The sequence below is a fragment of the Trachemys scripta genome, chromosome 14, assembly GCF_013100865.1.
Source record: "Trachemys scripta elegans isolate TJP31775 chromosome 14, CAS_Tse_1.0, whole genome shotgun sequence".
In the NCBI taxonomy this organism is placed as follows: domain Eukaryota; kingdom Metazoa; phylum Chordata; order Testudines; family Emydidae; genus Trachemys; species Trachemys scripta.
The window spans coordinates 25,348,833-25,493,011 of NC_048311.1; the positions used below are offsets into that span (position 1 = coordinate 25,348,833).

Here is a 144,179-nt window from a genome sequence, read left to right on the forward strand (position 1 = left end):
ATGAGCCCTATCAGTCTCCACTGGACATGCAGATGCTTAACATCTCTGAAAATAACGCCCTCTGCCTCACTCTACAAATAGATACAAGTACTGTGTAGATTGCCCTGTAAGTCAGTGACCATTTATGTTGCATGCATGGAGAACCTCTTAACAGGTTTGTGATGAGTTACACAAAAGCCTTGAAGAAAATAGACCCAGTATCTGTCCTAGTAATGATTTAAAAACAAAACATTAAAGAGTTGGGTTGTGCTCTTTCCATTGTGTGTAAATTAATATGTCTTTATGCAGGTCTGGTTAATTGGATGCAAGTTTTAGCTGGGCTGTGTCAGGGTTTCAAATGTGAATATAACGGAACTGAAAAAATGACCAACTTCAAGGGTATATACAATACCAGTAGTTTTCCCCAAACAAGGCACCCTTATCTATCCATAGAGGCACTTATAAGACTCCCATTCCCATAGTACTTGAGTCACTCCATCCCTGCCTAACAAATTTCCAGTGCAAAAAGGAGGAATGTTTATAAATTGGGTGCGTGATCACTTTACCCCCAGAGTGGGTACCTGGGGAGACAGTGGCATAGGTGTTTTTAGATAAGAGCAGAAGTGTGAAAAGCTGATTGTTGTTTGCTGCTTTAGCGGATTGTAGTAGCACATTTGTAGGGGTAGCTGCTGCCAGGAATAGGCAGGCAGCCAGTCCTAGCTGAAAATGGCAGGGTTATATAGTTTTCATTGTCTGTTTTGGTGCTGATAAAATTAAATCTGACATCAGTGACATTGTGGCTTAAAAGTCTCTTACCCGTTCATGCTTCTAGAAAGGACTGGTTTAGAACAAATGAAAATGGTAAGCGATCGCCTTTAAAGACTGGGAAACGGACACTAACACCCCGTGTAACTGAACCCTGGCTAATTGAAATGGTCAGATCTCCCAGAGTTGTGCTTTCCCCTTCCCTCCACTCAGGGTTCACTTGATGTAAAAAGCTTCCACTCCATTTCCCTGAGGTAGCTCTAGAGGCTGGCTGAAGAGATTAACCAGCCCATACCTCTTCACTGTTCTCTGGGTTCCCCAAATGACACCATGGTATCCCCACCCTGCTGCTACCAGCGGAGGGGAGCTGGGAATGCAGAGCATGCTGCTTTGCTGGCCTAGGGTAAAATTCATGAGTCTCAATATTGGGAAGAGGCAATCAGCAGGCTTTTAAATTTTTCCCATGACTAGGGGACCGGAGTATAGATTTCAAAATTTGCTGAGTCAGCCCCATGATTATCTGAAGGTTTTGGTTGTTCCATAACCAGGATTTATAACTACTGGGTTTATAACATCATGCTGTTCACAGAAAATACTTGTCAAAAGTCCAGTCTCTCCCAGGACCTATTACTGCTGCATTTGTTTGGAAGGGGAAGGTGTCTCTGACCTACTGGCTGGGTGTGCAAAGCCCTGAAGGTGACCTACGTGTATCTAAAAATCGAATCCAGATCTCTGTCCATTCCCTTTCTCACAAGGCCGTCTTGGCTGACCAACATCAGCCCAGTAGAGGGCTCATTAAAACTATTCACGCAGAAAGTAATGAGGGAATATCCTGAATCAGGCAGTCTGTCTGGTTACACCAATCCAAAGAAACAGGGCAAATATTGTTCTTGTGAAATGGGGCCAAAATGTAAGCTTTGTTCTGTCCTCTGCCATTTATCAGCTGCTAACCTGAGCTCAGTCAGTTCATCCCATATAACAGCTTTACTGAAATTTCAATAGCATCATTTCACGGCACCAACCAAGCATTTATTATATTTTGAAGAAAATTAAATGTTTCATAATTTGTGGGAAACTTAACTTTTATTATTCCCCTGACATGCTTTATGGCAAAAATTCTAATTAGATTATTTGAAGATCCATGTACAATTTTTTAAAAGTTAACATTTCGCAATAGGATTTCAGTTCAAATGTTTCTCTACGGTTACATTAACGCTCGTTCTGTTTCAAAGTTAAAAAATAAATTGCCTTCATACTAATTTATTGGATAATAAAAAAGTCGCCAATAAATAGAGCCAGATCCTTAGCTTGTGTAAATGTGGTGCGGCGTCATTGAAACAAAATGGAACTATGCCACTTCACACCAGCTGAGGCTCTAACCCGCTAAGTATAAAAATGAAAATGACAAGGAAACAAAATAGAAACAGTTTGATATTAATGAAAATGTGCACAAGCTCTTTCACCATTTCCTATGGCTCTTTACCCGAAAGAAAAACTGCTTCTTTATTCAGTCACGTAGCAAGATAGTACAGAATGAAAGAAACGTCACCAAAGAAATAACACATTGTAACTAAACCTGGGCACGTACCCCAAATATTTATTCCTCAGATATTGGTTTGGATTTCATTTACATTGTATTTGTGTTTCTTTTTTATTTTTTGTTTGTTTCCTGTAAATATTCCAGTGAATGAACTTACTGAAAGAAATGTTTGCAGAAACAGCACAATTACTAAAAGACGGAGCTGGTAAAAAATATGGAAAGCATTCATAATATTTTTCCACACTCATTTCCTTTTTCTTGTTTTGAAATTCAAAAATGTATTTTTTTTAATTTAATTGACATGTAAAACTGAAAAATTTCAACTGCTTCTACTGGAAACTATTTGCAGAAAGGGAATTTTTAATTCATAGGTCTGAGTGTTAGAATCACATTTCTGGTGTGAAAAGTTATCCTTACTCATCTCATGAGGAAACAGAAATGTACCATGTGAAATATTGCTCTAGTCAAAGCAGCTCCAATTTTGAATATGAAAAGCTCTTACTCAAGCTGCAATCTGAGAATCATCTGCAGAAATTATATATGATAATTTTGAATAAAGAATAAATTCAAGAAAATTATGATCTCACAGCAATTTGCATGGTGACAGGTGGCATTTTTCAAGTAATTAATTATGCATTGTTCTACCAGCTCCAATCATGATTAATTTTAAATGAACATTGTTGCCGAGCAGAATAGGTTTGCTTTATGTTCAGGTGACTAACAGTACCACAGCTGTATGGTACTGGGCTTGGTTCAGTTGCCTTCGAAGTTAATGGGAGTTTTTCCATTGATTTCAGTGGACATTGGATTGAGTCCTTAGTGAGGGTCTGGAGAGATGGATGGGCCCTTCTGTGTGCTTGGGAGACATGCCCCTTTTATTGGGTAAGCCGCTGGACACTTAGAGAGCCCCTGAACAAAATGGTTTCAGGGCATGATAAGGATTCAAGGACAGCTCTGAACAGGCAGGAGAGCCCAGCCAATAGAAGTTAATGTGCACCAGGAGATGTAACTATGACCGTTTTAGTTTTATTGCATCACAGAGTGGGACGGCCCCTTCAAGGGAGTTGGGCATAGCCTCACCCATGACTAACTAGCTGCCCTCTGGGCAGTGAGATAAAAGACCAACCAGCAGCTCCATCGAGAGAGCTGCAGGGAGGCAGGAGACTGTGGATCTGGAAAAGGGCCTGGAATGGGTCTTGCCACAACAGCTAGATTAATGACCTCTGTAAGCCCAAGCCCAAACCCTGTGAGACAGAGACGTTAGGAGGGCCAGGCAGCAGGACCAGATTTACCTGGTTTTATTCATGTTGAAATGTGTTTATGTTTGAATGATAAACACATCCCTGGGAAAAGGGAAGGAAATAGTATTACTGAGGGACGATTCATTGCTGAAGATGGCTGGTGAGTTGGCCTGCTGAGTGGGGAAACTGAGGCAGAGACATGCTCTGATGCTGGGGTTGGGGAAACCAAATGATATATTGCAACACAGTTCTGTTCAGTTTCCCAGGCAAGTGCCTCTGTTCCTGAATAGTCTTCCCAACTCTTTCTTTTCAGAGTATGCCACGAGCTATCCAATATAACCTTAGATCTGTTTAGTCAAGATTAATGTTACAGACAGAATCATTTAGTAGACAGTTCACACAGACTGTCTGGGCACTAGCTTTAAAATAAATGAAATCTGTAGAGCAAGTTCCTTGTATAAAATGGTTTTGGTCTATGTTAGGGATCAGCATATATGGAATCAAAGTGAAATCCTATATGGGACTAGAAAGGCGGAGGTCTTTATACCAGGGTGGTCTTAAACTGGGCTTTAATGTATGTACAATATACAAACATTTTTGACAGACCATTAACACCTATAATCTTGTAAATATTTGCAATTTTCTAGATCATAAATATAGCTACATAAGCAGTTCTTTCAGGACATCATTTATACTCCATTAAAGGTTAATTTACAAGTTAGTGCCTTATAGAAAGAAGATATGTGTACTTTTATGTTAACTTTCTGTAAAGGGAGACTGGTGTCTCTGACAGCAATTTGTAATTCTCCTGTGGCGCTCCCAGTGGCACCATTCAAAGCACTATGTGAATTCTTTTCATCAGCTCATGTTCACAGCAAACTTAATCTTCTGTTTTGAAGGGGAGGGGAGGAGAAAAAGATCTTAGGTCTTCAGTCTGCCTTCCCAAGCATCCAACTGTTTGTTTAAACAGTCTCCCCTGACACACATGCTCATTCGTCACAGTGCTCAGATACCTGCTGCTGAATCTTAACCCAACTTAACCAACGGAGTTTGGTATTGCTAGATTTCCAGACCTTTCAGAGGGGGAGAGAGGTAAACAGTGGAGGATTGACCCTATAGGCCATGACTTTATTCACTGTAATGGTGTTTGTGTTTTGTAAAGATCAAAGGTGCACAGAACAAAAATTGCTCAGTTGTAGACCCAGGCTGGGACGTTCAAAGGAGCCTAAGGGAATTAGATGCCCAGCTCTAGATTTGGCCATCTAACTTAAAAATCCCCACCTCAGGGCTTACAGAAGGATCTGGACAGAGTGGGGAATAACCACAAAGCTGGAAAAAAGCAGAGTGTAAAATTCAACTGTTTTGCAGCTTAAATGTTTTTTTTCTTTGTTGGGATTGTGTAGTTAAAGAAATTAGTGGTTTAAGACGCTGCAGGTAACCACAGGTCGGCAGAGGAAAACGAGATCTGTCAATAATGCACATGCTGCATTGTGTATTGTTGAGATAAAACACTTGCACTTTCCCAAGCTGTCTACTCAACAGGGGCATGACATAAGTTCATGCAGCCTTACTCATTAAATCAAGCACTACAATTCTCCTCTAGCAAGAGGGGCGAAGAGTTCTTTATATCTCTTACCAAATGTATAGCGCTGGCATTCATGCCTCTGTAGAGCATCTGGGCAGTATTTCCTCTAGTTTCAGGAGCTTTTGTATGTGAACTGCAAAACGTTCTAAGGGTCTGTTTGGGGTTCACCCAAACTTTCTCTGAGCTAGCTTTATATTCTACCGATGACAATTGTTCCTCTTTCAAACAGAACCTAGGCAGCTTTTCCAGGGCACCCATTGTGCCCATACTTTCCAACGTTAATCAACACACACCTTTCTTTCCCACCCCAACCTTTGAATATCCATGTGGCTCAAAGGAAGAAGCTGCCCTCTGCAGGCCTACACTTAATGTAACTTATTTCAAACTTAGGGCCTATCATTCCAATTAAATTCAGCTGAAAGACTCCCATTGAATGTAGTTGGACTTGCATCTGGCCCTAAGCTAGGCAGGGGGATCCCAGTGTGCCAGTCACAAAGCTTTAAGTCTCAGGGCTAGCAGTACATGTGGTTGGAAAACACTGCTTTAGGCACCAACACCAGAGAAGTATTCTTTAACTGCCAAGGTGAGGAAAATCGATGTTGATGCCCAAAGAGCTACTGCTATGTGCTAGGAGGTTGCTCATTTAATGCCAGCTGCTCCAGGGCAGTGGAACCTTGGCAGAGAGTGGGAGAGAGACATATTTAAATGACATCTGAAGAGGACAGCCCTGAGCTTATGAGGAGGCACATATAAGGGTCTCCTGCATTCAGCGGGGTGCTGGATTTGTATTGAGTCACCATAAGTAGTGGCTGTAATTTTTATTTAAATAACTACCATAAATATTGCTCTTTGGGGGTGGGAGGAATGTATCTTGGGGAGGAGGGAACAAAACAACCAAAGGTGGTACTGAAGAAAGGCCCGTTTATGTCTATCACACTGGAGAAATTGTTAAGGAACAAGTTTTGCCTTATGTACCAACGTTCAGCAGCAGAACTGCCAAGGTCAGGGAGCACTTCGTATATCTGCCGTGTTTGTGTCCGAATAGAATTTGGTTTCATAGAGCAGAGTTCATACTCTGGGCATCCAAAGTTCTTCACAAGCACATTCTGGGCCCAGGCCTGCTTGTGGGCCTGGAGCTTAGGGTTGCACTCTTGTGTGCTCTGTAATGGGACCAGATTCAGCAAGCAGGTGAGGAGTTCCATTGACGCCAATGAGACTATGTCAGGCTCCGATTCAACAAAGCATGTGAGCACGTACCTAACTTTAACCACATGACTAGTCTCATAGGGTTCAATGGAGTCACCTAGATTCTTAAAGGTATACAGGAACTCCTGTGCTTTGTTTCATGGGAGCCATAGTCATTCCTTGTTTGTCAGATGCCCGGATATTTTAGTAGGAGCCAGCCAAGCAGTGGGAAATGGCTAAAATGGAGGAGCATTGTGGGCTGCTACCTGATGGAGAAGGAGGCAAGTTGGTGATTGGTGACTGCCGTGGGAGGAAGAGCGAAAATATGACATTTCCCTCCTTCCCTGGGGTCGGAGATGGGAGTGACAAATACAATGAACCTTGTAACCTGAGCGCAACTGAGATGTAAACCGCTGAGACAGGATCAATGGGAAGTCCCACCGGGACATTTTTGCAGTCAGCTGAAATGATTTAGGGGTCTTTTCTGCCTTTCTCCTTTGGAGTCTCTGTGCCCACATTTTTAGCAGGAATTGTGAAACATTCTATTCAATTTTTATATTTGCCTACATGCCAGGAATCAGGGTCTGCAGCAATGCCAGTCTCTGGGCAACCTGACAAGCACAGCTGGCCGTAGTAGGCTGCCTGATTAGCTACATTGCCTGACTGGTGGGAAGAATCCGCACACCAGCTCTTAAACTCAGCAGCAGCAGTAGTTCAGTGGCTGCTCAAAGCATTTTCCTACAGCTGTAATTGCCCCCAGTGCCTGCTTGTTCCTAGCCCTGCTCCCACCTTGCTCTAGTCCTGCTCCTGCCTTGGTCCCAGCCTTGCCTCACTCCAGGTAACCTGGCTCTGACCCTCAGCTCCAAGTCCTGACTTCTAGCCTCTGCCTCAAGCTCTAATCCTGGGCTCCTATTCCTGGCTGCTAACTCCTGCACTAGGCCTGACTCTCCCATGTCCTGGTTTCTGACACTGGCCTGTTAATTAGTATGTTGTTGGGGGTCCTATTTTGAATCCTTACCTTCACTCTTGTAGGAAATATTTGATATGATCCCATAAGAAATTAATGGATCTGGGAAGAATTAACCTTAAATTAGAGCTGGTCAGAAAATGACCCTTTTTCCCCCAGTTAAAAATTTTTTTTGATAGGCAGCCAGTATTTTAAAGTTTTCATCAGTGTTTTTCTTAGAAAATTTTAGAGTTTTCATTGGAAACTCTAACCTACAAAAGTCAAACATTCTATCAGTTTTTAGCAACTGAAACTGCGTTTTAGTTTAAAGCTGAAAATTTGGTGGGGAGTGGGTTGCAAAAATGTGTTTTGTTTAAAAGCCATGTTATGGGAAAACAAATATATTCAGATGAGGGGAGACATTTGAAAAGCAAAAGATTTTATGCCTGAAGACACAAAAGATCTGTGTGTCTAAGCAATTTGTTTTCCTGGCTACCTTAGGTGGAAAGGACCTTAAGGCAGGGGGCTTGTCGTCTTACATGTTTGTAAACTAACATGCAAACCAAGGGCTAGACTGTAAGAAACTTCACAATTTGCCCTGAGTATGGTGCAGTGCATTCTAGTATTGTGTGACAATTTTGACCAAAAACTGTCCACAGAAAAATTCCCAACCAGTTCTAGTGCAGAACAGGAGCAGCCTAGAGCAGTGTTTCTCAATGATGGGTCCCAGAGATCTCCCTGACCCAGTTTAGGAAGGCAAAGCAAGCCAGTCCCTGGTATCAAAAAGGTCAATTTTGGCCTAAAGAACTAAGTGTGACTCCAGGCTGGTCTTCACTACGGGGAGAGCGACGCTGTAGCAGAGTGCTCACCAGTCAACCCCGGAACTCAACCTCTCCGAGAAGATTAAGGTAAGTTGACCGGAGAGCATCTCCCATTGACACAGGGCAGTGAAGACACCGGGTAAGTCGACCTAAGCTACGTCAACTCCAGCTCCAGTTATTCACGTAGCTGGAGTAGCGTAACTTAGGTCGACTTAGCCCCATAGTGAAGACAAACTCTCAGAGTCCTGATTCCTTCCTTGACTCCCTCTTGTTCTTGGCTTGAAATAAGTTATATCACTCTCTTTTTCATAGAGTAGTTTTCTCCCTAATGAGCATCTGGCCAGCTATTCTGGCTGGTGAAGAAGTGTAAAGGGCAATCAGTAATTCCAGGAGGGTCTAATTCTCCCTGTCTCATACCACAAGAACAAGGGGACTTGACAATGGCTAGGGGGCTAGTGTGCTGAGACCACAGCCTATAGTAGTGACCAGTATTGTCTCATTGTTTCCTTGTGCTCCCCCGTCAGTCATTCTGTATCCATCTGTTGCCTTATTCTTAGATTGGAAGCCCCCTGGAGCAGGGACTGTCCTTTTGTTCTGTTTTGTACAGCACGTAGGACCATGGGCTTCTTGTCCGTGACTGGGACTTCTAGCTGCTACAATAACACAAAGAATAAATAATAACCATAAATTCCGTGAAACTGAAAGGTGGCCAATTCAGAGCTCATACAAGGAAACACTTTTTCACACAATGAGTAATCAGACTGTGGAACTCCTTTCCACAGGAAGTTGTTGAGGCCAAGAACTCAGCAGGAGTCAAGGAAGGAATGGGCATTTTTGTGGATAACAAGAATAGCCAAAGTTCTAATAGTTAACACGTTTTGGGAGGAATAACTTCACATTTCAGGGTCTAAACTAGTCTTTGACTGCTAAGGAGCAGCACGAGAACTTCATTAGGGGCAAATTATCCCACATCTGCCTGTTACTGGGTTTTTTGCACCTTCTTCTGAAGCATTTAGAAGTGGCCACCATTGGAGACCAGATAGTGGACCAGATGGACCATAGGTCTGATCCAGTATGGCTGTTCCTATGTCACTCCCACTCCCCTCTTCCCTTTGCCCTTTCCCTGCCCACTCACTCTCAGTGAGCAGCAAATAGCCCCTGCTCTGTTCCCCCAGGCCACAGTCACTATCTGGGCAGGGCCTTTCTCCCTCTGACTTTCCTCTATGGCTGAGTGAGGGTAGTCACAATGTATTCTTAAGGACCTGCTCCTACAAAAAATGTATGCAACAACAAGATTAGTCATGTGCATAAAGTTAAGCATGTGCCTAACTGCTTGTGGGATCAGGGCCTACATTGTACAGACACTAAATAAATATTACTGGAACATTGCTGAATGACAATACATATATTGCAGGGGTCAGCAACGTTTGGCACACGGCTCGCCAGGGTAAGCACCCTGGCGGGCCGGGCCAGTTTGTTTGCCTGCTGACGCGGTAGGTTCGGCCGATCGCAGCCCTCACTCGCCGCGGTTCGCCGTCCTGGGCAGGGGTGGCGAGAAGCGGCGGGGGCGAGGAATGTGCTGGTCGTGGCTTCCTGCTGCCCCCATTGGCCCGGGACGGCGAACCGCGGCCAGTGGGGGCCGCGATCGGCCGAACGTGCCGCGTGAGCAGGTAAATAAACTGGCCCGGCCCGCTAGGGTGCTTACCCTGGCGAGCCACGTGCCAAATGTTGCCGACCCCTGATATATTGTCTTCTTGATATGTATATTGCCCTATTCACTTCAGTGGAATTAGTCCAGTTTTACACCAGTTCAGAAGTTAGGCTGTCTCCTCGGCCCCAGTTTAGTCTACCAGGGTGTAATTACACACACGCCAAAGTGCTGCGTTGTAACTCTCCCATGTGGACTCCGCAGACATGAACTAAAAGGTTCCCTGTTTTGCATTTATGTAGTTCTGTTTGACTTTGACAACGTAAATGTGAAGTAGGAACCTTTTAGTTCTCGCTCGCTGTGTCTACACAGGGTAGTTACAGTGCAGCACTCTGGTGCACTTTGTAATTCACACCCCTGTAGTCTGAGCTGCAGGACAGTGTAGACAAGCCCTTAGTCTAATGCCGTTGTGTGGTCCCATGGGCTATTACATCCACTAATTTGGTTAGTAGAATGAGATTTGACTCCTTGGATTCCACAATAACGTTAAAAATGTTAGCCCTCTTTGTAGAATATTACGATTTATTTTAAAGGAACCCAGAACCAGAACAATATAGATTCAGAATCAATTCTCTGATGTTTAATTTCCTCGCATGGAAATCAGCTCAAGTAAATTAAAGAAAATTGAAAGGGGGTATTTGTCAATAATTAAATTCATGCTTTAAAAAGTCAAACAAATATGCTTAAAATTGTATGAAAGCTTGTTTTCTTATGTAAATCAGTGCTTTGTGAAGGTACTTTCAATTACCTAACCTTTGAAGTAGTAGCACACCAAACAGTTAGACATTCAAGAGGCTTTCCAGCGGGTTACATTAGGATGCTATTAAATTGTACCTCTCCTTTCCACTGATTTTTACCTACTTCAGTGTGCATGTGGATCTTACGTCTTTCTTTTATGTAAAGGATGGAGAACGGGTTTAGTGTATGTGATGCCTTTCCCATGCGGTGAGGGTTGGGGGGAAGGAATTGATCTAGCTTTGAATACTTTACACTTCGTTGTTGTGCAGATGTTAATAAAATAGAACTGTACAAGGGTTTGCCGGGGCTCGACCCTCTCCGGGGTGGCGGGGAGCCACACCGGCTCACTACGCACTGGTGCTTGGGTACTTCATCTGGCTGCAGGGTCTCCCTCGGCAGCCCTTGTGGTCCTGGAAGACACAGTAAGCCCGACCCTGGCTCAGGGCGGGGCACCAATGCTATGTCAAGGGCTCAGGCCCTCAATCAGGGCTGAGCAACAATAGTAGGCCCCAAGCCTCAAAAGGCCTGGGAGAGGGGGAGACTGCCACACATGGGTTGGGTGCAGGGGGACGCAGGCCCTCCCACTCCATTGCGTCCCAGCCCGTGGCCCTAGCAGCGGCAGAAGACCCGCTGCTGCATCAGTGGGGATCCTGGCCGCAACACACTGACATAGGCTCTGGCAATGCTGCAACCAGACTGGGGTCGGCTGCCCCCAGGCTACTTCCACACTCCCCCCTCGGGGCCTACCTGGGTCCTGGTGTCGGTCTCTGGGGGATCCGGGATCATGGGTTCGTCAGGGCAGGGATTGATCGGCAGGTCCGGCAGCTCCTCTAGATAGCGGGCGCAGGGCAGGCCCGGCCAGTCCTGGCAGCTGCCTTGGGCCGCGGGGTCTTCCCAGCCACGAGCTAGGCTCGATATGTCTGGTCTCTCTGGCGGCTGTGGCCTGACTGAGCTGTGAGGGCGAGCTTTTATGCTTCTGGGTTGCCACCTGACCCTCTGAGGGGCGGGCTCAGAGCTCCCTAGCTCCGCCCACTCCGGCCTCCGGATGGGCTCTTCCCCCTCCGGGGCGGCGGGGAGCATACCGCCTTACTACAAGAACTAACCCGGCCAGTAAAAACTGATTTTATTTTTGTCTAAGAAATTGCCCAATAAGGGCCCCATCCTGTAGCTGTTAAAGCCGATGGGGTATTCACCACTGATTTCTCAGTCTGAGCAAGATTTGGCTCCTAATTTAGATGAAAATCCATTTTTTGTTCGGTTATGGTTTTTTTTTTTTTTTATAATGTAGAAAGTGTTTTCATTTTTGCATAAGCTTTTACATATTTGTTTTTACCAATAAAATGCAAGTTAAATAATAAGCTTTACAGCAAATGTTTTTTAACAAAGGAAGAATGAATGCATTTAAAAGGTTATTTTCATCTGACTTCAGTTTGCTCTTGGGAATTAATATTTCAAAGGCACATTTGCAGATGCAGGTTACATGTTGTTACAGTGTTAACATTAGCAAACAATTTAGGGACACCAATAAGACAAAGTATTTTCGCCCTTATATTTTAAGGAATTCATAGTGTAAATGGATTTTACTGTGGAGATGTTATTGAGATCTGGGAATTATAGACAAAAATAATAGAAGGGGTGAAGGGTGGCCCAATGGCTAAGGCACCAACCTGGGAATTGGAAGACTCAGTTTCAGTTTCCTGCTCTGCAACAAATTTCTTATGTAACCTCGGGCAAGTCACTTAATGTACATCTTCATTTACAGTACTGTGTAGAGTACAGACACGGCACACCTAGCTAGCATGAGTATAAATGGCAGTGTAGATGGTGAGGCATGACTTAGGGCTGGTCTACACTGAGGGAGGGTGGGAATCGTTCTAAGATACTCAACTTCAGCTACGCTATTTGCGTAGCTGAAGTCGAAGTATCTTAGTTCGACATACCTGGCCATCCTCACGGCAGCAAGTCGACTGCTGCGGCTCCCCCGTCGACTCCGCTTACTCCTCCTGCTGAAGTGGAGTACAGGCGTCGATTCGGGGATCGATTTATTGCGTCTAGACGAGACGCAATAAATCGATTCCTGATAGATCAATTACTACCCGCTGATCCGATGGGTAATGTAGACATGGCCTTAGGCAAGTAGAGTGGCTTACGTGCCTGAACCCTAGCGTATATACCCTTGATGGCACTCCGGAGACCCAAGCAGTACCTACACTGCTATTTTTAGCAGTGTAGTGTCCCGCTGCCTCCCCTGTGCCAAAGCCTTTCCTCACCGCAGGGAAAGGCTGTGGCTGCTGTGAGGCAGCTGGGAAAGACTCTGGCAAGCCTTTCACTGCGGCAGGTAGCTATTTTTTTGCTGTGGCGTGTTGCTACATGCATGAGGCCTGTACTCTACATACCGAGGCTAAGCCTCCCCAAACAGGGCAAGAAATGCAGCGCACGTCCCTTTGGAGGCGTTCCAGCCCACCGCCTTTGGAGCACCACCGCCAGAAACTCCTGAGAAGTGGGGGGGGGAGGTCCACCAGTACCCGGATGATGGCCCCGCCCAGGCCGCCCCTCTTCCTGTCCCAACCCTGCCCCCCCCCCCGCCCCCCCCCCCCCCCCCAGTCACTCGGAGAGAGTGGGCGGAGGGGCCTTGGGGAAGCAGAGAGGAGTGAGCAGTGGGCGGGGCCTCGGGGAGGGGGCGGAGAGTTGTGGGCATAGGGGTCGGGTGGGAAGAGGCCAAGCGGGGGTGGCCCCTTGGGACGGAGTAGGAGGCGGGACCACAGTCCAGGCACCGGTGGACCCCCCACTTCTAGGGAGCTTCCAGCGCTCACGCCCAGCCTCCCCAAATGCAAGAATCACGCCACACCTCTGGCCAAGGCCTTAGTTTTCTGTGCTTTTTTTCCCCACCTGTAAAATGGGGATAATAGATTTCCCTACTTCTCAGAGTTGTTGCGAGGATAAACAGGTTGCAGATTGAGGTGCTCAGGTATTGCGGTAACGCGGGCTGTATAAGTACCTAAGATAGATAGCTAGACAGAAAGATTTTGCACAGGACCAGTGTGCAGGGGCAGTAGTACCTGGTAGGTGCGTACCTGGCTGTGCCTCCAAAATATTCCTGTTTTTATACCACCATCTCGCCAGAGTGATCTCAAGGAGTGAGCATAGTCAGAGAACCAATAAAATGATACCCTTTATGAACTGATAATATTACAGATGAGCGAGTGATGGAGGCAAATTCAGGGGTCACGTGAATCAGTGTATTACATCTCAGAACATGAATAGTAATTGGGGTAACTTATTTGCAGAAGGGATGGAAGGATGGGGCTCAAAATATGAAAAATATCCACGGTGTAATGGAGGTGTCGGATAAAGCATGCCAGCCCTGACTTATTAGGAATCCTTAACTTACACCCGCTTTTACATCACGTATGAATATAGCCCAAACCTTTCAATCATAAAGTGTAGGAAAAAGGAGTGGATGGTTACTACTATGATAATTTGCTTGTTGTAAAGCTTAAAACTGTTCAATCGAAAGTGTTAATAATGTGCCTTAAAATGATGTGAAGAAATAACATCATAATGAAACCGAAAAGACATATCTATATCCATGTGAAAAGTGACGGGAAAGTGTTATCTCTAGAAGTGTTTTGACATCATCACAACTATAAGGAAACAGTTTCTTTATTCAGAACTGCTTTCAGGGTGCAATGTGTTATCATTAAGTTGCTGGCTAGGTGAATGACAGAAGACTATTTTTCAGAGTGGTGTTTATCATTGGTTACGGTTTAGTGGGGCTAGTTTGCATGAGACGATGGTGACGGTTTTCACTGAACACAGCATGTCCTAACCTAGTCTCACCTCCAGTGTAAAGCAGAACTGAAAGCAAGAGGTGACAGAGCTTTTTAACTCCAATCCCACTGTGAAAGGGTGATGATGATTCCATGAGGTGATCATCAACATAGTGAAGAACAGAAAGCCTGATTTTTTAGAGTGAGACAATCTAACAGTTACCCAAATGTTTGCTGTAGTAGCTCTCATGCTGCTTTTGAAAATGGGAGCCCCTGTTCCATTATCTTTCACCCTGACAACTGAGCTGCTGTAACTGGAGCATAGCTAGACTGTAATAAATGGCTGCTAAATGGCAGTGGAAAACTGCAGCTTGGACAAGTGCATGTGCATTATAATTTTTCTGCCAAATGGCTATTCTGCCGTATATATCTCCGTGCTTACTGGTCCATCTTTTCAAGGAACTGGTATTTCGTTTGTCATCATCTTTTATCATTGTCAGAAGCTAAGGCTGGGTGACGGGGTGGATCACTCAATAATTGCCCTGTTTTCTTCATTCCTTCTGAAGCATCTGCCAACTGTCGGAGGACAGGATACTGGGCTAGATGGACCATTGGTCTGACTCTGTATGTCCATTCTTATGTTCTTATCTTCCACGGGCTAGCACTTCATCAGATCGGTAAATGACTCCAATTTTTTTATGGCCTTCCGACCGAGATGGAATGGCCAGACATATAAATTCTAGGGGAGCCTACAATTGTCAAATTACAATCTCGAATCACAGATTTTAAAAGGAAAGTGGCTTTCATTATTCTTTCAAGTCCTTGTGACTGTGATTCACTTATTTTCAGGGAAGGACAAGGGATTACATGCCTGTTACACAGTGTACTTAGTGGCATAGGACAAGCTTTTTTTATCCTTTTTTTTTTTTTTTTAGTGTTTTCTGAACTGTTTTTATGCATGGAACAGGAGATGAAGAAGAATTAAAACAAGAAAATGGAAGTCAGGATGTTTGGTTTCTATCCCAGGCACAGCTACAAATTCACTCTGTGATCGGGAGCATTTAACTACTCTGAGCCAAAATTTTAAAGGTATTTAGGTACCTAAAAGTGTAGATAGACACCCAGTGGGATTTTCAAAAGAACCTAAGCAGGTTAGGCATCTAACTCCTATTGACTGAAATTAACCAGTTAATATCCATGGGAGTTAGGCACCTAACCTGGTTAGGGGCTTTGGAAATCCCACGAGGTGCCTAGCTGCGCTTTTAGGTACCTAAATACCTTTGAAAATCTGGCCTTCCACCTCAGTCTCCCTGTCTTTAAAGAATGTTATTCTACTAGATTTATGCTTGATGTCTGCAAATGCAATATAAAAATTACATTCCATTTCTGAGCCCACAAAATGTCCAGGCTAAGGTGACAAGGGCTATCCAGTTACCTAGTTAGGTAAATAAACTCATTCTGTCTAGCATGCAAACCTGAAATTCAACAACACAACTTTGCTGAGGTGCCTTTCTTTATCCTCCTTCACCAGATTGTTCATCGCTGGTTTCACCTGGGATTCCCCTCCAAAGATTCAAAGCACTTTACAGTGTTTCAAGTGGATTCAGTGCCTTCCCTCAAACCACTTGTGCTACTGATTTTTAGCCTCTGGCCTTGCAAAACAAACACTCCATAGCTCCTAATCAATACAAATCTGTCATCTACCAACTGAGGTCACTCCTTGACCAGGCAACTCTTTTCTCTAGGTTTCTAATAGGATAAAGGACAATGGGTTTAAGCAGTTCTGGTGTGTAAGGTGAGGGAGTCTGTTGTGTTTTTGTTTTATTACCAATTATTTTCATTACAAATGACTCAGACCCTAACCTGGGAATCAATCAGTTAACCAGTTCAGTTTAAATCAAAATCATCTAACCTCAAGGGAAATACTCTTTGGATCCCTGAAGCATGCAATATGCTATGGTGTCATCAATAATGTCGCCAACAGTATTCAGCACTCAGAAAATGACTGTGAAGGGTGAGTATTGCAATGAACAGAGACCAGTTAATAAGAGCCCCTTGGCAAGTGGGATGCTGGGAGCTACTATCTCATTTTGGTGGATGATATTTGGCTCCCCATTCTGCCAATAGTGCAATACACTATTGTACTATCTTCTCCTCCTTTCCAGGCAATGAGAAGAGGGTCTGAGTAAAGAGTTTTCTTCTGGGACATGAATCATGCCACTTCATGGATCATCCAAAGGCTGTTATTTGAGGATGAGTGGTCTGACAATCCTGCCTCAGAGACATACTGCGTAATATTTATGCACTACTTGCCTGCATTATCCCAAGGGTCTGAGGTAATTTCTCTTCCAAAGCTATTTCTTGTATATAGCAGTGCAATACTATCGCACAGCATCACATGGAGAATAGATAAAACTAGAGATGGGTGGGATATGATTTTCCCATCCCACAAGAGTTTAAGATTTCAAGCATCTCTCTTCTCCTGAACCATGACAAAAAGCCAACATTTTGAACATTTTCATGAACCCATAATGCAAAAAAAAAAAAAAAAAAAAATTAGATGGGGTCAATCGAAACATTTTGTTTCAATCATTTCAAAGTGTTTCATTTTGATTTTGACTTTTTAACATTTTAACTATTTTTAGTATAAGTTAACTAATTTTGACATAAAAAGTCATTTTGAATCAAAAAAAGAAACTTTTCATTTTAACAAAAATGTGAAAATGGGGTATTTTGACAATATTGGAATTTTTTTTTAAATTTGGAAATTCATTGAAACCAACCCTTTCTCGCAGAGTTTCGGTTTCAACGAATCTACATTTTCCAGTGAAAAAAAGTTTAGCTGGAAAATGCCTGGCCAGCTCTAGGGAAAACAACAGTCAGACTGTATGGTGCACATTGTGATTTTAAGCATTAACTGACACACTATAAGGAAAAATGTCTCTGTTCTTACGGCATGCATGTGCGTTAGATGTAAATTGACATACCAGCTGAGAATCTATCCCTTGTATGGATGGGACACATTTTAGTAATTGTCAATGAAGTCTTCCAACCACTTTTCTGTAAATACAGTTGTTCTTGCTGTCATGGATAGTAGTGGGACGACTTCTCATGTTGTTTAATCTTTGTCTCCAAACCATAATGGTACCCAAGATGGTAAGGTGAGGGGCACATTAACAGTTGAGATTCATAAGGCCTTTTTATTGACAGTCTTATTGAAGTCAGTGAGAGTTGGAGATGCTCAGCACCTTTTAGGATCTGGCATTCTAATAGAATGATAGATGCCACTATAAAAACTTGACAAATGAACTTTGTTTGATATGGACAAGTTGTAAAATTATCAGCTATTCTAGAAATGGCTTTAACCTATGATGTGCCTGGTTTGGTGTAGGAATGACACAGGCAAAACCTGTTTCTGGGTCAAAGAATGGTTTGCAAATGCAATTCTTAAAGAACCCACTGAAGTTAATGGAAAGATTCTCCTTTTTTAAGGTATCATTGACTCTTAACAGATCAAATATGTTGATATGCGATTCTGTCATTTATTAGTTTTGCTAACTGCACAGATAATATAAATGCCACTGATTATTTTCTTCATCACAATGTGACAGGGTTAGCTAAGGTTTTCTTTTTCTCGCTCTCTCTCATTTGCTCCTGGATTAATAACAGAGCAAAGCCCTTTGTTATCTGAAATTTGTGAAATTGTATTATGTCGGCATGTGCTGGAACCAGAGGTGAAAATAAGTTAACATCTTTTTATAAGGAACCAATAGATGTAAAAAATCCATTGTAATTACTTTCATACATCAGTGATTTTAACATTTTTACTAGCAAGCTTAATTTTCACTTCATGCCCACCTATGCATCCTTTCCGATTGTGTTAGTGGTACTTATGCTACACTGAAAAATACTAGATGGTAATTAAAGTTGGGCATGTGATTGGCAGCAAATGGCTTTTGCCTCTCTTTCTGTTCATTAGTCTGCAAGCGGAATACAATTTTTTTTTCAAACTTTTTACTTCTTCAAAATGATTCACCAGCTAGTTTTGGTGAAAAATTGGTCTACTGATCATGCACCAGCATTGTCAGTCATCGTGATTGTTCGATAGTCTAAATTTTAACCGGGTACATTCGTTTTGATTCAGTGGATAGGTCACATGATATGATTCTGTTCCTTGGCAGATGAGCCAAAATATTAGTGTCAGGTTTCTGGTGTGGATCCTCTTGTTTTTAAACATAGCACTGTGCTTTCTTAGTGAAATTCACCTCTGGACCGAGGCCAAGCACGAGTCCTAAGCATTTTTGATGAATAATTGGGTTTTTGACTAAATGTAAATGTTCACAAAACACGTCCTCTTCCCTTGAAAATGTTTATTTATGTTCTCAAACATATTTTTGTTTGGGGTTAAATTTATGGTTTTAATTTGCTGTGTGAGCTGGACACTGGCTAGAAAAGGCTGTGGGGTTAATGCTGCATCCTCAGTTGGAAATGCTGCATCCAAGTTCTGAGAAATCACATGATTGGGGAAATGGAAAGTAAAATTCCACTGCAAGGAATGCCCTCTCCTTCCTGTGAGGAACAGGAGCAGTGACCCTCCCAACACCCGTCCAGGAAACTGCTGATGAGCTCCATCACCTTCTGGAGATGATGAACCCAAATTGGAAGGGGAGATATCATCGGGGGAAGGAAGAAACATCCACACGCTCATGCTACCATGACAGCCCTTTACATGGATGCCAACCCTCATGGCCTCGAGTTGGGATGGGAGAGTAAAGCTCCCACCATCCACCTTATCTACAGCTACACCATGGTCTCATGTACTGCCACCAGCTCCCTCTAGGCTTAGCACTACCCATTGAAACGTAGCCTAGAAACAATTCCAGAGCCCTGCTCCAGACAGTCACAGACACAGCGATGGGAAGGGCGGAAGAAACGTTTCAAACCAGTATCTAAGTAATGATTTAGTTGGGGATTGGTCCTGCTTTGAGCAGGGGGTTAGACTAGATGACCTCCTGACGTCCTTTGCAACCCTGATATTCTATGATTCTAAATGTATTTGGACATTTTTTATTTGTATTATGGTAGCACTTAGGAGCCCCAATCAAAGACCAGGACCCCATTGTGCTAGGAGCTGTATGCCCTTATTTATCTATGTCATGTAGAGACTCATCTTGATGTCTGAGTGCCCTAAATATGGTTTGGGATCCATTAACATTCCTAGATGTAGCAATCAAATACATCCCAACCTTCCCACCCTGGGTAGGATAAAGAAATCCCATCCTATTGTTCACATAACACAGATAAGACATTGTGAGAACGCCGATTAAAAGCTCCTTTCTTTAGGAGTGTGTAATTGCCTGGGAGAAAAGGGAAAACCCTTTCAGACTGAAACTAATTACATTGAGCTACATTGAGTCACTGGCCAGAAGACAACTTTGTTTTCTACAAAAACAACAAGGAGTCCAGTGGCACCTTAAAGACTAACATTTATTTGGGCATAAGCTTTTGTGGGTAAAAACCCCACCTCTTCAGATGCATGGAGTGAAAGTTACAGATGAAGGCATTATATACTGACAGATGAAGAGAAGGGAGTTACCTCACAAGTGTAGAACCAGTGTTGACAGGGCCAATTCAATCAGGGTGGATGTGGTCCACTGCCAATAACAGATGAGGAGGTGTCAATTCCAGGAGAGGGAAAGCTGCTTTTGTAATGAGCCAACCACTCCCAGTCCCTATTCAAGCCCAGATTAATGTTGTTAAATTTGCAAATGAATTTCTACGTTTGGCAGATACTCATGAACTATAATCATATTTTACATGGAAGCAACCCTTCCACACCCCCACTTCCTTTTTTAATAGTGATTTATACTTATTCTTCTCTTACAAACCTTAAAACATTTCTGAGTTCCAAAATACAAAATGTACCAGACACACATCACAAGCACTTGAACTATATGAAATATAGGATACTCTTATTATTACTGGTTTACATTAGAAATGTTAAGCTTCTTATATAAACCCACAAGGACAATCTTTACTGTATATCCTCCACTAATCACACAACACAGCAAGGTACATTAAGAGCTATTAAGTTGGGGACCTCTTTGAGCTTAGGTATTGGAGAACATGCTATATTTCCTCTTTAACTGATCATTTCCTTGCTCCTGTCAACATGTGTCCCGAAATTCAACATTTTCCCCGGGTACTTTGTGTCTGATATGTAAGAACATTCTATTTTTAGACATCCTTGACATTGTCAATGTTCTCTTGGGTTGCTAGTCACATTCTTGTTTCCTTTCTGACTTTTTTTCCCTTGTCTTTCTCAGGAATCAAGTTTCAAGAGCTGAACTTTATTAATGACTAGTGGTTCTTTCAAGCTTCCCTGGGTATCTTTCAGGTGACAGGAAGATATAGTCAAACCGTGACATTTTGCTGTAATAATGTTTTTGTCAATCTGCAGAATTACTTCTCCAGAAGACTCTATCATGTCTTTAGCATGTGCATCTACACTGTATATTTTCAGTTAAGACATTCTTTATATACCTCATTTCAAAACCAGTGATGACTCGGGGAAATGGTAACAAGATATATCACCAGTACTTTGGCCACTAAGCCTGTGTCTAGATTAATCTAATTTTACCTAATCTAATCTATGTTTCCATATTGCAATTATCACCTTAGTATGTGAGTGGCTTGAAATTCAGTTGCAAAAGGGGTAGCAGTTCTGTCATCGAATTTTAAAAGAGAAAACCAGAGGTTAGCTAACTTTGGGCAAGGTTCTGCTTTCAAGAAGGCAGTGTGGATACAGTTTGAGTAGGCATCATGGCCTAATGAATAGGGCATGCATAGACCTTGGTTCTATTCCTAGCTCTGCCACTGATCTACTGAATGACCTTGGGCAAGTCACTTTACCTCTCTGAACCTTTGTTTCCCTCTCATCTATACAGCACCTAGCACAGTGGGGCTGTGATCTCCACTGAGGCCTGTAGCTGCTACTTTATTGCTGCTAGTACTAATAGTAGCAACAGTGTAAATCCATTGATTCCATGGAGTGATTCTGGATTTACATCAGTCTGTGAGCCGGAGATCAGGAACTGTCCCTGTCTGTTTATTTATTTTTTAATATTTCTTTATTGGAATGAGTAGGCAAGGAGTATCAGGCTCTCCTAACACAAAGCAGACAATTCCTGTCATTGTACTCCCTTGTTTTTAGCTTAAAGTGGTCTATAACAATGTATGATTTTACTGGGTGAGTCTCCTCTGCTTTTACTTCAAGTGATTTCCCTATATTAAGTGATTGCTACTATGTCGACAACTGAAAAAAAGTGTTGATTTGTTTCAGTGGACAGCTTTAGCCTCAACAAATTATAAGCCCACATCCAAGGGAGCAGTGGTTCTTCTCAGCTTGATTCCCCATTCCCCCTTGTAGCTTAATGTTTGCGTCAAATGAAATGAATCTTATTCATAGTGCATGGTGAGCAATATAACCAGCTGCATGATTGATTCTGAGAAAATATCCTATATTGATAATACTTTCTAATATTGCTTTTCACTGAACACAGCTGGGACTATCCACTCATCCTTTTGTTGTGTAGTGAAGTTTGTTTATTTCAGAAAGAGGAAGCTGCTTCCTGGCTGAGTCCCTGCCAATTGGGACAGATAAGAAAGAAAGTTTGCAAGCTCTCAAGGATTTGGAAGATAAAAATTTAGCATTATGATCCTCGTTTGTTTAAGATGAAGATGAAGGCAAAATGCCTTGTTTATTGGCAGATGAAGGCAAAGTGCCTACTGAATAATGTTCTGTTTGTTCAGGGAGAGTGGATAATCCTAAAACTCTCATTGGGGTCTTAATTAAAAATAATGCGGTGTTGTCAAATGCAAACCCTGGAAAACATCGCAAAGAAATGCACTGTTAGAGCGTTAGATTTTACGTTAGTGGACTCTATGTAATAAATCTGTCCTCCATCTGAGAATCTCTGGGCACTTTACAAGCATTAATGACTTAAGCTTCAGTACACCTCTGTCAGGTAGTTATTTTACAGTTCAGACACTGAGGCACAGAGAGCAAAAGGGCTAGATTTTTAAAGGTATTTAAGCATCTCATTCACATTGAAATCAATGGGAATTAGGCACCTAAATATCTTTTAAAATGTGGCCCAAAGTGACTTGCCCCAGGTTGCACATCAGCTGGCATTGTAATCTAGGTCTCCTGAGTCCCGGGCCTGTTTGTTAGCCCTCAGACCATCCTTTTCCTCCCCTTAAAGAAACAGGTCATTCCCTCTGAAAAGTTGCTGCCCTCCCTAGTGATCGTTGAGCTGAAAACGTGAACCTTCTTTGCAAGTAGCACTGTCTTCCCCAGTCCATTTTTAAATTCAGAAGTACTCAGTCTGCTTTGGCAGCTTCTGTGGTCAATATACCAATAACTAGAATGGTTTTCTATTGGAAAATGCTAATTTGTCAGAATTGAAAGTTTCTGCTGGAATGTGTCAATTTTGATGAAATTCCAGCTGACCCAGTCAGGTGGGACTAGTCCTTTAAATCATCTAGAAAGAGAAACAGAAAAACAAGCTCCCCTAAAAATCCTACTTGTCCTCACCAGTACTTTTGAGAAGGTGTGATTTTAACAGGCCCTAACGGGGCTGGTGATGATGGCAGCACCCATGTGATTCCTGAAGGCAAGGGGAGTGTAACCATCATCTGAATTTTTGTATATAAGAATCATTACTTCTTCCATTTTATATGAAAAAAAAAATTTATTTGAGGGAAAACAAAAGTGGGGCGCACAGAAAGAGGAGTGGTTTAGGGTTACAAAAGCTGGGGAAGGGAATACATAATAATACCTAGTTCTTGCATAGCACTTTTCAGCCATAGATCTCAAAGCACTTTACATAGGAGGTCAGTATCATTATCCCCATTTTATAGATGGGGAAACTGAGGCACGGAGATGTGACGGGACTGGCCCAAGGTCACCCAGCAGGCCAGTGTCAGAGCCAGGAATAGAACGCTGGTCTCTTGAGTCCCAGTCCAGTGTTCTATCTGGTTTTGCAAATCTCTGTAGGTCACATGACCAATATAAGGGCATGTGTTTCATATATACCTTTTCATGCCAGAGAGGCTGCCTCCTTACGTCTCAATTCAACTGATTTTAATTAAAAAGAGTAAGTGGGGACTCAAGATGGGAATCTGTCATCTCTCCTTTTGATTCTAAAAAGAGGCTGGTTCCCTGTGTTGTTTTCTTGGTTTCAGTTGATGACAGCGGTACTGCCATCTCCAAGTCTTCAAAGGTGAGGAGTAAGGTCACCTCTATTGCACCTCATAATTTTTCTGAACAGGGACTATTAATCACTCCAAGTTGTGTAGAAGTTTGTTGGGTAGCTGTAAGATCACCAAACTCTGACCCGGGAGGAAATGAGTTCCTAAAGGCGAAAAGCAAGTGTTTGCTTAATTAAGCCACCTAAACCACCTGCTCTTGCAAACACTTCTAGTTCAAGTGAATATGCGCTTCATTGGACCACGTGGCCTAGTTTGCGAACTGATATTCAATCGCTTAACATAACTGCAAATTATTCTGCCCATCTGTCTCCTGTGACACCTCAGTCTAAATTAATATTAGGGTGGTGAAGTGCAAACATTTTCTAAGTGTTTTCTTTTTTAAAGAATATATTTAGCAGATATTTGTAGCGGCTTGTTACATTTTTTACACCTTTTTGAAAAAGTTATTTTTAATGATTTTTCTTTTTAGAAATTGCTAGATGGGGAAGTTGAGTTGGGACTTACTTAGTCTACATTCCTTCTAAAACTGGATTCCACTAACATAGAAGGGGGTCATTTTGTAACCAGGCATGTCTGGCACCTTAAACACATGGATTAAGTGAGTTTGGTATAAGAAGGAATATTTCAAACAGTGATTCTCTAGCTGGGACCAAGAATTATCTTAGCAGCAATTTGAAAGATAAAGGACACTTCTGTGACCTGGGGCCTGACTGGAGGCAGAGCTGACCCACAGTATAACTTAGAGCAGCCCAAGGGCTGTTCTAAATTACACTGACACCAGAGAACACCTGTCACCCAGGGATCACCCAAGCCTGCCCAGAATCACTCTCTACACTTTGGGAAAGAGTGAGAGGCATAAAGAACGAGAGTCGCCAGCTGTCCTGTTAGGGCAATGAAAGAGCAAAGGGGGCCAAGGCAGCAGGTCAGGATTCAGCGCAATATTCCTGCCTTTCGGTATTAGCTGTAACCATCCTCCTCCCGTCTCTTGGTTGCTGCCCTGTCTTGTCTCAAACTGAAGTGAATGGGGCTATCTGTGTGCTGAACATATGGCACGTGCTTAAGTACCTTGCTGAATCAGGGCTTAAATGGGGAAACCCATACTAGGAATCTTCTTATCTCTGCTTAGATTCTCCTTAACCAGGCGGGAAACAGTAAATGAACTGCTGAAACCTGCTTTGAGAAGTTGAAAGGTAAAAAGTGGGAAATCAGTTCAGAATCCTTGTCCTCCCCCCACCCATGTGGTGTTAATTGATTCATCACTCAGGACACGTTGGGGGTGTCAGATTGAAAAGAGAAGCTCTAAGCATAGTACAATTAAAGGTACATGATCAGGCTCATTAAAGAACAGGAAAAACAACGAGGAGTCCTTGTGGCACCTTAGAGACTAACAAATGTATTTGAGCATAAGCTTTCGTGGGCTATAACCCACTTCATCAGATTCATGGAGTGAAAAAAAGTAGGCAGGTATAAATATACAGCACATGAAAAGATGGGAGTTGCCTGACGTGCTTTTACATGTGCTTTCAGGACTCCTCGTTTTGCTGATATAGACTAGCATGTCTACCCCTCTGAAACCCGTTACCATCAAAGAACAGGGATTGCCTCTATTACACTTTGGATTGCAGTAGAGAAGTTGTGATACCAGCGGTGACTAAACAGGAAATTGTAAGGATGTTGATTACTACTGCGGGGCTAACTTAGCTATATTTGAAAACACAGATGCGTCATCTTTGCGGCTTGAGGGAGGAGATGAAAGAGGCTACCCTTTGAAATTATTGTTCTAGTTACTTAACCATATTAAAAATCTGTTCCCAAATGGGAAGTAATGTGTTTTGACAACATGCTGGGAGTTCCGGTATACATCTCTTATACTCTACATGGAAAAGTTAACCTCAAGTTTGGTTCAGTTCCGTGTGTGAATGAGTCAGGCCTTTTATCTTTCCATTTATAGAAAAAATGGGCATTTTATTTGTCTCAGATGAAGAAAGGAAGTTGTGCTTCAGGCACTGGAGTGGGATTCAGGAGATCACTTCAATTCCCAGCTCAGTCACTGACTTCCTGTTTGACCTTGGCCAAGTCACCTAGTCTCTCTGTGCCTCAGTTCCCCATCCATACAATGTGGATAATGGCACTTTGTCTATTTAGAATGTAAGCAATGTGAGGCAGGGACTGTCTCTCGCTGTACAGTGCCTAGCACAATGAACCCCTGATCTCGGCTGGGTGCTTAATGGTGTGAAACTCCCCTTAAGAGATGAGCAGTACTGGCTGTTTAGATGGGGTCTTCACTAAATGTAGAATAAAATTGCACTGGAAAGCTTGGAGTTGCTTCAAAGTGATCATTTCTCTTCTGTCTAGGTTTCTGTACTGCTCCTATGAGACTGGGGTTTCCAACTGAGGAATCCCTTACAGCAATTTTCACTCTAACTAATAAATAAATGAAGAGGCAGATCTGCCCAGCTGATTCAAGTATCTACCAGTTTTAGTCTGTGCAGAACTAGCAAGCCCCAAAAGGGTCATGTTCTTATGTTATTAAAATGACCCTATGTCACAGTTTTACTGGGATAGTCCTGATGTTCCATTTTAGTAATCACAATATTTGATTTTTATTTTTTTTATCCCTACAGCATGTTTGTTCAAGACTTATCACTGCCCTGAGTAGACACTGCTGTGGTTACCAGGAACAGACAGTCCTGTGAACAAATGTTTGGTGTAATGAACAATGTTTGAGGCAAAGGGGGAAGTCAAGCGATTGCAGACACTATCAAATCTGTTCCTTCACTCAGACTGAAAACTAATCACACTATTCAGCCTTTCATGATAGACTTGTTCAGATGCTGGGTTACAGGGGAGGGAAATGCTCCACTCCCAGAAACATCCCATATTGCTGCTGATTCAGAAGCTGGTAGTAGGGACACCTGCCTGCAGACATTTGTTCTTCAAGCACACTGTTAGCATTTGTGTGGCAAGGGTGTCACACCCTTACAAAACGTGGCTGAAATTGTCCCACTTTCCAATATTAAAGATGCTGTCACCTTATAGCTAACGAGTAAATGAATAACTTTCTTTATATATCTCTGGAATCTTTCTGCCTCAATTTGTGCTCTTTTCACACTAGTTTTGATCAATGGCAGCTTTTTTCCCTTCTTCCTAATCTAGAAATTGCCAGTTATGAAAAGCTTGTTAATTTCTCTGTGTAAAATGTGCTCCTATTACTTGGATGTAAACACTGTTGCATCGCTGCTGGGAATACTCCCAACCAATCAATATGTGACATAAATTATCTCCATGAGGAGCGGCTGAGTAGATGACATAAACAACATGAGATTGACAAAATATCACAGCTGCACTTTGGCTGTTGACAGCTTCATTATTCCTATGGTGTTCAGCTGGGTAATTCATTTCTGAGGAACTGCAATATCTCCTGATACGTCTAATGGCCTGAATGTAATTTTGCAAGCTTTTTGAAAATGAATGTGCTCCCTCATGTTTAGCTTTGCCCTGGAATGGAAAACAATTATTGCAACCATTAGCTAACAACATTGGGACACACACTGTTTTACCATAGGGCAGCAGCTCCAGCAGGAAACATTAATGATAAGTTCTGATCTATGTATGGGTCATGGGTGGCCTTAGCAGCTGCTTTTTGATTCATAATGATTATAGTCTTCACAGGCCTGATTGTGTTCTCTCTTACACTAATGTTACAATGAAGTATCTTCATGGATCTCAGTGGAGTCATTCTTCATTTACACTCGTGTGAGAGAATTCAGACCCCCAAGGGACCAGATAGTTTTCTAACCACAGGAAATGCATAAGCCTGTCCCACTGAAGTCAAAGACAGTTTTTCCATTGACTGAACTGGGAGCAAGATCAAGCCCCAGGTGAAGTTTTTTATAAAATCCTGACCTGATTAGTTAGGCGTCTTAACCCCAAACTTCACTTCCAGTTTCCAAACCCCACTGTTCTTTTGAGCATTTTGCATCCTCTCCATGTGCATAGAGCCGGATGCTTAGATGGTGAAAATCAGTTCAGCTCAGTGCTTAATTTATGCCAGTGCTTGCCAGGGGGGAGCCCTAGCCCTTCGGGGCATGGCAGTTCATAGCCCTGGCACCTCTGCGCTTGCCATGTCAGTTATGAATGTAAAAAAAAAATTGCTTGAGCTTTGGCACCCAATTGCTTGAGTTCCAGCACCTTTTCCATTACAAATTAAGCACTGGTTTAGCTCCATTGACTACAGTAGAGCTAAAGTAGCTTACATACGTGGAGAATCTGGCCTATAATATACAAATGATTCGTACTGAAATATCTTGTGCAAATTTGCCTAGTAGTTAAGAGTTGGACATGGTGTGTTTGGGACAGCACAGTATATGTGCGTTCCTGCTGTTCTGGGGCCCATTATCTTGCCTGCAAAGAACTGGGTGAATACTGCCACCTATTGTTTGATTAAATAAAAATTTAGTGTTGCCCAGCTACCTTGAGATGGAACACACCATATGAACATTCCCGTTCAGGTAAGCCAAATGATACATATGTTATCACTTTGCATAAGAAATAAGTACAAATCTGATCAATGGAATTGGAATCCGGCAAACCGTACTGCAAAACTCACATCTCCAGGAAAATAAATTAGCCGCTGGAATGCAAAGTGGCTCAGTTAGTGATATGCTGGCTGCAGCTCGCCTTGTAAGGTGATCGAAAGAAGGAGATGAAAACGTCCCCCTGCAACGTGTCGCTTCACTAGTACAGTTTGTGGAAACCGAGTAGTTGAACTATTCAGCTCAACTAATTAAATATGAAATATGGGCAGCTGAAATATTAAATAGCTGACGCATATATAGGTCAACCAATGGAATATATGTCTTAATCGCCAAAGTCTAAGAACTTGAGAGTTCCTGCACCAGATCAGACCAAGCTGTCGGACTGTTTGTTTTATCTTAATCCCAAATTCTTATTCTCTCTTTGCCTCTCAGTCTTCTCTTCATCTTCAGAAATCAATGGAGGTATTTCTGGAACTCATTTATATTCTCTTATTCAGTCACCTTTCCTGATCATTTATTCCATGTTTCTTATCCTTTATGAGATGTTCCCGCTTTAACATACTTATTCTTACTTTATTAAATGTTAAGTTCATTTCTGAACTTGTGATCAATGAACTTAAACCCACGTGGCAGGAAGGGTTTTCAATGCATTATTTTCAGTTAATGTTAGCAAAATAGTTATTTTTTTAAAGAAGTAGCCTGGACAAGAGAAAAGTCTTTGTTTCATGTTCTGCCAACTAATGTTTGCACTGAAAAATATGGAGAAATACTAGACACCATGAAAAGATAAGGCATGAGGTCAAATCCAATAGCCAACCTTCAAAATGATCAGTTCCCACCTGGTAAGATGAAAGCAGAAGGGATAGGAAATATTGGCACCAGAGGAGGAACCCCCAGGAAATGGTCATGAAAAGACCAGTTGCATTAAATTATCCTCACACTCTGTTTGCCCTAAAGCAGAGAGAGCTCTCATCTATAGGAGAGTTCCACAGGTAAAGAACCTAGATATAGGCAGACCTGTCCCTAGACTAGAGCTGATTGAAGCCAAATCAAATATTGACGTCTTTATTCCAATGGGGATACAAGAACCCCTTCAAGGTGGCTTTATTTGCTTCTGTCAATTTGGTGCTCACGCTGTGGGTAAGTTAAATAAATGGTCATCGCTCAGATTTTCATCTAAGCTATGCATCGGACTTCATCTAGTCTTTTTGATATATTCATCTGGCCCACAGGGCAGGATATACTCCGCAGAAGAGAATCGCTTTCAAAAATATGTTTCTAATCCTCATAGTTGCAAAGAAAAAGCTTGGAAACGTGACCCGAGTGTAACTGACGCAGTGATGTCTGCTAACAGGATTCCGCCAATGGGGAGAGAGATGGAGGAAGAGTGGGTGGGGCCAGGGCAATGTATATCATCCCCCCACCACCACCACTGGCCCCACAGAGCTCTGGGAGCAAATACACACTGGGTTGTACTAAGGCCCCCTTTCAGAAAGACACTTAAGCATGTACTTAACTTTAAGCATGTGCCTAAAACCCATTTGCCTTGAGTAGAATTAGGCAGATGCTTAAGTGCTTTGCTAAATAATAATGGTTCTTATTATTCCTCTCGTCTGTAATCTTTATGGGAATGAGATTCTTGTCATCGTAATTTACAATGGGCAGCTGTAGAAACTATTGTGGTGTAACAAGAGGAGTATCAGGATCTTAGCTGAAAAATAGGCAGCAAGAACAAATTAAAATCCCAGCAGAGACAAAGGCCAAGTCGCTGTGCTAATGTCTACAGCTGAACAAATAATTGGTACTGAATAATTTGCTGGATGAGTCTGGGCACTTTTTCTGCTTGTCAGAATAACGGAGCAGATCTCAACTTCCTCAGTTGTGTGCGTTAGAATTTACTCACGAGCATTCTTGTGATGTTTCCCCTTCTCCCTCACTCTATGGATGGATCACACACAGTTTACTCTGAATGTTCAAAGTGCGGTATTTCAAATCTGAGTTGTGTTGGCCATTCTCTGTTCCCTGAATCAGGAAGAGCGGGACTTGATCTGAGTCTTCCACTCCTCTCTCTCCCGCCCTTCCCCTCCCATCCTGGTCTTCTTAAATGGAAACCTATTTTGAAAGCTCAAAATTGCTCATGAAGCAAAATAGTTGTTTACCAGTCAGCCCTACCATATATCCACATGGATAGGATACTAATCTGAATGGGACCAAACCCAGCTCGGCCACTAATTTTCTGTGTGACATTGGACAAGCCACTCTGAAATAATTGTAAGCAATTGAAAACTGGAACAAGAAATGATTGGGTCTTTATATTTGTCAGCATTTTTGAACTACTGGCTCCCAAAGTGCTTCCTGAAATTCTAAGCCAACTTCAGGAACTGATTCATTATCAGACCAAGTTACACTTCACAGAGCTCACCTCAAATATCTGAAGCCAGCTGCGATTGGCTTTGATAAAGAGACCTGCAAGGTGCTGTTCAACCTGGCAGCTGGAAAAGAACCCTGAGCTGAGCTGAAACTAAAGCTCTTGTTCTTGCTATTTAATATCTACCCTTCTGTTGCCTTGAAAGGACTTTGAGAAGCTTTCAAGCTCTCACAAACCACACTAAATGCCCCCGGCTGGTATAAATGAGTGTAGCTACATTTACTTTGATTTACACCAGCTGAGGATTTGGCTCTTAAGTTTTATATTTGAAACTTAAATTAAAAACTTGGGAGAAATAGGAAGCTCTCATAATTATTCAGTAGTCCTTTAATTACATAAACAACACATTTTTTTTTCAATTTATCCCCGCCCCTCAAAAATGCGCCTAATATCTGATCCCCACAAACCACCCTTTTTCTCATGAGAATATGTGAGCAAGATTGGCACCTCCATCACACTGGGCCTTGTTTAGCCTTACGTCTCCCTGCTGATGTGCTTTTGAACAATACCCATTCTGACAGATCTCCTTTGCCAAACTAGTTCACCCTGCACCATTGACAGAACGGTGCTCAACTGGGCCCAAGCCATGATGCAAAGATTTTCTGCAGTTGCAATTCACGTGTGATTTATTTGCATCCCAGGAGGTTTTCACTGAGTCTTGAGCTTGAATGAATCAGAAAACCTCAAAGCAAAACTACCACCAAGTTTCACCCATTTCTGATTCAAAACCATTTCAATGTCAAATCTTAGGCACAGGCTGGCAAATCTTGTTACAAAACCTGGGCTGGGTTTCCAGCTTCGAACAAAATCCAAAACCAGGTGAGTTCTGTGGAGTGCCAAGGTTTTGCAAGGAACACGTTGCAGCGCTCTGACCAGTTAAACATAAGCAGCTAACATGTCTAAGCAGCAAACCTGTAGGTGCCAAAAATAATTCCAGTGCTAGCCTTCATCAATCCAGACCTCTTCTCAGCTCCACTAGGTTTACTGAAGTCTGACACCAAGTTTCAAAAGACAGATTGGAGTTCTTACTCCATACTATGCAGCTTATGCCTAACAGATTGATGCCACTGTAGTTAGTTGAAGGCTATGATCACTATTAATTGGCCCCAAACTAAGGATCATTGTTTTGACTAATAACCTGAGATGGGCTCACGCTGCAGAGTGCCTAGATGCACATTTCAAACTCGCCAAAGTTTAGGATGTTTGGATGTGAGGGTTTGGTGCAGGCCCAGACTTAGTGACATAGAATTTATAAAGATGAAGAGAACATGATTTGACTTCAAGGTAGTGTTTGCCACTACGAGGGCACTTAGCATTCAGCACAGAAGTCAGAGTTCTATTCAGCTGTCCACCCAGTTCCGCTGCAGGCTGTGTAAGAACAGACCCCATGTCATGTCGGGGCATAGGGACAGATTCTGCTCTCTGCTGCACTGCCATAAGCAGGACACCCCCCTGCAAGAAGCTGAGCGCCCTCAACTCTCCTTCGAAGTGGGTGAGAGTCAAGTATGGCCATCTCGCAGTGGATGCTCAGCATTTTCCAGAATCATATCTGAGTAACTCCACTGAGTCAGAGAGGCTACTCCAGGCTCACTCTCAAACCCACGGTGCCTTTATGATGCCTACAAAAAACTGAACCGTGGGCAGGCTGCTAGTATGCTGAGGTCCTGCCTATCACGCTGACCAGTACTGTTTATTGTTCCCTGGGTGGTCTGTTTATATCCACCTGCTGTTTTATACTTAGACTGTAAGCTCCTTGGGGCACGGGCTGTCTCGTTGATGTGTGTACAGGACCTAGCACAGTGGGATCCTTGCCCATGACTGGGGCTCCTGGGCACTATGATGATACAAATAATAATAATAGTCAAATCACTATTATAGACAATAGATGATCACACATCCCAAAATGAGCATCTAAAAGAGTCTTTTCATTTTATTCTGTTGGTAGGTGCTTAACTTTTATGGTTGTTTGAATGTAACCAGGAAGGTGATCCAAAAACGTATAGTGCTTTACTTGATCGTCTTTGTTTAACTTCAGTCCAACACATATCTGTATTTTTAGCATTCTGCGGTTTGGCGAACTTTTTGCATATTCTGACTTGGTAACATATTGCTGGGTTCCATTGGATCTAGGTTTTACATTTTCTACTACACATTTAAAAAAACACACCTCTTTTTAAAAAATGTCACTGGTTTTGTACCAGGCTGTGTTGTCAAAAGCATTTAAAAATTAATTCCTGGGGACCTGTTGTAATTAAAATTTAAGCATCATTAAAATTGTATGTGCCGGTGGTGGGGGTTAGCTGGTTTAATAACCTTTTAAAGATAACCTATTCATGCTGGGAGCTTTGAAATGATCTTGCAGATGTCCCAGAGCCATGGATATGGTTGCTGCTTTTGTTGCTATGATTGCAGACAGCTGTATTGGTAGCTTGGCGAAAGAAGGAACAGTACATCATATGCAATCATGAATTCCTGGACAAAGTGTAGGGCTAGGATTATTCTTCTCTTATTGATTTAACTTAGAACTAATTGTTTTAAGATGACAACATTAATGTCTTTTTGTTCATACTGAGTGACAATTGGCTACAATTCTCGTTTTGTTTACTCTGGGCAGTGATTACTTGTTCTACTTGCATGCTGTGCTGATCAATTCTTAGAGATACAACAGGCTAAAAGCATGCAGAAGTCATGGCATCTTTGACTACAGAAACAAGAGCCTTAGATACCAGTCATTACTATAGCTGCAGTACTAAGAGCACAAGTAGTGTTAAGGCATCATATATTTTACTTCAGATGTTTCAGAATTTGCTTTTATCTTTGGTTTTTGCACTGAGATTTAATCAGTGATCTTGGACTTCAGTAATTGCTTGGAGTAAGCGCTTTCATTTTTGATCATTCATACAGTATAGGAAAGAGGCTGGACCAGAAAAGAAAGCAAAGCCAATGTGAAATATTGAATGAAGATAGTGGACAATTACTACCAACTTGTTCCCAGTCTGAATTGTACAGTCTAAGCTGGTAAGTCAAATTTAATTCTCTAACTCATGTTCTCTAGCTATGTGTTGGTGAATGAAATCACTTAATAAATAAGTGTGTGGGGGGGAGTTATTATCTATTGTGTGTGTATGTTTTTTTTTATCAAATCTTCCCAAGTTAACACTTCTACATCTAGGCTGTATTTATACAGTGTGCCTATGTATACCGTATGCTCATATGTGTATAATCGGCACACACCGATATGTAATTCAGGGATTTGTTTCCCTTTTACAATGTGATTTTAGAAACTGTGCATGAATATTTGATCAGTCCCCCAGGATGAAATAAGCGGCTTTCAAGGGTAGGTTATTTAAATGGATTTTATCTAAAATCTCCACTTTTAAAACACATGCCTGTTCAGAAAGGTTACTTTAGTAGTGCCTGGGATGTGTGATCAGAAACCTGATCACAAAGATTAGATTCCATTGTGTACAGTATGAAACATGTGTTGGGCGACTTCCCTCTCTTAGTTGGTACATGCTAAATGAGAGTGATAATGAGAATCAGAGTCTGCATGTGATGGCTAGTGTAAAATGTCTGCAGTAGACTGTTTGCCCAGTGATTCAGATATTCATTACTGGAACCATTTTTGTTGTGATTTTTAATTCTTAAAAAAGTGGGCTACTGACAGTATTGGTTATGCCCAGTTACAATGTGAGCAGCTGGTCTGCATGCTACCCTGCAGAGCTCTACCTATGCCCCCCAAACCTGCAGCACATTTCTCATCAATTTCTTGATTGACTGTGACAAGCGTTAGCCAGTTAGGTCAAATATTGTGATGGTTATTTTGATGTGCACAAAGATCTATTCAGAACACCACTGAGATCACCTAATGCGTTTACATTTGTGACCTAAGCTAGATATGTGCTGAGGTTTCCAGAGGTGAAAACCTTGAATATATCAACTACAGTGTACCACCCAGCACCTACAGGGTTTGTTTTTTATCATACACTGCTAACAGTTTAACTCTAGCAATCATCCATCCTTCATCATAGCACATCTTCAGTTGTCCATATATTAAAAACATGAAGACATGTCTAATGTGTAACTTCAGTGAGAATTATGTATATGTTTTGCTGTATCATCTGACATGGCTATGAAAGCTAACCTGAATTTCTTATAAAAGAAGCCTAAAGATGTTCTTATAAAATTACTTAGATGTTATAAAACTGCTACCAGCCAATTTAAATATCCTTGCATTTGAATCATGTGAGTCTGAGATGGAAAAGACCCTGTAGATTATCAAATATATCGCCTTCCCAATGCAGGATTGTTCCGTGTTTTTATTGAGTCTAGTTTCCATTAATTCCCTTGGGAGACAGCTCTCCAGCTTAATAAGATCACAGTACTAGAAAGTTTTCTGTGATATGCTGCATACATTTTCCCTTTCCCTTTTTTTCATCTCATAACTGCTTATTACATACCCCATTGTGCTGTCCTAAATACAGTAACCCTTGGCAATATTTTGCATTTTACAAACATTGTATGAACATGCTGATCAGGACTTCAATGAATTTGCATTACACTATTTCCAACTATTACTTGGCTGTTGTGTGCTTAGTTCATGCAATGTTTTACTTACTTCTGTTAGTATATAAAAATAACCCATTGAACGTTTTTAAGGTCATTGATGACCTAATATGGGATCAGTGTGTGTATGGTACTATTGCCACATAGAAAAATGGTGTCACTGAATCACTGCAAGTGTTACAGCTATGTTTACTCAACCTCCTCTTTGACCTATCTCTCCTTAGATAAAGAGAAACACCCATGGGGTTATATGGTCATAAAGATGTATATTTAGCAGAAATAAAATAATAATAGGTAGCTCTTGTATAGCACTTTTCATCAGCAGATCTCAAAGTTCTTTACAAATGAACCATATATCGTTATCCCCATTGTACTGATGGGGAAACTGAGGCACGGAGCAGTTAAAGTAACTTGCCCAACGTCACCCCGCAGGACAGTGGCAGAGCAGGAAATAGAACCCAGGTCTCCTGACGCCCCATCTAATGCTCTAGCCATTGGGAAATACTGCCTTTGTACCTGCATATTGATTTTAAAGATCAGCTATGGCTAACTCATAAAAAACCACCTATGGGTAATTAAAGAGACAAGGTGGGTGAGATAATCTCTTTTACTGGACCAACTTCTGTGGATGACAGAGACAAGCTTTCGAACTACACAGAGCTCTTCTTCAGCTCTGGGAAAGATACTCAGAGTGTCACAGCTAAATACAAGACCGAACAGATAGAATATGTACTAACTACTAATGCTAAGCTAAGGGACCATTCAAGGTGAAGTGGTCAGTAACCCACCAACCTCCCCAAACTCAGCATCATGAACAAGCCCACACACCTGGCCACATCAACTGAAAGTGGCATCAGACCCTGCCAGTACAACAGATGCAAAACCTGCACTCACATCTCCACTGTACAATGATCAACATCCCCCACAACACACCTTTCAAGATCCAGGGGTCCTACACATGCCTACCACAATATGTGATGTACTTCATCCAGTGCACTAAATGTTCCAATAACAACTAGGTGGGTGGAAACCAGACAATCACTATACTCTCAAATGAGCATACACAGGAAAATGATAAAAGACAAAAACATCACATCACCCGTGGGTGAACATTTTTTTCACAAAGCGATCACTCTAGATGTGATCTATCAGTCCTCATCCTCAAAGGAAACCTGCACAACACTTTCAAAAGTCAGCCTGGGAGCTTAAATTCATAACTTTGCTCGACACTAAAAACCATGCCCTTAATAAAGACACTGAATTTATGCTTATTACGACAATCTGTAATGAACTAATCCCGACTTTTTGTCCTGTGACTGCAGGGGTGTTAATGGTCCCCTTTTCCCTGGAATGTCTCCTTAGAATAAGTGCTAACTACTTATGCTAAACTATATGTTCGCTCTTTTATTTAGCTGTGACACTCGGAGTACCTTTCCCAGCAGGGGCGGCTCCAGGCACCAGCGCACCAAGCCACGGGGGGCGGTGTGCCAGTCGCCCTGAGGGCAGCAGTCAGGCTGCCTTCGGCGGCATGCCTGCGGGAGGTCCGCCAGTCCCACAGCTTTGGCGGCAATTCGGCGGCGGGTATGCCGAAGGCGCGGGACTGGTGGACCTTCCGCAGGCATGCTGCCAAATCTGTGTTACCAGCGGACCTCCCGCAGGCGTGCCGCCAAAGGCTTCCTCACTGCTGTGCTTGGGGCGGCAAAATACATAGAGCCGCCCCTGTTTCCCAGACCCGAAGAAGAGCTCTGTGCAGCTTGAAAGCTTGTCTCTCTCACCAACAGAAGTTCGTCTAATAAAAGATTGCCTCACCCACCTGGTCTCACTAATATCCTGGGACCAACATGGCTACAACAACACTGCATACATCCCTGGATAGAACAGTAATCCTACTACATTGGTCCTTGGAAGGGTGCTGTTCAAATGTTTGGTACCTAAAGTTATTTTGACCCTGAGGTTACACAAGCATCTTTCTGATGTGTATATAGCAGGCCTCATTCACCACTGCGAAACTCCAGCTGCACAATGCTGTAATAGTTGAAGTCAATGGAGCTGTGACATAGATTTTTAAGGGCCGAAGCAACCATCATGATTATCTCATCTGACCTCCTGCATATCACAGCGTCCCAGACGGATTGCCGGTGTGCAACACTATGGTCCAGCTGTCCATCCCTAGCGCATGGGGGACTGGGCTCTCCTTTAACGGAGCATCACCCGGCAGTCAGAATTGATGGAAAATCAAGACTGCTGACATTTAGAGAAGATTTGTTCAGGCTCTGCCACCAGCAGAGGCTGAATTCCCCTTCTTATAAAAGAGGTGGGGGGAGTGGCAGGGTCCACCTGGGCCAGTTAGTGTACAACATGCTAGTGTGGACTAATGCACCATGTAGGTAAGCCCTTAGAATGGCATTGACGGGCCAGTACGGAGGTTGTCTGGTCTGGCTCTAGCTAGGAAGGCAGCCTATTTAGTTACACGGGCCTAGATTCTCAAAGGTGTCCAGGTGCCTAACTCCAGTTTATATCAATGGGAATTAGGTCTGTAGTGTAGACATAGCCTTACAGCAGTACCGCTGTACCATGTAGCCACTCTCTGCCGATGGAAGAGAGCTCTTCCGCCGGCATAATTAAACCACCCCCAACAAGCGGCAGTAGCTCTGGAGTGCATCTCCCGCCAGCATAGTGCTGTCCACACCAGCGCTTTTGTCAGTGAATCTTATGTCAGTCGGGGGAACAGGTGTTTTTTCAGTCCTGATATGGGTGTAGTTAGTTCTTTAATGATTTAATGGGATCAGCCGGAAGTAGCAAGCATCTAATGCCCCCATTGCTTGTTCTTAATCGCAGCGTGATGGCATTTCTAGGCTTGAAGTCCCATTCAGCACCAAGTAGAGCTGCTTGACTTGTTCATTACGAATGAACCTAGCCCTTTTCTCTTGTTGTTCTCAAGGCATTTGCAAACCATTCATCATCTCTGCAAATGCAAGGGGAGATTTTCAGAGGCGCAGATGGGAGTTAGGTGCCCAAGTTCCTTCGACTTTTGGTGAAAGTTGGGTGCTTCCTGATCCCCTGGACCTCTGAACAACTCCCCTGTGTACACTATTCACAAATATCTGCTCAGCCACTTGGACAAACTATTTCCAGCCCCTGGATTATTCATGAAACGTCACCTTTTACTATTTGCAGTACATGACTGCTGACTTTTCTCCTGTAGGGTAGCATTGCTCCGTGACTGGATGCCTGGAACTTTTAAACAGGAGCAGAGTGAATTGAACTATTTTGTGAGTGTTTGCAAGACCCTTTGTGTTACTGACACATAGCGTTTGGGGCTGATTCTCTCCACACGCTGCTGTACAGGAGGAGCCATATATTGAAGTCAGTGCAGGGTAAAGTGGATGTGAGCACAGATGCCCTTTCTATTTCAATCTGTTGCTCGGTGGAATATAGGGAAGCAGGTTATCATGGGAGCATTACGAGGGGATCTTTGCCATCACTCTGCGTGACTGAGAATAAAATGATCTTTGGTAAGGTGCTGAGTCACCTTTAAATATTAATAACATGAGACTGTGGGATCTGAAGATCTCTGGGGGCAACACACCAAATCCAACCACCTCTTTAAACATATCTTCAGACATTCATTAGAAACTCATTGAACTAATGGCAAGATTCTAAATAGGGGTTTAATGCGAGCACACCCTTAACAGCCATTTTTTTAAATCGTTTTATTTCACTGACTGCACCTTTGCTCATGTTTTCAATTAAAACTCCTGATTGATCCACTCACTGCATCAGTAAAGCAGAATGCTTTTTTGCACTTGTCGTGTGTTTGCCGTTAAAATCAGCACTTACGGACCGTTTCCACATCTGGTTCATGGAGTATCAGGGGCAGATCCATGCATGCTGCTCCAGATGTAACCAATGTGATTCCACCATGCGGGTGAGGAAAAAAGGATTTGTGGCACCCATGCTGAGTGTTCACGTCCCCTGTGTGCCATAGAGACCAAATTTGGGGCATGTAGCAAGGTATAGGGAACTAAGACTAGGGGGAAATCTTCCAATATATGGATCCACTGGCTATTGCCCCAGGAGGGGATGACTGCAGCACCACGCAGAGTGATTCCACTACAGCTCCACAGCTGGATGGGACGGAGGGGTCCTTCCAACCCAACTTCCTGCTGCCCCTACAGAAACCCCCTTCCACTAGACCTGGCCACTCCGGTGTATTACTTTGCAGGGAGGGAGGAGAAAAGAGGAGGAGCATTTAGCTCTATTTCCCTCTATTGCAAATAGGAAAAATAATTCCAGAATTTCAGGTAAATGTAGATTTTATTTTTATTGTAACCTCTATATAATATTACAAGGTTCCTTGGTCCAGTGAATGGAACACTGGACTGTAATTCAAGAGACCTGGATTCTGTTCCTGCCTCTGCTGTTGATCTGCTGTGTGACCTAGGCAAAGGCACTGACTGTGTCTCTGTTTCCTCTGCCACCCTTTGTCTGTCTCATCTATTTAGACTAGCTCTTCGGGACAGGGATGGTCTTACTCTGTGTTTTGTGCAAGTGTTTAGTGCACAGGGGCCATCATTTCAGTACAGGCCACTGAGCTCTACTAAAATGCAAATGAATACACCTCTACCCCGATATAACGCCGTCCTCGGGAGCCAAAAAATCTTACCATGTTATAGGTGAAACCGCGTTATATCGAACTTGCTTTGATCCGCTGGAGCGCGCAGCCCTGCCCACCGGCGCCGCTGCTTTACCGCATTATATCCGACTTCGTGTTATATTGGGACGCGTTATATCGGGGTAGAGGTGTAATAATGAAAAAGCAAGATAACTTCTATTGTGTGCAATCTCACTGCACCTATACTCCCATGGCCATCATGCTCAATGAAAGACGATCCTGGAGATCTTAGAAGGCCTGCTTTGCTTTCATCCATTTTTTTGCTCATTAGTTGCAGGGATGCTACTCACACAGAGCTCTGTTCTTGTTTGTACACACTGGTGTGCTGATTTAACGAGGAAGTCTCCTTGTCACATGTCCCAATTATCTCGAGTCTCTGGGCATATGTTCGTCATTCAGAGACCTTGTCTATTTGTAGTACCTCGTTAGCCTGGGAAATGTGTGAGGTTATTTGTAAATGGACATTTTTGTGTTCAGAATGTCTGCTTCCAACGGGAATGGAAGACTCAGAGGACTTGTGAGAGTTGGCGTTAAGCTTTAAATCTTAGAGGCAAATTAAAGGCAAAGAGCAGCGGCAAGAAAGTGTTTAGCAGAAAAGCTTTTATGACAATAAATGGAAGGGCCAAATTGTTAGGTCCTGATTCTGCAATCCTGCTTGTTCTGGTTGAATTTAGGGAATATCATCATCACTTTACATACATAGAGTATAAGTCCCTCTTCCCAATTCTCATTTAACCCAAAGTCTCCCCCCTTTAAATATTTTTTTACCAGAATTGTTTTTATTCCCACAATGTGACTCACTTAGTCAGTTCCCCAGGTATCGAACCCACATTTTGGAGTTCTTATTCCTCCCATTGGCTGGCACTCATAGGGGTGGTCCCATTGGTGTCCACATCATAGCCCCTTCCGCCCACTGATGTCAATGGGACTATCTCTCTGAGCAACAACTCACCAATGGAAAGGATCTAAACTATGGCCCTTGATGTTCTTGGTGTGGGGTTGGCCTACCTTAATGAAAGTCCGTTGCTGCACAAGTCTTGCTGTGTGTGTTTCAAGGATGGGTTTTGAATGGATGAAGTTAGTGTAGCAAACCCATATCCAATGGCTGCATTGCCTTCTCTCTAGGAACTGCCACGTGAAAATGACACAGCAAATGCAGAACTTGAACCTTTCGCAGACAAAAAAGAACAGTGGGCCGTCTTCTCCGAATGCTGCTAAACGACTGTATCGCAACCTCTCTGAGAAGCTGAAGGGAAGTCACGCATCTTTTGATGAGGCGTATTTCAGGGCCAGATCAGATCGACTCAGTCTCCGCAAGACTTCTGTGGTAATTACTTCATTTTTAATAAACTGTCATATTAGTTAATTTCACCTTGACCTTGCTTCTCTGTTGTACCCCTTTCTTCATCCTTCTTCATCTGCATTTTGTCTGTTCACGGACCTGCTCTACACACCTATTCCTGCGCTTATGTCAGAGGAATCCCACTGATGTGAAGCACGTAGTAATAAGCACTCTGCTTAATAACGTTTGCTCTGCAGAGCAGATATTGATTTTTTTTTCTTGTGGGCCAGATTCTGGGGCCCCCTTACAGTACCAGTTCTTTATTCCATGAGGAGTCCACTTTTAAGGAGTAAGGTTCTACACAGCATGAGTAAATGTTGCAGAATATGGCCCTATAGATAAGGAAAATGTCTAGCCCGCCTTGGACATATAAGAAACGATCATTTTCTCTAGAAGTTTGACGTATGCGCCAATGTCTCTCAACAGCAAAGGAAGTAACAGTCGAATAAGTAACAATTAAGTGCAAGGGTCACAGGCTAGGACGGTGAGCACCAGATCAGAACCTAGACAGAGAGCCAAGGACCCCCACACATCAAAGCTCTTGGCACTCTCCTATGGTCGCAAAGCCCATCTATGGCCTTGATTGTACAAGATGCTGAGCACAGCACGTAGGCACTTGCTTAACCAAGCGCATGACTACTCCCATTGACTTCAATGGGGCCACTGTGACACAGCCTCGTGCGCTGCGTTCTGGCAGGCTTGGACAAACAGGCAGAGACCCCCGTAAAACGACACAGGCACGGGCTCGGTAAGCAACACAACCTCATCTATTTATTACTGGAGGGAGGTGCCGAGGCAGCTGCCCTCCTGCTGCTGGTGTTGCTGAAACAAAACAGGTTTCCTCCCCTCTGGAGGCAGGAAGGACACGCCCTTGGGTTTCTACTCTGAATTGCTTCCTGAGGGAGGGGAGGAGCAGCCACCTTGAGGGACTGCCTGTGGATGTGCCAAGAAACACCCGCTCACCCAGCCGGCACGGTAACGACGCCTGGGCTTAAAGTTAAGTGCTGTGCTGGATCAGGGCTAGCGTGCTCAGCACCTTGCAGGACAGCTCTACCTAAGGCCCATATTGCTAATGGGAACCGTATGACAGGCCAGAAAAAGATGTATGGCTTAGATTTCCTTAACACGTGCAAATCTGCCTTATATGTAAGAAAAATTGCATGCAGCAGTGCAAGTGCTGAAGCCCTAGGAGAGTTAATTCAAAACAATCGCAGCCCGTAGATCAGGCTAGATGTTTCTTTCAGGAAGTTATAGGGCTAGATTTAGCCTGGCCCTGTTAGAGGGGCATGGCAGGAGAGAGGGCATTAGCAGACTGCTGTTCTCGTACATGGCCTGCAGAAGAGCTAGGCAGAGCTGCAGACCCTGTGCGCTGGACATGACAGGACGGCTCTGTCCCTGTTCCTATGGTGGGCACAGGGCCCTGGCTGTCTCCACGACCCCTCCTGTCTTCCATGCCCTGGCCAGGGGAGCTGCCTGGCTGTGGGCTTGGTAATGGGAACACAGCCTGTGTGCCTCAGGAATTTCTTCTTTGAGGCACAGCACCTCATTGGGTCAGAGCAGCTGCACCCTCCCCTCAACAGGAGCTGCACGTATATGGCCCTATCTAGCCCATGGAGAGGGGTTTGTACAATGAAGTTTGGATTTGCATCTGGATCCACTTTGGGGAGCATTTGGATTTAGGGGGGTTTGCTGCAGGCCTAGGTATAGGAGTTAGCTATGGAAAAAGCCCACTGGGTCATGATTTCCACCCCATCCCCCACCTTTTTTTTTTCTTACCAGTTTTTTTTTAATCATATATTTTGTATGATTATTGTGCCGGCAAAGGCACTGCAATACCAGGCTGATGCATGGAGTGGATGGAACAAGGTCCTAGCCCAGCTCCCTGTTCCAAAAATCCACTTATTATGCACTCCCAGACAGGGAACACGTATCTGTTCTTAGCCAAAAGGCTGAGGAGCAAATGACAGCTGTGGAGACTGAACTCCTCTGTCACCTAGTGAGCTGCTGGCTTGCTCTCTTACTGCCCATCATCCTTCTCAGATCTGACCTGTCAGGACCCCCTCTAGGCATGGGAGTGTTTATTTCAGTCCTCGGCCTTACTGACAAAACTCGATTGCCAAGTATGATGTGGACAGTTGTATAATGGGAACTAGATCGAGACTCACTACTTTTATGTCCTCCAATCCATTATGCAACCATGAAAGTGTAATGGCTTTTTGTCACAACTGACCTGCCGTAGGCCAAACGCTAGAGGTAAAAGTTTCTATAGCCCATCCGTAATTCAGAGCCTGATCCAACACCCATAAAAGTCACTGACAAGATTCCCACTGACCTCTGACCTGCTGAGCAAGCCAATCAACCAACTATCTATTATTTTCAGTGTTCGCTGTGGAAAATAACCAGGAAACTACAGGTAAGGAGTAAAAATATAATGCATCAAGGTGTTAGCTGATATGTTTTTTAATCCTAAACCTCAGTTTAAAGGACATTTGTGGTATAGGGTCGACACATTAATTAAAATCAAATTTCCAGATGAGAGAACAGGATTTTTAGACTCTTCATTCACCGTCCACTAGTGAACAGTTTTCTCTTCATTTTTTCTATGCAACACTTTCCATTCAAGACATTTATTGTCCTGCCAGAGACATAGCCACCTCCCAGCACTGCTTTATTCTCACACTCATGTTTGTCAAAGCACTTCCTTGCTGGAACTAGTTCAACATTTTGTTTCCAACTCCAGGACCAGACATGGACTTTTCTAGTTAACCCAAAGCAAATAGCTACATATGATTGCATTTTTAAACACTCAGCACTTAATCACTTCACTGGAACATAGCTACTGCTTACCGCAAAGCAGCACGGTGGTTCTTTCCAGTGTGTACATTTTTGCATCTGTGTAACACCCTCCACAAATTAATCTTGTCGTGCAACTGTTAAGGGAGGAAAAACTTGAGAATTGTCCCTAAACTGCACTTGATCGCTTGTAGCTGGGCCGTCAGATACTGTTTGCTCCCAGTGATGTTTTCACAGTAGAGAAATATCCTGTGCTCTAGTGGGTGCAGATGAAGTCAGAAGGCACTTTTGAATCATTTTGATGGTACCAGCTGGTCTGAAGCTGAACATGTCGGTCTGATGAGATCACAGTCCTCCTTTCCCCCATTTGAATTCCATCCCCAGGAGCTGCAGGTGACTGAATAGTATAGCAAATACTAAGGGATGTTTTAAATAAGAGTTTGGTGCAGTATTTGCATTAACTGATACTGTAGGTAAAGATAGTTCTTGTTTGCAAACTGCAAACTGACAGGAAGAAGGATGGTCTAGTGGCTACAGCACTTGATGGGGCTTGGGTTCGAATCCGAGCATAGTGGCAGACATCAAGTGCAACCTGGGGCAAATTACTTAATCTACCCTTTCCACTCTAAAATAAGAGGCGATATTTTGCTCTCACACAAGCGTATTATGAGAATAAAACCCATTAGTCATTGCAAGATGCTCAGATATGATGATGAGGGCCATATAAGTACCTAGGTAGACAGAATAGATCACAATTTCCATTATTTTTTTTCTCAGTGTTCAAAACTATTGGACAATTATTTCATGCAAATACTTTTCGGCCTATTGGTTGCTTCTGACTTGTTCATTGAGGATATTTGCAATTTGGCCTCTGCTGTTTTGATTGGATGCAGAGAGTAGGTTACAATGCATGCTCTTTTCCTTGTCTAGATGAGAGCAACTCTGCATCAGATTTTCTGTGTGACTATGAACTTTCGTATTTGCATTTTGGGTTGAACTAATTTAGGCCCCAATTCAGCAAAGCACTTAAGCATGTGTTTAGGTGCATCCCTGTTCAGTAAAGCATTTAGGGCCACATTTTCAAAGGTATTTAGGCAACTAAAGCTATAGATAGGAGCCTAATATGATTTTTTGAGCAATGTCTATGTAAATCTCACTGGGCACTTATCGGCATCTTTAGGTACCTAAATATCTTTGAAAATCTGACCTGTTAGCCTTTGCTTAACTTTAAGCATTTGTTTAAGTCCCATGAAAGTCAACAGGACTTAGGCATGCACTTAAATTTAAGCATGTGCTTAAATGCATTGAGGAATAGGGATGGTTTGCTGAATTAAGGCTTTATTGAGGCTGAATTTAAAAAAAAAAAAATCAAAGGTCCCCAATAATTTTTGCAGTATTCACCCAGAACTTGTTTTAGGTACAGAAGCTGTATAGCACCCAGCCTGCTGTCTGGTATTGTACATATAAAAATAATATATGTTTGAATAAGAAAGGGCCAAATTCTGCTCCTAGTTATAGGCTAGAAATCCAGAGTCACACCCCTGACTTCAGTTCAGCTTCACAACTCACACTGCACAATTTGGCACCAAATTATAAAGCCCAATTATTTTTTCTGCTTATTCCTAATGCAAAGATTGCCCCTATATGATGTAATGTCTGTAAGACTAATTTTGAGCTTTGACTGTAATATGAAGACAAAGTAAGTTGATGATAATATTTAGTCCTTAAATAGTGCTCCATAAACACTAGTCAGATAATCTTCATTGCACTGGTATTGTTTCTGTTTTCAAATTGGATGAACACGCAGGTGCTTCTGATGTATATTCTGAAATTCATTTTGAATTTTTCTTTCTGTTAACGCATGTGACAGTAAAATAGAGAGCTCAGATATTCACAGGAAATTAACTTGAAAGGGGTACCATTGACTGAAATGAATTTATTTTAAAGTCCAAACAAATATGCCTGGAGAAACAAAAAGTGGCATTATTTGCCAACTCTAATTTTTAATATAAAGGTGGTTTTGGTAGGTTATAGTTCATAGTTCACAATCCATAGCCTTAAACCTGCAGGGAGCAAAGAAGTGTAACCCTTTTGCTATTCTTATCTGGAATGTTAATGACCCAATTTAAAACATGTTAAATGTGCCTAGACAGCAGAGCGAAGGCCAAATATTAAATACACCTCTATCCCGATATAACGCAACCCGATATAACACGATCCGATATAACACGAATTCGGATATAACGCGGTAAAGCAGTGCTCTGGGGGGCCGGGACTGCGCACTCCGGCGGATCAATAAGTTCAATATAACGTGGTTTCACCTATAACGTGGTAAAAAAATTTTGGCTCCCAAGGACTGTGTTTTATTGGGGTAGAGGTGTACATGTAATAATATCTAATTCCCATTGACTCCAATTGGAGTTGAAGATGCTCAATATGTTTCAGGATCCGTGCCACTAACTAATAGGTTTTCTCTTGTCGGAGCAAAGAGTTTCATCATCTCAGATGGGAGGGGAACCCCACAAACACACGAAGAAAGTGCTGAGTTCTAATTTCAGAGTGATCCAAATCAAGCATTAGAAAAGCAGGGGAACAGATGTGTGGAGCTGCTGTGTAGTGCAAGGCAACTGCTGCATTGCAGTAAAAATTTCTCTCCTTTTAGGCTTTGCCTTAGAATTGAGAAATACGTGACAGGATCTTTTCTTACATTTATTTTAGACATGCCCTCACCAGTGACAGTTTGCCTTTAAAACCATTCTAATTATGATTTAGATAACTAGAGAATAATCTCTACCCATCTGCCATTCGTTCATCTATCATTTTAGGATTTTTCTCTTGCACCCCTCCCACTAGCATCGAAGCACTGGGTGGGTATATGAAATCTGGCTAATAGAATTCCTTATATTAAATACAAGGAGAATTAATTAGTTATCTTGAGTGTCTTTCCTGAGTAGTATTTATGAAATGGAGTTGCTTGGAAATTGTCAGAGAAAAATGTTTACCTCTCAGTTTTGTATTTTGGGCTCTCAAGATAAAACATACAAAAAGACCTATTTTGAAAGCGACAGGTGTGAGCTATTCTACAACCTCCTTAGAAAGGATTGAAAAGCTTAACACAAATGTTTTTTATTTGTGGTAGCTGAGGTGAAATGAAACAGGTGAAAATTTTGAGTGCAGACAATTTTAAATACTGCTAAGCTCTATTCTGGTAGGCCACCATATCTACTGTATCACAGTAGCACCCAGGGCCAGTGCAACCATTTAGGCAAACTAGGTGGCCGCCTAGGGCGCCTAGTGGTTGGGGGCGCCTAAAAGCTTGCTCAGGCGAGGAGGTGGAGTGGAGGTGAGCTGGGGCGGGGGGGTGCTGGGAGGGCCGCCCGCAGTAATGGGGGGGGCGGGCGCACAGGGGAACTGCTCCCCGCCCCAGATCACCTCCACTTTGCCTCCTCCGCTGAGCACACAGCCCCCGCTCTAAGTCTCCTCCAATCGGGGCCGCAAGCCTGGGAGGGGAGGAGAATTAGAGCGGCGCCGGCGTGCTCAGCGGAGGAGGCGGAGCCGAGGTGAGCTGGGGCGGGCTCCCTGGGTGGGGTTAGCTGCCATGGCGGGGGTGGCTCCCCAGGTGGGGTTAGCTGCCACAGCGGGGGTCTCCCTGGGCAGGGTTAGCTGCCGTTGGGGGGCGGGGTTAGCTGGGTGGGGGGCGGGGCGCAAGGTGGAAGTTTCGCCTAGGGCGCAAAACTTCCTTGCACCGGCCCTGGTAGCACCACTTACAGTAGCTGCCCTTTTAAACTTTTAGATAACATCATCTCAGTAATTGCAATATTTCTTGTATTTCCCATGTTGAGCAATGTCCATATTTTCTCTAACCAGAAGGCACGCTGTACTGTTACATTCTTTTTAATAAAGTTATTGTATATGGATTAAGGTAGTGGTTTGCTTGTTTAGAACATTATAGCTAGAGCGGGTCAAAAAATGTCTAACAAAGTTCTTCCATCAGAAAATGCCATTTTGTTGAAAACTAAACTTTGTGCTGGAACGAGAAGGGTTCAACAAAGGTTTGTTTTTAAAAAAGACAAAACTTTGAAACAAAGTGTTTCGATAAGGTCAAAACATTAGGAACGTTTTGATTTTTCATTTCAAAATGTACATTATAAATTATATTTTTTAAAAAGTTGAAATGAGAACAAACATTTCAATTGACCCAAGACAAACAAATTTTTGAAAATGTTGTTGGGTTTTTTTTTTTGTTTGTTTGATTGGTTGGGGTTTTTTTGGCCTTTGATCTGCTTCAGAGCTCATATCTATTGCACTGGAATTGGGGATCTCATCTTGGTACGTAGCGTACATCACAGAGCCCACCACACAATGTGGAACAACTAGCAGAGTATTAATACAACAATTCCATTGACAGGTATTAAAGATATACTAGCAGAACTGTCTTGAAAAGCTAGTCTAGGCCTATATCCACCAAAGTATCCATTAATTTTTGGGTGCCCAACTCGAGACATCTTGAGCCTGATTTTCAGAGGTGCAAATCACCCGCAGCTCCAGCTGAGTTCAATGTTATCAGAGCTTCCCTTTCACAGGCAATGGTTATTTTCTTCTAGAGGTCCACAGATGCCTCCTTGGAGTCTCCACAATCCCTTCATTTATTCCCTTTTTACTCTCCCACTCTCCGCCAGGCCTCTTCCTGCAGCAATGAGGACCTGAACACAGAGTTCAGCAATGCGTCTCCTTCAATAGGCCAAACGGGAGTGCTAGTGTGTGTGCTGAACAGGCTGCTTCTGTAACATGTCCGCCTCCAGCAATGAGGGAGAGCCAAGCTTCAGTCCTGAATCTCTCTCTCGCTCATATCCAAGTATTTCTTTAATGCTCCCCTCAGCACAGTACATCCACCCAAACTGTAGCTCCCTTGCATGGCATCATGCTGAGCTCTCTTTGCACAGCTGGGCCAGTTGCTTCTAATAATTCGCTTTTAAAAGAAGAAAGCTGTTGGGTAATTATCACAAAGGGACATTGAAAGGGAGTTTAAAGTAACTTGGCAAATAACACGTCACCACTGTAGAGCACTGGAAGGATGTTTTCATAAACAAAAACCCTGCAGGCCGTGCTAGCTTCCTGCACCTGCTTCTTCCCAGCTCAATTAAGGAGTGATATGTTTCTTTGCATCCTACCGCTCTTCCTTTATCCCTTCCCTTAGTTCTTATATCTATTGTTGGGGGGGAAAGGGGCCTCACTGTTCTTTTCTAGCCTAGAATAGAAGAGAAGATGCTAATAAATGGTACATCCTTGGGTCCTATTTTTCAGGAGCTCACCCACTCAATCTGCATTTTTCTGAGTACCACACAGATACACGTATTTGGTTACCTGCCGATATTTTGGAGGTACCCAGCCAGTTAATCTACTTCAGTCCCATCCCCTCTTCTTACCAAATGATGACAAGCTCCACTGAGTTTCAAGGCCTCTCCTAGTCAGCGTTTTTCTCTGGAAGCTGGATGTGAAATTATTAGGGTATTTAAAAATGGCCTAGCGCTTGTCTTCTGTGCAGCAGTTAGCTTGAAGTGGTACACTCAAGTTATTGCAGTCGACCTGACCTACCCTAGCTTGAGTGAGACTGACTACACGGCACAGCAATAGTCAAGTTGCACAGAGTGACTGCATGAGCAGCTGCTGAGTAGTTGTGGGTATCTTTATACTGCAAAGTTATTCCAGGTGATCGGTATGTGGGTTAGCCTGGCCAGTATGTGAGCGTTTCCCCTGCAAAGCCTTACATGCGTTACTGTATCCTCCCTGTTTCTGCTGTCACTCGTGTGTCTCTGGGGGCATATCCCAGGGTTCTTTGTGCTGAGACAGACTAGGATTCTTTCCCAGTCAATTCTGTCAGTTGTGGGAGAACTTGTCTGTCCCTCAGGGGAATTGTGGGAAAGGTGTTGGAGGACCATCAGGACTTATGTGACCTTGCTCGAGTCCTCACTGCAAAGCGGGTGGATTCCAGCCTGAGCTTTCACCCATACCCCCAGCTGTTGAAGCAAGCACAGGGTCAAAGCACAAATAAGCACATGCTTGGGGGGTTTGTGTATGGATGGTAGAGGGATGTACGCAACAGTGCATGCATGCGCTAGTATTACAGTGTAGACATACCGTTTAACTTGAGCTAGAGGGGTTTTTGTGTGAATAGGAGTAAGGTTATGAGCAAAACTCGAGTTATAACTCCAAGCTCTTACAGCAGTGAAGAGAAGCCAGATATGCTGCTAGCATGCAGAGACCACTGCCTAACATGCTGACAAATATTATTTCTTTTTGTTTTACTGGTACTCCCCTGTTGGCTATATCCATCTGTTGTCTCTTGTCTTATAATTAGATTGGAAGCCCTTTAGGGCAGGGACAATCTTTTTGTTCTGTTTTTGTACAGAACCTAGCACAGAGGTGTCCTGCTTCATGACTAGGGCTTCTTGGTGCTATGGAAAAACAAATAATAATAATAATAAGCCCTGAAGAGTTCAGAATTTATGAACAATTTCAGAACCTGTGCCTGGTACCAGCTGCAAGACACTTTTTGAGTTTTGCTTTGTTTTAGTTGGATGTTGCTTATCTTGGGTTACATCCCCCAGCTTTTTGCTTTGAGTTTTGGGGTTTGGACAACCTCAGAGTCAAACCCTCTGCCAAACCCACAAACTTTCACCCAGTTTCACATGTAAATCTTAAAAGATCACTTATGTGGCTTGGTTTCAGGGCAAACCTGTACATCGGCTCAGATTTGCTTTGTGAGGGTTGTGAACCTCATTGAACCTTCTAACGAACCTGAACTGAGTTCAAGGGTATAATGAAACCTGAAGCAAGGGGAGATGTGCAAATTGTTTTCAACAAAGCCCAGCTCCAGGGGAAGCTAACCTACTGGTAGGGCCCTTCCTCTAGTCTTTATGCTTGGGCTATAGGATTGGGCCAGTGGTCTCTGGAACAGGATACAAAGTAAAACTTGTGGCTGCCATAGGAAGAATTAAATGTAACTAATTTCTGCTGTTGCTGATGTACAGAATTTCCAGTGCAACGAAGCTATGTTTGAGGCGGTAGAACAGCAGGATTTGGACGCAGTTCAGATTCTCCTCTATCAATATACACCAGAGGAGCTGGATCTAAACACACCGAACAGTGAGGGATTAACTCCCTTGGATATTGCCATCCTGACAAACAACGTGCCTATCGCTAGGATCCTTCTGAGGATTGGCGCAAAGGAAAGCCCGCACTGTAAGTATAGCAGAACCCAAATTGTGTTGCTCCAAATAATCCATACTAAGGGCTTCCTCTTGCTCTGGGAGGCTCAATTAAATTACATAAAAGAGAAAAATCTGTCTGCTTTTGTTTGTAAGATGAATACAAGCAGCAATGGCGCCACGACAACTGGAGACAGTTGCAGGAGTATTTGCTTCCTGAGCACAAGCTCAGCAGGTCTTTCCTGTCTCGTGTCAGCAACTGGGGTGCAACCTACCAACCCAGCAAATCCCAACCTCGAGACTTGCTTTAAGTGGCTCTGGGGATAAAGTTAGCTGTTTGCCATGTCCCGTAAAGAGGGAACACACCAAAGTCACGTGGGAATGGCCTCAATAATGTTCAGACATAGCTGCTCACTTTCGCTAGTTCAGTGTGTGACACTTGATTCTATATAGGTATTACTGTGTAGGCACATGAAGACATATGTAGGCTCAGGAACCATATTTATCAAAGTTATTGTTATGATAGTAGTTAGTGTGAGACACCCTATTCGCACTAGAATTTACACCCCTCAAGTGCAGATAGCGTAGATGATGGTAGGTTATATGATGCTATAGGGTTAGGCATCATTAAATACTTGACAATTACCAATTATAGCAGCTGAAGTTACCATGGTATTTGCAGTAATCTTCATTCTAAGTATTAGTTTTATGTTTTGAGGCTTGTTTAACCCTTCATTTTAAAGCTCTTTGGGAGGAAAGGCGCATAGCAGAAAGCAAAATCTATTAATTGACTGCATCCTCTCTCTGAATCAAACGGCTCTATGGACCCGTCTGCTGTAGGTACATTGTCTACAAAGGTCCCATTGCTGCTAAAACTGGTTCACGTCCACTAGTGTTAGCAACATTGTGAGCCCTAGTGTAGATGTACCAAGACAAGTGGTAAATTAACCATTTACTGTCTTTCAATAATGACAAGATGTTTTTCTAAAGCATATGCTGTACTTCAACTTGTAGGTAGGGCTTTTGATTTTAGGTTTTAAGTGAAAACACACCTATAAAACACCCCAAATACAAAAAAAATAGTGTTTATCCAATGAACAGCCAAAAAAGAAAACCTAGAAATGGTTACTCAATTCAGGTTGACTTCCCTGCCTTCCCTATAGTCGGTGTCCCTGCTCCCTGGCTTGCATCTAACATTAATTCATGCTAGGTACTTTAAACCTGCCTCAGCTACTGAGCGCAGCCAATTCCTACATTCCAATAGACACTCCATAGCTAGGGAGGACTGTACACGCACACAGAATTTACAACACTTCTGTATTACAAATTGTAGATGAAATTTAAAAAATTATTAAAAATTTTTAAAATCCATTTTGCTTGAAGATGGAAATTACTATTCTTGACGTCATAAACATTGTACTTTTTGACTACATTGGGATATTAATATGATGGGAAAGGATAAAATCTCTCTAGATAATGGTAAGCATATTTGTATTTTATTTTTTTATTAAATATCAGCTTCTATTTATGGTAAATATGCATTATAAAAAATGTCAGCCTAGTGCCAGGGAGAGGTATATGAAATGCACTAAACCAGGGATCCGTAACAAATATACAAAGCTTAAACTAACATGTACGTAATTTTTATACATGTAATAAAAATTATATTTGACCCTATTTAAACAAGAATTTTGGGATGTACACCCCAAAAATCTTCTCATTACAGTATATAAAAAGTAAAACCCCGATTTTTGCATATCATCACAGAAAGCAAATTGCTAAAAAATGAACTGCAAACAATGAAACTGATACACCGAGAAACAGAAGCCGTAACTATAAATTACTGGACTCAATCCTGCTCAGTTACCTGGTCTGGATTATGCAGGAGGTCAGACCAGATCAGTGGGTCTGGCCTTAAAATCTATAGATTTAGGGCCAGATTTTTATAGCTATTTAGGAACCTATTGATGTAGATAGTTGCCAGTGGGATTTTCAAAAGTGCTTAGTGCTTCCACTGGGCGCCTACCTGCATTTTAGGCAGCTAAATACCTTTAAAAATCTGGCTCCTAATTCCTATTTAGAGCATGGCCTATTTATGCCATTCAGCCAGTATAAAAGGACCTCAGTGTAAACCCAGCCTTATGAATGTGTAAGATGGGCTACCAGTTGCTGGCAGGGTTACCAAAGCTAAATAACAATGATTGCCTTAGCCAGCACTCCCACCCAAGCCAGGGCTGTTTAACATTATTAACACCGGTGGAGCTGAACTGATGTTAGCAATAGAGGGAAATCTTTAGAAAATAAGTAGATAGGGACTGAGTCAGTAATACAGAGATCACAGGTCCCTAATGGCATTGAGTATATGAAACAGGATAATAGACTCTTATGTCTATGGAGTAATGGGACGATTATTCTGGTCCATGCCATCGTGTCCCAACGAGGTAGCAAGGAGTGTGGAGGTATATCACTGAATATATAGTTGAGCCACTTCCAATACCTCAGACATTAATTCCCACTCTTCTCTTGAGCTAAAAGTCCCATTAAAATCAGATTACCGCAATTTTAGGGCCTCATCTAAAGTGCAATGGAGTCAATGGGAGTCTTTCCATTCACTTTGATGGGCTTTGGCTCAATGAGAGAATGACAGTAGCAATGAACTGGCAGGATGGCATCGGTAAATATATAGTAACTGCACCAATGAAAACTCAGGTCAGATTAGACCTCCTCACTGCACGGGAACACTAATAGCACTTATTGTGGTTATAAAACTATCCTTTGTCTTCCTTCATGGGACTTTTTCTGCATAATTTGGAGAGTGCAGGGGGGGGAGGGGAGAGGAATTTACCAAGTCAATTAATCAACCTTAAACCATGACATAAACTCTGACGCCTTACTTTTGGCTAAAAATACACAAATATATACGAATTTGTTTTAAAGTGTCAATGCCTATATTTAGGACATTCCCAGCAAGGCTATAATGAGACTGTGTTTGAAGGGTTCAGTCACTGCAGACTGTGTCATTAATTTGAAGTTAGTTAAATTAACAACATTTAGGACTGGCATGTCAATCTCAGTGCTCCAGGAAATTGCACCTTGAGGCGACTCGCATTGCCAATTTTTTTCACTGGAGAGTGTATGTGTGTGCATGTGTATGGGTGTGTGTGTTGGGATTTTTTGCCAGACCCTCAGTGTTGGTACACACCTTTATTGCTTTTCTATGTCCACAGCACTTATATTATCATTTATTCTGGCCTCCTTTAACCTTCCCAGGAGATTTTTGCATAGTGTAGCTGCTCAGTGAAAAGAGGGTTTTTTTTTTTTTTGCTTTATATTTATTTGTTTATTTTTCTGTCATGGTTCATGACTGAGGCTTTAAAAAAAAGTGTGACAGCATTTAGAGTGCATGATTGACTGCTGAAGCAACATTCATTAACCATGACAAATCTAGAGGAAAACACAGTCTTGAGTGTTCTAAACAGCAGTTAAAAAAAAGACTAAACTAATTTTTCATTGACCTCATCTGTAAATAAATGCAGTCTGATGGCAAGCAGGGGCAATCATAAATTAGTATTCATTTCCTGTAATTAATGCAAACATGCCTATGAACACAGAGAATATGAATATATAACCACCTCATTTCCATTTCAAAATATGCCCACCAAATTTCCACTTCACTTATCTTGATTTTCAGTTTTTCTGATTGAAATAATGGTGAAGGTTTTCTCAATAAAACCAAATCATTGGGTTTTTGTCCTCGAGGATCTCAAGTCACTGCTTGAAAGTGAAAAGCGAAGTGTCGCATTCAAGGCTCCATGGAAAGGCTTTCAGCACCTCTGTGTTTGTCTCCATTGTTCGAAGCTGGCAGTAATCGCTGTTTTACCCTATTCTACCCCCTTGCCACACTTCACAGCCCCTCCACATTCCTTCTTATATTTAGCCTTTCCTGTTAGAGTGAAATCCCCTCCACCTGCATGGCATTTGGGCTCTGAAGGCCTGACCCAACACCCAATAGAAAGACTCCCATTGACTTCAATGGGCAGAGGGATCTGGAGGTAGAACTCCCACCTGCCCCTTCCCGGTACCACCCAACCCAGTTGCAAAAGGTGTTGGGCAGCTAAACACATATAAACTTGACCTCTCGCTGGCTGCCTCATTTCAGACCCTTTCTGTGGTTCAAGGTACCTGTGCCTGGCAACTCTGCCCAGTATCTCCACCCAGCACAGCCCCTGGCCGTCATGCCATCACCCTTTTCTGTCAAGTGACTGTTACATGTGAGGCTCAGAATTCTTTGTTTCCTCTCCCGGGTAATGTGGCTTTCCACTGGCTTTCGCAGTGGGCCACACCCTGAAACCCTCCCTCAGTTTCATCAGTGGGAGCATTCCCTGAGTAAGGAACAAGGGCAATCTCTTTCTTCCTCGCCCATCCCACAAAATACACAGGAGCGGGCCCCAGTGCAGAAATCTCTCCGAGGTCCCTCTTGCAGAACTTTCCTTGCACCACCCCTCTAGCGGAAGGAGTCCGGGAGCTCTGGATTGTGGAGGGCACGCCGCCTACCAACCCTCACAGACCTTGGTGACTCAGAGCGAAAGGAACCCCGACCCCCAATTCCAAGGGAAGACAGCAGCCCTGCTACAAGAATAGCTCTTGCTCCTCCTCTCCCCTTCCCCCACTCCACACTAGCAACAGGAGTCCAGCGGGAATCACACTACCATTAGCTGGGTCCCCTTGTAGCTACACTGCCCTAGCTTTAGAGAGGACACAGGTGACATACCTCCCAGCTGCGTTACTTGGATTTCTGTGTGGAAATCCAAAAGCAAAACAGAGAGCAACAACTCCCACTACCAGAGCCAGGACCGGCTCCAGGTTTTTTGCCTCCCCAAGCGGCCAAAAAAAAAAAAAAAAAAAAAGCTGCAGCAGCGCGATCGCACCGCTCCACTCTTCGGCGGCAATTTTGCTGCAGAGCCTTTGCTCCGAGGGGGACTGAGGGACCCGCTGCCGAATTGCCGCCGAAGACTCAGACGTGCTGCCCCAATAGCGGCCGGAGTGCCGCCCCTTGGTATTGGTCGCCCCAAACACCTGCTTCTTTAGCTGGTGCCTGGAGCCGGCCCTGATCAGATCCATGTGAAGTCCAGTCTATGCAAGCCCCAGCACAAGCTCATTCTTCCCTTAAATACCAAATAGCAGAAGGATATAGTGCAGCCCCTAGAACATTTACATTAAAAATTTAAAGCAGGTTGATTTACTCTCCCTGCTCTCAGAGTCCACTTTGTGCTATGTAACCATCTCTCTCTCCTCCACTGATTTTATTCATCATTTGTGCAAAACTAAGTACAAATAAAATTAAAATGCCCAGTGGTTATTGCCTGCAAACACCTTGCCAAGGCCTGACAACTGTAGAGTTGAATCTTGATGAAGGAGATCAGATCAGATCATCCTCTGGACCTTGGAGGAATGCCAGTTTACACCAGCTGAGAACCTGACCCATAGAACCTTCCCTATCAGTCTTGGTATGCTATCAAATATGCTCCACATTTATCATTTGCATGGATCCAGGAAGGTCTGTCACCCTTTGTTCGTCTCACAGAAGGTAGCGAATTCTGAAGATGTCAGCCGATTGTGGTAAGCATGGCTATGTGTCCCAAGATGTCCACATGAAGAATGATCATACTTGGAGGAGAGAGGCTGCAAGCCAGCTTCTGAAAGCAGAGCCCTAGAGATGACCCTTCTTCGAAAACCTTTAGGATGTCAGAGGTGTGGAGTAATTCTTTACTCTTCTCCTTGTGGTTGTTAAATACCCAATGGCACTTTTCACATTAGTAAGTGGGATTATCCTTGGACTCCTGCCTAAGCTCCAGTCATGATACTCAAAAAAGAGCAGGAGTACTTGTGGCACCTTAGAGACTAACAAATTTATTTGAGCATAAGCTTTTGTGGGCTACAGCCAGGGCCGGCTGCAGGCACCAGCCGACCAAGCACGTGCTTGGGGCACCTTAGAAGGGGCAGCCAATGTTGGGGTGGCGGGGAGCGCGCTCCGTGTTTTTGTTTTTGGGTTTTTTTCGGCAGGGTGGCGCTCGAAGGTTTTTTTTTTTTTCTTTTGTGTTTGTTTCGGGCCGGGCAGCACGGGGGGTGTTTCGGCGGTGCGGCGCTGGGGGGGGGGTTCGGCGGCCCGGCGCTCACAGGGGTTGGGGGTTTGGCCAGCCCGGCCCGGCGCTCGGGGGGGGCGGGGGTCTGGCCTGCCCGGCGCGCCTGGGGAGGGGCAGGGGATTGGGCAGCCCGGCCCGGCCCAGCGCTCGGAGGTGGGCGGGGGTTTGGCCGGCCCAGCCCGGCACTCCAGAGGTTTGGCCGGCCCGGCGAGGTGGTCCGGGAGGGCGGGGGTTTGGGCAACCCGACGCGGCACTCGGGGGGGCGGGGGTTTCGGCGGCCTGGCACGGCGCTTGGCGGGGGGGGGGGGTTGGGGGCCCGGCGCAGCACTGGGGGGGGGGGGGGGCACTCAGCGGGGGGTGTTACGATGGGGCGGCGCTCTTCTTTTTTGCCTGGGGCGGCAAATAAGTTAGAGCTGGCCCTGTCTACAGCCCACTTCATTGGATGCATAGAATGGAACATATAATAAGGAGATGTATATAGAATTGGAAGGGACCTCAGGAGGTCATCTAGTCCAACCCCCTGCTCAAAGCAGGGCCAATCCCCAGACAGATTTTTACCCCAGTTCCCTAAATGGCCTCCTCAAGGATTGAGCTCACAACCCTGGGTTTAGTAGGCCAATGCTCAAACCTCTGAGCTATCCCTGCCCTCACCCACTACCGAGAACATGAAAAGGTGGGAGTTGCCCTACCACCTCTAAGAGGCTACTTAATTAAGATGAAGCTGTAGCCCACGAAAGCTTATGCTCAAATACATTTGTTAGTCTCTAAGGTGCCACAAGTACTCCTGTTCTTTTTGCGGATACAGACTAACACAGCTGCTCCTCTGAAACCAGTCATGATACTGAGGTTTGAAATGAAAACGTGTACATATCTATGTATACACATCAGAGTGTCACTCTGCTTTTTTCCTGATGCAAAACTTCTGCTGTATCCTGAGCTGTTGGACTGATTTTTTGATATAGTGGAGTAGCTATCGAAGGCATCACTTAACACCCAGATCTGGTCACTTTTGCTCTGATGTGGGGTGCTTTTTATGTCACAGCAGGTCAGAGTCCTGTCCCCATATCACATATGTTTGCATTCTCAGAGATGCCTTGGTCCCTTTTTAAATGGTCATTGCCACTTGCTCTTTGGCAAGGTTGGTTCATATCCCATAAAAGACACAGAGGCGCCAGTAGCCTGGCTGTGTCCCTAAGCCTCATCTTCCCCAACCTTGCTAAGAGCTGTGGCTTGTCGTGGTAAATTATTTCTGATGAATAGGGCCCTTTTTTTTGGTCCAAGGCAATTAAGGCTCTGATGTTAAAATCAGACAGCTCTTGTGGAAAGTTACTGCACACCACAGCAGGATTATTTTTGGTGATTTCAGGAGTGCTCCTCCTTTATGCTCTGTCCTGAATTTTGATCACCACCTGGATCTGCCACTTTTCCTCCCATGTTTAAATTAAACAGCTTTGCAAATAATATTTTCTACACTGCAAATAATTTGATCAAACTACCCTAAATATTTCAGAACAAGAGCAATTCTAAAACAGTTTGCTCCACCCAAATTCACTAGGCACCCGTGACGGTGGTGGTAGTTTGCATCACAGTAGTGCCTCGACTGAGGTTGGGACCCATTTTAGATCTAACCTCTGTAGCTGTCATTTTCTGTATGTTTATACAGCACTTAATGCAATGCGGCCCAGACCTGGTTGGGCTGTCAGCACTACTGCTATATAAATGTTAAATAATAATAGTACTAGATACTGTACACACACACACACACACACACACAAGACAAGGCAGGCAAATGAATTATTATTACCCTTCTTTTACAAATGGGGAGTTCAGACATAGGGAGACTAAATGACTTGCCAAAGGTGATTCTTAAAGGCTGTAGCAGAGCACAGAACTGAATACCAATCTCCTCAGTTTTACGCCAGTACCTTAACCACAAAGCCATTCTTCCTGGGCTTCCAACAGCTGTTTCTTTTGACCTGTAGATATTTGTGAATTTTATGTTTTGTCCATAGTTGACCACAGCTTTTTGTTCATTAGAAGTAAATGGGTTTTTATGACCAAGTAAAACTGAAAACGGGGTGAAAACTGAAAAGCTTTAATTTTGGCTATTAATCTTTTGTAATAATCTGTCAACGTGAAAGAAAAGGATGTAGGTTAATTTTGGTTTGCTTAAGACACTTTCAAGCATATGATAAATACCGTGAGCTTAAACTTCCTCACCTTACTCATGTGGTTAGTCTCATTTAAACAGGACAGATCCTCAGCTGGTAGAAATTGACATAGATCCATTGACTTTATTGGAGCAATGCCAGTTTACATCAGATGAGCATCATTTCACTTCAATGGGGCTACTCGAAGGATGGAGAGGATTTGGCTTTAAATGGGTTGTGCTAGTGTAAGTGAGGGCAGAACTTTATCACTCCATCAAGCAGTCACTTGCATTCCCCTTTTCTTGGCAGTTGTTAATATGGAAAGCAGGTCAATGCATCTGAGCACCTTGGTCCAGGAAGCCCAGCAGCGAGTGAGTGAGCTGTCTGCACAAGTGATGAGTGAAGGTCTTAGTATGGACAACACAGACAAAGAGAAGCAACTAAAAGCGTGGGAGTGGAGATACAGGCTATACAAGCGCATGAAAGCAGGCTATGAGCATGCCAGTAAGTAGAACCAAGGTGGTTATACACCTAAAAGGAATATGCTTTAAATAAGAATAATTTGCACTTGAGCAATTTTTTCTCTACAAAAATGCTCTTATCAGTCCTCCTGATGCCCCTGGGAAGCAGCTGAACGTTATAGGTGGGGAAACTGGGGCACAGAAAGTAAGTGACCTTCCCAAAAGTGGAAAGGGAGTTGGTGCTAGAATTTGAGAGGCCCAATTATCCTGACAATTGCATGTGTGCAGCTTCTACAGAATGGGAGTTGTGCACTCAAAACTGTTCAGATAATCAGACCCAAAAGTTCCTGGTACAATGTCTATTTCTTGCATCATTAAGCCTTCCCTTTACATTTTCCTTCCTTCCAGGTTTCATTTAGTGTGATTAAAGATAGTTGTAAAATAGGGACATTTGAGGGAAAATGGGGCAAAAATTCAACCTTTCTATCATAATTTGAGAAAAAATGTGAACAATTCTGTGCGTGGTGAAACCCCAGAATGAAGTTTTCACACAGAAAATTGTGAGAAGTTAATCCTATTTGTTGGCATCAACAAAGAAAATGAGCCAATTTCAAAAATGTGGAACTTTTTAAGCCACTCTAAATGTGGTTCTGTGCAGAAAGGCCTACTGTGGCCCTTGGAGAGGAGTAGACTAGAGACTGAAGCTTCCGTTTGTATAAGCATTTAGATCTTTTGGCTGTAATACATTCAGTGACAAACAATCATTGTTACCATTAACATTTTTAGAATCGCCTTTCTAAAAATCTGTTTGCAAATAATTAACTTTATCTAAAGGGTATTGCACACCAAGAATACTCCTCTAAAGTATGTATGGTGTTCTCTGAGTTAGGATATGAGGAATACCACAAATGTAATGTTCATTACTTGCAATGACAAAATTGTAAATATATTAGGCCACATCCATAAGTGGTGTCAGTCAGGGTATCTTCATTTAATTCAATGGTGCTACACTGCTACCAGTAACCAGCTGAAGATCTGGCCCATCAGCCAGCATGTTATGTTACATGACAAGAGTTTGCTTAATGCCCTTATCCTAAATCAGATGTAAAAAGTTAGATAACTATATCATCTTCATCCACACCCAGCATGACCTCAGAATCATTTGCATGTTCAAAAGGATTGCCAGTTTTTCCTACAAACAATAGGTAATTAATTTGATTTCTGGACTGAATTACTCTTTGAACTGACCTATATGCTTTAAAGAGACTTCATGTCACAACACATTTTAGAATGACTATAGTGAAACATATACAAAGTAGCTGTTACAACCTGGGTGATTTCTTAACCAGAATAATGTAAAAATGTTTTTTCTGTCTTGTGATACATTTGAATCTGTTAGTGAAATCTTAATGATTTAATTAGCTCTTTATGGTAGTTTTTGTCCCCTTTCTTTCCTCCCTCTCACCCCAAAAGATTTATAGGGGCTTTTCATTGACATAATTAACATTATCCTGTTTTATTGGGTTACATAGGTACAGGAAGATATTTTTAACCCAAAGGAGCTGAAAACCATGATAGAAACAAATGGTGTCTGCAGGATATTGTTAGTTGGGGTACTAATTAAAATGTTCAAAAGGCAGGGAACACAAACACTTACGAACCAAAGCTCACAATTGCCGGGTGGTTTTCAGTTGGTTCTTTGAAGACACACAAACGTTGTTTGAATAGGATTTGTTGTGCTATGGACCTGATGTTTTTTCTTCTCTCCCAGGAGCCCCTGAGGCGCCAACCAATGTCTGTTTCATGGTAACAAGCAGCACATCACTCACTGTCACCTTCCAAGAACCTCTTAGCGTCAACTCGGCTGTAGTGACCAAATATAAAGGTACTGGATTTGGACATATTTCATTTACCTTTCTTAAGAGTGCACAGAAACGTTAGGGGTCAATCATGAGCTGTTTACTTGCAGAAAATATTTTGCTCTAAAAGCCTCATTTGGATAGAAATATTTCATTGGTTATCTGTGTATACATGAGAATGTTTTGGATGGGATTCCCTAATGAGAGAGTAAGACAAAAAGACAGTTCACCCAAACCATTATCCATGGTGCCTTGAAGTTTGCTTGACTCATTGTGGTTAGAACATGGGATGAGCCGGCTTGAAAACATCAGCTAGCCTATGGGGCCTGTGGGCTTCTTAACAACCCTGTGTATCTTTGCCCAGGCCAAAGCCACACTGCCATCCCCTAAAGGAATGCTTCTGGAAGCTGAAGCTGCAGGCTGTGGCTTCCCACAGCCCAGCTAATTAGCTGTTCCAGTGCCGCCACATAATTCCTGGAAGAGTATCACATTAGGGGTGGCACCCGTTACAGTCTTTAAAGTGGAATGAACAGAGAGAATACCTTTCTCTGAACAGTCCTGCTAAACACTCCGAGCATATGCAGCTCATCTGCATTGTTGTAATGAATATTAAATACAGTTCATGAGGTTGCGCAGAGGGGCTTAAGTATTTAAGACTTCTTTTTTTAAGCAAAGCAAATCTATTTTTAAAGCCATCGGTGTGTTCAGGTGGACTGTATTAAGCTTCATCCTGAGGAATTTTAGAAAGGAAAAGCCTCGTTTTTTCTTTGCTGGAATATTTCAAGTGAAGCCCATTCTAGTTCCTAACCAGATTAGTCCTGTACACTTACATTAATCACCCTAGTAGCGATAATACTCTACAATTCCATGGGACCTTTCAACTGAGGATCTAAAGGCTATATGTAAACAATTAAGCCTCAGTTAATTAAGCCTGGCCCACACATTCAGCCTGTGTCTAATTCTTGCAGCTTCTTCCTTTACGACATCTCCAAAATCCAGCCTTTTGTCGCTGCCCACACTACCAAAACTCCTGTCCAAGTCCTTATCATATCATACATTGAACACAACAATCTTCAGCTTTTTGACAGGTTTATAATGGTTTGCAAATTGGTTAAAATGAAGTGGAGAGCGGCTAAGACCAAAACTTTCAAACTTTGGTGCTTAAAGTTAGGTATCTACATTCATATTTAACACCGAAATAAGTAGCCTGGTTTTCAAAGGCGCTAAGTAACCATGGCTCACATCAACTTCAAAATTCATTGTCAATGTTCTGTCCAGACACCCAAAGTGGCCTCATACCTGATGGTGTTAGAGGAGAGTTAAATCACCCATATGTCAGCTAGCTAGCTGTGCAAATGCGACGTAGTGATTTACGAGCCTAGACCCCATTTTTCAAAAGTGACTTAGGAGCCTTCAAATGACTTTCACTGATAGTCTCCTAGGCACCTAGGTGCCTAATTCACTTTTGAAAATGAGACAGGAACCTAAATCACTTACATGCTTTTGAAAATTTAACTTGATAGGACAAAACTCAAATATATCTAACATGCAGGGGGCCAATGAATCTTGTACAAGTCATAACTTCACAATAACATAAATTCCCAAGTACAATTGATTATTTTTTAAAAATATTTACTTTCCCAAGGTTGTGTGATATTTTCCCCACACATAGTTGTTTAGTTTGAATCTGTTTTATAGCCTCTATCCTCTTTTCAGCAGGTATGAAGGCAAGAAAAATGTTACCCAACTTGACAAAACTTTCCTAAATCTGACTAGTTCACACTCTAGTGCCTTCATGCTTTGAGTAATCCATACTGCTGCCTGTTTTATGCTTGGTCAGAGTGGCCATGAATTCTACCAGGATGTTCATTTTAAACCCTTTATCCCTGGAAACTTGCATATTTAAGGTTAGATGAAAAGAAAGAGCATTAATGGGTCCTGTTGGTGACTTGTGGGGATTAATTAAGCACACTATATGGAATTGTTTATTACACCCCAGAGCAAAATTCTTTGTGTTAAAATGAACCTTTCAAAAGAGCGCTCATGATTAGAACCATGTAAGAGTTACTGTTCCCATAAAGATAGTTTGATAATATTAATTGGGGATCTTTTAGCCAAAAGTCTGAGCCCCAGTTCAGCAAACCACCTAAGCACATACTTAAGTGCTTTCCTGATTCGGGGCCATAAATAACACATAACTGTTTAATTTTAAGAAAGAAGGAATCAGGAGAGATAGTAGTCTTTCGCCTCCTCACTACCAAACTCTAATAATGATCTTTTCAATGGATCTATGGATTATTTTGGATAAGTATCAAAATTAAAGTTGCTTCAGGTACTTAGCATTTTGACAAGCTGCCAATGCCCTTTGCATGTCATCTCTTTTTAAATGTTTGATATGAGGCTTGAACCTGCATTGTGGAATAATTTTTTCCCATGTGCCTATTTGTTCAAAGTGATTCAGAAACATGTATCAGAACATTATCTGAATCCTGTGTGTAGGGTTTTCCTTGTTAATTATATAACTTCTAAATAATAAAGGACAAGGACATTTTGCAGTCTCTTTAATCCATAAAACCAATTTACTTCCTTTAAGAAATTTAATTTAAGTACACAAGGTAGATGGGTGTTAACCTTGGGGTCCCAGCTAGGTTCCAGTTCTGTGACTGCATTCTGCCAAGCCATTTCTATAAGGAGCTGAGGTATTCTTTACTTCCTACCCTGGACTGCCGTTTCATGTTACTGCCACCATCCTAATGGCTCCTTTAGATTCCCTCCAGAGAAGGCTGCCTTATGTCAGTGTCTGAAGTGAAATGATTCCTATGTATATAGTAATTCAGTAAAGTGTTTTGAGGCTTGAGACAGGCATGACATAAATCAATAATAATAATAATAATCGTAATAATCATCTCCAAGCTACAGAGAAATATTCATATAGGTTCCAGAAAGACCCTACCCCAGCAAAAGGATATTAAGGATTACATTAACTCCTCTGGACAAAATCTCAGATTGACTAATCATGCCCTGAGGACAAGCGTTGCACCTGAACCTGAAAACACTTGGACTTGCCTACACTGTATAAACCACTTTGCACCAGTAAAAGCCCTTAATGTAAATGTGCTGTGCTGGTGTTAAAAAATGATTTGCACCAGCACACTTCCTCCAGCTTGAAACTGGGGTGACTCACGTTCGGGTCAGTTATTTTGACACTGAGGCAATGTGTCTACACTGAAGCTGGATGGGAAACAGTTTTCCCATGCCACGAAGATTTTCAAGATATAAAAATATTTTCCCATCCCGAATCAGGATGAAAACGTCGAAATCTTGCAAATTTTCACCAACTAAAAATCTGAAAACAAAAAAAAAATCTTGTTCCAGGTCAATTGAAATGTTTCATTTAGATTTCTCAGACATTTCATTTTTTTTATTTTAATTACCTTAAATTTGGAAACAAAAATGTTTTGAACCAGAAAACTGGAATTTTTCTTTTAGAAAATGTCAAAATATTTTTTTCAAAAATATACTTTGAGTAAAAAAATTCATCGAACCTGACCCTTTAAAAGTTTCCGCTTCAACAATTCAACGTATTTCAATAAGTAAAAGGTTTGATTGAAAAATTCCTGACCAGCTCCAGCCTACACTACATGTTTGTAACAGCAGGGCTACATTGGCATAAGTATAGTGTTGCAAACCCCCCCCCACACACACACACACACAAAACCATAACACCAACATAGACAAGACTTTATTCCTCACTGTTGTCCCATTGGAGCCTGGAAGTAGGACAGTCAAGAACTGTTGTCTTCAAGAAGTAATCCTTTTAATGGGTGTCACCTCTCTCTCTTATACACGCTCACACTCACATGCACACATCGATTTAGTTAAATGAAAATCACTTCTCAACATCATTAACCAAAGGTAATTGTAAAGATTAATGTGAAATTCAAAAACTGCACTGGAGGAAAAGTATTGCCAGTCTGGAAAAAATGCAACTTCTCCTCTTGTTTGTTTATTTTTGTTTTAGGCCTGTTTTGTTGTTGTTTGTTTTCCCCCTACGTAGATGTAATTTCGGGCATATATAATCTCCTCTTATTGCACAATGTTACTTTATGCGTATCTCCTGTCAGAAGTACTTGAAAATCCCCAGGCATCAAGATAAACAAGAGCATGTGTAATATCAGAGGATAACCACCTAATGAACCACCAATGAAAAATTACCATGAAATATAGTCTCAATGTATACCTCTGAGTTTCGTATAGCTTATTAATTTTTAAGCAAACATATGTTAGACAAATACATTTTCTTTTGGTAAAAAGTGTGAAGCAGCTTATGGTTTTGAGTTTAGTTATTTAGCTAACGGACCTGAAAAATTCAAGTCTGAAGCTGTAGTAGGAAACAGAGAGAGATTCTGAGTCACCCTTTAACTGGGCAATTTGAGCTGCTCCACCATCTGCGTGAACGTCGATCCCAAGCTTGACAAGCTTCACAAGCTGTTTTTCCAGTAGCAGTATTTGCCTTTAACAAGGTCTTACGAGGTTCTCTTGGTGGGTTTTGAAGTAGCTTCCCAGCCTGACATCGAGTTGGTGGGATGATGATTTGTTTAGCCCACCTGATCCCCTGTTACTATTTCCTTTTTATTCATTTTTTGATTAATCATTTTACACATTTCTGTTTGTCAATATTCCCCCACTACCTCCTAGGATTTCTGCCTGGTTGGACAGTATGTTTTTCTTTTATGTCAATTTTGTAGCCTTAAAGAAAAAGTCAAGCAGTCATGTTAGATCAAGATGAGGTGGAGGAGGAAGAAAGCATCTATTGCTTGCTCAATTTTTGACCAAAAAATTATTCCATACCTCCTTTCCTCCAGGGCAATTTGTGGTTCACCTCAAACATTTTTTGCATTAGTATAATTTTCTTTAATTACCTCTAAGTCACTGGTTCAGCCCAGGTCAGAAGTGAAGTGGCCAAAACTTGTTACCATCTAATGGCTGGCTTGGTGTCCTGTGTGAAGTGAGTTTACTGGGCTCAGCCCTGCTCCCAGAGAAACGGGTGTTGCTATTACCAGCACAATCGATGCAATTTGGCACCATTGTTGGAAGCCTCAGCAGAGGGAACTGAATGGATCTTGGAGACTAAAAAGCCATTTCATACTTAGAGGAGAAACCCTTTGCAAGTCAGAGTTTGGGACCCTTAGCATGGCAGAATGGGGAAGCTTGCACAGATTGGCTTGCATTGTACTCGTTGTATAGATAAATAGAGCTTCATTGACCCAGGCTCTCAATCAGTTACCCTTTACAAGCACTAAAGGGATCATCCAAAGCCCATTGAGGTCAGTTTGGGGTATGTCTACACTGCATTGTAAATCTGGGTCTGTGGGACCCGGGCTTGTGGACTTGGTGTGTCCAAGCCCACACCTGTGCATTTTATATACGACACAGACACTCGAACTCAGCTCTGAGGCTTGAGCTCCATCCACACTGCAAAATGACCGGGCTTGACCTGTGTCACACTGGGACTTCGCTCTGACCTATCCCCCAAGCAGGGTCCTACGACTTGGGTCCTGAGTGCTTTCTGACCCCATCAGACTGATTGTGTGTGGACAGAAGGGTGGTTTGGGCTCAAACCTGAGTCAGAGCTTGGGCTTAATGTGCAGTGTAGACACACCCTAGCCTAGGAGTCTTCCCTTGAAAATCTTTTCTTGAAAAATCACAGTTTCAGATTGTAAAAAGAACTTAGGGAGTTTTCCTGATCCATCATAGTTTATTCTTGTGAATAATCCATACTCTCATTGACTTCTCTGGGTCTACACACACACACAACCTCCCTCTTGTTCTTTCTCTTTTTATATATATATAATATAAAGTATGTATGTCTGTGCAGGTAATCCAGTGCACATATGCAAAAGGTTTTTGTAAGGCTGTATTTAATTTGTCTATCAGTAGAATTTGCACGTGTGCTTTTTTTTTCTTTTACATATGACACATACAGCTTTTTTCCCCATCTCTCTCTAACAACAGCCATTCCCATTAAACGTTGTCACTCAGGAGTCAATCAAACAAACACACATACCTCAGCTCCTTTTGACTTCAATGGATGGGAGCTAAGGGTGCTGACCTAAACTCCTAGGGTATGTTTACACTGCAGCTAGAAGCCAGCCTCCCAGCCCAGGACCAGACTCTCACTAGTAGGGTTCAAGCTACCATGCTAAAAATAGCAGCATGGACATTGTGCCTCTAGTGTAGACTCGGGCTAGACACCCGAGCTCAGGCCAGGGGACAGGAGGGCTTGAGAGACTGAGCTCACACACAAGCTGCGAGGTCCACACTGCTATTTTTAGCATGCTGGTCTGAGTCTCTGACTTCCCAGGTTGAGCACTCGCTCCCAGCTGCAGTGTAGACATGCCCATAGGATTTAGCCCTTACCAAGAATTGTGATGCTGTAACATTACGTTCTAATGCATCTTTTATAAAGTGCTGCAGCGAATGCTACATCCCAACTTGAGTCTACCCACAGCTTGATGGCACCATATATCCAAATTGGTCTTTATGCCCTGTTTGCCAACCATTCGAAGTATTTCTGTATATCTTTAAACTTTCTTTTTCCTTCTATCCCCAAATCAGTTCTTTTCTGCATTAAAAATGAAAGAAAATACATTTCTTTGTAGCATATTCAAGTTCGTGCTGCAGAATAGGTGTGGTCTGGTATTTTATTTTTACAGTAGTTCATTTATGGCATTTTATTAGGTCTCATGGGCACTTTATTTGCACATTACATTTCGGTAGCTAACAAGACTGTGCAACTTGATTTCTATTTTTGTGCCCAGCAAGTACAGAAATGCGTACATGTTAAAACAAACCTTTCTATTTCCAAGTCCTCTCAGCTTTTGTAGTATGCTTTAGACTTAAAAAAAAAAAAAGAAAGAAAGAAAGACTCTTAAACTTTGGGACTAGTTTAAAGATACCAGAGACAGATATGGCAATTTCCTGCAATATTCTGGACAGCCTTACTGAATTAAGTTTAAGTATGTTTTGAGTTCATTGTATTAAAAATGCAAAGGTTGATGTGTTATTGCCAAAATACCATAAATGAACTACTGTAAAAATAAAATGTGGTGTTGTGGGATTGTATGTAACATATCACGGGGGAGACAGGACTAATGTAAACCCTGGGAGTGTTATGAGCATCAAAGGACTATTTGAGACAATGGGCCAGACAAGAATGAAATTTTAATTAAGTGGGTTTTGCAGGAAATCAGGGGGCGGGGGATGCAAATATACCCCCTTCAGCTATGCCAAGATTCAGCCTTTTGGAGTTTCTCTGTGAGGAGGAGACTTTTTTCTGGTTGATTTACCTCTTCACGATCTCTACAGATCAAAGACCCAGGCTGCGTAAAGGAAAGGCTAATCTACACATAGGTCTGCTTGTTCTGAGGGAAAGGGTGTTATGAAATTGTGACCACAGAAAACCCCCTGGATAGGGTTTGAAGGACAGACTCCTACCGAGCCCTGGTTGGAGTTGAGGGTCGCTGGAAAGCATATCAGCTTGGGGTTCTTTCATTGGTTTGTATATGTTTTCTCTGTAGTGCTTTCACCTTAAGAATTAATATACTTGCTTAGGAAAAGCTGTGTGGTACCTAAGAACTGTGGCAATTACACTATTCATAACCTCTGAGGAAAAGGTAACACAAGCCTGCTTAGTGAGTCGGACTCACTGGTAAACTCACGGTGTAGGCAGAGAACTGGGCAGCCTGGAACAACCCCAGTCAGGAGGGAGAAAGACGTGGGTCTCCAACCAAGAGAGGTGACATCTGAGGACTGGATGCTCTTGTAGAACCAGGAGTATGGGGGCAGTTGCCCCGAACTAGGACAGTATCCACCAGCTAGGGTTAAATATTAAATGAAGGTACAATTAACTAATGTTATTGATCAGCCAAAAACTACTCAAGTCAATTATTCTGATCTTCTGCTTCGTGTTTTATGAGCATTTTGAGCAGCCAGTCAAAGTGAATGGCAATGAGAAACCCAGAGACTTTAGGGTCTGATCCTGTCCTTATTTTGGGTGAACAAGGAATACAGGATCATACCTTTAAATGGATGATTTTTAGGAGATGTTGGTTTACCTTTTACATTTGCTTTAACTTAATAATAATAATAATTAATAATTAGGGCTGTCAAGCTATTATAATAATTAATCGTGCAATTAAAATTAATTGTGATTAATCATGCAATTAAAAAATTAATCACAGTTAATCGCACTGTTGAACAATAATAGAATACCATTTATTTAAATATTTTTTGATGTTTTCTACATTTTCAAATATATTGATTTCAATTACAACAGAATTAAAAGTGTACAGTGCTTAGTTTTCATTTATTTTTATTACAAATATTTGCACTGTAAAAAACAAAAGAAATAGTATTTTTCAATTCCCCCATTGCAAATACTGTAGTGCAATCTCTTTATCATGAATGTTGAATTTACAAATGTAGAACTATGTACAAAAAAACTGCATTCAAAAATAAAACAATGTAAAACTTTAGAGCCTACAAGTCCACTCAGTCCTACTTCTTGTTCAGCCAATCGCTCAGACAAACTAGTTTGTTTCCATTTGCAGGAGATAATGCTGCCGGCTTGTTTACAATGTCACCTGAAAATGAGAACAGGCGTTCACATGGCACTGTTGTAGTCAGCATCACAAGATATTTACGTGCCAAATGCCCTAAAGATTCATAGGTCCCTTCGTGTTTCAACCACCATTCCAGAGGACATGCGTCCATGCTGATGACACGTTCTGCTTGGTAATGATCCAAAGCAGTACAGACTGGTGCATGTTCATTTTCATCCTCTGAGTCAGATGCCACCAGCAGAAGGTTGATTTTCTTTTTTGGTGGTTCTGGTTCTATAGTTTCCGCATCGGAGTGTTGCTCTTTTAAGACTTCTGTGAGTAATCGTGATTAATTTTTTAAAATCGCAATTAATGTTTTTTTAGTTAATCGCATGAGTTACGTGCGATGAATGGACATCCCTAATAATAATAATTAATAATAAGTATTTTGTTAGTACTTTGCATGTTGAAAGCACTGTTCAGACATTAGCTCAATAACCCTCACATCACCCCTAGGGCTTGGATAAGTATTATCCCTACTTTGGAAATGGGAAACTGGGATAGAAAGGTAAAGTGACATGCCCAAAGTTTACACAATAAGTCAATGGCAGAGCCAGGATTAGAACTCAAGCCTTCCTTATGCATAGCCTCATTTTCATTCTGCCAGGGCACCCTGCCTTTTAGGTGGTGAAGGAATGTCCAAGTAGGACAGATCCTGCCTCTGCAGCTCTGGTGAGGGCTCCCAACCCCTTGGATGAGCCACTGCAAATTTTACAGGAACTAGAACCCCTCCTAGTGCTGGAAGATGTTTAGCAGGAAGCTGTGAAGGAGAATCTGATGGAGATTCCCTGCCTTTCTCTTGTAGGTCTCACTGTTCCAGAAGGTGATTTGACCCATGGCATACACAAGTACATGGGGCCTGAAAAATAGTGTGAAATCCATTTCCCTATCAAAGTTAGAAACGTGTCACAGTCTGACAACATTTTAGTCACCTCATCTAAAGCCCACAATGGTCTATGGGAGTCTTTCCATTGACTTCAACATGTTTGAGATCAGGCCCCTAGATCTGGTACCAGCTCCTTGCCTGGCTGCAGTATTCAATTTTTTATAATGTACTGCGCAGTTTGGGATCCTGCCAAGCTCATCTCTGTGGATCTTGCAACATCCAAAAAAACTCAGTTAGCAGAATCCAAGACCTAACTGTACTAATATTGGGTATCTCACATGGTCCCGCCAACTGACAAATTACATTGAACTACCCCATTTGCAAGTCCTACTACACTTGTGTTCTTTCCTATCCCAGTGCCAGGATCATGTTTCTTGTATGAAGAAGAGTCCCATGCGCAAAGTAATGCAAGTACGGTAAGCAGCAAGGGACACATTGGGCGAGTAGACCCATGTTTGTGTTTGCTTTATCTTCCCTGAGTGCTCTGCCTCTGTCTCTAATGCTCCTGATCTCTTTTTTCACCTCAAAGCTGGTACTTTTGTTGGTGAAAGTAAAATTTCACAGCTTAGGCAGCCCCCATGCTGAGCAGAGAATTTCTTTGATCCCTCACCACTATCTAATGGCATTTTTAAAATAATTTAGGGATTAACTTAGAAAAAATAAAACCTCTAAACATAAGTAATTAATGCTCTCAGCAAATAAGACTTTTTTTTTTAATTTAATGTTTCTAACACTGCAGCACTAAAAGAACAATGTGGGCATCAAACAATTTCACTTGATAGGTGTGAGTGTATTTTCTTTTGTTCGGTTGCCATTAAATGTTCTGATACCTGGATGTTGGGCACATGTGAGCGAAGCGACCTTTTCTCTGTGTTTGCATCTTTACGACTGTTCATTTTTTAATTGGATTTTTGAATGTAGGATGGTTCAGAAAGAGCCTGAGGCAGACACTGCGTACTTTAGTCATGTGCATACTCCTTACTGGTGTGCACCGTCCCCATGGCTTTGGTGGCACTGCTTGCGTGAGTCAAAACTATTCCCTGTGAACGGGGGGTTGTAAGATTGGGGCCTGAAGCAGTCATGCTTTTCTAAGACATGTTGCCTTTGGGCTAGAATCACACTTACGGTATGGCCCCTAGTAAATTACATGTGAAAAGATGCCCCTATCTCTCCACCCCACGCTCTTTAGAGAATTTGGACGAGGATACCAAGTGTCTGTTGGGGAAAGTGAAAATTGTGTATAAATCTGGGGGGGGGGGAGATGCTCTGAATTAGAAAAGATCTGAAGAAACTGAAGCAACAAAGATTGGCCGCAACTGGAGAAAGGCCACCGGATGGAGTAGACTAGTGCTGTGAGGTGGTACAGAGAAACCTCTCTCTGAGATGCCTGGCTGATGAGTCTTATTCACATGCTCGAAGTTAATCTGATCATCAGATTTGGGGTCAGGAAGGAATTTCCTCCCAGGTCAGATTGGCTGGGACCTTGTGTATGTTGGGGGGGTGGGGGCGCTCCTTTCTCTGCAGCATGGGGCATGGGTCACTTGCCTGGATCATCTGGGTATATCTCACTTAATCAACTCCATGCTGTTGCAAAGGCCTCTGGCATTGAAGCACATCGCTCCCTTCTATTCTCTGCCTGTGGCACACAATAGTTTAGTCCCCCAGGGTTGCAACACTTTGGTCTAACTTCCCAACATAAATCAAATCTTTGGATCTAATTAAACCACAGAGCAACTTGGTGAGCAATTTAAGTGTGAGTGAGGAAACAAATGCCAAGAGAAGTGACCAATTCTGCTGTGGCTTGTGCTTTCTGTTTATTCAGGAAAAGCTGCCCCTTTCCTGAATAAATCAATGATTGGGGTGGGCGAGATGTTTTATTACCTTCACTGTATCTCTTGTCCGTCCATCCCTCCGGTGAGCTGCCCTGCACTTTGCACATCACCCCCCAAAAAAGGGAGCGGTGGGAAAGAAACAGGTGACAAGAAGCCTATCCCTTGTTCTAAAATGTAAAGTGCATGAATTGGGTATTTTTAAGAAAAAGGAAAAAAATCTTGGCTAAAAGTAGGTTACATAACTTAAGCCAGTCTAAAATTATGTGCCAGCAATTTACATGAGTTTTATGTAACTGTTTATACTGCTGTTTATTTAAAAATTACTACTTATCTTGGCAACCGCAGCTACACACTGTGCATTTGCTAGCTCCGGAATACAGGGCACCTTCATTAAAAACACATAGTCACCAATATATTAGATACACAAAAAAAAACCCTGCTCTGACATAACATTAAGAGTCAGATAGAAACCCGCAACAGCGAGGACATTCAGTGTTCAAGACAAAGCAGGCCTTTCGGGTGTTGAGAACAGGGCTGGAGCATGCTCCATCCTTAATTCACCCAGCAGCACTAAGGTATCCTACAGCTCAGCTGCTACCGTCTATAAGACCTGCTCTTGTTCTTGAGCTCTTACAAAGGACCCTCTTCATCCGTAGATATTTATGCCTCTGCTTTTGTGGGTTCAAGTCAGACCCATCACACTTTTAAAATGCTGAGGGTAGGCGGTCTTTTGTTCTTTCTTAAAGTCCCATCATCATGTTGCTTAGAGCTTTAATGTTACCAACCTTTAAAATGTTGCCATCTTGTATTTTATTTTCTGTTTTCAATCTACCCCTCCATAATCAACATTAAAAAAAAAAACTTGTCAATGGCCATTGTTTATGTAGGACCTACTCAAAAGCAGTATTTAGTGCCCTCTCACTGCTTCTGCGGGTCCATTTTTAAGCAACAAAATGCATACCCCAAATCTGTGCAGCCATCTTTGAAAATGGTAGTGGATTAACAATCTAAACCATGAAACAGAAGGGAAAGACACTAATATTTGTGAAATGGTAAAAGAGACAAAATTGGTCGGAAAATAATTTTATTCTCAAGTTTGAAGAAGGGAACAAGAAACAGTGAAGGGTTAGAGGCTATTAGCCATGTAACAGTCAGCCTCACTTCAGCAAAACAACAGTATCACCAGCATGGGACACTTTCACAGGCAGAGCCACTTCTTAGCTTGGCCTCATGAGGAACTGTAGGATTATTAACAGTATTGTTACTGCCCTGTATTGCGGCTCAGACTGGACGGTGACCTATAACACTGGCTTCTCTCTCTCATTGCCCCATGTGAGTTGCAATATCAGTTGCAAATTGAATCCGGGAAAGTGCATTAGCAGTAAAGCCATGTCAGACCTCCATAGTCCAGAGCCCTTGGTCTAAGCCTTACCCGTATAGGCCCCGCCTTTCACCAAGGTAGCACGTCAACATGAGGGGGTTGCAAGTTATGTCAGTGAAAGTTTCTCTAATACAGACAAGGCCGTCTGAAGCATTCCAGCTAACAGTCTCTTGATTTAATCAGGAGGGGCATTCTCGGTAGGTGGTCCTCGGCTCTGGAACTTGCTTTTTTGCCTTGGTTCACCATAGCCCGACCCCAATGTGCTCCATCATCCAAGTTGTCTCCAAGGATCTGATTCTGATTCTCCATTGCCCTGCATCCCGGTACAAAGTGAATGTAAAGTGCTGGTGGTGTTTTGCCCTCCCTTTGCACTGGTGTGAATAGCCACATCAGCTGCAGGGCAATCAGTGGTAAATTAAGGCCCTGTATGACTGTATGACTACACTGGGGGGGAGGGGGAAGAGTGGTCTTAACTTAGGTTAGCTAACTCGCATTAAAATCGCAGTGAAGACATGGCAACTTAACAGTCCAAGTTCTGCCTCAGAAACCCCTACAGAATTTCACCAGAGCTGCTAACCTGAATTAAAAGCCAAGCTGCCATGTCTTCACTGTGAATTGAACCTGAGTTATTAACCCAAGTTAAGAACATACCTTTTTTTTTTTTTTTTTTTTTTTTTGCATACAGTGTGAGTCAGGGGAACTGAACTGAACAGGAAGGGAGTAGAGTTTGGAGTACAACGGTGGGGAAGAGCCTGGGGAAACTATTTGGACTAGAAGTCTCAAATAAGACCCAGAAGTCTTAATTCCCGGTCTCTTTCTCTAACAAGTAAGGAACAGACCCTGCTTCCCTTTGAAGTCTGTGGGAGTTTGGCCATTAACCTGAGCAGATGCAGGATCAAGCCCTAAATGATGCCTATGATTCTCTGGTCCTACCAAGCTGTGCTCAGTGCAGGAATGGGGCTTGGCGGAAGGTGGTTTTGAGCAACTTTTGTGCTTCCCCTATTCTTAGGCTGAGCAGTCTGTGTCCAAATTCCAGCTACTTGGAAGCCAAAGCGAATAGACATTCTGGCTACATTCCAGCTATGCCCAGTACACTAGAGGAATTCTTTGACAAGCAGCTCCATCTGGCTTATCGCCTGTTTGCACCACTGAAATGCTATAAAGAGGCCGTAAAACAATGGAGCATTAGTATCTTAATTTCCATGTATGTGTCAGATTGTGGATGACAGTGATGCCTCATTAATATTCCATGTACTTTTAAGCATCCTTCTGTACCATTGCTCAGAATATTACCATCCCAGCAACTAGAATTCTTACCAGGAAGTGCATTTCTGCACCATACCACTGCCTTTTATTCATACGACCCCCCCCAAAAAAATGCATTCAAATCAGTGGTGCCGGTAATTTATTCATTTCAACCAAGCTTTGCAAGGTAAGCTAACACATAGTAAAAAAAAAAATTATATGCAATGAAACTGCCAAAATTGCTCTCAGCGCGCTCTGAGAAGATGCACCAATAAGCACATTATCCTTACCCTGACGTATTTTTCTGTATTGTGGGCCTTGTCAAATGTCAATTGAAGTCAATGGATGCAGTCCTGCAGTTATAAATTATTACAGTGACTGTGAAGACTGTGTCACAGACATGCTAGCTTCTTTTCACTGCGACTATTCTATGTAAAATTACTATTGTGTGAATAAATAAACCATAGAACAAGGTTTACTATGCAGTAATATGATTTTAACTTGCAGTTCACTGCAGTTTATTTAAATGAAATCTAAGCTTAAACAGGCTCTAAGTGTAGACATACTGCTAGTCACACTCCCAGAGTGGCAGCCACTCTCCTCTGGACACAATAGCTAGGCACCTGCCAATTGCTCAAAGGAGTACTAGATGAGAATGTTGGCCAGATGCCGAGTGAGCGTATAGAAAGAATCACTTGCCCTTATCTCATGCCCCCAGCTAGCTGTGTGAGACAGGACATCAGTTTGCTCAGAGCTGTTAGAACTGCTTTCACCTGTTACAATACACTTTTGTTTTATTATTTTGAAAACCTCCTCTTTTGTTTTGATGGGTACAATGATGGAGGGAGGGGAACTCAGCCTTCTCTTGCTGTTTGTAAAATGCACGCCCTTTTATTACCCAGTTTCTTTCTTTGAGTTCTGTGATCTCTGAATATTTGGGGAAATTAATTATTATTTTTATTATTTTATTTAATAAATTATTATCCTTCAGTACCACATCATGGGGATGTTTTGTTGGGTTTTTTTTTTTAAACAAATAGCCTTCAGAACATAGAAGATCTTTAAGCATAAAAGGAACAGTTACTGTCTAAAATTTATTCCATAAGTCACCAACAAATCCTGACCATGACTCTGTACTAGGGCTATCAATTAATTGCAACTAACTCTTGGGATTAACTCAAAAAATTAATCGTGATTAATTACAGTTTAATCACACTGTTAAACAATAGACTGCCAATTGAAATTTATTAAATTATTTAGATGTTTTTCTACATTTTCAAATATATTGATTTCAATTACAACACAGAATACAAAGTGTACAGTGCTCACTTTGTATTATTTTTATTACAAATATTTGCACTGTACAAATGATAAACAAAAGAAATAAGATTTTTCAGATCACCTCATACAAGTCCTGTAGTGCAATCTCTTTATCATGAAAGTGCAACTTACAAATGTTACTTAACTGCACTCAAAACCAAAAAATGTAAAACTTGAGAGCCTACAAGTCCACTCAGTCCTACTTCTTGTTCAGCCGATCGCTAAGAGAAACAAGTTTGTTTACGTTTACGGGAGATAAAGCTGCCCACTTCTTAATTACAATGTCACCTGAAAGTGAGAACAGGCATTCGCACGGCACTGTTGTAGCCGGTGGCACAAGATATTTACATGCCAGATGCGCTGAAGATTCATATGCCTTTTCATACTTCGGCTACAATTACCGAGGACATGCTTCCATGCTGATGACGTTCGATAAAAAAATAGTGTGTTAATTAAATTTATGACTAAACTCCTTGGGTAGAATTGTATATCTCCTGCTCTGTTTTACTCACATTCTGCCATGTATTTCATGTTATAGCAGCCTCAGATGATGACCCAGCACATGTTGGTTGTTTTAAGAACACTTTTACTGCAAATTTGACAAAATGCAAAGAAGGTACCAATGTGGAATTTCTAAAGATAGCTACAGCACTCAACCCAAGGTTTAAGAATCTGAAGTGCCTTCAAAAATTTGAGAGGACGAGGTGTGGAGCCTGCTTTCAGAAGTCTTAAAAGAGCAACACTCTGATGCAGAAACTACAGAACCTGAATCACCAAAAAAGAAAATCAACCTTCTGCTGGTGGCATCTGACTCATGATGAAAATGAACATGCATCAGTCCGCACTGCTTTGGATTGTTACCGAGCAGAACCCGTCATCAGCATGGACTTATGTCCCCTGGAATGGTGGTTGAAGCATGAAAGGACATATGAATCTTTAGCGCATCTGGCATGTAAATATCTTGCGACGCCGGCTACAACAGTGCCATGCAAAAGCCTGTTCTCACTTTCAGGTGACATTGTAAACAAGAAGCAGGCAGCATTATCTTCTGCAAATGTAAACAAACTTGTTATCTGGGTGATTGGCTGAACAAAAAATAGGACTGATTGGACTTGTAGGCTCTAAAGTTTTCCATTGCTTTATTTTTGAATGCAGGGGTTTTTGTACATAATTCTACATTTGTAAGTTCAACTTTCATGATAAAGAGATTGCACTACAGGACTTGTATTAGGTGAATTGAAACATACTGTTTTTTTACCGTGCTAATATTTGTAATCAAAAATAAATATAAAGTGAGCACTGTACACTTTGTATTCTGTGTTGTAATTGAAATCAATATATTTGAAAATGTAGAAAACACCCACAAATATTTAAATAAATGGTGTTCTATTATTGTTTAACAGCGCGATTAATCGCAATTAATTTTTTTAATCGCTTGACAGCCCTACTCTGTATGATTGGGTAGTCGGGAGTTTTGTTCACTCCTCTGCAGAATTCCAGCATTTTGGGTGCTCAGATGCACTCATTCTCCTTTGACTTTCCTTTAAGTTCTTCCAGTGCCTAAGAGCACTGTCTGCAAGAGGTCACTGATGGTGATGTCTTGCACTCCTAACATGTCTTTGAGCAACTTATTCATAGCCTTCCGGGTTGCTCCAAGTGCTCCAGTAATCACTGGATCATCTTTGTTCTTGTTGTCCATAACCGTTCCATTACATAGCAGAGTTCTTCAGACTTCGCTGTCTTCTTTTCTTGTTTCTTTTTGGTGTTTCTGTCTGCTGGTATGGCACTCTCAATTAACATGATAAAGATTTGTCATCTTTTCTGCAACAACTATATCCAGCCTGTTTGCATGCACTGTTGGGTCTGTGACAATTGCCAGCTCCCATAAAATCTTCGCTTCTTCATTCTCTAGAGCGCTTCCAATTTGGTGGTCATAATACCGCAGGCTGCATTTAAATCCGTACTTGCCATAGAGGCGGCAGTACAGACTGGGCGACCTCATTGTGTCTGTTCACATATTGCCTCCTACCCAGGGCTCTTCTGAAAAGGAAGAGACTGTGGAGCATGTATGGAGTGCCTCATCAACAGATGCTCCACTGTCGCTTCCTTTTCAGAACACATTCCGCAGTTCGGGGAGCAATTCTGTTTGGTTAATTTTGTTTTGAATGTAATTAGTCCTTAAGGTCTACTCTTGTGCACTCATAATGAGGCGCTCTGTCTCTTTTTTGAGGTATCCTTCTACAAGCCATTAGCCATTGTTGTTATTATATAACTGTATTAGCATCCAGAGGTCTCAAGCAGAAATGCGGCCCCATTATGTTAGCTGCTGTCCGAATACATACAAAGACACAGGAGCTTATTCTCATTTGAACTAAGGCCTTTTTACACCTCCCTGGCAGTTTATTAGGGGCCTTAAAATGGGCATAAATTACAGATGGTGTCAAGGAGCCTTAGTGTCAATGAAAATCGGGGCCACACTCCTTACTTGGAGGGCTTTCATTGTATTAAGGACCAAGTTCTGAAGCTAGTTGAGATCTTCACCCCTGCTCCAAACCCTTCATGCTGGGTAAACCGGGCAGAGCAGTGTAAAGAGACCCGAAAAGCCCTGGTTCCCACTGAAGGAGGGTTTCTCCTGGCCCAAGCACTGGTGAAGATAGACGTAATGCTGCCTTCCAAGGACTCCCCTGTAAGCCCTGAAGCAGGGGATGTGCTGGGGTAGGAGGGGCGTGCTAGGACAGGGCTGCAGCATGCAGCGAGGCAGAGATTTCTGGTAGCGCTACAGCCCTTGGGGTTTCCTGCGGCGGCTGCCATAGTTTAGACCGTCCTCTGGGGCTGTGTAATTTATGCCCAGGGCCTCTCCAATCCCCAAAACAGCCTAGGATTGGGAAGGCCCAGAGGTGGCTTAAAGCCCCCATAGTCTCTGCTCTCTCAGAGCTTCGAGCTCTGACACAGAGCTTACAGACACAGGACACACACCGTTTCTCATGCTGAGAAGTACCTTACTCTGCCTCTAGTCCCATTGGTCTGAGTGCAGTAAAGTGCTGTTCCACAGAATCTGGCCCTATATGACACCATCTTGTTTTACCTGGAGCCGGGAGAAGAAAAAGAGCATCTGAAATGACAGCCCGTTTGTTAGATGCTGAGCAGCTTAGGACTGGCTTCTCCAATGTACCCTACTGCAGTAAGGGAACATGTCCATGCTAGCAGCGTGCATACCAGACTTCAGTTCCAAGTGATTTAATACAGCTGAGTTATAAAACCCTGAAAATCATGGTTTACAATGGAAACTCTGACAGGCCATCAAGTATAATGGCACTTACAGGCACTGCTATAATTAAACCCTCCACACACCAAAAACCCTCCAACATCTTACAGTAACAATCTCTACATGTTCATAGAGGCGGATGGAGATAGCCCCGTGACTCCCATTAAAGCCAGCGGTAGATAGGTAGTTAAAACTCTATGGAACTCTAGGGAAACGTGTCCTGAAAAAAGCCAGAGGCAAATGGACAAAATCAAGAACAACAGTGTTTACTTAGCAGTGAATGTTAAAGTGTTTCAGAACATAGCATATATTGTCTAAGATCACACAGCACTGTCAGAGAGAGAGGGAATGCTGAGCATGGGGGATGGAAGGAGAAGAGAAGGGAAAGGTGGCATGAGCCTCTTGTTCTGGCAACCCTGCAGAAATATGGAAATTAATTGCTGAGCAGAAAATATTGTGAAATATTGTTTTCTTTTTTCCAAATAGGGCAGACTCAGCTTTACCAGTGATCTGTATGAGAATCGCATGCTCTAAATAGATTTTTATCTAGCGCTTGATCTTAAAAACTAAAGCTGATAACAATTAAACCTCTGAAAATAGTAACCGCCCTGGGGAATTTTGAGGGTCTAAAATGCAGAAGTCTTTGGAGCAACGTCTTCTCTCGGTTACATTGGTGTAAATGCAGAAAACGAATGGAGTTTCTCCACACTTACATCAGCATAACTGAGCGAAGAAGCTGATCTCTAACCTGTAAAGAGATCGTGAGGGTCTGTTGAAATAGATGTCCAGGATGACAGCTTGTCCACAAGTTTGAGTCTGCTGCGTTTTTGAAGTGGACAACTATTAAATCCCAGATGTGTGAGTCTCCAACAGTAACTGGCCCTTAACTATACCCCTGGTACCTGCCATTGCTAGAGTATAATTTTTTTAAAAAATAGGCTATTTTCCTGTCAGCAGTCATACTTCCCCACTTGCTTGTGCTCATTTTAAAAATGATTTAACTTGTCTGCATCACTCTATTTTATCTTATTTTTATGTTCTCATTCATTTTTGCAAGGAATGGAGGGGGGAGATTGATGGCAGTGGGACTGATCCTGTAAATCTTTCACTCATGAGTACGTCTTATAAGTTAATGGGAACACTTACATGAGTAAAGATACCCCGGCATCTGCTTAAGCCTGCAGGATAAGCCCCTTCAATTGCAAAGTATATGTCAGTAAAGCATCAGTTGATTCATTTTCATAGTGGGCTACTGCTTAGTAATTCCTCATGGCTCTGTGTGACTTCTGTGATTATGTAACACAATCTGATGAGGAGTAGAGATCTGGTCCTATGTCCTCTGAAGTCAATAGAAAGACTCCTATTGACCTCAGTGAGCTTTGGCTCAGGCCCAGAGAGGATAATACTGTTGTGGGTTGGGCAAAATATCATTGAAGCTGGTGGTTGCAACTCCATCCCATCCTTTAAGATAGCTGCTGCTCCTTTTTAAAGGCCACTCCTAAAACAAATATGTTTGCGAGTCGACCCAGGAATTAGTACTACATGTACAGAGGGTTTCACTGGATATTATTTTGGGTGGGCTGATGGGAGGGAGAGAGAGAGAGAGAAGAAAGCTACACACGCAGCATAAACAAGCACAGTGTGGTGCTAAAACAAGAGTTCTGGGGCTATAGGCCAAGAAATTATCTCCTCTTTGATTCCTCCTGTGTTCAGGGAAACAGGACTTTGTACATTCCTTGTAAATAAACAAGATTGCATCAGGGGTATCTGGCCCCATCCCATTTCTCCTCCTAACTGGAACAACCTGCAAGAACCCAAAGTTTTATTAGCCACTCAGGCCAACTTCTGGGCCAAAAAAGGGGTAACAATCCTCTGTGGGCTGGCTCCTGCAGTAAGAGCTACATGATGTGTTATAATATGTAGGCCATATTTACTCTATCCTGGCATGCAATGGTTGAACATGAGCTCCCGGTGGGACTCTATAGCCAAAAGGGATATTGTGATCCTTGGATGCATAAATAGGGGAGTAGAATATTTGGCACCCGTCTCACTGCTGCTGGAATACGATCCGGTTCTGGGATTGGCAATTAAAGAAGGATGTTGATAAATTGGAGAGGCTCCAGAGAAGAGCCGCAAGAATGATTAAAGAGTTGGACAACGTGGCTTCTTGTGATCGACCAGTGGTTCTCAACCTGTGGTGATCCGCTGACTCCTCAGGGTCTGTGGACTATGTGTAAGGGGTCCGCAAAAGATTTAGACTGAAAACTGACTGGTCAGAATTCATATATATACAGACAATAGATTTCCAAAGGGGTCTGCGCCTCCATTCAATATTTCCAAAGGGGTCGGCACCTCCATTTGAAATTTTTAGGGGTCTGCAAATGAGAAAAGATGGAGAACCACTAAAGACTCAGGGAGCTCAACCTGTTTATCTTACCAAAGAGACTGTTAAGGGGTGACTTGATCATAGTTTATACATACCTATTTGGGAAACAAATATTTCGTAATGGGCTCTTCAATCCAGCAGGCAAAGGAATAACACAATCTGAAAGTCGGAAACTGAAGCTAGAAAAATTGAAACTGTAAATAACATGTACATTTTTAACAGTGAGGGAAATTAACCATTGGACCAATTTACCAAGGATCAGGGTGGATTCTCCATCACTGCCCATTTTTTAAATCAAGATTGGATGTTTTTTTCTAAAAGATCTACACTAGGAATGATTAGGGCAAGTTCTGTGGCCTGTGCTACAAAGGAGGTCAGACTAGATGATCACCATGATCCCTTCTGGTTTCGGAATCTATGATCAGAGCTTGGCACTAGTGTGAAACTTCACTGATTCCCTGGGGCTCTGCATATGCACAAGGGTCCACCCATGCAAATCCATCTGCAAGATCAGGGGCTTTATATTGATTTTGATTTATAGGCTTGCTTCATTGTGTTTGCAGACCAAAGTCCTCCACACAATATATTTTTCCTGCTGCTGCTTTTTCTTTAAAAAGAAGTTGCTTAAATGAGAGCAAATGCTCACTGAATGTAACTTGCATGCCAAAACATTTTAAATGTACTTTTATGAAAAGCTTTTGAGCTATTTTTTGTTATTGAGAGACACACAAACCACAGCCAATTTCTGTTCACAGTGTTGTGAAACATCATTATTTTGTCTCGCTATAGTCCGATGGAAGAGCTAATAGGAAAATGGGAGGTGGCGGGGAGAAGAAAAAGAAGGCTAGTTAATTTCCCAGGTGCTAAACTGCCTCTCTTTCTTTACCTGACACTGAAATCTGATTACATTTCCCCCTTGTTATTTATTTTCTAGTGGAATGGAGCTGTTCTGAAGACTTTTCTGTTTTGGCTGGGGAAATAATCATGGACAATCTTCAGTCTTTGAGATGCACCATCACAGGCCTCAGAATGGTAAATGCCAAATCATTAATTTAGATCTTAAACTCCCCAAATGGTACACGGGCTGTGACATTTGCATCCGGGCCTCTTGGCAAGAACAGCAGAGTGCCATTCCTCTGACAACAACTGCCAGTTATTAAGCATAATATGTCTGGTATCCATAATCTGAAAGTCACAAAGGAATAGACAGACAGCAGGAACTGTTTTGTAAATTGTCATGTTATGGGGAGATCAGAAAAGATTGGAATGAAAGCCGCTGCTCTCTGGATCACAGGATAATCTTAGTGCAGATCAAAGGCTCCTGAGAGATCCAATCCTGACTCCATGTCTGACGGATAAAATAACAATTCTATCTCCTCTCCCTCATTCAGGAACAAAGTCACTGCTTGCAGTCTTTTAAGAAGACGTGTATTTTCATACAGATAAGAACTGGGTCAATGACAGAGAAAATCTCTCATGAATATTCACTTGGATTTTTAAGCAAGCTAACTTGAACCATATGTTTGTAACCCTTCTCTGCAGGCTTTTTGTGAACATTTGTGCAAGCAAATTTTGTGTTTTGCAAATGCTTGCAGGGAACAAACCTTGTTCAAACTTCACACAAATATTTACGCTGGAACCATTCACTTGGGGCTTGATCCAGCACACACTGAAGTCAATGAGAGTCTTCACTAGAGATTGAATCAGGCCCTGAAGACAAAATAACAGCAGGGAGAAAATAAAGTTTATTCCAAAACCCCCAGGCCAGTGCCCTGAAGCACGGGTGTTGGAGATCTGACTGTCCACTTGGGTTAAAATTCTCAAATGTGTATGTCTGGGGGTATGTCTACCCTGCAGTTGGAGCTATGATTGCAGCCCATGTAGGCATACCCGAGCTAACTCTAAGCTAGCAGTGAGGCTGCAGCACCACAGGCTTCAACCCGGGCTGTATGGGCCCCCTCTCCCCCCGAGGGCACTTACTTAGGTAGCTAGCTGCTGTAGCTTCGCTGCCATTGCTACTCACGCTTAGAGTGACCAGACAGCAAGTGTGAAAAATCAGGAAAGGAGGTTGGGGGTAATAGGAGCCTATATAAGAAAAAGACCCAAAAATCAGGACTGTCCCTATAAAATCGGAACATCTGGTCACCCTATTCACGCTAGCTACGTCAAAGCTAGCTCAGGGGTACCCACCCCTGCAGCAGTCACATGTCTGATTGTAGTGTAGACATGGCAAAGAGTAAAGTGATGGGCACAATATAAAAACCTCCCAGCCAGAATAGAACAGGCGTTTTTTCAGTCTGAAGAGCTTTGATTTGAAACTTTTCCAGGCTGCCGGGCTATCGTATATATTTCCTGCATTTGTGTTATGTTATCAGCAATCCAAAGTACCTTTACTCAACATAAAACCTCCTCAGCTTGCATAGTCACTTTCAGGGGCATGTGTTAACAGCAGAGCCAATTGCACACTGTCTACACTCACACTCTTTGCCGAGAATGCCGTATCTTTAAATGAAGGGCAGGATTTTCGAGAAGCACTCATCACTGGCCTATCTCTAGTCTCATTCAAATCAACGGTAAAGCTCCAACTGACTTCAATGGGAGCAGTGTTAGGTGTCTAGACGCTTCTGTCTGCATTGGCACGCAGGCTGTGATGCATGACTGGGGAGCTGTCCATTAATGTCAAGGGTCTCCCTATGCTATCGTTGATAGATTGTAATGTCTCTTTTGGACCCATTGTAGTCCATTAACTCAGGGATTTGGGGGAGATCTTTGAACTATGTCTTCCAGTCCCTCATGATATTCTGGTCAAAGCACCAGTGGGTAGTAGGTTTGGAAGAAGGTGACTCTGGTTGTGGGAACATTGTCTAGTGATTAGAACACAGGAGTTACCGTCCTGGTCCTGCCAACACATAGTGCTGGAAGTAGCTCTTACCACTGTGACATTAGTGGGACTAAACACTATACGCAGGACTGGGTCCTAAGGACCGGAGTCTGCCACCCTTATGCACCCACTGAAGTCAGCAGGCCTGATTCTTATTTACACTGAGGCCTGTTACCATTGTCAGAGCGGCGTAAGGACAACTTCATGCAAATGAGAATCAGGCCCCGAGGAATTCCTTGTGAAATAAGGTACTCTCCAATGTGAGTAAGGATATCAGAACCTCAGCCTTAGTTATATTGCTAGGGCTTGTCTACACATCGCCAGAGTCTGGACTACAGAGGTATGAATTGTAGAGTGCTCTAACGTGTCACGGTCTAACTGTTCCAGGTTGACCCCGCCAGTGTGAACTAAAAGGTACCTTGTACACATTCATGTAATCCTGTTTGAAACAGGACTACAGTAGAACCTCGAAGTTATGAACACCTCGGGAATGGAGGTTGCCCTTAACTCTGAAATGTTCATAACTTTGAACAAAACGTTCTGGTTGTTCTTTTAAAAGTTTACAACTGAACCTTGACTTAAAACAGCTTTCAAACTTTACTATGCAGAAGAAAACTGCTGCTTTCCCTTTATTTTATTTTTTAGTTGTTTACGTTTAACAAAATACTGTACTGTATTTGCTTGTTTGTCTCTACTGCTGCCTGGTTGCATACTTCTGGTTCCAAATGAGGTGTGTGGTTGACCAGTCAGTTCGTAACGCTGGTGTTCGTAACTCTGAGGTTCTACTGTACATCAGTGTGAACTAGATATCTTTTAATTTTGTGCCAGCAAGATCTACATGGAGCACTTACAGCGCAACACGTTAGAGCACTATACAGTTCACACCCCCATAGTCCAGATTGTGATGCCATGTAGACAAGCAATGGGCAAAATAGATTGGATTAGTAAGGAATCAACCATCTTTGAACTGAACCAGAACCTATTTTCAATTTCAGAAAAGTTTTTAACATTTAGTTTGTGTTTCACCTTTGCCAGCCTCAGTGCTTCCTGGGTTCCTTCAGGACCAGAGGAGAAGGACCAAAATACCACGAAGGGAGGCTATTTCTGCAGTTTTTCCAACCTAACTAGAACGGGAAGTGCTGTAATGCTAGCAAAAACACCTGTTCTCATGACAGCTCCAGCCCAGTTTTTTAGACCAAAGAGAATGGACAGTTAGATAAGCTTTGGGTAAACTTTTTAGTATTTAAACAAAGCAGATTTCTATTGAATCCAATCATAGGGATTACTCTACTGCTAGGAGACAAACAAACAAACAAAAAACCCCTAAAACTGTACTCATTACTTCATTATAGATTTTCATAGGCCCTGATTCTACAACCTTTGGAGTGAGCAGTATGTACATACTAATCTCACTGATTTCACCACTTTCCCACTGACTCGCTGTATAACCCTGGGCAAGTCATTTAACGTCTCTCCACCAGTTATTGAGTTCAGTGGCCCTATTAGGTATGAGTTAGGGTATGAGTAGAACTGGCTATAAATAATTTTAAAAGTCACTATGATAAGGGTTCATTAGTTGATGTTTGTATGAGGCACTGAAGAAGCAAAGTACAGAGTATTACCGTTAATATTTATAAATGAAATGTTTAATACCCTTCTGTTTCCATTTCAATGCATTTTCAGGGCCAAAGTTATCACGCTCGTGTGTCAGCATACAACATGAAGGGATGGGGACCTTCACAGACTACCACTCCTGCCTGTGCTTCTCCTTCTAGTAGGTTAAGATCACCATGATTGATTTATTAAAGCTACTTTATCGAGGTCTTTTTGTTTTTAAAGCGAATTTGACCCATTGGGGTCAAATAATAAAATGGGCAAGTCACCCAGGAATGAAATAAATAAAATATAACTTCAAACAAAAAAAATCCTGGAAAGAATTTATATATATCTTAATTGTCCTGCACTGTTACCACTTCCACACTTTTTCCAGTTCTTTGTCAGCAGGTTGTCTATTTAGGACCTGATCCTGCACACATATATGCAAGAGGGGTAGGATTTTGATCCTTATGTCCATTAATAAGCTTCTGTCTTATTGAATTTTCTATAATGTAAGGAAAAGAGCAGATCATAGTCTGAATCTGAACTACCATCAGGAAAACATTGATGGCGCAAACAATTCTGCCCCGTGCATTGCAAACATTGTGGGTCCAATCCTTTAAGATTCTGAGGGGTATTAATTCTCATTAAAGTCAATGGACTGCTCATATAAGTAGAGATACGTATGTGCATGCATGTTCACAGTAATAGTTAAGTAGTAGTTAAAATGTTCCACATGACTGAAACCCTCCTTCCTTTTAAAAATCATGGTGGGTTTGCTAAAACTCCACTGGGACCATAATTTGACTTTTGCAATTTTTTAATTTATCCTAATGGTATCCTATTGTTAGTCACTTTTCCTGGATTAGTACTCACTGCTGAATTGGCTAGGCACATTACAGCTTCCCTTGTATTGATTAGTGTGGGGAAGGTTTTCATTTTATTGCATTCGCACTTTCTTTTATTAGGCTAATGTAACGAGTTAATAAGCTGGAATGGTAATGTGAGAACATAAAGGAAGCTGGACTGACACTACCTATCTGAGAGTTGTGGGAAGTGGAGTTTGGGTAATTGAGGCTGTTATAGTACTACTGTCTTATCCTAGACCAAATTCTGCTCTCATTTACACCAATATAAATCCAGAGTTACTCTAACAAAATCCTCTATGTTTGGTGTAGTACAGTTCTGGGACAAACTTCTGATCACTGTTACTTTGGAGTGATTCTGCTGACTTACTCTGAATTACACCAGTATAACAGAGCAGAATTTGGTTCCTGTAACCTTAAAATTCCATGCCCCCTAAAGAAGCCACTGTACATTCACATAGCTGGAGTTGCGTAACTTAGGTCAACCTAAACCCGTAGTGTAGACGTGCCCTAAGTTCCTGTAAAAAAGACAATTCCCTACGTGAATAACGTAGCTGGAGTCAACGTACCTTAGGCCAACTTATAGCAGTGTCTACACTGTACTGGGTCGATGGGAGAAACTCTCCCGTCGACTTACCTTATGCTTCTCGTTCCGGTGGAGTACTGGAGTCGACGGGAGAGCGACTTCACTAGACCCGCTAAATCGACCCCCGGTGGATTGATCGCTGCAGCCTGGATCCACTGGTAAGTGGAGACAAGCCTTCAGTGTCAGTCAACAGAATACGCCCCACAGAGCAGGGGATCCCTGACAAAACAAAAGTGGCATTTTACACTGCAGCCCTGTATTGGATTGAGGTATTATTCTGGAAATATTGTATTGTCTCACCCTTCTGACAGTGCCTCTTTCTTTGTATTCTTGTTCAATCTTTTGAAAATACTCTGCAAGAAGGGCCTGATCCAAAGCCAATGGAAGTCAAATGAAGTCTTGTCACAGACTTCAGTGGGCTTTCCATCAGGTGCTATTGAACCCAAACAAGGGCTGGTCAGAAAATGGGGTTTATTTTCCTGCAGAAAGTTAAGACTTTGCATCTAAAAGAACCTGAATTTATTTTTTTTATTGAAAACTTCCTCCTCCTCCTCCCTCCCCCCCCCCCAAAAAAATGGTTTTCAAGTGAAAATGTTTGTGATTGGCTTTTTCAGTTTTCCGACAAACAAACAAACATTTTCGAGAAGAGCAGGGACGTTCCACAAAACTTTTCCTTTTGTCAAAAACCCAATTTTCTGTCGAAAGATGTTTTGATGGACAATTTTTGACCAACCTTAACCAAAACCCTTAAAAGAGAACTGGATAAATTCAAGGTGGTTAAGTCCATTAATGGCTATTAGGCAGGATGGGTAAGGAATGGTGTCCCTAGCCTCTGTTTGTCAGAGCATGGAGATGGATGGCAGGAGAGAGATCACTTGATCATTGCCTGTTAGGTCCACTCCCTCTGGGGCACCTGGCATTGGTCACTGTCGGTAGACAGGATACTGGGCTAGATGGACCTTTGGTCTGACCCAGTACGGCCGTTCTTATGTTCTTGTGACCCTTGCTGTAGCCTGCCTATGCCACTCTGGCAGCATTATGGTGCTACAGTGGCCTGGGAGCGAATGTCCCCAGTTTAGGAGCAGCCTAGGGTTGATATAAGCAAATGTACAGTGGTTTTCCTTGTGGACCGTGTTGGTCTGGAAGATCACGGGTGGGAAAGTAAGTGCTAATAATGCTTGGTGCTGCAGGGACACAAAGTTGCAGAGCAGTCATAGGCAGCCCCAGGTAAGTAAGAATTAAGGCCACTTTGTCCCCACAGCAGCTGAGAATCCAGGCCAAGTAAAGCCACCTTTCCTCTGCCTCCGCCTAGGCTATGCCTTCTATAAAACGGTGCCAAGGCTGCACATGGGGCACTCATGACAAGCTGCCGCGTTATTTTTAGAAGAGGCAGGCATGGCAACAGTAGAAAGAGACCAGTCGTCGCCCATGATACATATGGAAATTTACTCACGGTCCCTGTGTGTCAAAGCACAATGTTTCAACAAGACCATATGTGTATGTTTTCTTCATCAGTGAACACTGGAGCATTAAGCAGACCCAGATCCCATTGTCTAGCTGGCCATTATGCAGTATTTTCATTGTTAAGTATCCTCAGTGACACACACTCAAGCTTGAGGGAGACTCTTATCGCCTAAGTTTAAACTCTTTTTATGAGGTAATGTTAACGTCAGAATTTCAGCTTGAAATGCAGCATGCTATTTATTCATTGGGCCAGTGACTGTCTGCAGAACTTATTCTAGTGAGAAGGTCTTTATCCAGGGGACTGCCCTGACCATTGGGTTTGAAAACTAGCGAAGCAAGTGCTCGGCAAGAACAGTGTGCCCCTGGAATGATGCTGGTGTAACCGAGCAGAATTCGGCCCTAAGCTATAAACTAACCTTAGACTCTTTAACACTCTATAAAACGGTCTATAGGGACCGCCAGAAAAATATGCTAGTGCATTGTTTCTCAACCTTTTTGATCCCAGAGACCGGCTTGCTGCCTGTGCCAGGGAGATCTCAGGGACCGGCACCGGTCCATGGACCAGTCGCTAAGAATCACTGTGTTAGTGGAATTAAAAATCCAGGGTTCAAGCTTGAATCCCACTCCAGGCCCAAGGCACCAAGGGATTGAAAAGTCAATTAATCTTCCTGGCTGGAGATTCCCCTGGCATGGGGGACTCATTGAGTGCTGGCTTCTAACCCCTTCCCCACCCGCAGGTCCACTGAATGTACCTGAGGCAAACTTGGGCAATAAAAGGGGTGTGGCCAGAAAGCTGCTATGCTCTGGTGATCCCCAGCTGGCAGATGCCCCTCTGAGGGCCATACCAAGCTGATCTGGTCTAAATGACACCAGCCTGCAGAACCAGCCTCCAGCCAGCCCCCGGATCCGTGAGCGGCAAATGGTTCCTATGTGTCTCCCCACACACCTGCACCCAGTAGATACTGAATATAGCTGAGAATTAACCTCCCAGTGTTGACCTACAAAAGTTATCGCTTTTGGCGTCAAGTATCAGAGGGGTAGCTGGATCTGTAAAAAGCAACAAAGAGTCCTGTGGCACCTTAAAGACTAACAGATGCATTGGAGCATAAACTTTCATGGGTGAATGCCCACTTCGTCAGACGAAAGCTTATGCTCCAATACATCTGTTAGTCTTTAAGGTGCCACAGGACTCTTTATCGCTTTTGGCGTCCACCAGAATATCTAACATAAAGGATACTTCTCTACAGCTGATGCAATAGCCCACAGACTATAGGAGTAGCCACTGTCCACTACATCCACCCGTATGTGGGGCTTGTTATCACTGTAGCAAGTCAAGGCCAAAGTACATTTAGGTCTCTAGCAGGTTGAGTCTCTGAAAAGGAATAAGTCACTCTCAACTTAAATTAGTACTGTATGTTCAGCAAGTGAGCAGTTAGTTGGTGGCACATGTCTTCCGTGCCCGCTAAGAGAAGAAGGAATCTGTTGATGCACTGACAGGCCAAGGACACGCTTTTATTTGTGAAACCAGGGTGGGTGGGTTTTTTATTTCATTTTATTTTTGTATATAAAAGAAGTGTGACTATAAAATTTAAAATGATCTGACATCATGGCTCGCCTGGATTCCATGAACTTGGTTGATTTTCTCACACCCCTGACAGAGAATTCGGGAGCTTGTGATAGAAGGTCTTAGTAAGGCTGAGATTTTTAGCTAGCAAACCTTCTTTGCACTGAGGGCATTTGGGGCAGAAACCATGGCCTTGTGCTTTGTCAGTACCATGCCTGGCTGGAATGTTCAGGGCTCAGCAGACACAACCAGGACCAGGTTTTCAAAAGTACTAAGCCCAGCTAGCAAGGATGTTCCAATGGTTTGGGTACCATCACCTGGGTTCAATTCTCTGCTCAACAGATTTCCCGTGTGACCTTGGGCACGTCACTTAGTCTCTCTCTGTGTCTCAGCACCCCATCTGTAAAATGGAATAAAGGGGTTGTTAGGATAAATATATTAACGATTGTGAGACATTCAGATGTGATGATAAACCCCATTTTCTGACCAGCTATGGCAGTGGGGCCTTATAGCTACCTAAGCTAGATGTTTCTGGCAATAATTGTCGCAACAGAAGCTGCTGGGAGGTGATTTCTTTTGAAACTTTAGCCCTACATTGTTGGTATTATATTATCTATTTTGCAGGGGTAGAGGAAGCTTATGGTATAGGCAGTGCCATTCCATCCCATGTGCATATATGCAAATCTCCCTCCCCCCCAACAGCCAGGAAAAATGAGGAGCAAGAAAACATTTTTAAGCCCTCTTCTACTCCTTTACATTTCCATTTGTTTATTTCTTTTGTTCAACAGACTGGAAAGACTGCGATGGCAGAGAACCTAGACACTGGGGACATACTGAAGCCCTGGAACGTCTCCTTCAGCAGGTTCGAGCGGCTCATCAGCATTACAGTTGCCGAGGTAAGGATAAAAAAAACCTGTGGTAGGGCACCAGTCGAAGCCTCTGTGGCGCCTGTAATTTTAGCAGTTTCCTAACTGGGTCATACCTTCTCATTCATCAGGAAAAGAAAGATATTAATATTGGCCCATCTGGAATCACTTGAGCGTACTATCTTGCTCTTAACCCTTGCAATAAGTCATATGCAAACATGTGAAAGCAAGCATGCACCCCCCACTCTCATTTAATTGTTCTCCCTGCAAATCGTTTTCACACAGGAATCCATGAAAAAGCTTCAAGGATCTCTCTTTCTCCCCCCCCCCCCCCCCCGCCACCCTCCTCCCCCCCCCAAATAATTTATTTTAAAAACTATTTTGGATCAACAGAGAGGACTTGGCCACCTCCAAATGAGAGACACTATGTATTCTAGCAGAGGTGGTGCCAATGGAATGAAAAATTGTTGTACTAACCAGTGCGAAGGCAAGACTGCTACATTTTTTTTAATGTAACAACCCAAAACGGTGAGAGGGTTCGAATCTCAGCCAGTTCTGCGCTCTTCATTCATGGGAAACAGACTGTGCCTTTGATAGCTCGAGAGTCAAAGCAGCAGGCTGGGATACTTTTTAAAGCTGTTTAAAAGTCTCTATTCTATATTGGCTGTTGAAATGTTACTATTTATTTTTTAAATCTGATTTCTAACTGGAATAATGCTTGGAATTTGGTTTCAACTGAAGAAATCAAACTGCCGCGAAGTTGTCATTTTCCCCTGCTGTTTTACTTATCATATTCCAAGCTGCCTCAAACGAGTCACATTCACAGAAGTGCTTAAGACTGAAAATGAAAGATGCAGCCTTATTTCTCTGAGTGCAAATATGCCATAATCATGATGATCAAGGGTCTGCCACAGTCCTATTGTAGCTATGGCAACTTAATTCAGCTATGTTGCTTGGAAATGGAAAAGAGATATTGCAAGAAAATAGAATGTTTCTCCAATGAAGATTCACAAAACCACCATGATTTGTAGAGGAGTTGGGAAGTGAAGCTGCAGACTGCGTATTCTGACTCTTAAATAGCTGGCTTCATATCTGACTATGAGAGGAAACCTGTTTTGCATGGGACTCTCTCCCCTCTCTGAATGGTAGCAGATGTCCAGGGTCTTTCAGGTCAACTTCTCAGTGGAGGAGAAATAAATGATCTAGAGCCTGGGTATATTCTAAGTGTAACTTGTTTTATTTGCACACATACACCAGTCCTGGAGCAGAAGTGGTCACAAACGGCATGTAGGGCAAGCCATTCTTTCAGGAGTCTCAGCCCTAAGCCAATGCCAAGTTCCTAGGGAACACCTTTGCCTCAAGAATTGACTCCAATTTGAGACCAAGGCAGGAAGCAAACTCGGCTGCTGCTTTCACAACTCCCATTTCTGTTCCTTGCCTAGCAAAACTAACAATAATACAGTGAGTTTTCCCAACGCTGAGTATTTTCTTTCATGCTAAGAAAAAAGAATTTGGAAGACTCTCTGGAACAGTACCATCTGGCAGCACCTGCCATGACAACATTCTTACTTTGGATCATATAAAAATTCTCAATCGCTTGTGTTGTAGCAAAGCATCACATATTGGATGAATGAGATTCGTAACATGATAAAAGGGCCTTTGGAGACTTGCCTAAGCTGTGTAACTGGTGTCAGCCCCTTCCATTTCAATATTTTTATGAAATTAGAGACACCTGGAAACTGTTTGCATGAAGTACAGTGCGGGGAGGGAACTGCAAGGTCACTTTTGCTCTGAAATTTGTCAAGCTGAACGGAAAGCCAGGTCTGTGGCAGGAGAAGGATTGTCTAGTGGGTGGATCACGGGCTGGAAGGAAGGACCTCATGAGTCCTATCCACTGAGAACTGGCTTTCAGAATAGCTTTCATCAATCTAACACTTTGCAAAGACTGAGCCAGCCCCTCAGCGGGAGTAAACCAGCACTGCTCCACTGATCTCAATGGAGCCACACGAATTTACACCAACTGAGAAGCCGGCCCATTGTTGAGTTAAGCCTCACAATGCGTCCATCAGAGTGTAAGTAAATGTCATGACCCCATTATACAAAGGAAGAGACTGTGGCTATGAGTTAGTGTCACAAGCCTGGTCTCCTGACACTCAGTCCTACGTCACATCCACTAGGTGACACCGCGCTCCTCGGGTCAAACGTTTAAATTTGAGGGTAAGCGTCTCAGCCAGTGTAAATAAGCATAGGTATATTGACCTCAATAGAGCTTTGCTGATTTACGTCAGCTGCCCTCTGAGTCTGTTTCTGCGGCACAGCTAAAGAATAGGACAGAATTTGCTCTCAGGCCATTTTTACCTGTGTAACTCCATTAGTTTAAGTGAGAGCAGAATCAGGCTCAGTGTTTAGTGGAAATTAAGACTAGGCAGTAGTAGCAGTTGGATTAGAACACAGGCTTCCAGCCTTGTGCTCAGTTCACTAGCCCATGCTGCCTTGGTGAGTGAGCATGAGCAATAGAGCCATGACTGTGTAGATCCCACTGACCAAAACCTCCCTATATAAGGGGAGTTCTAAGGGCAGCAGCTGCGTAAGTGCTCCAGCATGATAAAGGAGGACTAAATTCCCCAGACTCCATAAAGAGCTCTGCACAAAGCCTGGTTGTCAGGCTTTGCACGGAAGTCTGGAATTTGGCCTGGTGTGTAGAAAAGCTCACAAAAGCACCAGGAAGAATACATTGGAATGTACAGTGAGTTTAAGAGCTTTTGGAATTAGATCAGCTGTTGCTTTTGAACCTGCTCTGTGATATGATGAAATCTCCTAGGGAATTGCTTAGGAAGCTTTGCTTTCATATGTTTAATCTTCTGGAAAATCCTGATGATTACAAACAACAAAGTCATCCATTTGTCTTCATAATACCATGCTACAGAATAGCGTAACCAAGTTACTACAATTACATATGTCCTGGCAACACTTCAGTTGTATTTTTAAGTGCTTTTTTTAATGTAGGATCATTGATTCCAAACAAATTCTGTGCAGGGAGAAGTAATTGTGTGGTGCTTTGTTACAAGAGAAACCCCTGTCTTCTCTGAAATGCTTTCCAAATATTTTCTTTCTGGGACCTAGTTGTAAATATATTTTACTGGACAAGTCAGAGGTTAGTTTTTAAAAATATTTTAGTAGTAATTTGTTTCATAGGCAGTAGGACCCATTTTTTTCATTTAGCAAAGGGATGCGAGGGAGCTCGGATTTCATAGTGCACCATATTTTTAAAGTTTTTAGCTTGGACTAAATGCTTAGCATGAATACAAAATAACAGGCCTGAGGGGGCTTTCACAATGCCATGGGTTGAGAACACCACACAAAACTATCCAGAGATTATACAGCCAGAAGGGACCATTATGACCATCCAGTCTGACTTCTGGTATAACTCAGGCCAGAGAAATATTCAGTCATTTCTGCATCAAGCCCATAACTTCTCTTTGAGCTAAAGCATCTCTTTTAGAAAGACCTCCAGTCTTGATACAAAGACTTGAGGCGATGGAGAATCCACCACATTCGTAGGCAAGTTGTTCCAATGGTTAATTGCTCTCACTGTTAAAAATGTACGCCTTTTTTTTTTTTCTAGTCTGAATTTGTCTAGCTTCAGCTTCCAACCACTGGATCTATTTTCACACAGGGTGAATTTCAGCCCCATGTGCCACGTCAGTACAAGGGCTAGGCACTACTTATGCCCTCAAATAGGGGTAAGTGGGATCTGAGTCCTGAATGGGACTTTTGCTGACCCTCTTCATAGTTGAATTTCACTCTAAATGAATATAACTTTTATGGAAATCCCTGGCCTCATTGGGTTGGAGGCTCCTCTGATAACAATCTGACACTGGTGTAATTCCATCAACATCAAAGGAGTTACTTCTCATTTACCAGTTGGGAGAGAGGCACTTGCTTCTGCAGTGATGGGACAATAGACGAGCAGACCCTTTCCATCCAAATGTTCTTCCTTGTCAGGAAAACAGAACAGAGCAAGTAACAGAGACTGGTGCCATTATCGTACACTGGAAGCCTGGGTGCAGTTTTGCTCTTATGCCTCCACAAATCTATGTATGTTGCTTTTTTAAATATCAGTTGCATTTTCCATTATTTGGTGGACAACAAAAGAAACATTTTGACATCCTGCCTAAAGAAAGAAAAACTGCCCATGTTATCAATTTACGTTGGTAGTTAATTGCTTAGCACGATCCAAATTTAAATGTTTCTGATCTCAATCTAATAACTAGCAATTCCCTAATTTCTGCCAGTAAATGTTTGTGCTAAGGCTTTTGTTAAGAGAGCTCATAGCGTGGTTGTCTTATCATTTATTAATGTAGACTTGCTCTGCTGCTACTGATATTTTACTATTCGCGGCACTCCATGTTATTTATTAGTTAATTAAATAACAGACTATTAAAATTCCATTTCCTCTGAATTCAAATTATCCTCTAATCCCAGCTCCACATTGCTGGCTTCTACTTACAGAAGATTGTAAAACAAAAGCGAACAACAATGTGGGAAAGTTTACAGTCTTTTATATAGTTTTACATTATTTCTTTTGCTGTTGGCATCTAAGAAGCTGTGGACTGAATCCAAACCACTGAATAGCCCAATAGCATGTATGCTCACTTTAAATGTTCCCTATTATTTCAGTGCTATAATCTCTGGGTGTTTTATGTGGAGTTGTGTTGCTTTGCCTGTAGCAACTTAGCTCCCCCATATACAGGAGAGAATCTAATTTACATAATTAGGATGGAAATGGTATTGCTAAACTGGTTTTACTCAGGGAGAAGAGGAAGCATGTTTGGTTTACATTATGGAGACACACTGAAATACACTCACAGGGAAGTAATAATGATCCATGAGAATGTTTTCCAAGTATTGTCTTTCTCCGGGAGGGCAGGCAGAACCCGTATTGGAAGGATGTAAACACTGAAGAAGGCGTCAGGGATGTTACTTGGAGTAATGGGGTAAAATTAAGGAAAAGTAAATTCATAGAATCATAGACTTTAAGGTCAGAAGGGACCATTATGATCATCTAGTCTGACCTCCTGCAAATACAGGCCACAGAATCTCACACATCCACTCCTGTATCAAACCTGTGTCTGAGCCATTGAAGTCCTCAAATCATGGTTTAAAGACTTCAAGGTGCAGAGAATCTTCCAGCAAGTGACCCCTGCCCCACTCTGCAGAGGAAGGCGAAAAAACCCCAGGGCTTCTGCCAATCTGCCCTGGAGGAAGATTCCTTCCCGACCCCAAATATGGCGACCAGCTAAACCCTGAGCATGTGGGCAAGACTCACCAGCTAGACACCAGACACTAGCCACTAGCCTGGATCTAGAGAGGTCATGAGAGAAGGAATAACCCTAGTTAAGGCACTGGCGTGGGAGACAGGCTTCAATGCCTGGCTTTCCTTGAGCCACTCATTTAATCTGTCTCTGCCTCCGTTTCTCATTCTCGGTAAAACAGGGATAATAATTCTTCCTTTGTCTTGACTATTTAGATTGTAAACTCTCTGGGGCTAGAACCAACTCTTGTGTGCAGTGCCTAGCAAGTTAGGGCCTCTAGCCGCTACTGCAATACAAAGAATAAGAAAACATTAGATAATGGGAGAACTAGCTGTGAAATGATTGCTCAGATTACTCTTCTCCTGGCTTCCCTCCACCTCCTGCATCTTGTCTCTGATTGTAGGCTGAGATGTTGAAAAGCACTTAATATTGGCCTAACTGTGCGGTCACTGATTTCAATGGGAGCAGTGTTACACTAATGCTGAATAGAGCCGGTTGGGAATTTTTCAGGAATGCGTTTTTTTCTCATCAGAAAATGCCAAATTTGTCAAAACTGAAACTTTTGGCAGAAACTTCTAGGTGTTGATGAAAAATTTGTCAGGACGTTTTCTCAGGCTCAGGTTGGAATTTCTGGTCAAAATGGGAGAGTGAGGAGAAGGCGTTGCGGGAGGAAGGAGAGAGAGTGGGGGCTGAACAACCCCTACCCTTGAATAAGAACGGCGCCAGGGTTTTTGGCGCCCTAGGCGGGGGTCCTTCCGCACTCCCAGTCGTCGTCGGCAATTCTGTGGCGGGGGTGTCCTTCCGCACTCCCGGTCTTTGGGGCACTTCGGCGGCGGGTCCCGGAGCGAGTGAAGGACCCGCCGCAGAATTGCCGCTGAAAACCCGGAGGGCGGAAGGACCCCCCGCCACCGAATTGCCACCAAGGGCGGCAAAATGCCACCCCCCCAAATCCTGGCACCCTAGGCAACTGCCTAGGTCGCCTTAATGGAAGCGCCGGCCCTGCCCTTGAATAGCCATTAACTCAGTGGTTAGGGACTTAGCTGGGATGTGGGAGTCCCAGGTTCAAATTCCTGCTCAAAATCAGGCAGAAGAAAGGGCAACAACCTCAATTTTTTTCACAAAATGAAGTTCTTGTTTTCCAGCCAGCCCTGATACTGACTATTTTTGAAAATCCTATCCATAAATTCTTTGGAGATGAGATGGTTTTACAGTATGGGACAGATTTCACTACCTGTACTTATGGTGAGTAGCAGCTTACTACCCACATAGTCCCATTCAAGTCAATGAGAATACTTGTGTGGTAAGCAGCTACTCAGCATAAGTAATGGGGGCAGTATCTGGCCTTGTGTCTTTGTAGAGCCTGGCCCAGTGGAAACATGATCTGGTTGGGGTCTTTATGCACTAATAAAATACAATTAGCAAAGAATAAATAATGATAAAAGGAATAATCTTCCAAGGGAAGAACTTAGCTTGAGACATCTAAAACTAGACCAGACAAAGCATTGGAGACAATACTATTGAGAAGAGTTTTGCACTGGAAAGAGTATGGATTTGATGATCTAATAAGTTTTTCTCATCTCTGAACAGTAGCATTGCATAATAAATTCACCTCACTTGTTCTCTTTGCGTTTGCTGTTTGGCAGAACAATAATTATGCTAACAATGTACCTTCTTTCTGTGGTCTTCAATGTGCTAATTATGGTGCAAATTTATTCGTCATTTTAAAATATGTTGAACACTTCCACAGATGGGGTTTTGACAAGAACAAATTTAAATGTTCAGACTTAGAACTTGTTAAGAAGACACAGTCAGACACCTCCTATTTAGCATTAGAGGCACGAGGAAAATGAGAATATCCAAGGAGACCGATTAGCTACATGCAACAAACAGTTTTCTGCAAAGAGTTGGCAGGATAATAGGCTTTTCCGACACAGAAAGGTTAACCTACAAATGTATTGGAGGTTCAGTCCAGATGCTTATCCAAACTTCATCTAATCAATCAGAACATCCTTATCCTTTAAAACTGAACTGTAATTTCACACAATTCCCATTTTCTGCCCTTCTTTCTTTCCAGATCAGCCAGAAATACCATGAGACTTGTCTCTCCAGGACCGATTCTCCTCTTTCTGACACCAGTGTTAAATAGGGTATGTCTTCACTTACCGGAGGGTCCGGCGGCAGGCAATCGATGTTCTGGGATCGATCCCGGAAGTGCTCGCCGTCGACGCCGGTACTCCAGCTAGGCAAGAGGAGTATGCGGCATCGACGGGGGAGCCTCCGTGCCGCGTCTGGACCCGCGGTAAGTTCGGACTAAGATACTTCAAATTCAGCTACGTTATTAACGTAGCTGAATTTGCGTACCTTAGTCCGAAGTGGGGACTTAGTGGGGACCAGGCCATAGAAGTGACTCCATTGAAGTAAATGGAGTTTCATCGGTGTAAAACCAGTTTTGAAAGCCTGCTCCTCTTGAGAGCTGCATGTAAAAAGCTATACACCAAAAGCAATATGCAAAGCACAACAGCAACTTTTACTGGTTGTACAAAACCTGTGCACAATGCTGCAAGTTCTTGAGTGCTATTTACTGGCATATCCTCTAAAACTATTTACATACATCTTTTGTAGAGCACTCTCATAACAGTTCCTCCCAACTCCCATTGGGAGTCTTTTTATTGGCTTCAAAGGAAATCAGACCACTATTTTAGCAAAGACTCAAGAAAACTAAAAGCGATTTAACCAATAAAACATTAACCAAATATTTTAGAACTGCCGAAAAGGGTGATTTCTTCTGTTATCAGACCTGGTCCACCCATCGCTCTTTTACAGTCAGACACACTGTAGGGTAGATTTACACCTCAGCTTGCCACAAACTAAGTATTCATGTAGACACTTACACTACCTTATCTAATCTTTTATTGATGTCACCAAATTGTTAATGTCTGGCATTGCTTTTGTAAGTCTCATCCCTTCTTTCTAAGAGTTTAAAACCAAAACACGGAGGTCAATCGTTCTATTACTAGGAGCTTCAGAGTATAGATGGGCTCAAGTCACAAAATTTGGAAGCATCATAAAATTCAAGGGTGTTCAGATGTGGGGCTGTTTCCACCCATTATAATTGTAGGGACTATTTGCAAAATTCAGAACCAGATTTTGAATGGCCTAAAACTCAAGTTCTATGGCACTGGTTCAGGCCCGTCCGTGCTTGGGAGCAAACTAACAAGATTTTTTTCCAGATTTTGTTGGCATTAGGAGGTCATTTTAATCTTCCTTATCACCGACAGCATGAACACATAAGGAACGGGGATGCATTTCTGAAATGCTTGTCTGTGGATAGCCATAAACATACTGAAAGTAATGAGATGGGACGAGACAAATGTTCTTTATATTTTACTGTATCCCTGAAGTTCACACTCTGATTTTTTTTGTTGGTTTTTATTTTCCATTTTAGAAAGTTCTAAACTACAGAATGCTGGTCGCAAGCAATCAGTCTCCAGGAGCCTGAAGCATCTTTTCCATTCTTCAAACAAGTTTGTGAAGACTCTGAAACGGTTTGTCATATATTTCATTTTCCCAAAATGCCAATTTAGCTACAAATGAGAGCTCAGATACCAAAAAGACCGCAACTCAGACATAGCGTTGGACATGTTCTCCTGTGGCTTAAGTTGCAGTAAATCAGACATAACCGTGGTGAAGTCCATGAAGGTATAAAAAACTGGGGTGGCTGAGTGGAAAATGAGGCTCATTGAACCTAAGCCAGCACACACTGAAGTCAATGGCTGCGGACGTATAACATCATGGAACCTTGTACGCAAAACCACAATGCTGTTGTTTAAATGTTTTTGACATGCTGGTTCTGTTGCTCCTCAATAATGGTCTTTTATTTGTTTATGACATAAAATGTAGGGCGTAGACAGCACATTTATAATACCCCTTCACCAGCAAGCAACCCACCTGAGAGGTCCCTAATATTTTTAGCTAGTTCTGCGACCTTGGTGACCCAGGCAGCTCTGAGCCTTGATGGTTTGGTTTCAGTAAATGAAAGTTGCTCACACTGGATTACTTCTTCTTTCATCACCAAGAGCATTCTGTTTGCTTTTTTTTCTTTGTATTTTGATAAGAGTTTTGATTCTTCCAAAAGTGCTCTCTGGGGTCTTTAAATTCCCTAAAGCGACTGGTTAATGTATGTAACTAATTACAAGAGTAAATATTGAAAGGAATGATTTCTATGAACAGTTTTGCAGATATGCTGGCCAAATTATACCCTGGAACATTTATGTAAATCCATAATACCCCTGTTGATTTCAGTGGCGTTACTCCAGATTTACACTGGTGTGGATGAGAGCAGAACTTGGCCCATTATTGGTACAAAATGCTAACATGCACATTGATTTCAGAAAACATAATGACCCCAATCATGCACTATTTACTCAGGCAAAATTCCCGCTGAAATGGAAGTCAGTGGGTTGTTTTACTTGAGCAAGCTGTGCAGATCAGCGTCATAGATAACTACATTGTGGTAGTTTCCTTTATTTGGAGCAATACATTTCCTATGCACATTTTGCAGGAATCACTGCGTGAAGTTCTATGGCCTGCATTAGGCAAGAGGTCAGACTAGATTATCAAGAGTGACCCTTCTAACCTTAAAACCTGTGGACCTTTGTGTCTTTGCCTTTCCAGGACAGTTGGTGCTGATTTTGATAGCTATTGAGACTCTGATTGCTCACCTTCTTGTTTGTCTTTCTGCCTTTCAGTGGACTCTACATAGCTGTCATATTTTATTACAAAGACAACTTGTTAGTAACCAATGAAGATCAAATCCCAATTGTGGAAATCGATGACTCTCACACCAGTTCCATTATGCAAGATTTTCTGTGGTTCACAAAGGTAACAGGCACCTCATTTCATATACTGTCTCTCAATGAATGGTCCGTACCAGAAATTGCTCCAACCTTAGTATGTTTCCAGAACAAAACATAACAGCAGTGAAGAAGCTAAGTACTTTTTGCTTGGGTTAATTATTTTTCCTTCTAGCATTTTTTAAGGGATAAATCCTGTCTAACCCATTGATGGGCATGGAAGGCATTGGCCAAAGCAGAATTCATTCACTGAGATGTCTAATCCCACATGACCCTATTTCCAGTTACTGTTATTTAAGGGCTTCTGGGGAAAGAAGGAAGGAGTTAAAGAACATTAACCACTGACCAGAAGTTTTGAGGGCTGGTGTTTTGATTGTCCAGGATTAAAGACATCTTCACATTATTTTTGAATCCAAGTGGACACTGAATCAATCTTACATGAAAATTCACAGATGAACTGAGATAGGTGCATACTGTTTATGAAATGCTCTCTCTTTCTGTAGCTAGATATGGTATCTTTCTCGCTCTCTCTTTCTCTCCAATCAATAACTATCCACTTCAGTACCACCCACAGAAACTCAAAATGAACAATAGCTACTGATTTTTCCAAAGCCAAATATGCTTTTATTTTTGCTGCCGGCTTTTCAAGCACTGAGAACAAAGGGGATTGAACTGTGACATATATTTTGCAGCTGTCTTGTATGTGGGATGATATCAGATGGCTGAGGCAGAATATGTCCATATCCATGTCCTCATCAACAGCACTTCAAGCCAGGCAAAAGATGGTTTCAGCAACTGCACAGTTACAGGTTAGTTGCATTGCATGTTTTCAGTCGTTAATTTAATTCATGGTCTCTGAGGGACGGTGCTGCCAGCTGTTCTCTGCCTTAGCACTCCCCACTGGCTCGTCCTTGGGAGTAGTGTTAACATCTGCTGTGAAGTGAGCTGCTGCACCTATATTCTAAACCCTAGGAAAAGAAGCGGTAGGAGAAACAATGACAGAAGAAGAAACAAACATAATGCAGCAAATAAATATCCCAAGTAAGTCCAAGATTTTGCAGGTTGGGGACACACAGAAAGAGAGCGGCAATCATATCCCTGAGATACATTACTCAAAAGCCGAGATGCCTCATATGGAAAAGACCTTTTTATTGCTGTTATTTGTATTATTGTAGCACCTATAGGCCTCAAGCAAGATTAGAGCCCCTTTGTGGAACGTGCTGGGCGCACACACAGGAAGAGACAGCCCCTGCCCCAAAGAACTTGTGGTAAAAAATGACATGGCAGACAAAAGTTTGGGAGCATTATTATACCCATTTTACAGAGACATTAAGGCTTCGATCTTCCAAGGAGCTTGAGGGAGTTAGATCGCCAAATCCCATCACATGTCAATGGAAGTCCAAGGTTACATATGAAGTCTGTGGTCTGTGAAGTTGCACTCTATATGATTTTATGAAAGTATGCTGATGAGTGTGAATATAACGTAACTAAAATATGCTTCATGCGAAAGGTCTCTTGTAAGGTATCATTACAAAGCTTATAATCTACTGAGTGTGGTCATCCTATTTGTATAAATGTATCACTCTTCCATCAGAAACTAGAAATATGAAATATAACTCTGAGGGCCTATTATAATTATGCAAAGTGTGGGCCATTAATGGTGGTTTGGAATCTTGATGGCTCCCATTAACCAGGACCATTGACTGTAGATGGCTCTGTTTTACCTGTAAGTCTTCCTGTATACGTGTGTGCTGGCAAGTGGGTAATGAAGTCTTACAGTGACATGTGCACATGTCACCTGACCTGGAATCCATCTTTAACCTGGTGCTTTTCCATTGAGAAGGAGGGGGTGGGAACCCAGAGAGGGACAAAGGATTCCCGCCTTATGCAAAAGATATATAAGTGGGTGGAACAGAACAAAAGAGGCAGCCATCATGAGAAATTCCCTAGATACCACCTGAGCTGGAACAAGGGCTGTACCAGGGAAAAGGATTGTGCCCAGATTAGGAAGGCGTCCAGTCTGTGAAAGAAACTTATTGAAACATCTCTGAGGGTGAGATTTTATCTGTATTCAGTTTTATTACTGTATTAGGCTTAGACTGGCGTGTTTTATTTTATTTTATTTGGTAATTCACTTCGTTCTGTCTGTAACCACTTAAATCCTACTTTCTGTATTTAATAAAATCACTTTTTACTTTTAATTAACCCAGAGTATGTATTAATACCTGGGGGGGGGGGGGAGAAGAGAAAGCCATGCATATCTCTCTATCAGTGTTATAGAGGGCAAACAATTTATGAGTTTACCCTGTATAAGCTTTATACAGGGTAAAATGGATTTATTTGGGGTTTGGACCCCATTGGGAGTTGGGCATCTCAGTGTTAAAGACAGGGACACTTCTTAACCTGCTTTCAATTAAGCCTACAGCTGTTAGGGGATGTGGTTTAGACCTGGGTCTGGGTTTACAGCAGGCTAGCGGGTCTGGCTCAAACCAGGCAGGACACTGAAGTCCCAAGCTGGGAAGGCAGGGAAAGCAGGGGCAGAAGTAGTCTTGGCACATCAGTTGGCAGCCCCAAGGGGGTTTCTGTGATCCAACCCATCACACATCCTTCCTGGCCATAGGCTTAAAGAATTGAATAGAGATTGTCAACAAAAAATTGATCAGCCACATCAATAACACTTCCTTTTCCCCACTTTTTGTGTGATTTGTGTATGTAGACTGTAAACTCTCCGGGGAGGGTGGAGTGTCATGTGTACGTAGGGTGCCTAACACACTGGGACCCCTTTCTCAGTTGTGGTCTTTAGATGCAAACAATTATTGATAATGATAATAATCCTAGATCTCAAGAAACTGCATGATGAAATAAATGACTTACCCGGGATATACCAGAGCTGTCAATCTATCTAAGTATTTTTATGCTCCTCCTCACCCTTCCCCCCACCTCCCACCCCTCTGCATCCCAATCACCAGGGCATCTGAGTATCTCACAAACTTTAATGTATTTAGTGTATTTTACAGATAGGGAAACTGAGGCACAGAGAGGTTTGTTTGGTTTTTTTTTAAATGACTTGCTCAAAGTTACACAGAAAATCTAGAGCAGAGTCATGGAGGGAACCCGACTCGCCTGAGTCCCAGCTGGTGTGTTACCACAAGACCATTCTTCTTCCTATTCTAGGTCACTGCAAGAACTGAGTTTTATGGCATCGGAGATATTCTGGCACCTGGTGACAAACTAGCCCTGTATGGGCATGATTAAGAATATCTTTATATTCGTTTTATATTTATCTACAATGAAAGCTGTACAAGAGACCAGCCTTCCCAGGCAGCCACCTGTCTTGGAAGGTAGCCCCCAAAATATCTACAAATGTCTGGAGTACACGTCTGCTCCATCTTCGGGTGTGTCTGCACCAATCAAGGAGGGGATGTGAGCCCCAGCTCAAGTTGAAAACTTGCAAGAGCTCTCATCAAGCTACTGTGCTAAAAACTAGCCATGGCAATGTGATTGGCGGGATGGGCTAGCCACGCCGAGTATGTACCTGTTCGTGACCGTAGGCGTGTACTCAGGACAGCCAGCCTGTTCTGCAGCTCATGCCCCCACAGCTGCCATGTTAGCTTGATGAGAGCTAGCATGAGTAAGTCTCCTTGATCTGGGACACACACAAACAGCCCAGCTTGAAGTGTAGACATACCCCTTATTAGAGGACCACCTATTTTAAGCAATAGATGCTTGTCAGCGCTTTGAGTGGTCACTTGACAGATTTCACCATATTTGCTGAATGCCTCCATGTAGGTTGGCTAGCTTGGTTTCTGTGGCACGCATTCCTACGCTGAGCTAAATTTCATTTTGCCTGCACGGATTGTCTTTAACAGACCATTGTTGTTAATACTCGCTGTAAATGTACAGAGACTGCACTTTGAGATACCCAAGATACTGTGCACATTGCATTTGATTTGCTAGCAGCAGTTATAAGAGATGAGCCGGAAGCATAGAAAGATAGTGTGTTGGTCCCTGTGGTATACTGCTCTGGTGGTTTTGTGGCAAATTTATCATCCTAAACATTTGTTCTGTCACTTTGGTCCGCTGATGAACATAGGACTATCACCAATCTGCCAACCTTTAGCAGTATGTGGTCTAATGGAATCCACCCATGAAGGGTCTCAATAAAGTTTATACAGTTGAATAAACTTTATTGAGGCTGTTTAACAGACTGACTCCATAGGAACTTAGGACACAGTGGGAGAGATCAGTAACAACACAGCTGGTACGGGACTAGATCAGTGGACTCAACGAGACTGGGGATTGTAATTTTACCTGCTGCTATCATTAGACAACTAGAGCAAACAAAACATAAGTGATAGAATGCCATGCCAGGGGGACTCAAAAATGTTTTTTGCCTGTGTACTAGCAATATGTTCTTGAGTCATCATCGGCTCTTCCATTCTGTCTGCTGGGATTCAGTTCAGAATCTAGTGTTGTCAATAATCCCATTTCAACGGTTTTAATTAAAAATGGCAAATCTATCACCAGCTTCTGGCTAGCGTACTGTCTCCCATCCCCTTACTGGACACATGTGCCACTACGTACTGCAAAATCTACCCCGTGCCATGCTGCTTGGGTTAGGAGGCTAATCTTTACAGGCAGCAAAACAGAAGAGCATGTGGCAATATAGCCTTCTACAGTATGCCCTGGAGAGGGATACATAAAACTAAAATAGCTACTTAAAGCCACTTATAAATGACAGCCACTGTACGGACTACCTTGAGTGCTTAGTTTATAAACAATTTAATAATACAGATTATAAGTAAATAGTGCCTGCTAAGTGCAGATAAATCAACTCAGGATAATCTATCAGTACAGAATGTCATTAAATTAAAGTACAGCTACATACTTTCCTATACATACAATGTGCTACATTGTCAATTCAGTTTTTCCTTTGAAACAATCCCCACCCCTCACCAGCTTACTCTTGAAAACTCCAAAAGTAATGAGCATAGTTTAAATGTTAGGCATTTTTCTTTAAGACATCTGGGAATCTCTTCAGTGGCTGTCACTGAAGTCAGTGTGCTCACATCAACAAGCTGATGCTTCCTATGTGGGAAAAGGGATTTTGACAGAGGTTAGTTTGGTTCTTTTTAATAAATTTCTTTAATCTTCAGATATTTTGCCAGAAACTTTTTGGCCCTGGCAGATTGTTAGGGTCTCTGCTGTTTTTGTCTAGCGCATTTTTGGTATTCAATATAAAAGGGGCGGATAAATACCTCTCAAAAGTCCCTTTTGTCAAGAGACATCACTCATTTTAGTCCCAGATTTACCTGACCTGCATTCCGCACATATTTGGTGTCCCCTCACTTTTACTGCTGGAAATAATTTACATCAGAAAAAATAATGAACCTGAATTTATGGAAAGTGACTGACCCTAAAGGAGGGAATTCAACAGCATTTTAAGTTTCCAGAATCAGTCATTTTTGGATCCCTTATATGACATCTTTGACACCCATTGTATCCCACAATCCGACCTTGGTAGGGTGGAATGTGTATGCAGATCTTCAATCAGTATAACTCAGCTTGATTCCATTGAAGTCAATGGGAGCAGAGTTAGGCCCAAACTGAGTGTTTTTGAAAATCCCACCCTGTAGTCACATAACTTGATGCAACTAGGACAGAAATTCTGCCCTGGGTGGTGTACATGAATCACATTGCAATCTGGTCTTTTAAACAGACCTTTTGTCATAATGATCAGATTGTTATTTGCCAGTAACCTCTTTCTACACCAGCTGAGGAATTGCCCCCAAATTCCACAATGCAATTCTCACACATATAACCCAGGGCAGAATTTTTCTCGGATTGCACTGAGTGATGTTGGACATAGGGTGGAAATAGCAAACGTGCTTTGCATTGGCCTAACCAGCTCCAGCTGAGGTCAGTGGCAAAACCCTCATTTGAGTTCAGTGGGAACAGAGCTAGGCCTATGCTGCAAATGCCACCCTCCTGATGTGTAATGGCTAATGTTGTCCTTTGTAATCTGCTTACTTTCTAGAACTTGCTGGGAACTCACAACTTAGGCAGAGTTTATTACGAGCCCATCAAGGACAGACATGGCAATATCCTGATAGTTACGATAAGAGAAGTAGAGACTCTCTATTCGTTTTTTAATGGCAAATGGATGCAAATATCCAAGCTACAAAGCCAGAGAAAATCCCTTTCAACTCCCGAGGAGCCAACGGCATTAGACATCTTGCTCATAACAATCCAGGTAGCACTTTGCTTCACTTAATTTATGTTATTAATTTTTAAAAGCCTGTGACTGTGAGCATTCTTTATGGAAAAGTCATATAGGTTTTAGGCCCTGATCCAATGCCCATTACAATTCATGGAAAGGCTCCCATTGAGAGTAAAGTCTTCCATTGCCTTCAATGGGCATTAGACTGAGCTCTTAATATGGATAAAACTAATAGGGTTCTATAGAAATGACTTTAAAGACCTGTAGTATATATAGGAGACTGATATATTTTCTGTAGGTTTTTGGAACCATGCTATAGAATTGTATAGCGAGGGATGTAATTCTCTCTTAAATTCTGTAGGATGACTCTGAACAGCTATAGAGAAGGTACCATTTTCTATTCTAGTCTATATGATTTTTCCATCAGCGGTTGATCACTAAAACCAGGTTTTATTTTTGAAACCAGACAAACTCAAGATTCTGTGAGGTGCTGAGGGCCCTCAACTCCCAATGAAATCAACTCCCATTGAATTATCTACAGACCGTATCCTCCCATCTGTTTTTATGTCAAATTCCCAGTGGACTTCAGTGGTGGAATGATGCCAAGATATTGGCGTGATCCTGCAAGGTGAAGAGCACCCCCAACTCCCATTTAACATCTGTGAGTTGTCCGTGCTCAGCACCTTGCAGAACTGTGTCTATTAAAGTCACATCCTTCTGTTGTCTCATGCACATAGCTCATATCAAAGTCAAGAGAAGTTGTGTGTAAGTGACAGCAGGATATATCCTACAGAATGATTTATCAATATCTCTTATCCCTAAACCTAAGGGATCACCTCCTCATTGGAAATACTGCCAGACAAGTTATTGTCTTAGCTCTGTCTAGAGTCTCTTCGGCTAGATATTGACTACTGTGGCTAATTGTGATTTATGGTCATTTTCTTGGGTGGCGACTCTGTGCTTTTTTGCACCAGAAGCTGATGGGTAATCATACATACACATTGCAAGGTTTGGGGTAAATTAAAAGATTTCCAAACGACAATAAAACATACTTGATCTGTGCTCAACGTACTGTATTAAATATGTCTTACAGGTGCAAAAAAATCCCAATCTGGGCAAAAGTTTTATATCAGGAAACGCAAAATACAGGTCCGATCAGGTTTCCACAGAGATCCTAGTGGAAAAATTTCCCCCTAATGGTTTGCACATTCCTGTGTAATGCCCTCCCTTTCTTGTATTACATGTTGAATCATCATGCGGGTATTTTGTTCATGAAGTGCTCATGAAAATGAAGATCTAATTGCACTAGTTAGAGCCAAGCATAGCACTGGCAGATAATGTGATGGTTCCAAGGGTGAAGGCAGAGGGCCAGGTGGCTTAATCCTTACTCATTGCAGAGGGACACATTACTCAGGATGGCAGTCAACTTCATTTATTAAGGTAGTCTTTGGGGAATGCTATACATAGCCCTGTTAATGTCTGCTAGCTACAGCAAATAGAACATCGGTGCCAGTCCTTTCCAAGCTCTTTTTGATGATAAAGTTCATTGTGTTGAAAATACAGTGATTCATTTGACAATAAATTTTACTTTGGCACTATACTTGACAACCTGGTGCACACAGAAAAGTCCCCATTGATGTTAGTAGCTGTAGAAGGAGTTCACTGGAGACTTACTCTGCGCATTAAAGAGCCCTGAGCACAGATCAGAGAGGAGAATTTTGCTTTAGGACTGCAACGTGCTTCTTAGTTTTAGATAGTTAGGGTTTTACAGCTGACTCCTACAAGGTGCTGAACACTCTGAGCACCTGATCCACCAAAACATTTAAGCACATGCTTAACTTTAAGCACGAGTAGCCTCAGTGCATCAAGCTGAACATTCCTAACTGCAAGAGGATTGCTGATGCGCCTAGAGTTAAGCATATGCTTAAATGTTTTGCTGGGTTCTTAAAGCAAAAGACCTGCTATAAAACCATTATCCGACCTCTCTTCTTATCTGTGGGAAAATAGGAATTTATATGTAGGAATGTTTCTGTTCGAACAGGACACACTTTCCTATCACAAAAGAAGCCAGCAGCGCCTCCCTCCTGGCTTGTATCTGGGTTACCTGAAACTCTGCAGCTCCGTAGATCAAATCAAAGTCCTCGTACTGCAAAAGCTGCCCAACATTCTGTGTCATGTTAAAATCCGAGACAACAGCAATGTTTCCAAGTAAGTGATTTTTTTTAAATACTCATTAGTTTAAGACAGTTGATCAAACTTGAATAACTCAAGTGCCAAGTGTGTGAAAATATGCTCAGTTTATGTGGGCACCAGATATGGAATCTACTTTATAAACAGAAACAGAAGAGGCAGATAACTAATGATGAATGCTTATGATCACAACAGTGCTGTCAGTAATTGCATAACATTGAATAAAGAGGAGTAAAGTGAACTCAGAGATTTGCAACCTACAAAGCATTGAGCACTATAGGCCTAAGATAACAAAGAATTCAAGCACTGAGGCATTGAAGTCAGGGGACTGCACACCCGCGTAAAGTTAAGAATGTGCTTAAGTGGTTCAGGACCAGAGGACTCACCACCTTGCAGAGCCCATGGAGTATAATATTTATTTAGTTTATGATTTCTACTGTATGCCCCTTATTGACCATCTATCACGTTACTTGTTAACATTTAGAGCTAAATTCTACTCTCAGTCATAACCCCATTAAATGTATTGTTGGTTGCGCAGGTATAATTGTCAACTAAGTTTGGCACAAGCTGTGTACCATAGAGCTCCATATTGACCTCAAATGTGCACATGCTTATGTCCATCTATCTGGTATACAGAGGGCCTGATCCAAAGCCCATACTGGTTGAAAATCCCATCAGTTTCACTGGGATATGGCTCAGGCCCAAAGAACCCAATCCTGGGACTCTGCCTGGGTCCTCCAACATGACTCTGATGGTAGGAGCAGGACCTAAAGGCCTGATCCAATGGGAGTCTTCTCATTGACCTTCAGTGGGGGGATGGATCAGGGCCTAAGAGGGCATTAAGTCACTTTAAAATATACTCTGATCTGTGATACCTTGTTTCTAACCCCTTCCTGACCCTAAACAATAAAATAGATGATGACTGAAAAAACACATTTATTCAAATGCTGTCAGCTCTGGGTGCTCTGTGTGTTGGGTCAGCACTTTCTTCCTGGTTCTGTCTCCACAGTCCTCACCCCTGGGGCCGTGCATCAGTGCATTTTCTTTCTTCCTCTGTTTGTTTTGTTTGTTTGTTAGCCCACGTGGTTCCATCAACCAGCCAAGAACATGGCAAGATTCAAATATGGGCTGGACATTTATATGGATAACAAGACTATCCAGTGATATAATAGTTAATACTAACAACAATTTTACATTACATTACATTACATCCTTCCCGTGGTAAACAGGGCAGAAACTAGTCTCCTCTATTCCCCTCTGTCATTTGCTGTTGCTTCCATCTGCTCTGTGGTGTGGAGCTTGACTGTTCTGCCCAATTCTAAGGATTCTTCTTAAAGTATCTCTTGGGCATCCTCGTTTCCTCACACCAGATGGTTTGCACTTGACAGCTTCATGTGGGAGACTGTGTTGGCATCCAGAGTACATGTACCAAATATATCCAGTGCTTCCTTCTGATTCTTGTGGAGATGGGCTGCTGGTTGGTGTATTCTTGGATCTCTTAACACTAGTTTTGGAAGGGATACAAAACCTCATGCCTCAGGGTTTAAAACAATCTCTACTATTAGGAATTAGGCTCAGACCTTCATATGGGGCCAGATTACCCCATGCCTGCCTATTGTGGGGTTTCTTGCACCTTCTCCTGAAGCATCCAATGCTGGACGCTATCAGAGATAGGATACTGGACTAGATGGACTATGGGTTTGATCCAGTAGTGCCATTCCTATGCTCATCTGCTCTAGACCTGAATCCAGTTCATTGGCTGCATTCAGTACCGGAGATGTCTGCAGCTGATCAGACATTGAACTCGCCAGTAAAAGCAGCTGTAGACCAACGTATATTTGAAAAGACATGGAATGGAGTTCTTGTCAAAGAAAAAACCTTGCTGAAATATTTTGAAGGCAGTTGATTTTCAGGTGTTAGCAAGAAATGATCAGCTTGATGTACACGTGCTAGAAAAATTAAACAGGAAACTTTTTTAGGTTGTTTTTTTTAACCACAAACAAGCAGGACTGCATCATTTTAGAACATTTGTCTATTTTAGGATTAAACCCTTAACAGTTCCCACATGCACATACTGTAAATTCTTCCTTGTGCACTGAACTTTTGTTATATTTCTAATTTTAACTCAACGTACAGAGATGAGTGGGAATGGCTCCAAATGCTTTCTGGCTTGGAATCGGTGGAAAGTGTGGATCATGCTTCAGACTGCCCTACTCCGTCGTTCTTCTATGAGCTCCAGATGGCAGTGAAAGCTCTCCTCAAACAGATCAATCTACCTCTGCGACAGGTATTATACTTTGTGGTATTTATCACCTTTATTTTTTTTTTCAACTGGTTCTTGGGAACATGAATGAATCTAAAAACTGTATCTATTTCTACTCGTGATTACATAAGCAATCAGAAAGAGTTTAACTAGGGTTATTTTAAGTGTGTTGGCAATATCAACTGGTAAAAATCACCTTTAGGATAGTGTGCTTTCCTGGAGTCTTTGAATATATGGGTCTAAAACACTCAATCAACAGGGCCAGTTTTTCAGTAGTCTTCCTCATTTGCATTTGCAGGCACATGCCTTTGTGTTTGTGCAACTGCCTGCATTGTCAAAACAGGCACTTTTGTACACACATCAAGCAGTAAGGTGTGCCTTTATCCAACTTGCAAAGGCAAATATGCGTTTGCCTATGGCCATGGAGAATTTCCAAATTCCTGTGGCTGCACCTGCAGATATTGTAAGCACTTATAAGAAGATCAGTTGAAAGTTTGGCCCGAAGTATACTACTGAGTTTAAATTCTTTTACATCCAATGGAAATTTGGTGCTTCTGAAAACGTAGCTCCAGTCTTCCAGAGATTGAAATCCTCTACCCATTGAACAGGGATATCGTGGGCAGGAGCAGTGCAAGCTTCCCTAAATATATGGAGATATACACCTATCTGATAGAGCTGGAAGTGACCCTGAAAGATCATTGAGTCCAGCCCCCTGCCTTCACTAGCAGGACCAAGTACTGATTTTTGCCCTAGATCCCTAAGTGGCCCCCTCAAGGATTGAACTCACAACCCTGAGTTTAGCAGGCCAATGCTCAAACCACTGAGCTATCCCTCCCCCCTTCTACACAGTTGATGAAATCCTGGCTCCACTGAAGTGAATGGCAAAACGCCCATTGACTTCACTGGGGCCAGGATTTCACACAGTATCTCAACTGAGATATCGCCAGTTGAGGTGAGAGCATAGGTGAGCCTCCATCCTTGTCAATCCTTGGCCTCTGTCCCAGTCAATCCTTGGCCTCTGCTGATGCTGCCATTAAAAATGTCCATTAGGGCCAGCGGCAGTAGTGGAGACCTGTCTAGCTGAAACTGGACTGAGTCCCGACACAAATGTATTTCACATAGGCCGTTAAACAAGCCTATAGTGTGTTTATAACTTATGTGTCACTCACACAACGCTGCATGAAGTAGGAATTTACTGCGGTTATACAACAAAAGACACTTCTCCAATTGCGCCCAAGCCATCGGAGATATGTGTCCTGTACAGCCCCTGCGAGAGACTCTGGGTCTTTAACTTAGGCTGTAGCTGCTCATTCTTTTAAGTCTCCAATTCAGTCCCTGGTGAGTTGACCAAGATAGCAGCAGATGCACAGTTCTATGGCCCAGATTGCCTACCCTTTACTTACACTTGTGAGCAGTTGCTCACACAAGTATTCGCCCTCACTTTAGTGAGGCTGCTTGTCTAGCAATATACCACTCCTGGTGAGTGAGGGTATCAGAATCTGGCTCTATGGCAAACTGCAGAATAAAGCAAATCTGGGCAGGTAAAGAATTTGCTGGAGAAAGGGTAGAAAAGATTAAGAGAGAAGCCAAGCTGTGGCTATGATGCAAGAAAAAAATTAAAAACCGTGAGACTAATTCTTATTCGCAGGAAGGTCACTTTACCTGCTCTGGCAATGTAAAAGAGGCCTTGCAGTGGAACTATATTATTGGCATACTCACTTTATGGCCTCTTTACACATCAGACATCAGAGAGATGTAAAGTGGCCTTAGTGTCAATGAATCTAGTCCAACTTTTCAATGAAACTTTTTCTTAATACTGAAGGGCTGGGTTTAGGCCCTACTCAGACCCTGTGCCCATGCAAAATCCCAATAAGACCTAAGTACATCCCAAATTAAGACTTTCTCATAGACTTTAAGGTCAGAAGGGACCATCATGATCAACTAGTCTCACCTCCTGCACATGGCAGGCCACAGAACCTCACCTCCCCACTCCTGTAATAGACCCCCTAACCTCTGGCTGAGTTACTGAAGTCCTCAAATCATGGTTTAAAGACTTCAAGTGACAGAGAATTCACCATTTACACTAGTTTAAACCTGCAAGTGACCCGTGCCTCGTGCTGCAGATTTGCGGACACTCCCTCCAATTTCAGAATCCTGTGCAGGGCTCCATGCTAGTGGGTCCCCAGGCAGGACTGGAGTGCTCATGCCAAATTATTCACTTTTTAAAAAAACTAATGGAGTTCTGCTGAAGGCAGTGGGGGCTGGGCAGAGTGTCAATCAGAATGCAATTTGTTCCTTAGGCCCCAGTTCAACCACGCACTTCAGCACATGCTGAGCTCCATCGCCAATCAATGAAGCACTTAAACACATCCTTAAAGCATGTGTTTAAATGCTTGGATGAATCAGGACCGTAATTGTGGATTAAGGAATTTAATTTTGGATCAACAAAGGTATATAAGTGCTGTTGTTATTTATTATTTGTATTGTGGTAGCACCTACGAGATCCAATCATGGCCTAGGATTCCCTTGTAGCAGGCACTGTACGAATATCGAACACAAAGACAGCGTTTTACATGGCAGCTACACAACAGCCTTCATCCAACTACTATTTGTGCCGATTTCCCTTCATGCAGCACTTGCTAAATCTTTTCAGTCCTGTGTCGGGTGGGGGTGGGAGGGTGGTCGCATATTTCTCTTAACCAGTCCTAAATTGAATCTTAAAGGCTTTTAATTGAATCCATTTTCATGTTTTCACATAATTATACAATCATAATCTTGAAAAGCATAGGGCATGTGATCATTTTCTGCCTAATAAGAAACATAAATGTTGTTTTCAGGGGGGTTGTTTGTGTGGGGAGTTTTTTTTAATGTGAAACATTACAGCTTGAAAGCCTGATTTTATGTAGCGACATTAACCCGAGTTTAAGTCCCCCTAATATTTATGTTTTATAAAAATTCCGAGCTTGATGTTGTGCACGTTTGCTTTAATGTTTTATATCATTGGGGGTGTTGTTTATATAAGTGCCATGTTGTAACTCTCTCCCACTTCTTTCCCCGCACGTGTCCCTCTGCAGGCTAAGCACTTCCGTCTGTATACACAGGAGGTGTTGGAACTGGGTCACAATGTCTCCTTTCTTCTCCTGCTCCCCGCCTCAGACGACGTCTGCACTGCCCCAGGACAGAATAATCCTTACACCCCACATTCAGGATTTCTTAACCTCCCTCTTCAGATGTTTGAACTCGGTATAGTAGCTTGCTTCACCTAGAAATATTAACCCAGACTCCTTATAATAAAATCACAAAGTTGTATCTGTTTTCCCCCTTGTCCCAGTGGAGAGTCAATAAATCACATGATGGCTTTGGCAACAACACTACCTATAACTGTGTACAAGTTATAGAAGGAGCATAGCGGCTGGAATATATACTGTAGCCGTCATTATTGAAATGCAAAGCATACAGCAAAAGCCCACAGTTATCAAGCATAAGCCCTAGTCTATTATGGAGGAGGAGGATGCGGGGGTGGGGGGGGTTATACTGCTCGTAAGATGCCAAAGCTGATATTCTGAGGGCAGCCACAAAAATGTCTTTATTCTGAAGTGAGGCTGGCATCATCGTGGAGAAGAACTAGGTCCATGGACAGATGGAGCAGTTTTGTAGTGCAGAATTATTGCTATAGATGATCCTACTCAGGGCCTGAGACCCCAGTGCCTTAAGGATGTTCAGAGCTAGATTTCACACATCAGGCCCATCTCTTTGGTCTTCATCCTGAAATATCAAAGGGCCCAATGCTAGTGTAGGGATGCAGCAAAATCCCCATGGTGAGGCGAGGAAGAATCCTGCATCACAGCCAGTTCAACCTGCCTGTCCCACTGCAGTGCATGCTGGGGTGGCATTCCACAGAGCGGGGTCTCCTGGCTGACTGACGGCGAAGGAAAGGATGCTCCTGACACACCTTTCTCTCAGTTCCCTCCATGGAGCGGAGAGGGGCCGAGGAGGAGAGCAGCCCAGAGGATCTCACAGTAGATTTCAGAGGGGGGATAAGAGAGGCAGCTACTGAGCGTGACACGTTTGCTGGAGGAAAGACAGGGGGCAAAACCCAGCCCTGCACTCCTGGCCTCTTTCTGTTTCCTCCTTCCGCTCAGTCTCCCTGGAGAGGAAGGGAAGAGAGGAGCAGCAATGGGCAGTCCCTGAACCCCAGCAAAAGGGATAGGGAAGGGCAGGAAAGCGCATTGATGGTGGTGAGGGTAGAAGGGCTGCATAACTGTGTGTCGCTCAGGCTGCATTCACTGATCAAGGGGGGCTACATCAATTGTGTGTGCAGGGGGAAAGGGGAGCTGGTATTAATTGGGAAGGGGGCGGCATTAGGAATTGTGTATGGGGCAGGTGGGGAGGCAGCATGCACTGAGCGTGATAGGGAAGAAGGAACTGGATAGCAGGAGGCTATGGGAGGTTTGGAAAAGGGAACCCCTGCTTGGGCATCTCCTGGGACACCAGATACAGGAAGAGCTATGCCTGAAGCATGGTCTGTTTGGGGGGTAATTGGACAGAGACCTCTCCTTCCTCCATAGCCCTTCCTGAACCTGGTATCCCATGAGAAACCCAGGCAGGGACTCTCTCTCCCAAACCTCCCAGGAGCTGGGTAAGAACATTGGTTCCAAATGTTGGAACAGCTGAACATTGTTGCATGTTTGGCCCAGAAACAGAGACCCATTTTTAAATATAAAATTGTTTGGAAGGACGTTTTCTCCCTGAGCGAGACAAGTAAACCAGACTTCACTCCGTAACAGGCCTCCTTCCCCTCACTGAATCTCTACCAGGCCACAAAACTGATTTAGTGGCGAAAATTTACACATCAAAAAACATGAATGTTGCTTAGGGTGCAACACACAACAAATCACGCATGTTCCGCAGTTTGGTCATTTGTCCTATGTCTCAGTGGTTCGGGCCACACATTGGCACGCTTGAAGGTAGAGATTTATGAACACACTGTTAGCTGCAAGATAGAATATAGTCATGAAACAATAGCCCAGGTTCAATTTCTCTGTTTTCATTCAAATATATTGTGGGTGTGAATAGGGTCGCACTTTTGAGTCTAGTCCTGTACAGTCAAGGGTCTTGTAACAAAGCAGCAGAAGGCAAGGAGTGTGAGAATGCAACTGATTGAACTATAAGGGGGCAGGATGTCCTGAGATTACACTTTATGCTATTTGTGATTCCGAAATAAAGAAATCAAGCATTCAAGTCACAAGTGTGTTATCCTCTGTAATTCAGTTGAATCCCCAATTAAATCTATTTTGGGTTCTTATCCCAGCACCTCACAATCTTTAATATATTAATCCTCACTAGACAAGAAATTTTATCCCCATTTTGCAGATGGAAACTGAGGCCGAGGTAGGCTAATTAGCTTGCCCAGGGTCACATAGGAAGTTTCCCCAGTGCTAGGCTAGGGCTCTAACCACTGGACCATTCTTCCTCGTGGATTCAGTTCTGCCTTTGCTAAAGCTGAGTCAATTCAGATGCAGAGCGGGCTGCTCACCGCTGTTTTGACTAGGGTGGAGCTGTGTTCTTTCCCAGGGGGACGTACAGCTGTGTTATTTCCTAGGCAGTATTCTAAAGTGCCATTGGAGTCAGTGTTGTGGTAAAATAACAGATCAGACAGGTAAGGAGAGGGTAACTGAGGATCTAGAGTCAGGCTCTGGGTACAGACCATGTTGCCCATATGAGAGGGGAGAAATGAACTCGATTTGCTTAAGTGCATTCACGTTGGCTGAAATTCCCCCCTGGCCAGCGGGCCTGTACACCACTTAAACCTCACTGTGTGGTGCATAGGTCCTGGTCAGGAATGAATCTTGTGCACACCATGGATTAGTCATAGAGCAGGGTGAGGCAGTGTAGCTGGGACCGCTTGCTGCATGAGGTAAGGAAATGGTGATCGCTCCTATGGTGTTCTGGGCCCCCTCCTCGCTGCCTAGCGAGGCTCCGGTGATGAGAATATGTAATATAGCAGAGAGAATAACAATGAACGCTAAATTTTACTCTTTGAATAAAAAGGTAACCAATCCTATGGCCGAAAGCAGATGACACGTTCTCTCTGATTCATTACATACGTCTCCCCAACATTCTATAAAATGGCTGTGTTTCACATCGAAAATATTAGAAGCTTCCATTCCCCATTAGCTGGTGGCTACCAAATATATAATTGCAAAACCACAAAAGACTATGTTGAAGTAACATTTGTTAAAGTAACATTAAAGGCTCTGCCTTAAAACCACAAAGGCTAGAAACTTCAGCACTGAAGCTGAAACCACGGCTGTAATTCACTCAAGAGTGCAGCACATATGGCATATATGCTGTAAGACCACACACTGTTCAGACTAGATCTTGGCAATATCTAGGCACAATGAGGGGAGAAAGCAGAGCTTTCTCCATTTTCTGGGGTTCTTGGGTTCAGATTAGACATCTATTGTTTGATGAACAAAGTTGTTGTAGTTTGATTTCCTATTTGTTCTGTCATATGGTGTGCAAAAGAGAGAAAGATATGTGGGATTTTTTCATTTCTATTTTTATATTTTTGATTGGAATACAGGCACAACTACCCCGACCTCTAAGCCCCCTGCCAAATGATTAACAAACCATTCCGTAACAAGACAAAAAGTACCTCACTGCCATACCAAGGTATGTGCTATATGATCGAGTTTAGTAAAGTACCAAGGAAACTTGAGGTCCTCCAACAAGTTGTAGGGGCAGTACCAGATCCCCAGTAAGCAAGAGGTTATATTCTGGGTTCCCTTTTTTCTCCCTATGCCTGAGTTTTCAGGGGATGGACTGTTAGAAAGACCCCGAAAAAGCATAATTGTTCTGCCCAAATTGTGTTATTTTCTGAAATACAGGGTATGTAACTGCCGTGATCGACACTTTAATTATTTCCCTCAAGTTAGCCTTGCTCGAGGGAGAGCAGGCCTGCTCAAACTGCTGTGTCCACACTCACTCCTGTATGGCACTGGGACTTGTAGGGACATATCCCATGGTTCTTTGCACTGCAGTAAGCTCTCCGAATTCTCTGTCAGTAAATTGTGGGTGAATTTGTATGTCCTTTTTGGGCAGAAGAGGAGAGTTGTGGGAAGGCATTGGAGGACTAAAGTTAAAGTTATCAACATCATCAAGGCCATGTATAGAGACGTGAAGTTCTCTGCAAGGGTGAATAACTGTCAGTGATCGGGATGTGGGCGGTCATGCCCAGTGGTTAGAGCAGGAGTCAGGAGTCGTAGGCCAGGCACCAGAACCAAGGATCAGAGCCAAAATCAGAAATCAGAGCCACGGAGTTCTCGGAGTGAGGCAAGGCAGGAGCAGGGCTGGGAACAAGTGACACAGGAGCTATCGCAGCTGTGGGCAAATGCTTTGAGCAGCCGCCTAACTATTGCTACTGCTAGGCCTAAGAGCAGGTTTGCCAACTCTTTCAACCAATCGGGTAGTGTCGCCAAATTCATTAGGTTGCCCAGAGTCTGGCTGTGCTGCAGGCCCTGATTTCTGACTATTGAGCAGTTCTTTGTGGACACTGGTGTACAACAGGCCTGCATTTTATCTCCATTGTTGTTTGGCATAGCCGTAGGCTGGATAATGAAGAGTATTAGCCAAACGGACAATGGTATAGCATGGGTACATGGCAGATGCCTGGAAGACCTAGACTTTGCTGGTAATATTGCGCTTTTAAGCGACACCTCTGGAAAGCTACAAGGATAGACAACCTGGCAAAAATAGCAGGCCAGGCAGGGCTCAAAATCATTTACACCAGAACAAACATCCTTGAAACCCAGACATCAAGTGAGAGGAGAATCAGGTCTTTATTATTTATTTCTGGTTCAACATGTTCCATCAAGAATTTTAATAATTGTCTAATTAAAATTTGTGTTCAAGAAGGTAAGGATTTCAGGAGCGGAATGTAATACTAATTATTTTTTCTCTGTCATTTTCACAGTTCATTTTTGCAGTTACAAGGAGAAATTTATTAGTCTGTATTGTCGCCTTTCTGCTGTCATAGAGCTGGACTCTCTGAAAACCCAGCAGTCCCTAAGGGAAGCAATTTCAGACCGGGAAGTTGCTGCTGCCAAACAAAGACACCAGCAAGTTTTAGACTATATACAGGTAACAGTCTGTTTCTGAGTAGACCAAAGAGATGGTTAAGGTCTATAATTTGGAATCTAAAAGGAGACATCGTAAAAAGACTAGTGGTGTCAACATTTTGTTTTTTATGGAATTCCAAACCCAGAGCACAATTTCTCAGATGAGTGCTTTTATAAAAGAGAATTTTTTTATGGATAAAATCAAATGACAGTTACACTAGAAGGTTATAAAGAAATGTCTCCATTTGGGGTATAGAACTGACTCTCCTCCTTGTGAGGGAAGCCAGTGACAAGCACAGGGCATTAGTCTGCCTCGAATCTTCTCTCTTATTCAGGGATATACATTTATTTCTCATTGGCAGGTTGCAAAGAAAAAAAATAAAAGTTATGTTGAGGGCACATGCTATAGGAATAGATCATTGCCAATAAAAATGATCTGAAGACAATGTGATGCAGTGACAACACAAAGAACCAGGCAGACAGGGGTTATCTGTGTGCTAGGGGTTCTTTACACCAGCGTGACTCTTGCAAACCATTTGGGTAACTAATACTCCCTGGTTGAAACTTATGACTCTTCCACAAAGCATTTATGGAGGTGGTCCATCTTCAGAACAGGGCACAGATCAGCTGTACAGCCCTTACTCTCCTGCAACTCAAGCCTTCTCCAGTTGGAATATGGGCCAACACAACTGTTCACCCGCTCTGAACAGATTTGTGGCCACTTAAATCTACATAATTATGGATCAGCTGAGCATGTCTCTGCTGATCCTTGTCATGCAGTCAAATCCACCTTTGCAGTAGCTTCTTTGGAACTGCCTTGGAGCTTAGTGTTACTTCACACATGGTGGCATATCTCACTGTACTCCCACTTTAAAACTGCTTTCTTCCCAAGTCCCTCCACACTCTCTCACTCAGAAGAGCCAAATTGGTCCTAGTGCATGAAACCTTCTGGGGCTGTTGGGGGAATGTATGTATTTTGCATGAAGGGTGAAATTCCCCCAGGAACTTCAGCAGGTCTCAAGCATTAGGACCAATTTGCTCTTCTGAGGATGGGAGTGGGAAGGGATTTGGGTGTGGCGGGGGGAGAAGCAGTTGCCAAGTGGCAGCGAAGTGAGACATGCCACCCCATGTACAGTAAAACTAAGTTCCAAAGCATCTCCAAAGAGGCCACGGTGTATGTATAAAATTGCAGGGAGAGCTATAGATGCAGCAACTGTCCCTGGTCCTCTGGGGTGTCTCAGTTCACATATATATTCTGAAGAAAACTCAGGAGAGTACTTTAAACCCCTGTGTTTTGTACTGAATTATTGTGAAAACGTATTAGCCTTGTCAGTTTTCCTCTCAAATGAAAACCAGCTGTATTCCACCTATTGGCGAAAATATCTCAGCCCACCACATACTGCAATCTTCAGTGGCGACCACAAAACCGCAAGAGCATTTGTGTGATCCCAGATCTAAGACAGTGTTGAAGTTACTACACAAACCAAACATTGTAAAGAGCAAAGGAGTCTATATAAACGCAGCTCTGAAAAGGAGTCAGAGGGCAGCCAAAAAGAAAAATGAAAAAATAGCAGATAAGGTACTTGGAGTCTAAACCAGCATGCTAGTAAGAAAAGAAATGTGTAGGCATATTCTCCAGCAATGAAGCTGAAATTGCAATTAAGTTATAATTTATATACTGAAACGCTTCAAATACTCTTAAACTGTATAAGAAGCATAGCTCGTTAAATGTGACTGGCCAGGTATCCCAGGAGACACCTTATAATGGTATTGGAGAGAAAACTGATTGGCTTTACATTTTAGTGAAGATATTATCTCTCCTGCATGCAGCTAGGGGATGAATTATGGAATGGAAATCTAGATTCCTCCAAGCCAAACGGGTGAGGAGCGTGCTAGCTGATCGGCCAATCACATCGACCTCTTGGAGTTACACTGAGACCTTGAAATGAGATGGGATTATCTTGTCAAGTCCCTTTATTTCTCTACAGTTTGAGGTAAAATAGGTGAAAAGCTCCACTTCTGAAGAACCCTCTGAACCACCTCTCGTTACACGTGGGGTGACATCCCAGTCCCATTGAAGTCAGTGGCAAAACAATCATTGACTTCGGTGAAGCCAGAATATGCCCTTGATTCTTATTGTATATACTGCTTGTTGCTTCTCTGCAACTGGGAAACAATCCTGATTTGGTGTAAGAGAATGAGCCTGGCACAAAGGGCTCAGGGTAGAATTCTGGGGTGCTCTAAAGAGTGATGCAAGTAACATAATGGGCCTAATTCTCCATTGCCCGGCGCCTTGTGCAGCCACTTGCACCAATGCCAAGCATCGGCAAAATCCTAGGGTAGCGTTGTACGCTCTGTGCCCTCACTTTGTGTTGGTGGAGAGGACGGCACGAGGGGCAGGGCAATGGAGAATCCGGCCCGATGGGTGCAATTTGCACTGCTGTGGCACTGAGTGTGCCACTTACACAACAACCGGGCAGAATTGGAGGTTAAGCAAGAAGGGCAACCAAAAGAGAGGATGTGTTGAATTGCAAGCCCTATGCAATCTTCATTTGCAGCCTCCTATTAATTGATTTCCTCACTGAAGCCCCATTCCATACCCCCGGCGTGGAAGGTACCACTCTCTCATGCACACTCACCGACTCCCAATTCAGCACGAGTTACTTCATTTTATCACTCAGACCCTTTCACTGACCAGCTCCCCCATTGCTCTTGGCATCACTGCAGAAAGTTGGCTACTGTGGCTTCAAGGCATGTCCATTTAAGCAGCTTTAGTGCTAGCCTTTAGGACTGAGTCCTGCTTTATGTGAAGAGGCTGCCCTGGAAGAGATGTGGCAGCCCACGTGAAGCTCTGGAAAGGGACCTGCATTACAGGGATATTGCACCCACGGCTACATCCCTTCAAATGGCTGCAGCAGCATCTATTCAGTTGTCAAAGCACTTACATCAATTAAAAATAACCACTCCGTTCCACTATCAAAAGACATTCTTCCCATTAAAAGGTGCCCATTTTCCTCTCTGCGTAGATGCTTAAAGTCACATCCTGCTATGGATTTATCCACACGCCTCCCGTTGCCGCAAGAGGAGTTCAGTGCATGGAACCATAGCACAGCTCCCATTAGTATTAATGAAATGGGGGTGAACTAGAAAGGCTTACAGGGAGAAAGCGGGGGCTTTCGGGCTATTGATCCAGTGCAGATGCTTTCCCTCTGTGCGTAATGAACCAGTGTGCTAGAGGTTTTGAGATGGGCATTTTCTTTTATTGAAACCAAAATAAAATCTAACATCTGAACAGTAGCTATGATGAAATACGTTAGGGTGGATTCTGTCCAGTTCTCAGCCTACAGCTGCGGCCTTCATTAACATTGCCGCAACAATAATTAGCCCCTTGTCAGCTCACTCAACTAAATGGGTAAGGAAACTGAACTGCACCTCAACTAGCCCTGCAGGTGGTCCCTTCGGGCCAGTTTTGAGGCCCTTTGGCCCAGTAGATGGAGAAGGTCCAAGGGCTATTGTCCGTGTTGTGCCTGTTTGGTAAATAAATGGAGGGCTTCATTCTCCAGCCTGTCACTTTTCACGTGCACTAAATTCTCACCAAGAGTTTATGAAACAGCAGGCTTGATTTTAATTTTCACCAGCAGAACTCCCTTGATTTCTGTGGAGTTCTCCCCCATCCCCTGATATGACACTGGGGCAGCTTAGAGCTGAAGCAGATCCACTCTTGTTAAAAGAGGACTCTAACTTACAAACCTGTCACTTCACTCTGTTTGCCAGCTCTGATGAGGAACACTACTGATAACAGACCTGAGCCAATGAGCATTTTCCTTTGACTTCCGTGGGCTTTGGATTCCACCCTCTGTGCTTTAAAAGTTCTACAGAAAACAAAAAAAATTCCTATGTGAGCACAGGAACTCCAGGGATTTTGGGTGAAACGTCACAACTTTTGGTAATCATCATGTGAGTTAAAAGGACAAATTTAACCTTTGAAGGCACCCAGAGAGCTCCCATTGACTTGAGAAGGAGTTGAAAATCCAATATCCTGCCCTACGCTTCTGTTTTCTTCTAAACATCCACTGTGATTTCTACAGGTAGAGCCCTGCAAATCCGCGGATATCCACTTTATATCTGTGGAAATCCGCATCCGCGGATGAAGTTGCATTGTTTACCATCTTTGCGGATCGGGGATCAGATGCAGATCCAAATTTTTGTATCTGCGCAGGGCTCTAACAGTGAGATAGGGTGCTGGTACGGGTGTGGATGTGGATACATATAAAAGGTGGAGTGCAGCTCGTGGGTCAGATACAAGTTAATTTTTGTGGATCAGAGGTGGATCCAAGTTTTTGTATCTGTGCAGGGCTCTACCTATAGGAAACTGCCAGTTGCTAATGGCTAGGCAGGTGGCCATCAGGCTTTACTGTTATTAATATTTATAATTCATTTATTTGTTTACAAAAAATCTCATCCAATTATTCAGGTGGCTAGTCTACACACCATGTTGTACTTTAAAAATCTGTTCGCCTGGTTCCCATCCCCATAACCCTGCAGAGTATTTGTCACACCTGCTTTGTTGATGTTCCTCAGGGAGCACTCATTTCTCCCTATAAATATATATATTTATGTATATATATACACACATTATATATTATATATGTATGTGTGTGTGTGTGTGTGTACAGCGCCTAGTGCAATGGAGCCCTGGTCTGGATGGATTAGGGCCTCTGGGCATAAACATAAAATCAATAAAGGTAACAGCATAGGTCAGATGGGTGGAGGTCCCCATGAGGCCACTACTCCCCTGCAATACAGATGGGCAGAGATTGTTCAGAGCCTTGACTCCGGCCTCCCACAATATGTATTGATTTAGGGGAAGGGGTGAGAGAGAGAGTGACTGCTTGTAAATTGGTAGGCCACTGGCCTGGGATGTAGGAAACCCATGTTTAAGTGCCTGCTCTATCTGATTTCAGAATGATCTGGGATGAACAAGTCTGCTCTGAATCAGGCACAGCAGTTACGTTGGGTCTCTAACATTTCCGTCTGCTGTAACCACCAGGTCACGCTCATGCATGCCTACATCCCGAATCAAAAAGCTCAGGTTTTGAGCCAAAGATGGACATTTTGACATAATTCCATTTTCCTGAAAATGTTCCCAAGTCTTGTTTTCATTCCAATGCGAAACCAAACCAAACTTTCAAAACCTTGAGAATTGCCATGAAACAGAATTGTCATCCTCGAGACAGCCTAAGCACGGGCCTGGGCCTGAACATGGACCCAAACCCCTCGAAGCTGGTCTGGTTTTGAACTCCCTTGCTTGGGCCCATCTCTCTAAGCTCTGTTAATGGCGCTATGTAGATTTATACCCTGGATCTATACATCGTTTTGGTTAACATTAAATAAAAAAAAATAAAAAATATGTAAAAAGAACTGGCAATTTCTTTATATTTTTTAAAGAAAACCAAAATCAATACCTTCAGCATTGAGTGATTGCAAATTTCCACTGTTTTTGTTTGTCTTTTCTTTTTTCCTTTCTTCCAAAGCAAATTGACGAGATCTGGCGTGAAATGAGATGGATCACAGAGGCGCTGCAGTATGCCAGATACAAACAGCCGGTGGCTGGCTTGCTCATAACAAAGCTTGTGGACCTGTCGGAAGAGCAGAATCAGAAGAAAATAAATTCAACATCCTCCCATCTAGATTGTCTTCCATCACCACCACCCTCACCAGAGTCCAGGAGCCAGAGGAGAAAAGCCCTGAGTGGTAAGAGAAGGATTTTTTTCCCCCTGAGTAGAAAATCATCAAGACGGCCCCTTGATCTCCCATTTACATCGGGAGCTAGTCTGTGATATTTTTTCCATGCCTGTCTAGGTATTTTAACAATTATTCAATTTTATTTTTTTATTTTTAGCTTTATTATTTAGGCTGACAGGCTGGGTACGGTAATCATAGATTGGGGGGGGGGAAGAGGTATCAAATTACAGTGCCTTCCAATACCTACTTTCAGGGTTTTTTTTCTTGAACGTTCACTCTCAGTATAATCTCAGAATTATAGAAATTGCAGATGGAAAAACCATCTATTAGCTCAGTCTCCCCAGTCACCGCAGTATCATTCCCGCCAGTTCTCCCTTCCCCTCACCATCAATGGTACCCAGTCTTCTCCTTTTTCCTCGGTCTCTTTTTTCACACCACCCCCCTTCTTTCCCCACACATGGAATGCCTTCCCCAGGCTGGCAGCCTAGACATCACCTTCTCTGCATTCAAGTCCCTGCCTTTGGACCTGACCCAATGCCCAGTGACGTAAGCAGAAGGACTCCCTTTTGGCCTCAGGGAGCAATGAATCACTATCGCTCCCATTTTCTGCAATGCCCTCAAGAAGTGAACCAGACAATACAAAACGATAAATACATGCGCAAATGCGCACACACACGTACAATATTGAAGCAGGGATTTTCAAAGGGACCTAAGAAAGTTAATGGGACTTAGGCACCTCAGTCCCTTGGGCTTCTTTTGAAACCCCAGCTGGCGTACCTAATGGTTTGGTACAAAGGTTTTTATCTACATGCGTTTGGGGTGGCCGCTTTACTCACAACCTGTCCTCTCTTCAAATGCCTCACCCCTGAGAAGGAAACTTTGCAAGATGAGCCTTAGTCTCCTGGCCCACTTAGGGGATTTTTCTACAACAGGGCAGGGCCTGGTATAGCATTCCAATGTTCTGTTCCCTTGGTTCTGTTCTTGTAGCCAAATGATTTGGTGTCACAGTTATGGGCCTGCTTGCACCTCTGGCCCCTATCCGGGCTCCATCAGTGCTCCACCCCATCCCCATCCCCATCCCCTTGGGTGTTAAGCCTCATGCCCTTACCTGTCTTGGGATGGAATTCACAATTCTCCCACTCTTTGAATGGGATCTGGGTACAACACCCTGTCTATGCCAACTGCTTATTATCATGCAAAACCCACTGGATACCTGTGTCTCTTCACTTCAGGAGCCTGTGACCAGTGAAATAGCAACCAACAGCCTTCTTAAAACAAGTATGTTTATTAGTAAATGGAACAAAGCATTAGAGAAAATGGTTTCAAAACAACAAATAGAGAAAACACAAAATTAGTCTCATCTAACATTATACTTCATTACAAGATTAATTAAGCTAGCTTGCTTCTTGAGTTACAGGAGTAAAACAGACCCAAAACATAAGAACAGCCATACTGAGTCAGACCAATGGTCCATCCAGTCCAGTATCCTGTCTTCCAGCAGTGGCCAATGCCAGGTGCTTCAAAGGGTTCAGATCCGTCCCCTGTTGCCCACTCCCAGTTTCTGGTGAACAGAGGCTAGGGACACTCAGAGCATGGTGTTACATCCCTGCCTATCCTGGCTAATAGCCACTGGTGGACCTATCCTCCATGAACTTATCTAGTTCTCATGCCCTGTTAACAACATGGGTCCTGGCAAAGAGTTCCACAGGTTGACTGTGTGTTGTGTGAAGAAGTACTTCCTTTATTTGTTTTAAACCTGCTGCCTATTAATTTCATTGGGTGACCCTAGTTCTTGTGTTATGTATAGGATGACCAGACAGCAAATGTGAAAAATCGGGATGGGAGAGGGGGGTAATAGCAGCCTATAATAAGTAAAAGACCCAAAAATTGGGACTGTCCCTATAAAATCGGACCATCAGGTCACCCTAGTTATGTGAAGGAGCAAATAACATTTCCTTATTCACTTTCTCCACACCAGTCAAGCTTTTATAGACCTCTTTCATATCCCCTCTTTATCATCTCTTTTCCAAGATGAAAAGTCCCAGTCTTTTTAATCTCTCCTCATATGGAAGCTGTTCCATACCCCTAATCATTTTAGTTGCACTTCTTTGTACCTTTTCCAGTTCCAATATATCTTTTTTGAGATGGGTCATCCAGATCTGCATACAGTATTCAAGATGTATGTATACAATGGATTTATAGAACAGCATTATGATATTTTCTGTCTTGTCATCTATCCCTTTCCTTATGATTCCTAACATTCTGTTAGCCTTTTAGACTGCCACTGCACATTGAGCAGATGTTTTCAGAGAACTATCCACAATGACCCCAAGATCTCTCCCTTGAGTGTTAACAGCTAATTTAGACTCCATCATTTTGTATGTATAGTTGGGATTATATTTTCCAGCATGCATTACTTTGCATTTATCAACATTGAATTTAATCTGCCATTTTGTTGCCAAGTCACCCGGTTTTGTGAGATTCCTTTGTAACTCTTCACAGTCTGCTTCGGACTTAACTATCTTGAGTAATTTTGTATTGTCTTCAAATTTTGCCACCTCAGTTTACCCCTTTTTCCAGATCATTTATAAATATGTTGAACAGCACTGGTCCCAGTAGAGACCCCTGGAGGACACCACTATTTATCTCTCCATTTTGAAAACTGACCATTCCGACCCTTTGTTTCCTACTTTTTAACCAGTTACTTAACCATGAAAGGACCTTCCCTTTTATCCCATGACTGCTTACTTTGCTTAAGAGCCTTTGGTGAGGAACCTTGTCAAAAGTCCAAGTACACTAACTCGCCTTCTTTTAGCAAGTCCCAGAGCTCTTGGGACCCAGCCTGGTCTTCCCTTGCCTTCCAGAGAGTGTATCTCCCTTAGAGCTGTGTGAAAAGCTGATGTTTTGTTTGGCTGGCAGTTCTGAAAAATGAAAATCAAACAATTGTTTCGGGTCAACCTGAAATAAAAACTTTTTAAAATTTTTGCCTAACCAAAAAGTTTGCTTAAAAAATTGTTTCAGGTCAAACAAAACATTTTATTTGACCCAAACTAAACCTTCTGTTTCAGTTTTGAGCATTTTTAAAAGGTAGCTGTGGTAAATAAAATTGAAGGAAATTTCAAAACAAAAAGTTGTTCTGACTGGAAAAATCATACAGAAAAATTTCACCCTGCATTAGTCTCCCAGAATCTTCCCCTTCTCGGGGAAATTCCCTTTTCTCAAAGCCCCATCTTCCCTGTGTGCACCTGAGCCCAGTTTCTATATTTTATTGCTCAATGTTTTTTGTTGCAGGGCCTAGCTGTGAAGACTTCCTTTGGCCTCAGACTGGTTTTGTCCAGTCAGTCAGCCAGACCATCTAGGAGAAAGCCCCTGTATGGGTTGCTCCATTGTTTGGCATTTAGACCCATTAATGGCTTGCAGTCACTGGTGCATGAGTGTGAGAGAGTGTGCTGAAAGTGTCTGCTCCTCTCCAACATACCAACCCTCCAGTTCAGGAGTCCCATACGCAAAACACATTTTGGCGTACAGGTCGATACTAATCACTGAGCTGCCCCACATTCATAGCCATCGGGTTTAAGGCCAGAAAGGCCCACTAGATCACCTAGTCTGACCTCCTGTATATACCAGGCCACCAACACCACGGCATGCTAAATCCAACATATGCATTATATTTGGACTTTACTGTATTTGATGCTGTACTTGGGAGATAGTCTGGCCTGTGGGGATGGCAGCATTGGCAGTTCTGGTTTCTAATCTCTGTTCTGCCACTTGCTATGTGGTTGTGGGCAAATCATTTTGTCTCTCTGCCTCAGTTTCCGCATCTGTAAAGTCAAGATATTAACCTGCAGTAGCTATCCCATAGGGCTTTAATGTTTGTACAACATATATGCAACCATATCAATGCTAAGTATTCCAGAATTAAATTCATTTTTCTGCACATGGCCAACACAAGACCTATGCCTCTCTGAGGCCCTGTTTTGAGGACATACGTGGTGCACTATCCCTGGGCTGGGCTGTACATGGGTGAATTTCATCCATGATGACTAAGTCCTGTGAACTGCAAAATATGAAATACAAGCGGCTATGGAATAGTGAGCCCAGGATGTATCTTATCATGTCTGAGGGTTTAGTGCTCCACAGAGGCATCAAAAAACACTTCAGAGGTCAATTGTTACATGTTCATCTTGGATCATATTTTCCGCCCATCCTTTGACAACTCTCTTTTTGCACTATTTCTTTCCTATGCTCATCTGGTTTTGTATTGACGGAGCAGCTGACTTTTTGAGCCATTGGGTTTAATTGTTGTTTTCAGATGGCTCGGTGTCCCAAGTGATCTGAGATGGACCCTTTAAGAATATAAAATTAAGCAAATTAGTAAAATGTTTTACCCACTTCATCGGCTGCTACCGCTGCTCTGAATAGCTGGAAAATTAAATCGATGAAATAAATGGATCGCAGCAAAGAAAAAAGGAAGCAAATTAAACGACCGTGCCTGTTTCATTAATAGAATAAGGACTTCGGGGGAAAAAATAAATCACTGTTCTGCTGAGCTGTCATTAAGCAATGAGTTAATGACATGGTAGAAACAAAAGCTGCAGATGCTGCATGGAACAACTGTCACGGCCTTTTGGGTCATAATAATTTATTTTTACTTCTAAATGGCAGTTTCCTACTGTCAAGAAAACCAAATAAATCTGCTCCTATTAGAGTAAAAGCAAAAAAAAAAAGCCCAAAGAATTTGGGTGGAAACTGTGGCCTTTATAGAAGCATGTGTCTCTGACTTTGATTTAATCCATTCTATATTAATGTTCTCCTTTGATTTCATGGGCTCTCTCTAGGCCAATTTCTCCTTTGAATAACATGGTGCAAATGCAGAATAATCCTCTTGGATTAGGTGGAGATACTAAGCATTAACACCAGGTATCTAACAGCATAATGTGTCCCCTAGGTGGACCTGATTCATTATTGCCCTGCACCTTGTGTATGGTCATGTACACCAATGCAAGGTGAGTAGCGGGTACTATTTTATACCGACACTGTGCTTGCTTTGTTCTGGTGTAACAGACGACCCCGATAGAGGGCAGCAGAGAATCGGACCCATGATGTCACATCCACCGCTATTTACATTACTACAGAACTTGGCCCTGATTCTCCCATGACAAAAGAACGGCAATGACATCAGTGCAGGAGCCAGTCTGAACTTTGATTAATAAATTCACATGTGGATTAAATTTGTCAGTTTGGGACTTGGATAAATATTCCTTCAAAAGGGCAGCCTTTGCTCATGCAGCTATATATCTTTTATCCATGCCTGTTAAAGACCTGTAAGGTCACNCGCGAAGGTTTGAATTTCATTTCCTGTTTGCCCAGCGTGGAGAGCACAGGTGACCACGCAGAGCTCATCAGCACAGGTAACCGTGATGGAGTCCTCCCAGGATCGCAAAAGAGCTCCAGCATGGACCGAACGGGAGGTACGAGATCTGCTCGCCATATGGGGAGATGAAGCAGTGATAGCTGAACTCCGTAGCAGTAAAAGAAATGGAAAAGTATTAGAAAAGATCTCCAAGGCCATGAAGGACCGAGGCCATAACAGGGACACACAGCAGTGCCGCGTGAAAATTAAGGAGCTACGGCAAGCCTACCACAAAGCCAGAGAAGCAAACGGAAGGTCCGGGGCAGAGCCGCAAACTTGCCGCTACTACGCGGAGCTGCATGCGATCCTAGGGGGTGCAGCCACCACTACCCCAACCGTGTGCTATGACTCTCTCACTGGAGAAACACACAGGGAAGACGGTTCGGGGAACGAGGAAGATGACGATGGAGGTACTGTAGGTAGCTCACAGCAGCAAGGAAGCGGAGAAACCGGTTTCCCCAACAGCCAGGATATGTTTGTGACCCTGGACCTGGAACCAGTAACCCCCGAACTCACCCAAGACCCTCAGGGCACACAGGAGACCTCTGGTGAGTGTAACTTTGTAAATATTTGTAAACATTACAAAAAAAAAGCAAGCAAGTCTGTTAACGTGTATGGGGATGGAGCGGAAATCCTCCAGGGACATCTCCAGAAAGCTCTCCTGGTTGAAATGGGGTGATTTTATTAAGGGGGACATTCAGAGGCGCCCGTTCCTGCTATTCTGACCAGAAATGTTCCCCGCTGTTAACCACGCGGTGGGGGGGAGGGGTGAAGTGATCATCCCAGAGAATCGTGTGTGTGGGGGGGGGTGGTTTACTTGTGTTTGTGCCGCATGTTAACCGGGAAACCGCAGCCCCCTCCTTTCACATTGAAACCCCATTTTAAATGGACAACCCAATTCATCCTTGATATGGGAAATGCGCTGCTGTTTGCAACCTTTCCCACATGTTAAGAAGGTTAAAAAAGCCAAAACACTGTGGCCTACGATGGCTGCCTGCAAGCCGAAATATGCGACCTTGTAATGAAAGAGTGTACCCATTGTTCCCTAAAATGTGTCTTTTTTAACCACCTCTCCCTTCTCCTCCACCAGCTGCAAATGTTTCTCCTTCGCAGAGGCTCGTGAACATTAGAAAGAGAAAACGTAAGACGAGGGACGAGATGTTCACGGAGCTGCAGATGTCCGCCCAGGCTGATAGAGCACAGCAGAATGTGTGGAGGCAGTCAATGTCGGAGATGAGAAAAGCCCAACATGAACGAGAGGAGAGGTGGCGGGCTGAAGATGATAGGTGGCGTCAGCTTGCAGACAGACGGCAAGAGGCAATGCTCCGTCTGCTGGAGCATCAAAGTGATATGCTCGAGCGTATGGTTGAGCTGCAGGAAAGGCAGCAGGAGCAGAGACCGCCGCTACAGCCCCTGTGTAACCAACAGCCCTCCTCCCCAAGTTCCATAGCTTCCTCACCCAGACGCCCAAGAACACGGTGGGGGGGGCCTCCGGCCACCCAGTCACTCCACCCCAGATGATCGCCCAAGCATCAGAAGGCTGGGCTTCAATAAGAGTTAAAGTTTTAAAATGCAGTGTGTCCTTTTCCATCCCTCCTCCCCCACCCATCCCAGCTACCTTGGCAATTATCCCCCTACCTCTGTAAGGAACTAATAAAGAATGCATGAATGTGAAAAAACAATGACTTTATTGCCTCTGCAAGCGGGAGGGGAGGGGAGGGTGGGGTGGGGTGGTTGGTTTACAGGGAAGTAGAGTGAACCGGGTCGGGGGGGGGGGTTGGAGGGTTCATCAAGGAGAAACAAACAGAAGTTTCACACAGTAGCCTGGCCAGTCACAAAACTCGTTTTCAAAGCTTCTCTGATGCGCACTGCGCCCTGCTGTGCTCCTCTAACCGCCCTGGTGTCTGGCTGCGCGTAATCAGCGGCCAGGCGAGTTGCCTCAACCTCCCACCCCGCCATAAAGGTCTCCCCCTTACTCTCACAGATATTGTGGAGCGCACAGCAAGCAGCAATAACAATGGGGATATTCTTTTCGCTGAGGTCTGAGCGAGTCAGTAAGCTGCGCCAGCGCGCTTTTAAACGTCCAAATGCACATTCCACCACCATTCGGCACTTGCTCAGCCTGTAGTTGAACAGGTCCTGACTCCTGTCCAGGCTGCCTGTGTACGGCTTCATGAGCCATGGCATTAAGGGGTAGGCTGGGTCCCCAAGGATCACGATAGGCATTTCAACATCCCCAATGGTCACTTTCTGGTCCGGGAAGAAAGTCCCTTCCTCCAGCTTTCGAAACAGAGCAGAGTTCCTGAAGACGCGAGCATCATGTACCTTTCCCGGCCATCCCACGTTGATGTTGGTGAAACGTCCCTTGTGATCCACCAGGGCTTGCAGCACCATTGAAAAGTACCCCTTGCGGTTTACGTAGTCGGTGGCTTGGTGCTCCGGTGACAAGATAGGGATATGGGTTCCGTCTATGGCCCCGCCACAGTTTGGGAATCCCATTTCAGCAAAACCATCCACTATTGACTGCACGTTGCCCAGAGTCACTACCCTTGCTATCACCAGGTCTTTCATTGCCCTGGCAAATTGGATCACAGCAGCCCCCACCGTAGATTTGCCCACTCCAAATTGATTCCCGACTGACCGGTAGCTGTCTGGCGTTGCAAGCTTCCACAGGGCTATCGCCACGCGCTTCTCAACTGTGAGGGCTGCTCTCATCTTGGTATCCTGGCGTTTCAGGGCAGGGGAAAGCAAGTCACAAAGTTCCATGAAAGTGCCCTTACGCATGCGAAAGTTTCGCAGCCACTGGGAATCGTCCCAGACCTGCAGCACGATGCGGTCCCACCAGTCTGTGCTTGTTTCCCGGGCCCAGAATCGGCGTTCCACAGTATCAACCTGCCCCAGTGACACCATGATTTCCACATTGCTGGGGCCTGTGCCTTGTGAGAGGTCTATGGCCATGTCAATTTCCTCATCACTCTCGTCGCCGTGCTGCAATCGCCTCCTCGCCTGGTCCGGGTTTCGCCTTGGCATGTTCTGGCTCTGCATATACTCCAGGACAATGCGCGTGGTGTTCATAGTGCTCATAATTGCCGCGGTGATCTGAGCGGGCTCCATGATCCCAGTGCTAGCTATGGCGCCTGGTCAGAAAAAAGGCGCGAAAGTAGTATCTGATGGACCAGGAGAAGGAGGGCGGGAGGGAGGGAGGGCCGAGTGACGACATGGCGTACAGGTACAGGAACAGGGAGAAACACAAACAACTGTCACACAGAATGGTCCCCCCAAAGATTAAACTGGAAACCCTGGGCTTAGCAGGCCATTGATTTCACGGAGGAAGGGGAAGCAAAAGGCAGTTAGCAGCTGCTGCTGTGTAGCAATGCAGTCCCACGTCTGCCGGCACCCAGAGGACATATGGTGACGGTGAGCTCAGCTGTGCTGAGCGGGCTCCATGTTGTCTGCACAGGGTAACCCAGGTAAAAAGGCGCGAATCTATTGTCTGCCGTTGCTGTGACGGGGGAGGGAGGGGCCTGACGACACGTACCCAGAACCGCCCGCGACACTGTTTTGCATCATCCGGGCATTGGGATCTCAACCCAGAATTCCAAGGGCGGCAGAGACTGCGGGAACTGTGGGATAGCTCTGGGATAGCTACCCATAGTGCAATGCTCCGGAAGTCGACACTAGCCTCGTACTGTGGACGCGGTCCGCCGACTAGAGCACCTAGAGCATTGTATTGTGTGGACACACACAATCGGCTGTATACAACCGATTTCAATAAAACCGGCTTCTATAAATTCGAACTAATTTCGTAGTGTAGACATACCCTGATTTAGCTTAAGGTGCTTTGAAAGCGGTAGAAGCTAAATGAGAAAAAGACATTGACTCTGAAATAAGAGCGTTCACACAGGGAGGTATAGCAATATAATCATACCAGTATAGTTCTGTTGGTCAATTCCCCTGTGTTGACAAGCCCCAGGTTTCCTTAAGTAATTTGCCCCAGGAAGTCTGTAGCAAAGTGGGGACTGAAACGCAATATCCTGGGTCCTAATTCAGTCTCCTAACCATGAGATTCTCCTTTGGATCCTAAATTAAATTTTTTGACAGTACTTTTCCCACAGTGCTCTCAAGGCTCTTCACAGACATTAATCGCAACCCTGTTGTGAGGTAAGTATCTATTTTGCACTGGGATGAACTGAGATAAGTGTGCTCAGTAAGTCACATGCGGAGTCTGTAGCAGAGGTAGGAAGTCTGTGACCCCGTTCCCTTGATGTCAAAGGACTGAGCCTGTATCCCAACACCACTGCTACAATATTTTAATGGCTCCTTTCGGCGCAGCAACATACGTGCAAGAACCAATTTTCACGGAGGTTGTTCCTTGCAAAGGTCTCCCAGACATTGGTCCCACTCAGATTTAATCCTGGTGCTTTACCAATGTCACTTGTTATGCAGATAATTCTTTAAAGTTTCCTTGATATCTTGGCTTCCAGGTTTAAGCCACGAGGAGTTGAAAATTATCTCTGGAGATAAGATAGTTTTTTACCTAAAGCTTTAGGTTTCATTATCAGTTAAGCCTTTGTCTGGAGTGCTGAAGTGTTCACAAATGGGTAACCTGGCTTGTGAGTAACATTCGCAGACTTGTGATTCCTCAGATATGTCTATGGATAATTATGTTTCAGCCTTGTGTTCTTTATTATAATCCACCAGCTGATAACGTGTGACAGTGCAGATAAGGGAAAGAAATTTGCCAGCGAGATGTCATTCAATCGTACGCATTCTACGCGCAGGTGCAGTTGGACTTCCTTTGAGGCAATGACAGACTATGCATCTTTTTTCTTTAAAACACTGAAAGTCAGAATTGAGGACAGGCTGCATTAATGCCTTTCTTACCATATACTCATGGAGACGGTGGGGATACTATAAAGATCCCAAAGGTTTAGGGATTTCTTTATGAAAATATTCTTCTGTAATGGTGTGAACATGAAGCTTTTGTTCATACTGTGGGTTTGGTCACACATTATATTAAGTAGATCTGATCGAAAAACTTTCAGCAGACCAGTATTCCATCCAAAAATGCAGTAGCCCTGTTGAAATTGAAATGTCTAGCGGGACTGTGTCAATGTTGAGGAAATTTTTGATGGGAAGAAGTCCAAACAACTTTCTTGGTTTATTTTGATAATGTCAAAATGTTTCATGTCTCCTTTATCCTTTCAATTCATTGTGTTTAGACTTTTATAGAACACTAAATATTATTTGTAATATTTGGTATTGTGTTTTGACATTATTTAAAGGACACATTTCAGTCATTCTGAATCAAAAGTCGGAGGGATTTTTGTTGCGTGGGAAATGTTGACTTTGTGTTCCAATTCGGAATGAAGCCACATTTCAGAAGCCATGGAAAGGCAATCCCAGTTTCCAACCAGCTCCAATGTTAAGTATGTTTCATATTAGTTTATAAAGGGATCAATGATTCGGTGATTTCGTAAATAGTTAAATTGTTACACTGTTCAATAGTTTGGGTATAACCATCTATGGGTACACCTCCACAGCAGCTGGGAAGTGTAATTCCCAGCATGGGATGACATACACATGCTAGGTCTGCTCAAACTAGCACCTAAAAAGAGCACAGGCAGTAGTTCAGGCTTCCCATATGCAGGGTGTCAAGTGGGATTGTGTTCAGGGGACTAGCCCAAGTTGCTATGGCCACACTGCTGTTTTTAACACACTAGCTTGAGCAGAGCTAGCGTATGTATGTCTAACCAGCTGCTGTGCAGACATACCCTATAACCCTTTCTACTGATGTGCTTTTGTAACCCACTGGGGAGTGTGTTACAGGTCCTTCATTGTGCCCCATTCACAGAGGCTATGACTCTGTTACAGTGGCAGCTAGATGGTCTGGCTTTTTCAGCTGCTACAACTTAAGCGATGCTTTTCATTTTGGAGGCCCCGGTTCAATCCCGGGTACGTCAGGTAAGCTGGCAGCCATCACACTTATGACCATTTATAAGACATACCACTCAGATCTATTGCATGCTTGTAACGTATATTAGTCATTTATTATCTATTTCTAAATGGGACCTTGATATAAATGGGACCGTTAGGGTGTTTTATATGGGGGTTTGGTGCAACTGGGTGAAAACTTTTCTAACAAGGAACTCCGCTTTGTATGTCATTGGCTGTGCCTTTGTTTGCCTTGATCATCTGAATCAGATGGTCAGCCTGCCTACTTTGTTTTTCGTATCATGTGAAGAATCTGTACAACCTTTTCATAGAACCAGAAATGAACATGATCTGCAACGCTTGGAACCAGATCAAAGCTTTTCAAGCGTTCCGGGGCATTTGGATCCAGGAGTTTGAGTCAGGATCATCTTCTATGTAAAAACCTCACCAGTGGGCCCATAAGTATTTCCATTAATGGTGTGCTGCTATCATAACATAGACCTTGGGTTCTCATTTTGGGAGTTGCGATGATCTTCCAATTCGTTAAGGTTGGATGTAACGGGGGGACCCAAAATTCTTTGTCTGTTGTAATATGGAGTCACACAGGGGAAAGGTTGAGAATTAGCTTTAAGCAGGTTAGCCCAAGATCTAGCTAAACTCTCTGGACTTTTAGAGACTCTGATTTCCACATGTTCCCAAATGAAGTAATAGTAATGAAGAGGATCTTCTGAATCCACGGGATCCCCGATCGTACCATGGGGTGTATTCTTCAAAATGCCCAGGACCATAAATAGCACAATTTGAGATCACAAATTCTGGCACCCCCTTACCTTATGCCTGGAGTTCATCTCTGATGCAATATCAATGCAATACAATTCACTGGTACCGAAACGTCCATCTATTCTTAAGAAAAATCACCTCTGTCCAATACACAGGCAAAAAAAATAGTCACACGCACACAATCGACTATAACATCCTCCAAGGTTTTAATGGTGTAAGGCCACATCTTGTTCACTTTTCTCATACAAATCTGCCGAGGCTGGGCTGAAATATGCACTGTACCTTGTACCTACTGGAAGAGAATGAAAAACTACTGACCTGCATTAAAAGGTATATTGTGTTTGAGCATGTGTGGACAGTAGGGAGTTTGGTGGGGCAGGTGGAAGGTTTCTCTACCTATCTATATAGGCATTTAAGGCAGGTTCTTCACTGCAGTATCTTTTGTATGACCCAGAATCTAGGACCATCTCAACAGCATGAGTCTGCAGCTAAATACATACTTTGGGGAAGATCACAGTGGACTGTTCTAATGCTAGCACTTGGGTCTGTCATTTGAACATCGTGTATATGGCAATTGATTTCCTAGTCTGGTGACAGAGGAAGATCCAGGGATGTTGCTGCATTTATTTGGCCAGTTGATCTCTATTTGTTAGCTCTGTCTAGCCAACCACTTCCCTGCAGCCCCTGGCAGAGCCAGACATTCTGTACATGGAATTCCTATGGTATGAGAAACATTCATTAGTGTGGGATATCTTTCATGCTAAATATTTTCCCTTGTGGCCTGTGCATTAGCATTTCCTCTATCTTTCTCAGGTCGCTATTACCATGGTACCTGAATAGCAATGCTGACAACTGCAAACTCCCATGAAGGTTTACCACATGTGTACTAAACGGGCCAAACTATCTCCAGTACTTATCTGACCCTCATTACCATAGTAACTGAGCCCCTCGCAATCTTGTAATGTATTCATCCTCACAACACCCCTGTGGGGTTGGGATTTTCCCCATTTTACAGTTGGGGAACTGAGTCACAGAGGGACAAAGTGACTTGCTCAAGGTCCCATTGGAGGTGTGTGTCAGAGGAATGAATTGCACCCATTTCTCCCAAGTCTAAAGTTAGAGCCATAACTACTTTGTAGCGGGGGAGCTACAGGGCTGTCGCTGAAATCTGACCCACTGTGAAAATCCCGATTTCCAGAATTTAAAGGGTTAAAAGCCAAGAAGGCAGAACAATACCAACAAAATGCCAGGCCTTTGATTTAATAAAGAGATAATCCTCTTTCTATTAGCCACGGTAATAAGGACTCACCAGTAGTTAATGAAGGAACATACACAGCTATGACATCATGTGAACAGCACAATGTCTGTGGAACTTAAAACAAAAAGGATTATTCCAATCTATCAGCTCTGCGCCAAAAGCCGGCGAGGATGGATCAGGAGTAAATTTTAACATGTGAAATGTTTATTGAAGCACTAACATGAGAGCGGAATTATATAGCCTAAGTTATTAAAAACAATAAGCTCCTATTTCAAAAGATTTAATTTATATAGAATAATATACACCCAGCTCGACATACGGCTGGAATTCCAGTGAGTCATTCCAATGACATCATGAACCACAAGAGTGGTGCTGCAGCGGGTTTTCGATGTCTCGAAATGCCCCCCGCACCCCTGGGAAGGAATTACAGCCTCCTCCTTCCACTGGGGTATAATTTACCAGGCCTGATTTTGATCTGATTGACTTCAGTGGCGTGCCTCCTGATTGACACTGGCGTGAGAAAAGAATCAAGCCCACTATTTCTAATTCATGATGAAGGGGCTCCAGGACCTCTGCTGCTGTAATACTTGCTGGTCCCACCAGGGGCTTTTAAAAACAAAAATGGCGAAGAACCTTCCGCAGAACAGAGCCCATTTAAAAACCAATGATCAAATAAAAGAACCCAGGGTTCTATTCTTAGGGCCTCCATCTGATCTTGTGAACAGTGCCTTCATGGCAGCGTGATTCCACCAGCCTGGATTGTCCCCCCCAAATCCATAGACAGAGGAGACCTCCATGCATAGACCACCCCACTCCCATGCAGAACAGGGGTTCAGCCACTTCCACTCCTCACTCATCCAGACCTGTGGAGATTTCTCTGAGGATCTAGGGTCCACACCGGCAGAAAGTAGCTGGGGATGGAGGTGAATACTTATCCCACCCCTGTCTTCCACAGGGAATACCTAGAAAAAGTCCAATAGCTCTGGGGCTGTATTACCTTATCCACCAACCCCCACCCATTCCTGCTGGGAGAAGCTGCAGCTAGGGTGAAGCTGCTGGACCCACGCTGCCCAGGAGCCAAGGCCCAATAGGAGAAACTGGCTTCCATGCAGATGGTCCCGTGGCTACTTGGGATCCATCAGGTTTGGGGTGGCTCTGGCAGCTTGTCCCTTGTGGGAGGGGTGAACCCACACCCACATCTGATGTAGAAGGGTGGATTTCCTTGAGCCTTTTCCCATGAGTTTAAAAATGGGAAGGGGATGGTTTGGCTCACTGGCATCAGTGGAGTTATGCCTGATTTACACCAGCATAGGTGAGATCAGAATCAGGCCCCTAATGGGATATCACATTTGGTTGTCAGGGCAATGATTGTCTTGTCACAATGCAAACATTCTAGGCCAAGAAGATCCTTGGGGTGAGCGATTGCAAATCTATTGATCTCACTGGCCGCTGCACTTGCCTACAGTGTGTCTGGATTTAGCCCTGTGGCTTCAAGAAATAAATAAATACAATTTAGAGCCAATGGGCCAAATTCTGCTTCTGTTTACTCCACTCTAAATCAAGAGCAACTCCACAGATTCCAGTGGGTTCGACTCGGATCTCCTTTACAATTGTGCAAATGCAGAATTACTTCACAGAGGTCAGAGTGAGATTCACACAGTGGTAACCGAAAGCAGGGTTTGATCTGCTGGGCCTGTGCTGAGGCTAATGTCAAGAATAATAAAAGTACAGAGGGGGCAGATCCCATCATATTGCATTATTCACAAGGAGCAGCGGCCAGAGTGTTCTCTATGACTCTGAAACTTGCGCCTGTTGGTCTCAATTTGGTGACTTTCCAGGCACGCTGCAAAAGACATCTGTTTGATAGGTCTCTGGAGAAAGCGGCGGGTATGCTTCCTGGATGATGAAGAGGGTAGACTGGCTGAGTTCCTGTAGCACTGATGATTTTAATACTGTTGAGGCTTAATATAATTGTATTTACTGTCTGATTCATTATGTTAGGGAGCGTAGAGCCTTGGATAGACATCTGTATTATTTTGAATCTAAATGAATAAATAGATCATATATTCTGAAACTGAGATAGAGTCTGAGATTTTTCCAGGCAGACTATGGGAATTAGGTACCCAGCTCCCAGTTTGTAGGGAAACTCCCTTGGACTTTTTTTTTTTTGTAAATCCCAGTCAGAATTGTTTCCTAACTGGAACGTTTAGTCTCAGCTTTCTATGAATCACAGGCAGGTCTGCGTGTTTCCCAATTTGAACAATAAATTCAGACTCCTATTACTTACAGTCATCATCTGATTCCGCATTGTTCTTTTTTGATGTCGGTCCTGAGTGATGATCATGTGAAGTACTGCTCCTGATTAAACGTGTTCCGCTGCACTGCCACATACTGCGTTACAGAGGCGAATGTCAGACGAAGCCACATCAATAAAAAAGTGGCTAAATAAATGAATCAGGAAGAGGACATTTTGGAGCAAAGCTATGAAACGTCTTAGGAGGGTCGTTTTTCTAATTATAGGACGGTAAGGTTGGAGACTCTAGATGCCCAGGCGAAGGATGAAAAAAAATGTATCCAACTGAATAAATAAATCTCTTAAAGAAAAAGATAGTTGTCTGCCAAGAAACTTAATACTAAATGTTTGGATTGCCGTTCTGAAAAGATTTAATTGGAGATATTGCCCTAAGAATATGTAAATAGTCTCTCCGTTTCTTAAGTAAAAGGAGAAACAGATGCCAGGTTTAAGATCTGAGATGTAATATGAAAAGCACTGAGGCTTCTAAAATGTCATTTAAAATGTATATAATTAGATTCTTATCTCCTTAAGGGATTGTACTATGCTTTGCCCAATATAAGCTGTAAACTCCTTATATATACCTTCTATAACAAGAGGTTCTATTGGCTGCTTTCAACTCACTGATGGAGTAAATTCAAACATCTGGATTTTAAAGTGCAATGTAATATTTGAGATGGGCTTAAGGCCCATCATGTGCATCTGGATTTTGAACATCCCAGTGTTCGTAGGATTTGGGGTCTGGGTTTTTTACTTGGACCCATTCTAATGATTAGGAGATTCAGATCTTGGTTTAGAGTTTGAATGTCCCAACATTTAGAGGTTTCAGCCGTGGGGTTGGGGTTTGGGCTCATTTCTGTTTAAAATAAGACATAAGTAATAATTCCAGCAGGGTGAATGAGTTTGGATAAAATAGGAAGTGACCCATCTGCGATCGTTACTGAGGCGTAGAAGAGTTTGGCTCAAGTTCTATTCATTTAGGGCCCAGCCCAAAGCCTCTAGAAGTCAATGGAAAGACTCCCATTGATTTCAGATTTTAATTTTTTGGCATGTCTTTGCACTTCCAGAATTTGGTTAAGACCAGCAGGGAAAGCACTGAAATCCTATAAGCTGGGTGTAAAGTGGTCTACTTGGGGGCTGGCTCGGTCATTGCCCGGTGACAGACTTTCATTCATTTATAAGAGCACATTAGGCAGTTCACCCAAATGCAGTTATTGCACCTCTTCATCCCCCATCAGCAGCTTCCATTTTGCTTTGCTGAGCCTGTGGCTTCAAGCCTT

At 43.0% G+C, this 144,179-nt stretch overlaps 1 protein-coding gene across 1 annotated transcript; it reads left to right on the forward strand.

Annotated features, from left to right (window-relative positions):
• The first annotated feature begins 33,424 nt into the window (after window positions 1-33,424).
• On the forward strand, window positions 33,425-116,622 carry ANKFN1 (ankyrin repeat and fibronectin type III domain containing 1). Its single transcript, XM_034790040.1, has 15 exons — window positions 33,425-33,535; window positions 40,884-41,085; window positions 50,925-51,135; window positions 59,704-59,898; window positions 61,627-61,740; window positions 83,627-83,724; window positions 87,257-87,347; window positions 92,438-92,545; window positions 101,276-101,375; window positions 102,579-102,711; window positions 103,376-103,492; window positions 108,721-108,936; window positions 110,945-111,111; window positions 113,230-113,380; window positions 116,431-116,622. Exons 2-15 carry the CDS (start codon window positions 40,900-40,902, stop codon window positions 116,620-116,622), a joined length of 2,079 nt encoding a protein of 692 aa, XP_034645931.1. The 5' UTR covers window positions 33,425-33,535; window positions 40,884-40,899.
• The last annotated feature ends 27,557 nt before the right edge of the window (window positions 116,623-144,179 follow it).

What these genes read in the sequence shown, in the direction of transcription:
- ANKFN1 (XM_034790040.1), top strand. Translation starts at nt 40,900, where the DNA reads ATGACACAGCAAATGCAGAACTTGAACCTTTCGCAGACAAAAAAGAAC. An exon ending in TGCCTGTGCTTCTCCTTCTA is followed by an intron (nt 87,348 to 92,437) that starts GTAGGTTAAGAT and finishes TTTGTTCAACAG; the next exon opens with ACTGGAAAGACTGCGATGGC. An exon ending in TTTGTGAAGACTCTGAAACG is followed by an intron (nt 101,376 to 102,578) that starts GTTTGTCATATA and finishes TCTGCCTTTCAG; the next exon opens with TGGACTCTACATAGCTGTCA.